Source organism: Ictalurus furcatus, chromosome 18 (genome assembly GCF_023375685.1).
Source record: "Ictalurus furcatus strain D&B chromosome 18, Billie_1.0, whole genome shotgun sequence".
In the NCBI taxonomy this organism is placed as follows: Eukaryota; Metazoa; Chordata; class Actinopteri; order Siluriformes; family Ictaluridae; genus Ictalurus; species Ictalurus furcatus.
The window spans coordinates 3,359,469-3,482,029 of record NC_071272.1 but is presented as its reverse complement, the minus strand read 5'-3'; the positions used below and the strand labels follow the sequence as shown (position 1 = coordinate 3,482,029).

Here is a 122,561-nt window from a genome sequence, read left to right as displayed (position 1 = left end):
GAAAGCATAACCTTGTTTTAAGGATATTTAATTCACGGCACCTGCCACGACACTAGACCGAGAAGTGTCAGAGACGTGACGGACGATTTCTAATAAAAGCGTTCGAGCTCTGTTGTAGGGTTCTACATGGAACCTTCACGTGTTCTTTTTTCGAAAGAACCCTTTAGGTTACGAAAAACATTCGATTCGGTTTTGACCACCGTGACGTTTTCAGATATCGGCACACCACGACGTGTTTTATTCCATGTTTACCACAGCAATTTCCCAGTAATTAATTTTTTTTTTTAATTAATCAAAGAACATCATACGTTTTATTCATTTGTAGCCATGTTTAATAGCGTCGAACATCCGTGAAACACGTTCGTTCAAGCTGTTACTATAGAAATGATCATGTATTACAGCCATGTAGTCTGCTATCCACATGCTATGACTTGAGCACACTTAACAAGAACTAGCACAAGACGTGAGCTGTTTTACTCTTATCACGATGAAGAGTAAAACACGTGAAAACACCGCTATATAGTACAACTAGACATGCGTTTTAATGCCGACTCGTACCGCCATTGTCGTATCACAGCAAACCGGTGACTACATTTCCCGTCCTGCACTGCGGCCTACAAACATAGCGGTATGGACTGCGATTCCCAGGACACTCATTCATTCTAATCACATACAATCCAATCACACTAGGCATTCACTCTTTTTGCGGAGTATTAGTGTTATCACCGTACCAATCGTTTATACCCTGTTCCTCGGTTTGTTCCATGGTCCTTGACCTTACCTTACCTTGCCTTGCCTTGCCTATTTTATGCCTGTTTGTAGATCGCCTGACCCATTGCCTGTTTTCTCGACCACGCTATTGGCTCATGATTTGGATTTGTCTGCCTGCCTCTCTTGATTAAAAGCGCTTTTCTGCACTTGCATCCGTCCTAACCTTCATTACGTGGATCACGTGTCCGCCATATGTCGCCAAGTCTTCCATGATGTGCTCATAGACTGCTTATATTAGTCTCATGATGCCAGCTTTAATCAGTCTCCTATCTCAGAAAGATAAAGAGAGAGAGACAGGCAGCGATTCATGGAACAAATGCTAAAAATATTGGCCGAGCAGGCCGGTGCCATGTCCTCCGTGCAGGTAGATGAGGATTAGCTGTACTGGATGTCTAGAGAGCGACTGTGCTGCGTGGGCAGCATGCACTGCTCTCGTCTCAGCCAGTCTGACAGCCTCTCCACAGGGACCACCTGTCTGCCTGACTGTTCAGAGCTAATGGTAAACACTACAGCTCTCCATATAGCCTGTGAGCGCTCTCTTATGGACTGAAAGGTGCGTCATCCGCCCACACGGCATTAATGCCTTTAACTCAGCCCAACACGAGCTGTCACTCAGAAGCCGGCTTTGCCACGCGCTCTCTAAATCTCGGTGGTGCATGGAAACGCTTTGTATAATTCATGATTTACGCCATAACCAGTTCTACAGTACGTGCCTTATCAAACCTCAGCAGTTGCAATTCAACATCAGTCTCTGGATTCATACCCCTACGGTAATATGAGGATGCGAGTGCTAAGTGTGTTAGTCTACGAGCATGAACAGGAGCATATTTGCTGCCTCATGCGTATAATAAAGCTTTATATATCCCACCCCCCCACCCGTGTGCTGAGCTATTCTGATGTGGCATTTCTTGACCCAATTAATTTCATGCCACAAGGCAAGTTGCAAATTAACTACAGCTGCTATTTGCGCTTTTAATGGCCCTTGTTTTTTTAATCAGCGAAGGTCAAGAGAATGCAAGCGGGAGAAGATGAGTTCAGCTGAGAGCTATTTTTCAAATCACTTTCAAAACCATGGACAGAGGAGTGTTAAAACGTACAATAGAATAGGAAAGGCAAGATATTTATAGCAGTGTCATTAAAACTATTTATACCCAGGTTACATAGTGGCTAGCATGTTTGCCTCGAACCTCTGGGGTTGGGAGATTGAATCCCGGCTCTGAACGGTGTGCACGGAGCTTGCACGTTCTTCCCGTGCTTCGAGGGGTTTCCCCATGGGTTCTCTGTATGTGTAGGCTGATTGGCATCTCTAAATTGTCCATAGTGTGTGAATTTGATTGTGCTTTGCGATGGGTTGGTAGCCCGTCCAGGGATGTCGTGCCCCGAGTTCCCTGGGATAGGTTCCAGGCTCCGCTGCGACCCCGTGTAGGATAAGCGGTATGGACTTGGTATTTGACTTCTGGCTTTGTTTCTGTTTCAGTCCTGTCTCTAGCCACATGGGGTGTCGTTGGCTCCTTCCTCATTTGTCTTAACCTGTTTGGGGTCCATTCTTGATCTCTTGAGCAGTTTACCTACCTGGTGTTCGGACCCCATCTCGGACCTATGACTACAATTCCTGGTTTGCCTTCAATAAAGAAAGAGATAAAGCTCTCACAAGAGGATACATTTGAAGACGCAGTTTTCACTTTGTAGTGTGGACTGAGAAAACTGTGATTATTCAAAAACGATGACACATTTTTAGTCACGTGACACTGTCATGTAACCCGTTCAACTCAAAACAAGCCAGACGGTGGACGATGTTGTACCGGCTATGCAGTTTGATAGCTTTGTTAAAGATTAATGTCACTTAGTGGTCAGCACGTTCGCCTCACACCTCCAGGGTCGGGAGTTCGATTCCCACCGTGGCCCTGTGTGTGTGTGCGGAGTTTGCATGTTCTCCCCGTGCTGCGGGGGTTTCCTCCGGGCACTCCGGTTTCCTCCTCCAGTCCAAAGACATGCATGGTAGGCTGATTGGCATTTCCAAAGTGTCCGTAGTGTGTGAACGGGTGTTTGAGTGTGTGTGTGATTGTGCCCTGCGATGGATTGGCACCCTGTCCAGGGTGTACCCCGCCTTGTGCCCGATGCTCCCTGGGATAGGCTCCAGGTTCCCCCGTGACCCTGAAGAAAAGGATAAGCGGTATAGAAGATGGATGGAGGGATGGATGGATAGCCTTAATCAAACTCCACATTACAGAGATGTTTGTTTCACATTTTTGGAAGGAGTCCCTGGTGTTAGCACTTTGTAAAGTGTTTTTTTTTTTTTTTCTCTGAGAGAGAGAGAGAGAGAGAGAGAGAGAGAGAGAGAGAGGCTCTTACTATTTATAGCTGCTATAAGGTAAGTGATTGGAACTAACTTGTTTTGCAACGTTATATGTAACTATTTTCCAAACCGGAAAGAAGGAAGTTAAGGCAAGGCTTACTACCTGTAAGCCTATAAGCCCAAATTATGTTAAATGCCAATCAGACATCCTGCAAACAGTGAAGAGTTTGGCTTGGTATTAAAGAGGCTTTATTCTCACACAGTGTTCACGTGTAATGATCTGAGGTGGGTGGATGTGATGAAGAACATCTGTCTTAGCTTATAGGGTTGAAAAAAAAAAAAAAACCCTCAGTGGGTGAATTTGTAATGCATGCAGGCCGTCTGGGTATTGAGCTTAATGAGCAGAGACACCATATAGATGGGCAAAATGAATCAATACAGAGAAACTAGAAAAGGTCAGGAGGGGGAGAAGAGTGAGCAGCCGGGGTTTAAAAAAAAAAAAAAAAAAATCCTGAAATGTCACCCTTGCTCCCATTCCTAATTTGCAGTAAATGAATTATATTGATAATTAAGGTAATGGGGACCTCAAATCCCCTTTTTGGGGCATGATCTACCCAATTTAAGCATCCTGCACGGTTCCATCTATCTGTCATCTTTCTCTGTGTGTTTGCATGAAAATTACGGCTCAAATAAAACCTCAAATCGCTCACACCAACCGGTGGCTGATTATCGCTTCAGCAAAAAGTCTGTAAACATCTCAGAGTAATGTTTATGCACCATCTGATGGTCATTAAAAAAAAGTTATTAGACACTATAACAGCTTCACGAGCAGTCAGTTTGTGAGAACGTCTACCGTGTAACACTAACACGTGAATAACGTGAGTGAATGAAATGAAGCCCTGGTCCTTTTTTTTTTGTTCCTGTAGATTATATCCTGAAAGCTTTTCAAAACACATCAGCAACAGATTCTTTCTCATTGAAACTTTCATCACATACTGTATATTTCCGCACTGAATGTGTTTCTGGCTATAGTTTTCCTTTAAGAAAGAATGTAATCTGAGAATGGGGAGCAGAATACTTGTTCGAGATAATAGAACCGGACCTTTCAGTATGATATATTTTACAGGGTCAATATATTCCACTCTGTTTAAAGTGATGACTTCTTGGATCACGGAGTCATTTCATCCATAGTCTATTACATAAAGTACTTCTGGTGAATAATCAGCCACTGGCTTTATATTTCATAGTGCCCTTCATGTCGGTTTGCATGTAAGTACACGCATTTGTACGTAGATAGATAGACAGATGGATGGATTGAATGTAGTAAAGCTGTTGTGTAACTGCACGCCTCTCCGGTCAAATGAAATTGCAAATGGATTTGATTGCCATTGCTGTTTGTTTGTTTGTTTGTTTGTTTGTTTGTTATAGCATGCACAATAAGACACTGCAATTTGCAGAATAAATTGAAAATTAGACAAATCGCCCAAAGTCATTAACTCTGCCGTTACTAGCAAGGAAAGACGAGAGCGAGTTAATTACCGTTGCTTATCGTGCTCAAATTCAACTGCTGTCACTCCATCTCTGCCTGTTTTAGTCTAATCGGCTATATCGTACTGTTTACTATACCTTAGCTGTTACTCTTTAACGCCATTAGTGACTTCCGTCAGTCACTCGTTCTCTCTTCTCTGGTCTGTGCAGCTATCACAGGTCAGTGGAATTAGCCAGCAAGCTCAGTGCACAAAGCTACTGAACCTTACAAATCTTATGTGTGTAGTCTGTCGAGCTGGATTTCAATTACCTGGAAACTGGCGGAGTTCAGCATCTGACTCAAGATCAGAATCAATCAGCATATTATCAAGGGATGCATACGTTCAAAGTGAAATGTGTTGAATAAGAAGTGTGAAACTTGGGCCCTGTCGTGACCCTGATCTAACGGGAAACCAAGAGCCAGCCAAACAGTTTAGAATTCATAATGCTGGATCATCAGGATGCCAAGATTTCAGGACTATACGCAGAACTGAGGCGTTTTTAAAAGACATATTTCAAAAACGTTGCTAGATTTATCTACTGACCGAATTGGTAATGAATTAGTGGAAATTCAGTAGTAATTTATCAAAAAGCATCAAAGTGACTCACTCTCAAAAAGTTCGTGCGAGTACAAGTCTTCAAATTTTTAAACTTCGCATCAAGAAGTCTTAAAGTAACTCCAACAAGAATCCACGAAAATGTAGGGTAGCTAATTCGTTTTCTGAATGGGAGTCCATTTTCACACTGTAGTACAGTTCAGTGCCAAATTTTGCATCCCCCTCTTCTTGGTTTCTGGATGATACGAAAAAGAAAAAAAGATTATTGCAGTAACTGGAGTTTTACCAAGCTCACAACATTGCATTACCATCAATATTCTGTATTTAATTGGAATAAATGTGCATCGTTAAGGCATTTAATGATGTAAGACAGTCGACTTTATGACTTTACGTTTTATTTAACGCAGAAAAAGTTCAAACAGGTTCAAACTCTCATGCAGTTTGCTGTTAAAAAGTCAGAAAAACAACTATTACAAGACAGAAAATGATTAACTTTTCACACAGCTGGAGAAGTGTATAAAAATAATAACAGAGTGTTTAGGATGATCACCAAATACTGAAAGCATCTGAATACTTGCTAGGGTTAGAGTTAGAGTTTGGGTTAGGGTTAGAGTTTGGGTTAGGGTTAGGTACCCCGCCTTGTGCCCCATGCTCCCTGGGATAGCCTCCAGGTTCCACGCGACCCTGAATCATAAGCGGTATAGAAAATGGACAGATGTTATAATGTCAGTTTTCTTTAGAAACCATATAAACTACACTAACTAAAGTGGAAAAGCATGATTTATTTTATATTCAGAACTAAAAATCTCTGTTTTTAGATCATCTGCATTCACAATCTGCATTTTAATACTACTAATACCATCCAAAGACTGTTTTTTTAAAAAATTATTATTATTATTATTATTATTATTATTATTATTATTTTTATTAAGCATGAAAATGTATGCTTAGACAAATTAGACAAAGCCTCATTGGCACAAATACTGTATGTCATTTTAAAAAAAAAGTCCCAATATTTAAAATGTATATTCTATATGTATGAATATCTGCTGTATGAACAACCGGTTCATAATAACTGTGATATCTGTTGTGTTATTCTTAAGCTGTGACAATGAAGGGGACTCGCATTAAAGGTAGTCAGGGTGTGCAAACTTATGCGTTCACCTACGTGTTCAACATGTAGGCTAATTACTGGGGAAATGACAACATAGGTTTCATTTTAAAGCTCGTGGTCTCTGAGGGATGAATTGGAATAAATTAAATAAATAACTATGAATAAATTGTGTGGGGACGACATATTGAAAAGGTCCGGTGCGCGCGCGTGTGTTGTTGGTTACTAAGCAACTTACTCGCGCCCCACAGCTGCGTCACTTCCTGCCAAACCAAGCGCGAGTCAGAGACGAGTCTGTTCACGCGCAGGCAGCTGAGGAGCTCCATCACCATTAGCGTGTGTTTACTCATTAATGTGCTAAAAAACTGTATAAATGTCGTGTTTTTTTCGGTTTTTGGAATACTTATATCAGCGTTTCGTTGATGTAGATACTCGGTTTATTAGTTACGTCGTAAAAACAAGTTTGGACGGATGTTGGATAAGGTGCGTTACCGCGTAGCGGGACTAACAGAAATGAAAACCGGAATGTGTCAGGAGACGGTCCAAGTTGTAAGTCTGTATTTATTTGGGGTTTTGTTCATTTTTACAAGTTCAAGTTTGTGTTTTGTTTCTTCTTCTTCTTTCTTCTGGTTGTTTCTGGAGACATTGGAGAAGCTCTTGATGCCACTTGACTCCGTTTTCCAGAACCGAAGACGCACCTGAGAGGACACCGTTCCACCTTAAACACACCTTTCCACCTTAAACACACCGCACGTGCTGTAGAGCAGTTCGAAGTTTCGTTTGAACTAATAACACGCTTCAAAGAGAATATAATATATTATCATATAATATATAAACCCAGTCGTTTTGGTTTCTGAGAAAGCACAATGAATTCCATCTGGAAACTTCTCTACAGAAAGTCTCGTGTGTCGTAGCGGTGTATGGGACGCGAATTAATGCTGCTCGAGTGCCGCGCGATCAGCATGAAGAGTGACACCCAGGACTGGCGACGCCACGCGCCGCTCCGGAGCGCCCGGTAGCCGCGGCTTTGTCGGTTCTGCGTGTGCATGCGCGTGCGCGTGACTGCTTGCTGAGGTGGGGCGGGTGGGGGGGAACGGACAGAGGTTAGGTGAGCGCGAGGATGAGCGCGGACCTGGAGCGCGTGTCGTTGAGCTCCTCGTCGGCGGGCTCGTTGGCTTCCAGCGCGCGCTCGCTCTCCGCCAACGTGCGCAAGCTGCACGACGCGCTCAACCTGCTCCTCAGCGAGCTGGAGCGCGAGCAGTTCGTGCACTGCCTCAACGTGTACCACGCCAAACGGAACGTCTACGACCTGGTCCAGACGCTCAAAGTGATCCTCGACGCGCCGAGCAAGCGTCAGCTGCTCCCCATGCTGCGCCTGGTCATCCCGCGCTCCGACCAGCTCCTGTTTGATCGCTACACCTCCGAGGGACTCTATTTGAAGTCAGATTTGCTGACTAGTAGGAACGGGGAGCACGAGAACACCGCCTCCAGCTCTGCTGATAAGACCGCGCTCGCGCGCTTACCTCTGCGCGGATCCCCTGATCACCAGAGCACCGCCAGCGACGGGACATCCACTGCGCTCGTCCCGCTGCTGGGCAGACATTTCCTACCTGAACCCCCAGGTGAGGTCAGACAGGTGACCCTGAAGCGCCACAAGAGCAACGAGGGTTTAGGCTTCAGCATCCGTGGCGGGTCCGAGCATGGAGTCGGGATCTACGTGTCTCTGGTGGAGCCCGGATCCATGGCCGAGAAAGAGGGCCTGAGAGTCGGCGATCAGATCCTCAAAGTGAACGACAAAGTGTTCGACAGGGTCACACATGCCGAGGCGGTGAAGGTAAGATCCACTTTCAAACCTGTGTTTTCATTCCAAAGCGTTTAGGGGAGAATGCGGATGGTTGTCAGAAGACCACCGGTTCCCAACCCTGGTCCTGGAGAACCCCATGTCCTGCACATTTTAATGTGGAGTATGGTGTTACTCCAGGACCAGGGTGGAGAACCTGTGTCATAAGGGATGGTGGTGACAGCACTTACACCTGGTACATCACGGTGTCATGATGCCATTGTCCGGCTGCGAGAGATCTGATGTGAGGCAGGATTTCCCGTCAGAGTTGAAAACTCTAGTTGGAATCTCTACTTTGTTATGAATCGAAAGGGACGCGCATGTCCGTGGAGACACCTTCAAGTCACCCGAAGCCCTGTTCGGATTGGATACGTTTATCGGGAGGTGGGCATCTGTAATCATCTTCTCGTACGTGTCTCCTCAGCGATAAAACTCTCGCAGTAATCTCCACAGCAATACAATTACCAAAGCAGGAGTGAGTTTCTAGTGAGTTGTAATTTCTACGAACCTGGATGTTTGCGTCACGTGGTCATATTATCACGCTCCATTCACAACGACCGCCGAGTTTGGTGAGAAACAGTAGATAATTCAGCCGGTAATTTTCTCAGGGGCGGTTAGAGAAAGACACCGACGTGGCCGATCCAAACAGAAATCAAGTCACAGAGGAGCAGCTGTAAAATAACCCCAAATTTACCCCACGACCCCATGTAAATCCTGACAAGGCTTATGTCACACACAAAAAAAAAAATCGGGTAGAATTGAGTGTACTGTGAATAGTGAATATTTGTCTCTGATACCTTTCTTGGAGGTCTTTAGCATGCTTTTTATCGTAACCGTCCTTGATGAGGATGCTGTATAGCACTCCAGGGCCAAGATTTTCAACACTCTATTTTTTTTATTTATTTAAATAAAAAAAAGTGCACTTTTTTTGCTAAAATGGTCTGCAATGATATAGTGCTTTTTTATCCTTAGTTAAGCACTTTACACTGTGTCTCATTCACACACACACTCACACACCAATGGTAGCAGAGCTGCCGTGAAAGGCACTAGCCTGCCATCAGGAGCAATTTGGGGTTCAGTGTCTCGCCCAAGGACACTACGGCATGTGGAGTCACGTGGGCCGGGAATCGAACCGCCAACCCTACGATTAGCAGACAACCCGCTCGAACACTTGAGCCGTCCTAATCTGAAAATCTAACCAAGGGAATTGAGAAATGAATTAACTGAATTGATAAATTTCATACAAAACTTTTTAGTTGTTTTTTTTTAAAGAAAGAGAGAAAAAGGCCTTCTCTGGATTAGATTATTAAAAAAAACCTTACGTTTTGTTGCAACGGTCTAGCTCTAATCTAACCGAAAAGGCCCCAAATCTTTCTCACTATAATACACACCACATATTTATGTTTTACAGTTAAGACTAACGCAGGCTGTGAGTCTTTTTAATCTTATGGACTTTAATGGGTTCGATGTAATAAAGCACTCATTTAGAGTCCCATCAGGATCCGAGAGCGAGCAGTTAATACGTTCCACAAAGATTTCGCGTTCCTTGTTATTTTCTTTATTATCCGTGGCAGTAATAGTGATGAAGTAAGGGGTAAACCACTTCGGGGTTTGCTCTTAGAGGAAAACAGTCTCTGACAGGGTGTGGACCACTGTTACAGTAACCGTCCAGTTCATTTTATTTTTTTAACCGCACCTCCCAAAATGTAATCCTCATGTCCTGTAGCATAGCGGTTTTCTTTTACAGAGCAACATGTTGAACATTTTTCCCATTTGCAGTTATGATGTGGAACGTCTGCAAAACAAACCTTCGTTCCTGTTATCATTTATGTTATAACAGCTAGAAACAGTTCCCTTAGCAGCTTCTCTTTATTCTCTCTCTCTCTCTCTCTCTCTCTCTCTCTCTCTCTCTCTCTCTCAAAGTTAATAAGTCAGAAAAGCAGCTTGTCATGTCGAGAAGCATCGTGGAAAGGGTCCGAAAACATGTAGTTACAGCTTTTACCTCTGATTGTTACAAAGCACTGGGACCGGAGACTCCTTCCTAAGATGCTAGATAGACATCTCCTTACAGAAATCTTCACCATATCAACAATTACTCACTGCCTACCAGTCCCTGTATACTTACTGTAAGTTGTCAGTGTGTAGGACACTCTGGGCCTTCATTAGGACTGTATAGAAGTTTGAGTTATTAAGTTATTATCGTTTGTTTGATCCGAGCGCTATGACAGCTCTGACTCTGACTGCTGTTTTAAGTTATACGAGAAAAAAAAGACCGCAAGAGTGAACGATCTCTGTAGATGCGAGTGTTGCACTCCGCATTATTTGAATTTGTTTGACGACACTCGAACAATGACGTATCAAAGACTCGCCTCTGACCCCAGAAAACACCGGGTTAGACTCGGGCCAATTTCCTCGATTATTTATTTATCGAAGCCAAGCAGCGTGTCTGTCCATCAGGTAGTCTGTGTGATTATTTCTCCTTTATGCCTCAGCATGGGAGGTCCATTTCATCAGCCAGCCCACGGCCCGCTGTTATCCTACGTCAGTAATTGCATACTGCACGCTGAGTTCTGATCGATCTGTGCAATATGTATTCTCTCCATGCAGATATCGAATTTCACTGCCGTAGGGATGAGAAGTTATTGTCATTTCATAGAAATCAAATATTCTCAGCTCCTTTCAGGTGAGTGTTTACATTTGGCCTGGACCCTGTTATTTATATGATATTATTTATTATTATTATTATTATCATTTGAGATATTCAAGGTACTGTAATATTGGTGCTGTAACAGTGAGTCAGTGTTATTGATGTAGCTGATTACGGAAAATACATCAAGGGGAATTTTTATAACAATAGACGTACCATGTACTTAAAGCAACAACAATAAAGTTGATATAATGTACGGCTGTATAGATTTCTATTTCTGGATCGATTGTAATGGTCTGCACTTATATAGCGCTTTTATCCAAAGCGCTTTACACTGTGTCTCATTCACCCATTCACACTCGCACTCACACACCAATGGTAGCAGAGCTGCCATGCAAGGCGCTAACTTGCCATCGGGAGCAACTTGGGGTTCAGTGTCTCGCCCAAGGACACTTCGGCACGTGGAGTCACGTGGGCCGGGAATCGAACCGACGACCCTACGATTAGCGGACAACCCGCTCTACCACCCGAGACACAGCCACGCCATTGTAATACGCCGCCGGAACCATCGTGAGCAGCGGCAGTGCTTCTTTCTCGCCGAGTCGAGTCAAACTTTACATGCGAATTCGCTTTAATCGAATAGCATTCCCACCTTCGCTGTGGGTTTTTGTCTTTTTGGCTTCGCGAGCTTCATTTCTGACCATCCGTACGAGAGCGGGAAGTCGTTCCCAGCACGCAGCAGTAGCTCTGTAGAAACAGTAGGACGTCTCGGTAGCACAGACAGAAAGAGTGTCGCGTGCAATGCCGTGTAAGCAAAGCAGAGATGCAGATCAACGATGCACCAGCGTTTAAAATGAAAGTACCCACTGTCTCCTGCTAGGAGTGAAATAGACTGTATGTGCGACTCAAATTACACAGTGGCTTACGGATGCTTGGTATTTTTTTTTTTTTTTGAGATGTCAAAGTAAAAATAGTAAATAAATAAATAAATAAAGTACTATCGTAATACTTTAATGAGACCTGTTAAGATTGATGTAGGTCTTTTTGTTCCCTTCAGTACCCTAATTTCAACCTACACGCTCAATCTTATACTCGTTTCCCCTATTAACTAACAGGTCTTATTTTTTCTTCTGTTGCTATTAGGCAACACAAGCTAGGTTTTGTCCCGATATCCTGTTATTCACTTTGAGGACAGATACGGTCTGAAACATCCATAATCGAGACTTACAGTACATCTGATGAACTACACGTGAGCCGAAGCCCGTGTGTGCGGCTCGTTCGGTTTATCTATTCGACTAAATTGTGGGCGTGCTGTTTTTAGCAGGGAGCACAAATGAACCACAGCGTGCGATTTTTATTCCTTTGAGAACTCAAAATATCAAACCGAGCGCGTTTGTGCACTCCTGTTGCGGTCCTCTATGACCCTCGTGGAGATTTTAAGATCAACTGTGTACTAAACTTCAACTACATTCGTCACTCTCCGGGGATCTTTGTAAATCAGGGCCCGAAAGTCTTAAACTCGACGTATACACACCTTTCAGCACAAACGTACGATACTTTGACAGCCCTATAATAAAATCGGCGTCAAAGATGCCATCGAGCAAAATCCGTCAAAAACGTAGACGCGATTTTAACTCCACTTGTTGCTTTAAGATGACGTCCACGTGAATACGGCAGCGATGCATCTGGCTGAATGAAGGTAAAAAAAAAAATTAAAAAAAGGCAGAGCCAGTAAACAAAGGGATGGCAGGATCCCTCCAGCAGCTGCCATCCTCTCATAAATACGACTGCAGTAAATATCTCGAAAAAAAGAGCATCTTTTAAACGTCTCCCCGCAAGTATTTCTTGATATAGCTTCTTTCCAGCTTCCCCGGAGCGCTGCTAGAGAGGACGTCCTTTATATCAGCAGCTTCTGAGGGCTTCAAATACCTCTCGGTTTAAAACCACAATTGAGTAAACAGTTTAAAACTTTCTCAGTCTCATTGGGTTTTTTTTCTTTCTCCCCCCCCGCCCCCCCCCGCCTTATCACTCCCACCGGGGAGCCGTGGCATCGCAGGCAGGCACAGCGCTGGCTGTAAATCCTCTGCGTCACGTTCTCAAAGAGATGGAGTGAGGAAGGGGCGGTGGAGGAGTGACTCGTGGTTAATCACACAGGTGCCTGAAAACGGACTTCGTCAGGCTACGGTCGGATGATGCATGATGCATGAGAGCGACCTAGAAGAGAGGAGTAATCCAGAGGAGTCCTTTTCTTTCTGTCTTTCTCTGTAATCATTAAGGCAGGGCTTGTCAACCAGTGCACCATTGCGAAACCAAACGTACCGACTTCACACTGTCTTATTTATATCCGTCAACTAATAACGAACGGTCAGTGCCGTCCACATTCAGCCATGTTCGTTGCTTATGCGCACCTTTATGAGGAAGGAGTTTGGTGTCATTGTGATCCTTTAAGAAATTTTATTTGAGTACTCCTGCAGATAAAGTAAGTCGGCGTTTTATAAAGAAAAAAAAAAGAAAAAAAGTCTCCATATGTTAGCTGAACGTGCCAGCAGGCTGGGTTATCTTCATATTTTAGAAGCAGAAGGAGGGCCATCTGTCTCTGTGACAATCTGACTATCCTCTGGTGTCTCCAGTGTGCTTCATGGATATTGTGATGTATCTCAGCTTATTCAAAGAAGATAATTCAACAAGTAGGGGAATTAATCGGCATGCCCCCTGACTCTTATTGGAAATATATGTCCAGACTTGGACAACTTGAGATGAATACACTGGGGTGTGCCTGTAGCAGCTCTGTGTGTGTGAGAGAGAGAGAGAGAGAGAGAGAGAGAGAGAGTTTCTGTGTTCATGCAGTAATGAGTCGTATCACATGATGGGTAGCACAATCTTCAGGGCCGTCTGAGTTTGCCCCCTTCTCGAGCACGCTGTGATAAATGACTGTAGCAGTCCCTTTTCTTCTCCTGGTGAAAATAAAGCTAAACACCAACTACAGTAGTACTTCTCTGCTGTCTAGAACGCGCGGTAGGATGCTCGTGTATTCAGCATGCAAAATAACAGACAAAAACGTTTGTAGATGCCTGAACGTTCATGCCAAAGGTGTTCAGTGGGGTTGAGGTCAGGGCTCTGTGCAGGACACTCGAGTTCTTCCACTCCAACCTTGGCAAATTCCTTACAGACGTCCGGATGAGTGACCAACATAAGTGACTGAACCCTGACAATGGTCATGCAGTATTTTTATGCTAAACCATTAATGACTAGTGTATGCCTATAAATGCGACACTTTGTGGTCATGATTTGTTTAGTAGTGGTATTTCATGTCATCACTTTTGACTAGTGCCATGAACTCTGCGGAGAATAAACACATACTGAACACGTACTAAACACATCCATTCATCTTTTGTGTTTTTGTCATCTTTAAAACAAAACGAGCTATGTTGATGGCTTGCTAATCAGACCAGATCTATGAAACATCTATGCAAATTTTTGAAAACTGCTTCATTTTTTTTTTTTACTACCGTCTCTTAACCCTGTAGCTAGTCTCTGGTCCGATGAGCTGCCTTCAACTAAATAATTTACATAAATGCATGTGATTGGATAAGCCACAACAGAGGATCTGTTACAGAGGCCAAGGAAACTAGAATCGCTGAGTTACCACCGGTCTCTTTTCATACGTCTATCGTCTCGACAAAATATTTTAAAAAAATGAACATGTGACCTGAAGCAATTGAGTGTATCCACTTACTGGAAATACAGTTACTGGAAATTTCCGTTCAGCTGTTTCTGTTATCTGTATATGTTACTAAAACATCAAACTACATACATCTTAAAATTTGGATCTTACTTTGTAATACGTAGCCTTTTTGTTAGCCAATAGGTCGTTGCCGTATGTTTGCTAACACGTGTAATTCAGTCAGCGCTTATGACTCACTACGGTCCCAGAAGGAGTTTAAGTGAGTTTAATGTTCGATTAACTCTAATCTCTATTATAACACAATCATGATGTTTACTGTAGTTTTGTACAGAACAAGTCTGTATGGAAACATATCTAAATATAGACGTTTTCATGTTGATTCTGGTGGGGGGGTTTAATAAATAAATAAATAAATGTCTGAATTTGATCCATCTGGTAGAGCATAAGGCTCCTTATGGAAGTATGGGAATTGATTGTTCCCAGCTTCACTCAGTGTCTGATTTGAATTATTACCGAAATGAGTCGGAAAATGCTTTAATTTGGGCAGAGATGCTCAAACGAGGATAATTACTCAATGCTTTTGTTGTCCTGGCACCGAGAGCTAAATTAGACTCAAATTCCTGCCAGTGTTTGGTTGACGTTGAATGGTCAGGCAAAGAAAAAAAAAGAACAGAAAGAAGAAAAAGACCAGATTCTTTTTTTTTTTTTTTTCTTATTCACAATTTTATAGCATTTAGTGGAAGAAAGGACCAGTATTGATTGACTTATCAATATCTCTCTCTCTCTCTCTCTCTCTCTCAGATGGCTGTGGCATTGTTAAACGAGCTAAACCACACCAAACAAGTACCAAATAAACCAAAAGGATACATTTAGCTCTGATTTGGACTCGGCAAACAGACTAGGTGGACTAACATGTAGAAAAGACCGTTAGAGATCATGTCAGAGATGTTACCAAGTACCAGTCACAACCCACTTTATTTACATGTGTATCGACCAGGGCTGTGTATTGGCACGAATCTCCCGATACGATATGGATCACGATATAGGGCTTACGATTCAGTATAGTGCGATATATTGCAATATTTTAGGAAAACTGACATAGTATAAAGAACACACCACCGTATGCATAAAACCGGAGTCATTTTTATTTATTTTTTTAATGTAATGAGTTCAGTGGGATCTGCATTCGCATTTATCAGTTTCTGTAACGTCTACCATCATGGCCCTGCTGTGGGGTGTGAACTTGTTCCGTAGTGAGTCGAGAGGGATCCGCTCGTTTAACGTTAAACATCCTGCTAGCTGTACATCAGAATGCTGCCTTGCTAAGCGTGCTCTCCGATTCGTTGTGTTCCCCGAGTATCTGGTATCGGCCTGGGACATTTCGCAAACTCTCGCATGGCTCTTGTCGATCCCCTCGGCGCCTTCTTTATTACGGAAGCCAAAACGAGTCCACACTTCAGCTCTGTACACGGCAGAGGGAGCCGGTATAATTCTTTCGTCTTCCATCTGTGGTAACGTTACTAGTTAGCTAGGTTTGCTAACTCTCGCGTTAGCGGTGCGCATTTACGCTACTTCCTGTCACCGTTTACGTTCAGAGATAACAGCGCTACTATCTAGTTTAAACACGACACAAAATGAGCCACAGTCACGAATCACCGGATGTGAACTATGACTTAATATTCAGTACAGTGTTTTTGACATAATATCACGATTCTCAAGTGTATCAGTATTGTCTTAGACCCCGAGTATTGACATAGAAACAGTGTTTTAATTTACTGCATCTACAAGATCACATTAGATAATACTAACTGAGAATAAGAATGAAGAAAATTTAGGGGGGGAAAGAAGGAACGGGGGCATGGCGTCTAGTATTCGTGTTGAATTGATGGACGTTTTTATGGTTGTGCGGATAAGCTTTAACGTCCCTACTTCTTCTTGTTTACATACGTATACACTGCGTAGATAATATCATTTACACACTAACTCCTTTTGGATAAGATTTTAAAACCGATGCTTCTTAGTGTTGAGTAGTAACGGTAAATATTGACAAAAACGTTCTGCGGTTCTGTTTATAGAAGATAGTAAGACTCCTTTCTTTGTGTAAGGCTCGACCGATTCCACCCCTGATTATTTAGGGTGGAAGAGTATAGTGCAGTAATTTAATACAGCTCACTTAACCCCTGCCTCTCCCTCTCACCCGCCCACTCTTTGTCCCCATCATCTCTTGCTCAGACCCGAGTCAATGGTGGACAAACGATAACGTCTTGTAGCTACAGATGGTGGATGGACAGACAGAAGTTCGGTGTTGTGTGTGTGTGTGTGTGTGTGTGTGTGTGTGTGTGTGCGTGTGTGCATCTCTAAAGACCCAGTACAGTATTGATGAGACGGTCTGCTCTATCGTACTGGTGAGTGCCATGGCACTGGCCGAGGCCTCTGATTGGCTGCTGCCATGATCAGTGACTCCTGCTGGTAAATAATTAAAGAAGTAAGCCACCTCACCTCAGAGCTACTACTGCTTCACTGCTGTTAAGCTGCTTAGAGAGAGAGAGAGAGAGAGAGGGAGAGAGAAACTAACTCGCTCTGTACAGCCAAAGAAAATGATGTTCAGGTGTTTTTTCACCACTGATCTTTATCTTATATCTCCAAGAAATGCTGGTCTCTATTTGTCACCCTTTGACCTCCTGTTTTCTACTTCTCTCTTCATCTAATGCCCCCTGTCTCCGATAGCCTCGCTTGATTTGAGTGCACATTACCAGTGCCGATGCTCCGAATGCAAATATGGCTTCTCGTATTACACACGAGACGATACATATACAACTCGGAAAGACGCACAGAACCGCACGCGTCTCTGTGATTTTGTTACACAGATTAAATAAGATATATTGACGGTGGTTGACATTTTCAGACGTTGCGCGCAAGGCCCAAAGCACCGATTGAATTATGGATGTACCAATCTGATTATTAGTATCAGTTATGATTTGGCATCTTTTCTGACCCAATCCACTGATGTACTTTATACCCTGCTCTTGTGCAAGATTTTAGGGCTCTATGCCCGTATAGCCAATACATCTGTGATGGTTTTTCATGACTTAGCAACAAAAGCTCGTAGAGACTCATCTGGATCACTAAAGTATTGTGAGTTCACAGCGTCTAGTGATAACACTGCTGCAAGGTACTTAGTTTCAAACTAAACTGGTGGTTTTAACTGCTGTTGTAATGAAACTGCAGGGGTTACGTTGCCTCCTCTTTTTCTCACGGAACACATTAAGGAGCATTTTTGTCAGTGAGTACGTTTACATGGAGAGCAGTAATCTAATTATTGACCTTATTCTGAATAAGACAGTATTCTGATTAAGGTGTTTACATGAGTCGCTTTTAGAATAGTGCTTTCACGTTCCTGTTTTACATGTTATAGAACATAGATCGATTAACGTCACACGTCATTACGTCCCCGCGCCACGCCGTCTGACGTTCCCTCCAGAATTTCACGTATCGACATACAGTTGGTCTCCGTTATGGTACCGTATACAGTTTTGGGTGCTTTTATTTTGAATTTTACGAACGCGTCAAGTGCGGTTAATTATTTGTCGTGCTGTACGTGCAAATACGTGATTGAAGCCGTGGGCTGCGTCCGAAACCGCGTACTTACATACTGTATAGTAGCTGAGATACATGTATATCTCCTACTATATAAGCAAGTAAGTACGTGGTTTGGGACGCAGCCGTTCTCTCTCGTTTGCCGTTAAACGGTCGAGCGCCGCCGTGTGTGACCGTGTCCTGTCGCAAAATGCGGTGAAAACTCCCACACGACGTTAATACTGTGATTAAGGTGTGTACATGTCTGTAATACACGTCGATAATGCGACTAAAACAGGAATACTCCACACGTCGTGATTCCATTTGTGTTTACTTCGAGTATGACTTTAGTCGGATTAAGGTCATCGCTGTTTACATAATAATATTACTTAATATCGGATTATTGTTGTCCACGTACACGTACCGATTGTGTTGTAATTGTAGTGTTTCCCACAGATCTGAAATGTACTTGGGTGAGGACTGAAGGTGGGGTCATGAATCTTTTTGCATATATTTCAGGAATGACGTAGTATACGACCAGAAGTAACGGTGGACATTAAAAATACCCAAAGCCCTACTCGGACACGGAGTATAAAACGCAAAACGCTCTCCGCGCCGTCTCCCTCTCTCACTCCCCACTCCCTCTTTCCTGCCCCCCTGACCCGTGCTGCGTTCATCCCTGCTATTTGCGTTTAGAATTGTTTTTGTTTTTTTTAAAGTATAATTACGTACGGTAGTCATTCATTTTCGAGATGTAATATTCGTCTCTTGGCCAGTCATTCACTTTTGCTGGATTACAGTTAAACGTTCCACAAGCTGTTCTTTTCTATATTCTATCATGCAGTAGGGATAACCAGCTCATGCCAAGTATCCGCTGGTATCACTGCTGTGCGCACTCAGCAAACATACAGCTGATGAATGAAAAGATGCCGAGGTCCTTCCGCCTAGAAGTAATCTGGTATCACGGTGTTCCACTCAGGGCAGAGTAGGACTGGATCAAAGCATTGAAGAGTACACCCCGAAGGCCAATTTTTAATTCAGTCATGCAAATCTTCTACAAACAAGGATGCTTGTTCTGTATGTGTGTGTGTGTGTGTGTGCGCGCGCTTATGCGAACCTCTTGAATGTCACGGGGTTTCTGTCGTATTCAGGTCGGGGTGTTTATGCAATTAACAAGCAGAAGCAGAACAAATTCAAACGGAACATGTACATTTGTGTACACTTGAATGAATGGAAACACTTGTACACCTGTCCTCTCATGCAGTCGTCATCATCATCAGCCAGTCATGCGGCAGTAGTGCAGCGCATAAAATCATACAAATACAGGTCAAGAGCTAGAGTTCATGTTCACATCCAACAGCAGAATGGGGAAAAGATACCATCCTTGACCGTGGCGTGGTTGGTGTTGCCAGATTGGCTGGTTTGAGTATTTCAGAAACTGCTGAACTCATGGTGCAAACGTATAATGGTGCAAAAAAAAAATTTGTATAATCTCATGGGCAGTAGTTCTGTGTGAGGAAATAGCTTGTCGATGAGACGAGTATCGCCAGACTGCTACTCTTTAGAACCGTGGTGAGCAGAAAAGCATCTCGGAACAAGCAAACCTGTCAGCCACGAACAGGAATCTGAGGCTACAGTGAGCACCCGCTCACCGAAATCTGAAAATCGGACAAACATGACCTAGTCTTTTTTTTTTTCTTCCTTTCTCCAATCTTCTAATTGCTCTAGTTGACATTCCTACCAGCACATACTGTCACCCTGAATTTAGAGCACTCCATTCAAATCAAGAGTTTAATTTATTCGGCGTTAACTTCTTTCACATGCAACGCCTCTCATCTGAATGTGCTGCTACTTTAAGAGTAGATGCTGACGGCAAAAGCAAATCCTTATTTCCCACGTGGGGATTTAAACCATGTGAAAATAATAACGCTCCCTGATGACAGAAATATATTCTCACACTCTGGATGTGATCTGCTTATACGAAGAGCTCTTTATCAGAGAGTCCATCGTCTTAAAGCGCGGCGTGAGCGCTCCGAAAAACGTATTTTCATATCGTGCGTACTGAGATCGGCGGCCTTATTGCTGTGTACTAGAGGGATTTTAGAGAGGAAATCAAAATTAATATGCTCAGAGGACATGATTAAAGTCTCTCAATGTCATCGAGATGGCCCGAAGCGGACTTTAATATTACAAGCCCATGTGTATTGCGGCACTGATATGAGAGAAATATGTCAATATTAATTTAGCAGAGATACGTGAGCGGTCAGGACAGGTCACCGTTTTTCATTATAACCCCTCGGATTACGATGCCATGAGGCGATAGGTTGGCGAGCAGGTCGGATGACTTACTCGGACCAGCCAGATGAAGATAATTCATTCCGTTCAAAGATTTATATTTCTGTGAAAACGCGAGCGGGTTTTTCCGAGCGCAGGCTTCGCGACGTGGATCAACACGGAACAGAGAGTAGCTCAATGTCAGAGAGCCCTGGATCCGCACCCAACTTTTAACATATGCTCTCTGACTGATTAGTTTTCCCGTGGAGAGCTGCCAGTGCGGTCCATCACTTTGATACGCACGTCTCCTCAGCCAGGGCCGTAGGCTCTTCAGACAGGGAACTCTCGGCAAATACTTCTCTGCAGAACACGTGTCCAAGGTTCTTTCATTTGTCACACACACACACACATTACATACGTGCGACATAACGTCCCGAAATGTTTTTCTTCGTCGCAAAAGAGACCCACGACGATTAAAGATATACGCACAGGATCAAATAGAATGTAGTAAAGTGATCAAATACAGTAGATGTATTAAAATATTATAGCCTGGAGAATAAAATAGAAATATAATGGACTGTACCCTGTACAGGGTGAACCCCGCCTTGTGAATCCATGCTCCCTGGGATAGGCTCCAGGTTCCCCGTGACCCTGAAGAAAAGGATAAGCGGTATAGAAGATGGATGGATAATGGACTGTAGGTGGAATATAATCGAATATGATTTGTGGAAGCACATATATAGAGTTGTAAAGTGTACATGGAGTTTATACAATACTCGATATCTACAATACACAGGACCCACCTGTCCTCCTGTGGCTAAATGCCGAACTAATGAGAGAACTGTGATTTGATAGGCGATGTAGTTGTCCTGTCGTTCATCATCGCCATCACACAGCGGAAGAAAGAAACGAAGGGAAGACCAACAGTGTGCGAATGTTATCGGAGCGCCCGAATAGCCGGATTGCACTCGCTATTTTTGACTTCTCGGTTCGAAAGACGTTTGGATCGTTCGTCAGCATTTTAATGTAGGGATTAGGGTTGCTACGGTAACATGGTTTCATGTTTTTTTTTTCACCGTGTAACTTTGTCATACAGGACGGCGATCAAACTGCGCAGAGCTATCTTTTGCTAAAAATATCTTTCATAGGAAGGACAACAACGAAGGGATTTTGACTGAATACTGTACGTCTGAGGGCTTTTAATTCTCCAGCATGTGAAAGTCATTCAGTAAGCCAGGATTCCACCAACCCTCCGGGTGCATGTCGTCGTTTCACATCTTAAAAAGCAGCTACGGGGGAAATCGGACGCACGAAGACGACGCAAAATTGAGTTTTGCATTAACGTGCTGACGTTGTCGAATTCATCACCTCGTTGTGTTCAAAGACACCGAGAGAGTGTAGATGTAAGAGTCTCGGCCGGGGCTCCACCGTTACGCTCGCCGTGTGTGGCGGTGGAGATGCCGAGTAAGCCGGCTCCACTCTGTAATTCTTAACAGCCTCCAGAGACACAGATGAAACGCTGAGCGCAAGGGTTATTAACGTCTCAGCAGACTCCATTTGCGCTAATATTCCTTCTTCTATTACAGCGTGAGACACTGAGTGTTGATGCTAGACCTTTTTGTTTTTTGTTTTTTTACTTTTAAGTGTTTGTGTTCTTTTAATTTCTTACAACATGCCTTATTTGATCAGTCTTTTAGTAAAGGTGTGGGTAAATGTTTTCATAAGCGACACCTAACTAAAGATTCATGCCAGGTATTTTTTTGCACATGTTGGGAAATACCGATCTCCGGTAAGCACTTTCACGCCACAGTCGATCGAGCTCTCGTAGTATAAGAATGTTTTTCCGAACCAACAGTATTTTCGTGAATACCACATTTTTATAGCGTTAATGCTCCATGTTCATGAGTAAATTTGTTTATATCCATCTTGATAAACAAGGCTCACTGTCATCTGGTGTCAACTTCAGTTTAAATGACGAGTTAATGGCATTTGTTTGCTTAATATTATTGTCCCCCCCCTTTGTGTATGGAATGTACTGCCATTTTTTACTTTCAGGGCTGAGGTAGTCTTAAATAATTGCCTCTGGGGGAAAAAGGTCATTGGAATAAGTAGTTGGTACTTCACTAGTAGGTGTGTGTGTGTGTGTGTGCGCGCGCATTAGTGTTCACAAGGAGGCTCACGTGGACTCGTGACTTTCAGTGGCTTTACCTAGACGGTAATTATACCCAGGACTTTCTCTCTCTCTCTCTCTCTCTCTCTCTCTCTCTCTCTCTGCACTCTATAATTGGGTTTCTCATTCAAATGGTCGTCATTCAAAAGTTTCTCCTTTCGAACACTAATTTCCAATAAGTAACGAAAGAAAACGCGAACGAATCGGTTATTCGGTCAGGGTTTGGAGGCGGAGACGGATGCAAGTGCAGATTTTTCGGTTTAATAATGACCGAAACGAAATACAAAAAGACACTACGAGCACGTGGCAATGTAAGAGAACTAGAAAACACACATGAAACGATACATAAACGACAGGCAAGACCACACCCCGAATTTTGTCAAATTTCTTTTTGTTGTTTTATTCATAATTTCAAAATGATTTCTGAAAAAGCGAGTTTAGCTGCAACGCTTACTACGTACACTAGATGGCCAAAAGTATGTGGACACCCAATTATCTAACATCCAAATTCAAAACCATGGGTGTTAATATTGAGTTGTTCCCCCCCTTTACTTTTCTGGGAAGGCTTTCCAACAGATTTTGGAACGTGGTTGCCAGGGATTCGCTCATTCTGCCACAAGAGTGCATGACGTTGAGAACTGAGGCCCGGTGTGCAGTCAGCGTTCTAGCTCGTCCCAAAGGTCTTCAGTGGGGTTGAGGTCAAGGCTCTGTACAGGCCACTCGAGTTTTTCCACTCCAACCTTGGCAGACCATGACTTCACGGACCTCGCTTTGTGCACAGGGGCATTGTCATGCAGGAACACGTTTGGGCCTCTTAGTTTCACTGAAGGGAAGTCTTGTAGACATTTTAGACAATTGCGTGCTTTCAACTTTGCAGCAACAGCTTGGGGAAGAACCACGTAAGGCCGTCAGGGCCAGGCGTCCACATACTTTTGGCCACATAGTGTATTTGTCCAAGGTCATAATAAGTTTCCCTTTAATCAGAAGAAGAGTCCTTAAACACATCAACGCTTCATCGTTGCTCTTATTGCTGTAAGTGTGTATTGTTAGGTGTCATGACTGTTTCATTTGATTAAGTGGTTTGTGACCAGTGTTTTCACTTCCAATTACGGGGTGGAGTTGCTGCTACCGCTGTACTTCCTACAATTAACTTGGACTTGCCTCTGGTCATTTGATGGGGGTGGACAAATCAGTAGCCCAAGCACTCAGGACAAGATGAATACATGGCTGGGATATTACAGTACTTTTTTTTTATTCATACCCAATACAGGTACAGGTAATAAGTGAAGCATTTCCCTTTCTGTTAAATTGCCTAAAATTATAATTAAGCATACAGCCAGGAGTGAAAGAAGTCATTTCCTCTGTAGTAATGAACAAGGCCCAGAAATAGATGATGATGATGATGATGATAATAATAATAATAATAGTATGTTGAATTTATATAGCGCCTTTCCAGAGCTCAAGGACGCTTAACAATACAATGATACATAAACAATGAAGAATCGTGGACAAACGCACAATGTGAAAAACAATGAACAACCAAACACGGAAAAGAAATACACAGTACAGTCAGTGAGCGATGCATTATAACCGATTAGGACCGATATCCCTGAGAAAACGGATCGGTTTTTAAGTGGGATTTGAACTCGGAGATGGATGCGATGCTGTGAAGAGTGCGAGGGAAAGAATTCCAGATTTTAGTTGCTACTACACTGAAAGACCTGCCACCCACGGTAGAGAGACGAGATCTAGGGACAGAGATGAGTCCGAGCCCGAAGCGGTGCACTAAGATAGAAAGGTGCCAAACCGTAAACTGATTTAAATGTGAGCAGGATTATTTTATATTTAATGCGAAAGGAAACCGGTAGCCAGTGCCGTTCAGACAGGATCGGCGTAATGTGAGCCGAGCGCTCGGTATGTGTGAGAAGTCTAGCCGCGGAGTTTTGAATATATTGCAACCTAGCAATAGAATTAGCAGGTAGACCAATGAGGAGAGCTTTGCAGTCGTCAAGACGTGAGGATGTAAATGTATGAACCAGTGTTTCAGCGTCGTGGAGGTTGATGAAGGGACAGAGGCGAGCAGTGCGGCGCAGGTGAAAGATTATATGAGCTTCAAATGTGATGGAGGGATCAAAGATGATGCGTACATTGTTTTTTTTTTACAGAGCTAGATGGTTTAATGAGATTGTCACAAGTCAATGTCACAAGTAAGGTCATGGAGGATATGTTTAATAAATGCTGGTGTTCCGATAATAACGATCTCAGTTTTGTCCATGCTCAGTTGTAAAAAAAATTGGAGTAAAGCCATCCTTTTATTTCATTGAGACACGCTGATAGTGGACCGTTCTGGAGAGTGGGAGTAGATCTACAAGCTGTATAGATTTAAATGTCATCAGCATAACAACGGTAACGGAACCCGTGACGGCGAATACGTTGACCCGAAGGCATTATATATGCAAATATAATAAATAGTAGCGGTCCAAGAACTGATCCCTGAGGGACACCTAATTTTAACGATACAGTAGGCGATTTCTAATCCTGTAATGTAGAAATGTAGAACTGTCTATCTGTGAGATAAGAAGTAAGCCAGGAAAGAGCAGCACCCGTGACACCAATATCCGAGAGACGAGAGAGAAGCAAGTCGTGACAGACAGTATCAAATGATCAGATAATCAAGTTGAGCTTTTGCATTTCTTTCTTGAAGGATTTTTTTATTTTGTTTTATGATGAGGATAGATCTGCCTTAACAATTATAGGGAAGCTTACAGAAGAAGTAATTAAGTCTCAGAATTAATTTCCAAGCCTCAAATTCCAGCAGCTGTCAGCAAGGTATTTTTGTAGATGATAAAAACCAAGACTCTATTACTAACTTCAGCTAACCCCTCACCGACTGTAGCTTTAATAACCATATTTCAGAGCTGCTGTGAGGTGACATGGGGGATTTTTTTTATATTGTGTGTCCATAAATTAATATATTGAGGTCTCAGGTTTATTATTGAAGGCCACAAATTAAGTATCTTAAGGTAACAAATTATTATGCTGTGGCCGCCCGTTATGTAGCTTAATTATGTTGGGAAGTGATGCCAGATTCTCCAGTGTTCTGCATCATCCCATGCCGTCATCCTATTGGTGGCTTTTAGATGAGCGTTGTAGCAGTGGCCAAAATAATTTCTGACACTTCCAGAAGTTTGTTAGCTGTCTTTGGTCTTAATGGCACCAAATCGGCTCACAAAAAAAAGAATTCTCTTGCAGTGTAGGATTTTTGTCTGATCGCAACATCAGAACAGTGTACGATTAAAGATTCGATTTATTGAGTCCTCAGAGAAGCGTTTCCATGGCAAAGTTTCTTGCTTGGTTGCCTTCTTCTGTACCCCAAAAAATAAATAAAATCACGTACTGTGACTCAGTAACTCAGTCCTGTCTGACTCGAACATACCGCCGGTGTACAGGCTGCTGGTTTCACTTTAGCACACCGCTGAGGGGTGAAGTAGCTGATGGTCTCTACAGCATGTGTGTGACAGACAGTTCCCAGGAGAGCCAGAGGAACAGCTGTGTACCAGGACACAGGTGGATGGTTCCGCCACCTCACTGCTCCATCAGCATTTGTAAATAACGCCTGAGGGAAAACGAGTAGCGAAGGGAGCTTGAAAACAAACAGACACATAGCTAATGGGATGTAGGCCTGCTGCGATAGTCGGTGTTACCGGTGTTATACGGTGTTCGGTTGCACACCGATTACATCACTCGCCCACCGCGGCACCGTCCCCACTGTCGTAATAAAAATCATTTAGTTCAGTTAGAGAGCGGACACTACGCTTAAAAAGTGAACGCGTCCGCTCAATTCAGCATGAGCCGAACGATTCAGAGTCGCAGCACGGATCAGCAGGAGTCAGATTTCATTCATCACGTGACGAGAGTGAGGCGAGCTGACTGACAAGACGATGGCGGAAGATTTGGGTTCAAAGCGGAATCTAAAAACGCCTATTTGGTAATATTTTGGATGTGTTGTCACACGTCGATTAACCAGTTGGAAAAATTTCCTTACCGGCTCAACCCTAATGGGATGGCTTCAGAGAAGAAATGACCGCTCTGATGCGGATCAGTGTCAGTCCCCACCTGCTCTCTCCCTTCCCATCTCTCTGCCTCCTTATTTTTTTTTTTTTTATAATCTCTGACTCTGTTTTATCCTCGATTTTTTTTTAAATTTATTTATTTATTTTCTTTTGAACTCTCTTACTCCTAGGTACAAAGGTAAGGAGGCTGCGACGGATGAGACTGAAGGAATGGCGGGAGGAAACTATGGAGAGAAGCAGAGTATCGGTTAAATGAGCGGGGGAGTGATGAGTCAGGGATGATGGAAGCCGTGGGTGAAAGGGAGGACAGGAGGAAAGCGCCAGCAGTAGGGATTTGACAGGAGACATTGATAGCTGTTTTAATTGAAATAGGAACGAATGTTTCCTGGATTGGCTCTGGACTCAGTGTGTTGCCTTGATAGTAGCGGAGGAATAATACAGCTTTTTTTTTTTTTTTTTTTTTAATCGTGTCGTGATATTCGTATCATATAGTCTTGTCTGGGTGAAGAGTTGGGACATCAATGTTTACGTACTGAAATTTACATTTACAGCTTAGCAAGGTTTCTTCAAGTTTACACTTGTGACATTCAGAAAGATTTTAAACAGATCAAACCTTATTATTCTATAAGATCAAATACTCTTTTGGTTTCTGTAAGGCTCAATTTCACTGTCTCGTATTAATCACATTAAATAACTAATAAATGATGATAAACTCTTCAGAGAAAGACGTTTGAAGCTATTCGGGCCTATCACATAGAACATCTACAGCTAAAAATGACCGAGGCTTCAGAAGTGTGTTCTTGCTCGTGTAGAGTTTAAATAGAACGTGAGTATATCGTATTCGTCCTCTGTTCATTCTGGATGATGATTGGCCGGCAGATAGAACCATATAAAACCTTATAAAAGTGAGTTTGGAGTTGTTGTTGTTTTTTTTTTGTTTGTTTTGTTTTTTACTATTACACCAAATCATTGCAAAAACTCCACAGGACAATGAAGTGATGAATTTGATGTGATTAACTCATTTTTGTCCTTTCGTCACGCAATGTGATGGAAAAAAAACCCTGCAGCATCTCACTGACAGTACAGAGCTATAGGAATGCATATTTAAAGAAAGCACGGGACAGTGTTTATGATTACAGCAGCAGCTATTGGTACAAATCTTCAGCATCCAGGTGAGATTATTCACTGAGGCCAGCTTCATCATGCTCATCAGTTGAGCAGGAGCCATCAAGCACCCCCACCAACTCCCGCACCCTGCCTGGTGGTTACCATACACCCCTGTATATACACGGACACTCCCGTTTCTACCTTAGAGAGGTTATTTGTGAAAGGATTATGCATTATTCCTTTTTGGTATTGGCAGGTCTGGTGCTCCAAAGGGATGCACTCTATGAAGAACAAAAACAACACACACAAGCAGCATACACAAGTGGGGGGGGGGGGGGTATTGGAGGTTGCGAGCCATATGAGAAGGAGCTTTTAAAATGACATCCTTTACAATCTGTCATGTGATCATCTTTGGTTGGCTTTGATGCTGTCAGATTTTTAGTTAATTAAATGGGATTAGATGCAGCCTTAGAATGCAAGCTGTTCTTTTCTTGTTCCCTCTCTCTCTCTCTCTCTCTCTCTCTCTTGCTCTCTCCCCCGGAGGTAATAGCTCTGCAGATCAGCTTGAGGTGCTGCTCCAGGGCAGAGCTGAGTGGTCACCTGACATGAAAGAGAGCACAATGATGCATTGTTTGTTAAGCAGCTTAACCCCTCACAGACAGACAGAGATAAAGCTTATACATCTCAATCATTGTACTAGACTTGCGACATCAAGAGTGCGAGTGAATTTCAGAAACACGTAACGTCCGATTCTTTTAAAAAAAAAAGTTCTTATTAGTTTAACCAGGGTGGTCACATCGAAGCGAAAAAATCTCCTTTTTATTGTCTTTTTACATGTCATGCTTGTACAAAATATCACCCTAATCTAGTTACAACTAGATCTAGTTAATCTAGTTAAAAACGTTGTTTCAGCAAGAGTTGGGCAAACCAAGTACTACTCTTCAAATACAAACCCAGTTTTAGTCTCGTATCATTTGTTCAGCGTGAAGATAAAAGGAAAGCTCATTGTCTAATACAAAGACCAAGTATTTATATGATGACGCTAATTCAATTGGTCTTCCCTCCGAGGTATACAGTGTATTGTGTATATATTAGAGGGATATACAGTAGGTCGCGAAGTTTTAGGAATCTAATTTTTTATCATTTACAACTGATTTTAAATTTAAGATTGCAGCACAGTTGCAAATTCTTGCTGATGTGAGAGAGAAAACAGGCAGAGTGGTGATATGTGTCATCTACGTATAAATGCAAAGCGGCATCTCAGATATGAGGTTGTTGCCTGTACTTCTAAATGAAACTTGCTTTTTGATATAGTATCGGAATATACCGTATAAAGACAGACTTTGGACGAACGGAGAGCAGGAAGAAGTGTTAGTATAAAAAGGGTTCACTTGTTTCCTCAGGTCAGCGATGACTGTAGACAGGCTCTTGTGACGAACGCCGTGTCCTTTTCTCTCTCATACCTGTCCTTCTCCTATAAATAACCTCCTCTCTTTTTGAAGCCGCACTCAGCGCTACGTGGAGAATATGGTTTCAAACACACTCCACCGCTAGGTTTATTGATCCCTGTGACGCTCTAGTACTTTTCATCCATTCCATCCGTCTATCCGTCCATCCATCCATCCATCCATCCAGCTATGCATAAGTAGGACTGTCAACACCCAAGTCTCAGTAATTACAGCCTGGCAGTTTCTCAATCGAGGAAAGAGTGGGTGAGAGTAAAGCTAATTTAAAGTGGTGTGTATTAGAAATCTCATTCTCTCTGATCAAACAAGGAGAGTTACAGCATACAGACGTTTCTCTAATATGGTCATTTCCACGGCTCTGTCATGAACCTTTCAGTTTGCGCCCGATTTTTTTTCTTTTTCTCCGAGCTCCAGCTACTCCCTGACCACACCCCTTGATTACGTAGTGCTGCGCCTGCAGTGCATACTGTAGGGGGCGATGTAAAGTGTTTACAACGGTAGTGGATTAATACCCAGAGGTTTTTCAGAACAACTTGAGTTTAAATTTAAATGCTGGCTGTTTTGTGGTCAACGGGCAATTTTATAAAAGAATTCATGTCACGTTTATGTTAAAAGGCATGTAACGTTAACAATACTGCCATAGTGCATTTGCGAAGTATTGCGTATCAATATGGCAGTTCCTCTCTGTGAAAGACCCTGCACATGCATCCTACCGACTGTCTCGCATGGATTACATGAGACCTTTCTTAATGAAGCTGATGTCTTATCACTGGTGCCTTAATGTGAGGCTTTTATAAATGTGTGTTTTTTTGTTTTTTTTTTCTTTAACCCTGTTTATTTAGAGAGAGTCGATTCGAGTAGATGTACTTAGCTAGGAATGTACTTGGACCAATACTAGTAGGTTAGTTAAGTTATAATAGTTAAGTACCTCAGCTCAGATTTCAGTCAGAATACAGCTTCAGGTATTTTTCTTTTTTTTTTTTTAACTGTAGTAATTTTGCATGGAACTGAAACCAGCACTTTTGAGGGATGTGGTGATGGGCAATTTAAAGTAATCAAAATACAGGATGACCTTAATCACAACCATGCATACTGTCTGTGGTAATCAGTGAGATGGACTAAAAAGTGGACTGTAATTGGACTCGATTTCTTAAGTGTCAAGGCTACAAATCTTCACACAACTCAAGTAACGAAAATGTATTGAAATCATATTCCCGCCGCCTTTGCGGTGCTGACTATGGCGCTGTAAATAATCGGCAAGGAAAGTGGAGCAAAATCTCCGGTCACCCGAAGGCAACGTGGTCATCGGCTTTACACGACAAGCCATGACCTCCTTGCCGTCACACGCGATTACAAGGCACCAGTGGCTTCTATAATGGATTACACAGGGCCACGAAAGCCATATGATGACTTCAACATGAATTACATTGCTACACAGAGCTTGTTGTACAAAGCATATTCATGCCTATTCTATACACATCATTCACTGTCTCCTCATATGCTCTTTATGTAATGAGTTCACTTTTAGATGCTGGAGGTCTAATTATCTCCATTGGTTGGCAACCTATTAAATATCCTGTTAAGTGCCAGGCATGTAGTGTTCTTTGGCTGACTCAACGTTGAACTGACTGATACACAGGACCGTACCCTGACCTCAGTCATTTCCTGTTATTTCTGTGAAGTGGAGAAAAAAAGGTTATAAAGAACATTATGGCCTCCAGACTCATGGGCTCTCGTCGGTAATATGTGAAGAGAAATGGAGAAAAGGGATATAAACAGGTATTGATTCATTTGGCTGGAGGTGCTGGAGGGACCCAGTGGTTTGCTGTTCCACACTTTGTAGTTATAGCAACATGCCGCTGGTTTCCTAGAGATGATGAAATTGAGTTCTTGTTTTAGTGCTGTAGTTTTAAGTGGACTGCCAATTTTGACCTGTTACTACACTCAACCAACAACCCAGGTGTGCCACTTACGGCCACCGCTGCTCGGTCATCGTTTTCAGAAGTGCGTTTGCGAACGCTTCATCTGATATGCCATTTATGGTCAATGTCCGTTTGTTTTGCCTTTATTTAAATCTTTTTTTTTTTTTCATATTTGTAGATGTGTTGTATTTCATATTTAAAGGTTAGTAGTAGGGATGCTCCGATCAGGATTTTTGCAGCCGATACCAAATACCGATTTCTTGTCATAACGATCGGCCGATACCGATCCCGATCCCGAGCGTTCAAGGTTTATATAAGTGATGTGTAAGCTTTCTGTTGACTGTCACTGTTAACCTTTTTTTTTTTTTTTTTTTACAGATAAAGTAATACCACAGATGTTGCCTTGGTGATTATTATTTACAGCAATGTTGTAGATTGTTGTTTTAATTGAGAATCAAATAAATAAGCACAACAAATATTCATTTTACAATGAACATTTTTAAAAATTACGCGGCAAATGGCGAATTTTTCATCGTTTCTTGAGACCTCGTAATAATTCCACACCGGTGATTAAATTTACATTTACCGTATTTGGCAGACGCCCTTATCCAGAGCGACTTACATTTATCTCATTCATACATCTGAGCAATTGAGGGTTAAGGGCCCTTGATCAAGGACCCAACAGTGGCAACTTGACAGTGCTGGGGTTTGTTCTCATGACCTTCTGAGCAGTAGGCCAACACCTTAACCACTGCCCTATCTTGGTGATCACATGACTGCCTTCAGAGACTACCGATCGAGTCATAGAACGGGATTATAGGCCGGTACCGATCGGCGGCCGATCGATCGGAGCATCCGCGGTTAGTATGGGTGAGCGGTGAGTGTAGGACGTAACAGACAGGACAGCAGACAAGACAAAACAATAGGCAAGACCAGACCTGTAGACACGACATGGACATGATACTTGCCATGTTAGACTTGAGGACACGGGACAGATTAAATGTGAACAAAATGTAATTAGACCATAAAATGTATGCCGTGCAGAAACCAAGGCAACGAACCACGCGTGTTAAATGTAAACTCGGACATGCACAGAATTTGGCTTGCTAATGTTTAAGAACCCCGTTAGAATGAATGCTAAGCTGACATTAACATCAAAAGCAAATTGTTATCGAAATGACCAAACCTACAGGTATAAAATTCTTCATTAGATATAATGATGCCCCCCCCCCACACACACACACACAATTTTCTTCCCAGTCTGGTCATTTTCCAGTTCCCACCTAATATCTACAGTACAAACCATCCAAAATAGCGCAGTAGTGAAGCCACTCTCTCTGCTTCAATTATATATTTTTTAGCTTAACTGCAAAGAGAAACACTTATAGCTCGAAATAATCGATTCTATTGTGTGTGCATGTTTGCATGGGTGTGTGTCATGTGTGCTCGGTGACCCTGCGAGTACAGGACAAGTGGACCGCAGGCATGAGGGAGAGAGAAGATGTGAGCGGAACGAGAGGCTTTTAGCGAATGTGTTAGTGGAGAAAGAGAGGCTGCTGCCACTTTTAGCAGAAAGGAGAAGAAGTCTGTCACCCTACCATTACGTTGGTGTCGATGATGTCCCCTATTTGTTTTGACAGCTCTCAACTCAAGTGTACACAGTTGTTAGCAGTAATAGCTATTGGACAGTGGGAATATCTCTGTGTACTGTGTGGTGTACTGTGACGTCTTTTGTAGACGACTTTGCTCTGGTCAGGCTGCTTTATGCATCACCATCATCATTCACGTGCAGCCAAATCCCCTATAAACCTTACATTCTTAATGACTCTTGGAGAAATCGAAATCTTCAGGGTTTGAGCGTCTGAGCTCTGTGATAGACTTTTATAAAGCCAATAAAAGATCTGCACACACATGTGCTTTACAGGAAGCCTGTCAGCATGCAGAGGTCAAGACTGACAGAAACGATAGTGGCAATGATCCAATATCTGCTGCATCTGTTGTATAGGACGGTGTAAACCAGTAGCGCAGAAGCCTGTAAAGGAAAATGAAATGAAGTGACACAGGCTGCAGGTATTTTTGGTTGTAGTAGTGTTGGCTAAGACCAAGTGCCCACTACACGACTTTCAATGTGACAGAATCACAGAGTTCACAGTTTAAGCGCTTCTGATTGGTTGTTTGGTGGATGTAGGGGTGTGCAGTACACGAGTATTTGTAGACACTGTGCAGTCTTTGATTTTGTATGGGAACATAAGAGAAAAATAGGGTTTGGGTAAACACAGGCTTCTACAAAGAGAACCGAAGGGTACAGTGCAAAAAACAAAAACAAAGTGTCTTTATATCGTGTGCCACTAGGAAATAATGTCAACTTTGTTTTTGCTTTTCCTAACACCCTTTTGGGTTTGACATGCCAAATCAATTTCATCTGAAGCGTTATCATTGTGCTTACATTTTGCGCTCACCCTCCCACATAAATAGATCAGGTAGGTGAACTCACTGCCCTCGAATTTAAAAGGGACTGCATAAGGTGCCTCTCTTCATCATTAAGAGCCCTTTGAAATACCTCACTGCCAGGCAGATTGCACGCCTAGACCCCTCCGTCATGGGCAGAGATCCAGAATGGTGCAAGGGAAAGATGAAGTGTCTAGTTCAAAGATTTCTGCAGGACAAGCAGTTGACAGGAGGGTTGCTTTCTCTCTCTGCATGGCGAAGGTGAGGAGTTCCTCTCTTTCAAACCCATGGAGCAACGACTTGATGCTTTTCTTCATCAAACTCTCAACCCGGTCTTATCCTGAGCTCCGAGTTTCTTTCAACGCCTCCTGCTCTTATCTCATGCGCATGCTACAGTAGAGAGAGGCTTTTCTGTGAACAGGGAAGTAGAGACTTGAAACTGTTGAGACCCAGAGACTAGTCTGTGACCAGCCAGGACCTGATACAGGATCTACCTCGATGGAGAGAGGAGAAAGAGAGAGGGTGTATGTGTGGACGTAAGAGAAAAGCTTCGGAAGATGAACTGGAAGAACTGAAAAAGAAAAGGGTGGTGTTGACGGAGGTGTACGCCAGCCTTCAGAAGGATACTGACCAACTAGCTGAGAGTCATGAGTCGTGTATGGCATTAAAAAGGCAATAAATTAGATTTGACAAATGTGAAAATACCCTAAGTGTAAATGTGTACCACAGGCTTGATCACACGTGCACGCATCACACGTGCCCCTCTGTGTTTCTTGTCACGTAATTGAATTTGCCTGGCGCTAACTGCACCTGTGATTTGATTCTCGGTCTTAGAGGATATAAAGTGTCATGTCCTTATGTGGAGTTCAGACGTGACGTCCTTTCCCTTCTCCTCCACGCTTGATGTGTCTCAGCTCCAGTGGGCCGGTCATCATCGGTCCTCAGTTGTAAAGGCCCTGAGTGACATCGACGAGCCACTAACGAAGTGATCTGTCTTGTTTTTTGCGTGAATCCCCACGAAAAAAAAGAAAGAAAGAAAGCAAAACTGCAGAAACTACAATCGAACAGGAGGAGGAGTCTCCAGTGCTAGCGATTTGTACCTGTTTTACAACATGGGAAAGTCTTCAGGACAGATTACTTTCCCAGTTTCGCACTAGCATGATAAGCATTCTTTCATGAATTAATAAATCACATGTAATTGTTGGCAAATCGCTGTGGAATAAAACACTTTATTACAGTTCTAGTAAAATAATCAACTTCGGGTTGGTGACGACAGTGCTACAAATTGGAGCTGTCTTAAATGACAGGCAGAATGATTGACAGTGAAATAGGAATGCATCCTTGTGCTGATTTGGTAGATATGGTGGCGCACATCATTTGTTTTTCTTCCGTTTAGACAGCCTGAGGCGCCACAGTGGCCAAATTTTCTCTGCAGAGCAGATATTTTATCGGCAGCTGCCAGAATATGAGGCAACCATCACTTCTATTTATTTATATAAGTAAATTGCTGGCTTCACTTTTACTGAACAGTTCCCATTGTTCATATCAAGCTTTAGCAGACACGCGGGAATTGTAAAAGGAGAGCGAGCAGGATGATGAGCAAGGATATAAAGGGATTAAAATGTTGTCGTTTTTTTTTTCTTCTTCTCGCATGTATACCTGCTCTTTTTTTTTTTTTTTAAATATATGTAGGATATAGTTTCGAGGCCACTTTATCGAGTCGGTTATGTTTATAGATTGTAATGAGCTAACAGTATGCAGACGTGCCAGGCTTTATGCATTTTGCATAAAGTAGGAGTGGTACGCATTTTAACATCAGAGTACATCGCTACGAGTTAATGACTGACGAATGCACAGGGGTTTTGAAGTGTCTGATATTAACTGAGCCTACGGAATCTCCTTCCTCTCATCTCACATTAGTTGTCTCTCAACTCGGGTTTCTTGCTCGAAAGGTGCTAGTGTCTCCATTGTATTGAAAACGGACCGGCCTTCCTCTAAAATTGGAAGCACACCGTTGTATAGGATGTCAAGGGGCTCAAACATGTTCCAGCATGACCATGCCCGTGTGCACAAAGGTCCATGAAGACATGGTTTGCCAAGGTTGACGTGGAAGAACTTGAGTGGCCCTTACCTCACCCCCTACTGAACACTCTCGGGATCAACTGCACACCAGGTCTTCTTGCCCGACATCAGTATCTGACCTCACTAATGCTCTTGTGGCTGAATGAGCAAATCGCCACAGCCACGCTCCCAAACCTAGTGGGAAGCCCTCCGGACGAGTGGAGGTTATTATAACAGCAAAGGGGGACTAAATCTGGAATAGGATGTTCAACATGCACATATGGGTTTGATGGTCAGGAGTCCACAAACTTTTAGCCATATAGTGTATAGACAAGGGATTTGAGAAAGGAATATATCAGAAATCTACTGCAATTATACCCCTGGACTGCTCATTATTCCACGTCAGGGTTGGCAGGTCTGAATATGCTTGACAAGAAGACTTAAATGTGGTATTTATATCAAATAATTGAAGCCAGACATTTTTAAGTGTCTTTCCAAACTGTTCTTTTTTTTAAATAAATAAATAAATAAATGCTTCAAAGGAGCGCTCCTTTTGAAGAAGACACTATGCCCTTGATATTTTCCGTGATATGAGTCAAAATGGACAAATGGTGGGTCAAAGAGTGACTTTGGAGAGTGAATTTGGAATTGTAATGGGGGCGGGGGGGGGATTATGAGACTTTGGACTGGAGGTCTATGTGGTTTCTGATTTGGACTAGACCTCCAGATGTTCCTGCTGAAAAGACTTAAGCAGCAGATGTTGGAAAGTAGTAGGGATGAGACAAGGAAATGGTGGGTATGGAAACTTCATCTGTAGAGGATGTGAGAGATGGGAATTTAGGCAGTTAATGAGTAAGAAGGTGGAGTTTTAGACAGGCACTGTCTCACAAACATCAGAGCTCCTTTCTGAATCCGAAACACGCCTCAGTGTGACAGGGTTTGCGCCATATTTGTCATGATGTCATTATGCGGTAAAATTCTTATTGTAATTCGAATTGTATGAGGTTTGTGCAGACGCAGTTTGCTGCTATAAACCCGTTCGTTGTCACGCGGATAGATTACCGTAACGCCCTTCTAAATCCACACTCGACACGCTCCAATATGAACAAAACTCTTCCGGCTGCCAGGATCCCGACTCGGACCGGGACGTGCAGTCATATTACTCCTGTTCTGGAGTCCTTGCACTGGCTCCCGGTCAGGTTCCTTGTCGATTTTAAAAGTATGATGCTGACATGCAAAGCATTACATGGCTTGGCTCTTCATTATTTATCTGCTTTGTTAATCCCTTACACCCCAAATCACAGACTGCGCTCCTCACAGTGTAATCTGTTAACTGCTCCACAAACCCTCTTAAGATCTATGGGTGACGGGGCTTTTTCTACCCTTTAAAACTCTCGTCCTCTCGAACTAAGGGAAGCTCAGACCTTTGACATACTTAAAGCTCAACTCAAGGCATACTTTTTTAAACTAGCATTTGCTTGCTGATGTCTACTTTTTTAATTATTATTATTATTGTCATTTTTATTATTTTTAATTATCTATCATAATTAATAATTTTTTTTCTGTGTACTGCTTATTTTGTAAGAAGCTGCTTTTAAAGGCGCGCTATAAAATAAAGTTGTTTATTATTATTATTATTATTATTATTATTATTATTATTATTATTAAATTACGGTATTGCTAATTGGGTAGGACGCAATTCATTTTTTTTCTGGTTTGCATTCAGCTGCTATTTTCACAGTCAGAAAAGAACACACCTGCAGTGAGATTGGTTTAGTGGTTCCACAGGGGGTTTTGACATTTAAAATCTCTTGCCACTGTGCCATTTTCGAATTTCCATTGGTCTGCGTGTTGACCATTGAGACCTCCAGTTTAGCACAAATGCAATGCCAAAATCGTGTTTTTCTGACTTCAACCAAAATCTTATTGGCTCATTTCTTACAATCCATTTTTGTTAATGTCCACTATTAATGTCACGCGATAGAAATACTCGGCTTCACTCAACTACTAGATTTCCAGTTTCCAGCGACTAACTGCTGATCATCAGTGAGTACGTTTACATGGACAGCAGTAATTTAATTATTGATCGTATTCTGAATAAGACAGTATTCTGATTAAGGTGTTTACATGAGTCGCTTTTAGAATATCCCTTTCATGTTCCTGTTTTACATGTTGTAGAACAGAGTCCGATTAACGTCACACGTCATCACGACACCACGTCACGCCGTCCGACGGTCCCTCCAGAATTTCACGTTTCAACATACAGTTCGTCTTCATTATGGTTCCGTGTACAGTTTTGGGTGTTTTTATTTTTAATTTCACGAAAGCTTCAAGTGCAGTTAATTATTCGTCATGTTATACGTGCAAATAAACGACTGCTTGAAGCCGTGGGCTGCGTCCCAAACCACGTACTTACCTACACGTATTACGCCTACTATATAGCAGGTGAGTACGCGGTTTCGGACGTGCTCTCTTGTTTGCCGTCAAACCGTCGAGCGCCGTGTGAGACAACATCTGTGGGACCAGTTAGTTCCTGTTATAGCACCTACGTACAGTACTGCCTGTTCCTCACCAGCTTCTCTTCTGTACCTTCTCTTGAAGTTAATAAGATCCAGGGCTACACGTAGTTACACATATGTAAATCTATTTAATAGTCGATTATACGTGTGAATTCATTGACAAAAAAAAAAATCGAGTAAGCAGCCTTAAATGTGGCTTATAAACGAGAACAGCTGTAACAAATATCATTTTGCATGTTGGTTTGGTTTTTTTTTTCCAGTAACTTTCTCATGTAATTACAGTGTTATCCCCTGTTCCCAATAACAATAGCAGTTCAAAATGACGAATAAGGACGTTGATGAGGAATTTGTTGTAAACAAACACAGAAACTTGACAGTTGTGGATTGAAATGGATCTTTGTCTCTTTATTTCTGGCCTGTACTGAACCACATAGACGTTAATCTTAACTGGCCAAATTGAAACAGGCTAAGAATAAAAAAAAGAAACTTAAGCCGGCCCCATTGAACTACAAAGTTGCTGCACATATTTAAAGCTGCTATATATATATATATATATATATATATATATATATATATATATATATATATATATATATATATATATATATATATATAAATTTTTTTGAAAGTCATATTTTCTAAAAGTCAAATCCCTTGAATTAAATGTATTATGAGGTTATAGCGTTAGCCATTAGCATTTTAAATGCTCATGCTGCCATGAAAGGAATCTCTGCTATTTTATTTCATGCTTGAGTGCCAAAATTCAGAGTTCTCTGAGAGAGAAGAGAGAGAGAGAGAGAGAGAGAGAGTATTTTAGCGGTTAGCACATTTGCCTCACACCTCCAGGGTTGGGGATTCAAATCCTGCCTCCACTCAGTATGCACAAAGTTTGCATGTTCTCTCTGTGCTTCGGGGGTTTCCTCTGGGTACTCCGGTTTCCTCCCCCAGTCCAATGACCAGCGTTGTAGGCTGCTTGGCGTTTCCAAATGGTCTGTAGCGTGTGAATGGGTGCGATTGTGCCCTGCGATGAGTTGGCACCCCGTCCAGCGTGTCCCCTGCCTTGTGCCCCGAGTTCCCTCGGATAGGCTCCAGGTTCCCCCGTGACCCTGTGTAGGATAAGCGCTATAGAAATGGATGGGATGTGAATGAGCCGTTACTGCAGAAATGATTACATGTTAGAATAAGAGCACTGATATAAACCTACCATTTGAATTACAGCAGGAACTACTGTCATAGTCACTGTTCTAGAAAATGATCATCACCTTCTGACCATCAGGTTCAAGAAGTCAACAGTGCTGTGGTAGAAAGAGGTTTCATATCTACATTATCATGTCTCCAAGCAGTAAGTAAAACTCTCTCCTGTGGCATTTATCCTAAAAATGATTCATGTCCGATCATGTAGATATGTAGAAAGGGTGGATAATGTGTGAGTTCAGCCACTTTAAGGATTCGCAGGATATTCACATCACCATCGTATATTGCATTGCAGTTCCTTGACTCCAGACATGATGGAACATTGATCTGAAACTTCAGCCTTAAAAAGACTTTTAAAAAAAAAAAAAAGAAGGGTTTGGATCTGATAAAGAGCTTGTGATCACTGTGCGTGTGTGTGTGTGTGTGTGTGTGTTAAGAGGTATGCTGGAAGTCTTTGCATCAATCCAGTGGTACTGACCTGGCTGATTGAGTTAATTTTCTGCACAAGTGAACACCGAGACAAGAAGAGATTATAGTCCATAGATCCAGAGCTCGCTCGCTCTCCCTCACACACGCGCGCGCACACACACGCCTACATCAGGAATAAAGAGAGTTAGTGATTATAAGTGTGGTGCTGGCCGAGATCAGGAGGTGTCACCTGATTATAACAGCCAGATACTCAAAAAAAGAAGAAAAAAAAGACCACTCACCAGTCTTACAGCTTGGAGGTCTATCAAAGATGGCGAAGAGAAAAATAGAGAACTCTAGCAGGAAAAATAGGAGCATTACAGCCCTGATTTAATACAACATTTACATAATGATTCAGTGAATCAGTAAATGGTATTTTGTCATTTTCTTTTCTTGATTGCAGCTCTGTCTTGGTCTGATGGAACTCTTCCAAAGAAGACGTTTTTATTTTTATTATTATTTTTTTTTTTTTAGATTTTAGAGAGTTTGTATAGTTTGCTTGACATGTTTTTGAACTTTTAATTGGGCCTGCTAGACATAACCGTTTTTATTCCACTCACTGATTACAATTCAGAAAATGTCTTAAAACAGTGTCGGCGTCGACGCGTCTCGAATCTAGAATCGGAAAGGGTTGGGTTTTTTTTTTTTCTTCTTCTAAGAGACTCTTTTCAAAAGCTTAAAAAGAACGGTGTTCTATGTTTTAATGCTTTGGGATGCTGAGCATCTGAATTTCCTCATATCTGCGAGCGATAATTCATAATATCCTATCACTCATTGGTGGTGTACTAAATTGGCATATTGTTTAGGATGGTGGGATGTGGTTCGAGGAAGTGATCCAAATATTTGTGTCTCAGGATGGAATTCATCTGCTGCCGTTATTTTTAGCTTCTCAGTATTGCAGAAGTATTACAAGGATAAATGTCATATGATTGTGACTGAACAAAAGCGTTAGCCTTTGATGACAGCTTGAGTTCGGCGTGTCAGCTAGTAGGGCTGCCTCTGTAAGACACAACTACGCTGATATTTTTATACTTTTTAAAATGATGTTTAGAATCAGTGTTTGCACTGTATAGACTGTTTTCTATCTCTTAAATGATCACAAATATAAACAAGGTAAACAAGTGACAAGCCAAACCAGGGTGTAACAAGTTCATGTAGAACCAGGAAGTAACAAGTTCATGTAGAACCAGGAAGTAACAAGCCAAACCGGGATGTAACGAGGAAGTAACAAGCTCATGTAGAACCAGGAAGTAACAAGCCAAACCGGGATGTAACGAGGAAGTAACAAGCTCATGTAGAACCAGGAAGTAACAAGCCAAACAAGGAAGTAACAAGCCAAACCGGGATGTAACGAGGAAGTAACAAGCTCATGTAGAACCAGGAAGTAACAAGCCAAACCGGGACGTAACGAGGGAGTAACAAGTTCATGTAGAACCAGGAAGTAACAAGCCAAACAAGGAAGTAACAAGCCAAACCGGGATGTAACAAGGAAGTAACAACTTCATGTAGAACCAGGAAGTAACAAGCCAAACAAGGAAGTAACAAGCCAAACCGGGATGTAACAAGGAAGTAACAAGTTCATGTAGAACCAGGAAGTAACGAGCCAAACAAGGAAGTAACAAGTTCATGTAGAACCAGGAAGTAACAAGCCAAACAAGGAAGCAACAAGTTCATGTAGAACCAGGAAGTAACAAGCCAAACCGGGACATAACGAGGAAGTAACAGGTTCATGTAGAACCAGGAAGTAACAAGCCCCAGCAAGTAATAATGTTCCCAGGCAACTGATTTTGCTACACCTGTGTAATCACCTTGGTAAATGGTCTGCACTTATATAGCGCTTTTATCCAAAGCGCTTTACACTGTGTCTCATTCACCCATTCACACTCGCACACCGGCAAGGCACTAACTTGCCATCGTGAGCAACTTGGGGTTCAGTGTCTTGCCCAAGGACATTTCGGTATGTGGAGTCACGTGGGCCGGGAATCGAACCGCCAACCCTACGATTAGTGGACAACCCGCTCTACCACCTGAGCTACAGCCACCCGTATGATCCGCCTTATGCAGGACCTAGAGTAGCCAACCAGCAAATAGTAGCTAGCTAGCGAAAACACAAGAACAAAGTTCACATGCCCATTCATTTTCGGTTATGGTGCGACATGATGATCTATAATTCACAACTTTTAGTAAATAGCAGAACTCAGTATTTCATAGTACCTTTTGTTAGCAAAACTGCTGTGATACATACAGTGTATTATGAAAATGTATTCAGGTGTTTTTGCTATATCGCTCACTCTAATGGTCTGACTCTGCATACTAGTCCAAATAAATCTAAACAAAGGGGCACTTTAAAAGGAGATGGATAATATTGGAACAAAAGTAACACTTTCTACTCAGTCAGCCAAAAATTCACTCGCTTACACAATCAGTCTTACCTACCGAAGGAGAGCGCGTGTAATGAATGCTTTTGGGCCTTGCTTAGTAAGGTCTAAAGAAGACACATGAGACAAACAACACTTCCTGCATACTGTATATTCCTTCAGACGGACAGAGATAAGAGGCCACCGCCGTGAGCCGGAGTCAGAGCTGCCGGTCAAACAGTGTGGAGGTGGATGGAATAGTGGAGGCAGTTATGTGAAGCGCAGTTTTTAATGATAAAAAGAGATGTATGTAACGTATGGTTAAGCTAAAGCGTACGAAGCAGACATTGGAAATGGCAGTTTTTCTTATTATGCTTTTTCATAAATCTGTCTGAACGTCACGTATATTTTGTCAGTCTGTTCTTTTTCAGTCAAAGAACAGAAGTCAGTTTTCCCGAATAAACGCATAATAAAATGAGCGAGCACTGCTATTAAAAGCCTTTTATAATAGACTATTATAGTTTCTGGGGAACAAGCCAGACCTGACAGGTCTGAAATTTCGATACGGACGTCTACACTTATTTATTAAGTCCAAATTTAACCGAGATCCGGTAGATCATATTTTACTCCATCATCCTGGCCACTGAAAATCACTATACCTGTGTGTATGCATGGGTTTGCAGTACATACTGTACATGCATTACTGTACTGTACATATTATACATTATATCCTGTATGATTAGTTGATGAAACTATTTACACAGGGCTCAAACTCAAATTCAGCCCATCGAATTCTAAAGGAAAATGTCAGGACATCTGTCAGTCAACTGAGTGTCTAGAGAAAGTGGGTCATGCAGCAAGACAACGACCCTAAACACACGAGTCGTTCTACCAAAGAATGGATAAAGAAGAATAACGGTAATGTTTTGGAACGGCCGAGTCAAAGTCCTGACCTTAATCCAATAGAAATGTTGTGGAAGGACCTGAAGCAGGCAGTTCATGTGAGGAAACACACCAACATCCCAGAGTTGAAGCTGTTCTGTACTGAGGAACGGGCTAAAACTCCTCCGAGCCGATGCGCAGGACTGATCGACACTTACCGGAAACGTTTAGTTGCAGTTATCGCTGCACAAGGGGGTCACACCAGGTACTGAAAGCAAAGCTTCACATACTTTTGTCAATCACAGATATGGAATATCGGATCATTTTCCTCCCTAAATAAACGACCAAGTATAATATTTTTGTCTCATTTGTTTAATTGGGTTCTCTCCATCTACTTTTAGGAATTGTGTGAAAATCTGACGATGTTTTAGGTCACATTTATGTAGAAATCTAGAAAATTCTATAATTCACAACCTTTCAAGCACAACTGTAGTTTGCTAAGAAATCAGTCCCTAGGAAAATATCGTGCAAATAAATAAATGCGAAAGCATTCCTTAACAACAAAGAAACAAAAATACAACTAGCTAGGTAATTAAACTAGCTAAATTACAAACCTTAACGTAAGCTCAACATTACTGCTCAGATGGATGTATTTTAGTATTTCATTTGCTAGGAAAACAAATTGAAAACAAAAAAAAAATGTCATGGTTTTCCAGATTTTTAACAAGTACTTTGAAGGTCAAAATGAAAATATAAGTAGTAAAAAGTTTCGAGTAGAAGTTGAAATTGAAATTGAGTGCAATTTCGATAATACGGTACTTAAGTAAAGAACAAATCATCCAAAATAGTACTTAAGTACAGTAACAAATTACAATTCCTCAAGTATATTCCACATCTGCTATTTCCAATTATAAGATTACAGTAAACCAAATATGTAATTATTAAACCTATTTCTAGACATTTTTGCTGACTTCAAGCTTGACATAGCATTGACTTTGAGCCATTTATTTCTGGAAAGAAGCAAAACTATCAGCCGATAGAGTAAGACATTTTAAAGCTTGGAAAGTGTAAAAGCGTCTACTGTGAAAACAAGTTGAACAATCTTCGATTTGGTTTTATAATCATCTCATCATAAATATCCGATCGATTTAGCCACGTTCTAGCTATTTTCACTCGCTAAGACTTCATTTTTGTGTAGCATGGCTGTTGCTGTTCCACGTGTCTGCTGTGAGTTGTAGATCGTGTGAAAACATCGAGTAATAATAGGAACTATGGGCAGTTTGAGTATTATTTTTTGCGTGTACGTGCTGGCGGATTGAAACGAGGCAGCGGGTCGCGTTTGGCCCGCGGCTCCCGAGTTTGACACCTGCGGTCTACTTTCTTCTTAATCTACTTCATTTGTATTCATTAAAAGCCACTCAATTCTCAGGACATTTTACATTTGAAATGAACTTTTGTTCAATGGCCATCCACAGACTGCTGATCATTTGGCATGTTCCAGTATTGAATTTCAATTTTACAACAATTGCCAACTTTTCTTTTTTTTTTTTTTTTTTAAATTGTAAAGATTTTGCTACAATACTGTATTTATACAAATTCAGTGTTATTTTATTATAATGCAATTTTAATTAATCTAGGGTAGGCTATTAAACACAGAGAAAAGTTAAGAAGAGTTACGGAAATTTAGGAAGTGTCACGAAACAGAGAAAGAAAAGATTTGGACATTTCTAGGATACATGTTATGTATCACGATATGGGCGCCCTAACAAACTCCCAGGAAAATATTCGTGTTGCGTTTCAAAAATCAACCTTTAAAAGCAATTCATTTGAGGACACTTTTATTTAATGTCTAGGAAAAAGAACACTTTTATAACACTGAACTGGATCTGTCTAATCCGTGACACATTTAAATGCTTATGATTGTTGTTTTTTTAAAAAAAAAAAAATTTAAAGAAAGAAAAACGAATATATCATGATACCCACGGTATCTCCGAGAGGAAAAGTGTATTGTGACGTAAATATCAATATTAGATCATCATATTACCCAGCTCTGTGCAAGATAGAGTGCCACAAAGACATTTTAATATAATTAAAAAAAAAAAAGAAAATAATTATAGAGTAGTGCTGGGCGATTATATTGATACATATATTGATCGATACGGTGATAAATGATTGCGCAATGCACTTTTCTGAGATATCGTTGGTATGGTGATGTATTTTTATGTATGTTTTTAATAATTAGAAATGAAATGGTACCGAATGGATGCTGTTGATTTGACGTAATTAAAAACGTCTTTGTAGACGTTGAAGAAAAGTATCGTCAGTTTAACCTTTTTTTTGTTGTTGTTGTTATTTTACTACTGTTTTACAGACAGTTTGCTTGCTAAATTATACATCATAATACAAAGCATGTGTCGTAGAAATGTCCTCGAGTATCGCGATGTGATATTTTTGTCATATCGCCCAGCCGTAGTATAGAGTGAAGTAGAAAAAAAAACAAAAAAAAAACAAACAAGCAAATTTTGCTATGATTTTATTTCTAATTACTTTTTAAAAAATCATTTCTCTAAATAAAACACACAGCTAGCCCTTTTTCCCCTCCCCCCAAACTGGCACTTGGACTAGAAATTCCCTTGGTGGAAAAAAAAACCATTGTGTGTGTGAATTCATCTGAATGGAAAATGGGACATAATATTCTTTCAGCAAAGCAAGTGGCCAGCTGCTATCTTCAGCACTCGCATTCATCTTGTTCTTCACTAACACGCTAGGAATAAGATGGAATAAGACTCCAGTGTATGTCAGACACACAGGGTTGTAACACATTCAAAGAGAAATAAAAATGAGCTTGTAGCAGTGAAGTGTGTCTGGAAAAGAAATCACTGTTTTGAGCTGCAAAGCGTTTTGCTGGTTATGAAGCTGTTCATCTTTTTTCCCTTACTTTCTTAATTCATGTCTTTATTTGTTTTTGGTTTTTTTACAGTACGGTGAAATGCTTTTTTCTTTGTGTATCCCAGCATGTTAGGAGGTTAGGGTCAGCCATGATACAGCGCCCCTGGAGCAGAGAGGGTTAAGGCTCAAGGGCCCAACAGTGACAGCTTGGCACTGCACTGAACCACTGAACCCCCGACCTTCTGATCAGTAACCCAGAGCCTGGCAGTGCTGGGGCTTGAACCCCCGACCTTCCGATCAGTAACCCTTGACCTTCCGATCAGTAACCCAGAGCCTGTCAGTGCTGGCGCTTGAGCCCCCGACCTTCCGATCAGTAACCCAGAGCCTGTCAGTGCTGGCGCTTGAGCCCCCGACCTTCCGATCAGTAACCCAGAGCCTGGCAGTGCTGGGGCTTGAACCCCCGACCTTCCGATCAGTAACCCAGAGCCTGGCAGTGCTGGCGCTTGAGCCCCCGACCTTCCGAACAGTAAGCCAGAGCCTGTCGGTGCTGGTGCTTGAGCCCCCGACCTTCCGATCAGTAACTCAGAGCCTGTCAGTGCTGGCGCTTGAGCCCCCGACCTTCCGATCAGTAACCGTCAAGCCACCACTGCCCCAGCATATGTAATATGCGAATAATATGGCTTTACTTTTATAATCTACAGCCTTCATTCTTTCATTCATTTATTCATTCTGGTTTCAATAGATGTGCAACAGATATCATGGGATATCATGCGTTTGTCAAAAACACAGCCGAACAATAAAGAGATGTTGCAAAAGAGTCAATTTATAAAATGGTATACGTCTTTCTTGGACTTCAAAGGGCCAAAAAAAATCAAATACCAGAGACATACACAGGACCCTTTAATCTTTCATGTCATTTTTCTCCCAAAACAATGCTTTCATTGAAAAACAAATCCAACCCCTCAAACATATCCAGCAAATATCCTTTAAAGCCAGTTTTGTCTAATGCAGTCATCCAAATGGGACAATGTTTTTATTAGTTCAGATGTTATATAAAATTGTCTGCACAGGAAGATGCCTCTCAAACAACACACATGCTGTATGTGATGAGAAGAATTTGGAGAGTCCATGATAAAACGACTGTACAATATCCCAGTGCAATACTGAGTGATCAATTATGTCACTGACATATTGCCAGTATGATTTTTTTTAATAGCATTTACACATTTATTGGAAGTTTTTGATATGATAAAGGTTGTTACTGAGCCTACACAATTGTAAAATGTTACCATTAAAAAAATATATGTTTTTCCTTGTTTCAGCTCAAAATAATTTATTTTTGTAATCAGACAGAAAAGAATCAATCAATATTTTTTTTTTCATTTTTTTTTTTTCCATTGTAACACCTATAGGACACACACATTTATTTAAAGACCTGGCAGAAATCTTGATTGTGTATTATATGGCTCAGGCAGAATGAACCACAGCTAATTTACTGGCAGGCTTGGATACAGAGCAAGCCAGAGAGAGAGTGAGTGAGAGAGAGAGTGAGTGAGAGAGAGACCGAGAGAGAGACACACACACACAGAGAGAGAGAGACACACACAGGGAGAGAGAGACAGAGAGAGAGATGAGTGAGAGAGAGAGTGAGTGAGTGAGAGAGAGACACACAGAGAGAGAGACACACACACACACACACACAGAGAGACAGAGAGAGACACACAGAGGGAGAGATGAGAGACAGGGAGAGAGACACAGAGAGATGAGTAAGAGAGTGAGTGAGTGAGTGAGTGAGAGAGAGACACACAGAGAGAGAGACACACACAGAGAGAGAGAGACACAGAGAGAGAGATGAGAGACATGGAGAGAGAGAGAGAGAGACACAGAGAGAGAGATGAGAGACAGGGAGAGACACAGAGAGAGAGATGAGTCAGAGATAGACAGAGAGAGAGTGATGAGAGAGAGAGAGATTAGAGAGAGACGCACACAAAGAGAGAGAGAGCATTCAGCAGCACAAAATACCAGCAATGGTATAATAAAGGAAGAACTTTCACTTTGTTTCTGAGATAAAACCTTTAATGTATTATTTATTCTGTTTGAATCTAACTTTCAACACAGTTGGGTTGGCTGTGTGAGCACCCTAACTGCAAGTAATCTTGCATTTAATTATCTTTATGAATTATGATTCAGGAAGCAAAATGTACATTGCACTGGATTGGGGCCAGAAGTACCCACATAGCAGATCAGTGTCTTTTTGCACAATATCAGAACTAATTCATGCCGAGAAGCAGCAACGCTACCCACCATGCCACTGCGCTACCCACCATGCCACTGCGCCACCCCGAAACGGATCCGTTTAACAGCTCTACAACAAAGCAGATTTAGTCCTAGTCCAGATGATCAAAGAAATCTGTTACATCTGGACTTAAACTGATGCAAGTCCAAAGGTTCTTTTTAATCTCTGGCCCAAATGTGGCAGTGACGCAGTTCAGAAATGGTTCAAACTCGAGTCAGCTACAGTCCCATCCTGCATCATTATCCGTGAAATCAAATAGCAAAAATGATGGTTTATTAAATACTAATGTCACCACATCTTTTATTTGTTTTTCCTAAAAGTACAAATAGAAGTTTCTCTTACGAGATTGTGCTTTCAGTGCCGCATTTAGGATCACTGCTGTGGTTATTGCTGAACGGTCTTGAGCTGATGGGTGATGGTAAATACTCCCCACCTCCCCAGTCTAATTTCATTTTAAACACTGATTTCATGTTTGCGAATGTTTTCATTGGTTGCACGGGTTCCCGTGAACAGCCTCTCTAGGCCCATTTCAGAATGCATGTACGCATACAGATTGGCAGTGTACTCAACTTTCTCTCATTTTTCAAATAAGTTTGTGGACACCTGACCATCGCACTCATGTGTCCTTGTTGAGCATGTCATTCCAGATTTAGTCCCCCTTTTTGGAGCGTGGACCTGGGCATTTTGCCCATTCAGCCACAAAAGAAGTAGTGAGGTCAGGCACTGATGCTGGACGAGGAGGCCTGGTTTTACAATCGGCATTCCAGCTCATCCTAAAGGTGCTCAGTGGGGTTGAGGTCAGGGCTCTGTACAGGACACTCGAGTTCTTCCACTCCAACTCCGGCAAATCATGTCTTCACAGACCTCGCTTTGTGCACAGGGGCGTCCTATACAATCGTGTGCTTCCAACTTCGTCGTAACAATTTGGGGAAAGAACCACATATGGGTGTGACGACGAGGTGTCCACATACTTTCGGCCATACAGTGTGTGTGTTCCGAGTCTGCTGACTGAAAGGGGTTCAGTGCCATTAACATCTGTCCAATCAAATCATAGGGGGAAAAAATGTTATTGTGTTAATGTAGCTCTAAGCAGAGCTAACAAGGCATGTAAGTTTTCCTACATATGACCGCCCTCTAATATCCCTCCTCTATCTGTTTGACTCTCTTTTCCTCACTCACGCTTTCTCCATCCCTCATATATGTCTTTCTCCACTCCCTCACCGTATATCATCTTGTCTCTGTGTGACTGCTCATGAATAATTCATCAATAAAAGTGAGGGATGGAAGCCGGAATGCAGCGCTGGGAGAAGTGATGGGTAAAAGGGCAGGTCTGTCTGATATACTAAGCTGCAGTGTGACCCTCTAGTTCATGGTCACACTGTCTCAGTGCTGACGTGGGTTCCAGAAAAATGCTTCTGCCGTCCTTGCCTTCCAGACGGTGATTCATGCAAACGATCATTTACTCCGTGTTTTAATTTTGATTTATTAAAATAATAGCACTACTCTTGGAAAGCAGACATTGCTGCGATTCGCCCTCTGGGGTGATGTTATGCAGTTTCGGTCTTGTTATGCAGCGAAGGAGAGTTTTAATCTAGACAATGAGACCGTGAAGGACGTCGAAGGTTACGCAAATGAGATGCCACGCGCGGTCTGCATGGAAACGAAGTGTGATCCTTTAAGATGACGTGTGAAGCATAACCACATACAGTATTTGCATGCCTTGGAATTTTATCACTGCGTTTCATCCGTTCCTTTAACGAACCTTGCACACAGTAGGAGTTTCACAGCTGTTAATTTTTACTAGTTGACCTGTAATTAAAAAAAAAAAAAAAAAAAAAAGTACTCGATTAGCTTGACTTGACCGTGAAAAGTGCTTCAGGACACGGCTGTTTTAGGCTGTTTTATTCGTGTAATAAACAACAGCTAGGGATGCATGAAACTACACTTCAGTTAGCAGCCTTTCAGAGGTTTTCAAGCTAAGTTGGTAACAGTGAAAAAAATAGCTGAAATCATTGATTCTGGAGCTGAGAGTGCACTGCATGGAAGCTCATGTCCATCAGTAGAGCTCTCCTTATAAGTCAGTAAGAGCTCTTCCTTGGAGGCGACGTCTACCGCAGCGTCTGGGAGGTTTCACCAGGCTGATTACGACCTGCAAGTTGAACCGCCATGTTGTGCCGCATCAGTCCCCTCCAAAGGCTCTAAACTAGCTAAGTGGGATTGGATGGTGATCCAATCCAAGATTTTATTCAGATTTAAAGGACAACAAATATAACTGGGTGTGGGATTAAAAAGGAATTTGCAGTGGCTCTGTAAGCCTGTCCATTCTAGTATTGTCCCTGAGAACTTTACCAATCTCCTTCACCTTCACCGTGATTGCTACATGCTAATCTTCCCAACCAAATGGCAACATCTTTTATAATAAATCCTGGTGCGATTTGTTCTCATACTGATTTCCCTTCACTCGATCTAAATAGGTGATTTAAGGTGCAGTACAGGAAGGAAATGAAACGATGGTGTATTGCTGATTAAAAAGCATTATTTAACGGCCCAAGGCAAATTCATGATTTTGACGGCCAATTAAAAACTTTAAAAGTGCCTCAGTGAAGCATGTTTCATGGTTACAGCTTTCAAAAAAAAAAAAAAAAAAAAAACGGCATTAAGAAGAACCGACGGACTTGTCTGAATATAAACATTATTAAATGTTTTTTGTTGTTTTTTTTTCCGGGACACTTATCCTTCAGCTGCCAACAATATTGTCATGGTAACCGAATTTGTCCTCAGTACTAAAACCACATTAAGTATCACAATACAGATCCTACATTGATGCCATTCATGTCAGGACAGAAAACCGATTGAAAATACATAATAACAGAACATCCATCCATCTTCTATACCGCTTATCCTTTTCAGGGTCACGGGGAACCTGGAGCCTATCCCAGGGAGTATGGGGCACAAGGCGGGGTACACCCTGGACAGGGTGCCAATTAATAACAGAACATGGAAAATAAAATAAAATAAATCTGGATACCCGTTCAAGATCAGTTTTTAACGAATACATATTGATGCACAAGAACGTTGAGGAGCATAAGTGTGAATATGCGTTTATGTGCGCATGGTGCCCTGTGACGCGCTCGCATCCCATCCCATCAATTTTGTATTCCCTCCACGAGCCCAGCGACTAGCCACTAGCTGCTTTCACTACCCACATTCCCTTGATGGTCAGTGTGTCTCCTTGTAGCTTTGCTTTATGCCGTGTTTACACGATAATTGATTGGTTACAGTCCTTGGGTTTCTAATTGGCCTCTGGAATTTCAACAGCATGAACCTGTGTGTTATTTAGCACTTAGTCTAGTTTTAGCAACAGCTGCTAACTCACGCACCACGAAATATCACTGTGTTACACTACAGAACGGTTAGATCTAGCTCTTAGTTAAAAACTCCCTCCACCCAAATATAGCAATTATTATAAAACCATGCATTTTCAGTTCTGAAATCTGATTGGCTGTGTTGCATTCGAAGCCAGTCCTGGATATGCGCAAACCTGTGACCACATGCGGCAGGAATTCAACCAGTAATCGTAATTAATAAGTCAGTACCCCAATTGTTTTGGAGAAACAGACCTACATGCCAGTTTTTTAAACTTTAAACACTAAAAAATGTTTAGTGTTAGTACTCAGTATCAGTCTAGAATAGTACATACAGTGAGTACGTGGTTTGAGACAGCGCTAGTTCGCTTGATAGCGCCTAGTGAAAAGACTATAATAGTATGCGCACTCTTCATTTAAATGTGATAAATTGCGGTATCGTTGCGGTATCAGTAATTCGGTCTCGCTAAACTTTTTCAGTACCGGCGTGGCTCGGTATAACAAACGAAGCTGGTTTGTAAATGAATGGGAAAGGATAATTAGCATAAAGTGTGTTCAGTACTAAAAGAATAAAATAATTTAATAATATCAGTGTGGTTGATAGCGGCACGTAATTATCACAAGTAAGGCTGCATAAAATCAAACATTCCAATATAGTCGATTGTTTGTGGCAGTTGACGTTGAAAGGATGAATCGGCTTAAACGTAGCTGGTAAATGCGATTGGCTGTTACAAATATCATTTAACATTTAACATCTACTGACTTTCTCTTCGAGGGCTAATCTCGTCATTGTTCTCGGTTACAGTAACAGCTGATTGAAATGACCGATAAGGAGTTTGATGCATTTTATAGCACGAGGAGACTGTACTAAATCACGTAGATATTTAAGCCAAAATTAAACAGGCTAAGAATTAAAGATTAAACTCGGCCGGCCTCATTAAACCGTGGAGTTGCTGCACATATTTTACGGCCGCGTCGAAAAACTGTCACGCCGATTGAATTAAATGTACGTGAGATTATATCGTTAACCGTTCGGCGTATTTCACTGACCGAGCAGGCGGTTTTGTCCGCTTTCACTTTTAATGCTCGTGCTGCCCTGAACGGTATCTCTGCTTTATGCAGACTGCATTGTGCTATTCTTTGACTGTTTTGAGTGAAACTGTCAGCGTTTTAGGTTTTGTTTTATCTCTCTCTTTGCCACCATCATCCTCCCCCAGCCCAAAGACATGAGTTGTAGACTGATTGGGATTTCCAAATTGTCCTTAATGTGTGAATGTGTGTGTGATTGTACCCTGCGATGGGTTGGTGACTCGTACCACGGCGTCCCCTGCTTCGTGCCCCGAGTTCCCTCGGATAGGCTCCAGGCTCCTCGTGACCCTGTGGTATGGAAAATGGATGGATGGATGGATGGACGGATGCAACAAGTGGAAAAAAACACTTCAAGGTGGCGAAAGTGTGGATTATTTCTGCAATAATGACACGGTCTGTTGTGTTTTATTCCTTATATCTACACCTATAGTTATGAGCGTCTTTATTTTATGATCAGGTGAAAAGCCCTACTGGGAGAGCTAGCCCAAGACACTACAGCAGCTGCAGTGCTCACTGATCATCCTGATAACTCTGTTTTAGTTTCATTAAGGTTTCTGATGTCCATCATAGCTCCACCTCCATTCAGAATCATGCATATGCTTTCCTCTCCCATTCACTGTATAATTGAATGTGTTACATTGTGCGCACAGCAACCGCAGTCTCCTAATGTGCTATTTTGTTATGCTAATTCTCACAAGTGGACTCTGGGTTTATCTTTTTTATATTCGCACATTATAGGCACAGTCACTGTGTTTATATCAGACTCCATGGACACACACATTCATGTTTGTCTTCCTATCCTGGTGAGGACCTCGCATTGACAGCATTATTAATCCAGCTCATTAACGCTATGCCTGAACATGAATCCAAGCCTAATCTTAACCTCAGTAACCAAAACGAAACCTTTTGGCTCTTGTGGGGACCAGCCAAATGTCCCCACAAGGTCAACACTGTCAGATATTCTTATCCTTGTGGGGACCAGCCAAATCTCCTGGCTTTATTTGATACATTTTTCTTTTATTATTTTATAAAATATAAAAAATATATATATATATTTATGTCTTAGTGGAGACCAAATGTCCCCAGGATAGGATAGGAATATCTGACAGTTTTGACCTTGTGGGGACATTTGGTCTTCACTAAGACATAAAAAGATTTATTTTTTTTTATATTCTATAAAATAATAAAAGAAAAACGAATCAAATAAAGCCAAATGTGGCCAAAAACGCTGCAGTATCATGCATTTCTATCATTATTGGTCCTCAAACACGGATAAATACATATCTAAACACACACACACACACACACACACACACACCTGCCTGCTGTTTATCTGAAGCTGCCTCAATTCTAATTCAGGTCCAGACTGCATTATTGGTCAGGTAGTAAATAAACAATGAGGAGCATGTCCTTGTGTGTGTGTGTGTGTGTGTGTGTGTGTGTGTGTGTGTCTATCTTGTCATGTAAGCTATTCTCAATGCATTTCTCTCCAAGCACGTTCCCTGTAATGATGACACTGTTGTATAGATTCTTCTTCTATTCCGTACTTTTTTTTTGACACCCAGTCAAGAAACGTTTCCGTCAGCGCTTTAGACAGACGGCACATTTAGATCATCGCTGCCATGCTGCATTTTATTTATCGTTATTCACTTCAGAGCCATTTGTGCCACTTTTTTTTTTTATTTCTCCTGGGAAATCTGTCTCCCCCCCCCATCACTTCCTGCTTTTGTTTCCTTGCTATATTACCCCCATGAAAACATGTGTCATTGCTGCAGGCAGGTCAAGTGCATTGCACAATTTTTCAGATGCCGTGTTTTGTATCAGGGAAGATTTTCCAGGATGTAACTATTCGTGGGCATCTGAGTACATGATTGGATCTTAAAGCAATTTAAGGACAGAAGATGTGGGATTATATCCGACTGTGCTCTATGTGCTTGTTCTAATATATTGTCATTTTCATTTCCGTGTGTGTGTGTGCACGCATATGTGTGTGTATGTGTATATATATATATATATATATAGTTGTGCTCATAAATTTACATCAACACAGATCGTTAAAATTGCATTTAGTTTGTCATTTAGTTCTTTTAGATTTAGTCTAGTTCATCTAGATTTTCTGAGATGCTTTTCTGCTCACCACGTTTGTAAAGAGTTATGAGAGTTCCTGTCAGCTTGAAAATGTCTGGCCATTCTTTTATGGCCTCTGTCATCAAGAAGGCATTTCCAATCACAGAACTCTGACACTCAGTGGATGCCACGGTCAAAATCACTAAGATCACATTTTACCCCCATTTCTGTTGTTTGGTGTGAGCATTAAATAAAGCTCTTGACCTGTATGTGCGTGATTTTATGCACTGCAGCGCCGCCACATGATTGGCAGTGTCTGGGGGGGGGGGGGGTGAAATGAATTGTCAGAGCACTCCTGTGAGATTGGTACAGAGTGGTATCATGGGGTGTGTGTGTGTGTGTGTGTGTGTGTGTGTGTGTGTATTAGTACAGAATCATTTCACACTCTACAGGAGTCATAGTGTCACACAGTGAGACTAGGGACTACATTTGATCTGCAAAGTGATAGCAGCCATCGCAGGCTCTCCGAGGTCAATGAGCCACAGCACAGAGGAGCTTTCAGTTCATCTCAGTGCTTCTCAATCAGCCTGCCTGCCTGAGAGACTAGAGCTGGGTGTGGGCTTAGGAGAAAGAAGGATGTACATGGATATAGGAAGTGGCAAACAAATCGAGCAAATCCAGTTGCCTAGGTGGAAGTGTTGAAAGAGTGGATTCCACTTGGTTTTTATTCGGATTCTTCTGTCTTTTTATATCTGTTTCTATTATTGCATGAAATTAATTCGCATAATAATAATAATAATAATAATAATAATAATAATAATTTACTTAGGGTTCTTCATGTGAAGGAAGTAATAGTTTTTTAGGGGTTTTTTTTTTTTTTTTTATAAACCTTAGCTCCTAAACTGTAAATCATTAAATCTAAAAAAAAAAAAAAAAAAAGAATTGTATTCCTTTCATTAAAACACACTTCTCTAACCTTAACCCTAGAGTTTTACCCAATTTGCCATGTTCTGTAAAAATGTTTTCCAAATTTTTTTTAGTCCTTTCATTCAAACTGGCTACATACCACTTATGTTGAGCTAATTTGCTTTCTTTCTTTATTTATATATATATATATATATATATTTATTTGTTTGTTTATGGACGCAACCCCTATTTTCAGAAAATTACTTAGAATCAAGTTAATATCCTCCTGACTTACATATATTTCGGTGATAACTATTTGGGGTGCTGCCATACGTGATTAGTGCATCATAACAGTTTGAACTACGATATACAGGCATGTGAAAAAATAAGTACACCCCATGGAAATTGTTGGCGCTTTTTTTGGACGTTTGGACAAGCAAAGACAGCTTTTCAGGAGAAGCACCTCATACCAACTGTGAAGCACGGTGGAGGAAATGTTATGGTTTGGGGTTGCTTCTGCATCATATCAATGAGTGCTTGAAGATAATGTCTGAAAGTTGAACTGAAAGTGGAAACCTTTCAACAGGATAATGATCCTAAGCGCACTAGCAAATCCACCACGGAATGGCTCAAACAGAAGAAACGGAGGGGGGTTATGGAATGGCCTAGTCAAAGCCTGGATAATGTCAGAACCTTTTCTATCTTTATTATGAAATTGCAAAGTATACAAATAAAGTGAAAAACGAATACTTTGTTGAAGCACCTTTTGATTTTATTACACAAATCAGTCTTTTTGGGTAACGGTCTATCAGCATGGCACATCTTGACTTGGCAATATTTTCCCACTCTTTCGTGTGAAAACATTCTAGATCCATCAGATTGTGAGGGCATCTCTTGTGCACAGCCCGCTTCAGGTCACTCCTCAGATTTTTAGTTGGATTCAGGTCTGGGCTCTGGCTAGGTCATTCAAAGACCCTGATCTTCTTTTGCTGAAGCCATTCCTTTGTTGATTTGGATGTATGCTTTGGGTCATTGTCTGAATCTTTTGCATTCGACTTGACTGGTATTTGTAGCTAGTCACGTTTCCTTTCACCTTGATAAAAGCCCCAGTTCTGGCTTAAGAAAAGCAGCGTGACGCTTCCTCCACCATGCTACACCATGGGGATGGTGTTCTTTTATTGATATGCTTTTTTGTGCCAAACGTCCCCTTTTGAAATCGGTCTCATCAGGCCATAACACATTTTGCCACATGGTTTGGGGTGATTTAGTACGGCGTGGATGTGAGAGAGGATTTTTGTGAGAAAGGTCTTCCGTCTAGCCACCCTACTCCAAAGCCCAGACATGTGAAGAATATGAGAGATTGTTATCGCATGCAGAGAGTAATCAGTACTTGTCAGATATTCCTGCAGCTCCTTTAATGTTGCCGTAGGTCTCTCGGCAGCCTCCCTGATGAGTTTTTGTCTCGTGCTTTTGTACATTTTGGGGAGACATCCTGTTCTTCGTGATGTCACTGTGGCGCTCAATTCTCTTCGCGCATTGATAATGGCATTCACGGTATTCCATGATACAGTTAACGTTTTGGAAATTCTTTTTCTTTCCCCCATCACAAAAGCCTGACATTTTTACAGAGGGGTGTAGACTTTTTAGATGATCTCTATCTCGGTCAGCCTGTTCATGACGTTATGGTCTATTGCTCTTAATCCGCAACCGTTTTCCAGTTTTTGACACCAGTCATCCACTGTAGCGGTATGTAACTGAATTCTTTTTTTTTAATTTGAATTTTTATTAGTTGTCCAAGAACATTTTTGGTCACAAGAAGAGTCAGGAACAAAGGGTTTCCACCTCACACTGACCCTCTGTTTTACCCTCGCAGGTGCTCAAGGGCAGTAAGAAGCTGTGCATGTCGGTGCGCTCCATGGGCCGCATCCCAGGCGGTTATGTCACGAATCACGTGTACACGTGGGTGGACCCACAGGGCCGCAGTGTGTCTCCTCCTCCAGACCTGCTAGAGCACCACAGCGCTACCCTGAACAGAAACATCGGCCAACAGCGCAGCCACATGCAGCTGCTCCAGGACGGAGACGAGAAGAAGGTGAGGTGGGACGTAAATATCCTCAGCATCTGACTGTATTATGGTTAAACTCGCTCAAAACAGCCTGTGCAGATTATTTCACTAAAAATGTAATAATAATTCAAACCGCCGTTGACTCTCCTAATACTGCACCTCCTCCCCTTCGCATGGGGCAGCATGAGTTCAGCTCCAATGGGCCTCAATTAGCATGTGATGCTAGGTGCATTAATAACTCTTTTGGAGCTAAACAGTTGTGTAACATCTAGAATAGCAAGCACATCAACAGAACGTTGGAATATGCTGCATCTGGCAAATAGTTGGCAACTCAAAAGCGGTATTTCAATGGAAGCTATGAATGAGGACTTCATGAAGACTAACATCTCGTGAACAGTCTGTCGATGTAAAAGTTTACTCCTCTATAACCCGTATGATGTATTTATTCAGAAAGTTTTTTTTTTTGTTTTTTTTTTAACCGAGAGTTGCTCAACAGTTTGAGCAGGCTTCAACTTGACCCCGAGTAATTATGCAGATGTCTGTTCGCTGCCTAGACGAGGAGCTCTAAACGAAGCATGAATTTATTCTCTCATTTGAAGTAAGTCGTTGCTGTTATCTCTGTATAACAATATTCTGCATTGCTTAACCGCTGGTCGTAATCTCCCTGACATCTGAGAGCAGCTGGCACATTCACTTTCCTTTAAGTCCTGCTTTATCCACCGTATCAAACGGGAATCTCAGCACCGAGCTCTGTAATAACGAGCAGCGACGAACAGAGAACACTTCATTCAAGACACACAATAAATGAGCTTATACGTGTGAGCTCTCTGGCAGCAGCTAAAGAGAGATAAGCTCTCGGTGCTACACAATGATTAAACCAGTTTGATTTTGTGCACGGAGTGTCCAGAATGTGTCGAGAGATTAGTTTATTCTGACACTTGTTAAATATGTGTGAGCTGCAACGCTTACATTGGGTCTTGACAATCAGCTCCTTATTCTGCTGGTGAGAATTAAAAAAAAAAAAAAAAGTAACTAGTGGATTAGATATACAGCATAACACGAGACTAATATAGTTTAATGGCTTAATCTAGACTCGGAACCTGATCAGAAAATCACTTAGGCTTGGTTGATATAACAGTTGTATCATCTGTACACAATATTACAATTTTTTTTTAGTACAACTGGGTGCCTGGGAACAGGAAATTGTTCAGCCATGACGTCGTGTTTCACAGGGGTATAAATATGAGGTAACACATAGGCCAAATTTAGGAGTACAAATACATTACACACCCAAACAAAAGGAAAACATTCAAAATCATGAAATGACTCTTTTAACGCTGTACTGCAACGCACGGACACTTGTGGTCACTCAGAAACCGGGAATGCTCAGTCTTTTGCAGCCAGAAATAACTTGCAGTGGGGGGAAAAAAAGGCTCCGTTTACGCATCTGACTCCTAACTCTGACTTTCTGGAGTTTATTGCCCCTCCCTGTTTTGCCTCAATCTCCATTAGGGTGCCAGAATCTGCTAAATATTATTTTAGGGGGATTTTTATGACTCGCTCGTGAGGTTATAAATCTCTCAAGTGCTGGAAATTGCCCAAACAGCCCATGAGACCGTGGGTGCATTAGAGCAGAGGAAAAGAGTCCGTCTCTTTCCGTAAACCGATTGATCATTCTGTTTGCAGAGAAATATATAAGGTAATTGTGAGAAAGTTCCCAGTCTGCACCCAGAGTTCCAGTAAATACTAAGAGTCCTTGTGGAAGTTGAAATGCATTTAGGTTAACGCAGTGGGGACATTTTTATAAATATATGTGTATATATATATATGTATGGAATTATAAATAAGGACACAGTACACAATGCAACCAGTGCACCAGACTGACCTTTCAGGGATGACTAGCGCTAACCTTTAGTGGAGTGCTTGTGGGTGTTGGCCGTGTTTAGCAGCCTGAGGACGCTTGATGGTGAGCGTTACAGGTTTCAGCGAGTACACTATTGCTTAATATTAAGGGCTGTATTCAGAGTTAAAGTGGAAAAGTCCACTCTGAAACCTTTCACATATGCTTCTAATGAAATATATGCGATGTGTGCAGCAGTTCCGGTGCAGTTGTTTTTGGTCGGTGCTGTATCGTGATTCGCTCGGTGGTTTAGTGGTCAGCACGTTCGCCTCACACATCCAGGGTCGGGGGTTCGATTCCCACCGTGGCCCTGTGTGTGGAGTTTGCATGTTCTTCCCGTGCTGCGGGGGTTTCCGCCGGGTACTCCGGTTTCCTCCCCCAGTCCAAAGACATGCATGGTAGGCTGATTGGCGTGTCTAAAGTGTCCGTAGTGTATGAACGGATGTGTGAACGTCTGTATGTGTTTGTGTGCCCTATGATGTATTGGCACCCTGTCCAGGGTGTACAATTGGGTGTACATTGCTGGTGCACTTACAGTGGCGTTTAATAGGAGAAAAACAAAATGTCAGCCTTCTCAGAAATAAGTCATAACAGCAAGAGCTGAGCAAGAGAGCATTCTTTTCTCGTCCACCATTTTCCAGCATCGTTCCTCGTCATATTAAAAATGAATGAGAAATCCAACGTAGTAAAGACAACAATCACTGGAGTTCCAGGATACCAAATCGAGGCCTTGCGATTAAATCAAGGTCATAAAATGATAATGTGTGTGCACTTTTTCGTGCTGTTTTGACTTCTCAGATGAATAAACCGTCTCGTCGTTTGGGTTCGTTTTCGTCCGTCTCTAAACAAACTGCGCAGACTGTGTAATGAATACGCTGACAGCGTCCAGTCATCTGTACACTTACAGCTCATTTGTAGAAGATGGACTTCCTAATTTTAGAGTAATAATTAACATGCCATGTAAAATTCAGTGCCTGAGAAGAAGTATCGTCGCTAAACGGTGAATTAAAACAGGGTCTCTTCTGAGCTCTTAGTGCGCACATGGCGTCTCTGTTGATTTATACGGAAAAAAAAACAGGGAACGTTCCAGTTTTGCCGAGCCCCTGCCCGGAATGTGTGTAATCTCAGATTCCTGTTCTTGTCTGACAAGAGTGGAACCCGATGTGGTCTTCTGCCCCAAGGTTTGGTGCCTTTCTGCCTGCTCACCACAATTGTAAAAGGTGGTTATCTGAGTTACCGTCACCTTCCCGTCTTCTCAAACCAGTCTAGACATTCCCCTCTGATCTCTCGCTTCAACAAGGCATTGTTAAAGTGCTTAGAACTGGATGTTTTTTATGGGGGGGGGGGGGGGGGGGTTATTGTTTTTGCTTTATTGCACCCTGTGTAGACCGTAGACACTGCTATGCATGCAAATTCCAGGAGATCAGCAGTTTCTGAAATACTCAAAGCAACCCATCTGTTATTGGCATCACATCCCCCCTCCCCCTTTCTGTTGTTAGAACATTGTGAACGTTACCTGAATCACTTGACCTGTATCCGCACGCATTTATGCATTGCGCTGCCACCACATGATTGGCTGATTGCATAATTGCATCAACGAGCAGAAGTACACGTGTTAAATTGGCCTGTGATTGCATATATTATATTACTATGTAATGTCATATTTGTATGTCTAATACTACACTCAAATGGCATTGCATTCTATTGAATATTTTGTATACACGCATCGCTTAAAATATCAATTTCAGGGTGAAATATCATTGTTACGCCTAGTGTTGGCTGCCTATGGTACTAGTCGAAAGGGCTCGAGTATAATATCTATCAATAGCTGGATGATGAAACCGGGGCAAACTCTAACACACACAATCAACGGCAGCTACAGTTATGATTTCTTTTGTGTTTTCTTTCAAGACAGTAATGAAATATTGAATTCATGCCATGTTCCCAATACTGATACCAAACCTGGTAAACAGAAAGGTCTAGCACTTGCTTAGACACACAAAAAGAAGACATTTGTTAACAACAAATAATCAAAATTTTCAAATTTTGTAATCAAACAAATAATCAAAAAATTAGTATTATTTTTTTAATTCTTTGAAAGACAAGGGCTTAGCCCTGCTTGTCCATTTATACCAGCTGCCCTGGACTTACTTCTGTTCCTTACTCAAGTCACCGTCGCTTAATTCATAAGTCTAAATCCTGATTTAGTGCAATATTGTTATTAATTCTTCACTACACAGTTAGCTCAACCTTAACACAGGCCTAAAAGATAGACTGCAAGCCATTTAAGAGGAGACACTGCGAGTCTGGATAAGCACGTAGATGTTTGTCTGTCACTATTTATAGGAGTCATTATTTGTCAGGGGAAGTGTTTCCACGTTCGAGCATTCGGTGAATATGGAGAGTTAATCTACACGGTGCCATTTTTGTTTTCCTAATAATGCCCGACCTTGTCTGATTTAGTGAAGCTGTATCTAACTACGAGTTATTTTTGTATTCCGAATGTCGACTCACTGAACTGCGGGACTTTTGGAAAGTGCTTCGGTAATAACTGTAATATTTGGGCTCTCGACTGTCAAGTGTAAGTCGAGAGTTTGTTCTGCATGTTGCCGAAGAGTTTATTGAGCATCAACTCGCATAACACGGCTGGAAAGAACATCTGTGGCACCATTCATAGATGAAAATGTTTTATTATGCATATAGATCTATTTTACAGACTAATCATTGTACACATTCTCTCTCTCTCTCACACACACACACTCAAATAAAACATGGTACAAATGTAGTCAACATGATATGGTACAAATAAATGTCAAATTAAAGCAACATGACGTGTGTTTTCAATGATATTTTAAAGTTATATATATATATATATATATATATATATATATATATATATATATATATATATATATATATATATAGTACCTTAAAATAGAACATCATGTGCCTGATGAATATTAATCTTTGGTGCATAATAGGAGGAGGCTTTTTGTTCTTGTTCAATATTTGCAAACCTGATTTGGAACAAAGCCTGTCACGCATTCTCAGCTGTAAAAGTAGTTAAGAGCGTTTAAGAGTGTTAAGAACCAGTAAACAAACCATAAAATCTCCTCTCTTTTTTTTTTTTTTTTTTTTAATGAATAAATTGAACACCCAGTCAAGATATCGTCTTTGTCAGTATGGCTTTTGTTGATTTTATTAGCATCAGTCTACTGAGAATCGCAAAACATTGGTAAACTGGGGTCCGGTGTACGATATATCTCCGTAGTAAACTAAAGCAGTTTTAATGGTGTTATCAGTATAAGGATCGAATCCAAATTACACCTGGATTCCCAACCTCGCCATTCGTCGATCCTGAGTTCTTAGCCGACTTCAGACTGTTGTTGTAAAATATACTGTTCTTGTTGTAAACCTTTAATATCTATCCATCTTCTATACCGCTTCATCCTTTTCAGGGTCGCAGGGAACCTGGAGCCTATCCCAGGGAGTATCAGACATAAGGCGGGGTACACCCTGGACAGGGTGCCAATCCATCGCAGGGCACAATCACATACACACTCATTCATATGCTACGGACACTTTGGACACGCATGCATGTCTTTGGACTGGTAACCGGAATAGTCGGAGGAAACCGCAGCCACAGCAAGGGGAGAACATGCAAACTCCGCGCACGCACACACACACACACACACACACACACACAGGGCCACGGTGGGAATCGAACCCCCGACCCTGGAGGTGTGAGGCGAACGTGCTGACCACTAAGCCTCTGTGCGCCCTACTTTAATATCTATCTTTAATAAAAAATAAGTGCAAAAGCTTAGCATCGAGCTGGTGTGCTACAGAGAACCATGCTGTTCACTACAACTTGTCGTTTGATTTAATACGTGACACTTACTTACTTCTCGTTCTCCTGGACAGTCAGTTTTCCCCTTGCTGTCCAATTAACTGTGGCTGCATGGTGTCGGTTATGTGGGGTTCACAGATCTGCAGTTAGATACAGAACTTGGTAGCTTGGTGGTTAGCATGTTTGCCTTGCACCTTCAGGGTCGGGGGTTCGAATCCTGCGTCCTCAGAGCCTACGTGTTCTTCCCATGCGCTGGGGGTTCCTCTGGGCACTCCGCTTTCCTTCCTAGTCCAAAGACATGCATCGGATAAGCAGTAGAGAAAATGGATGGATGGATGTTCTCTGACATTATTGTCAACCTCAGTGAAGTTTTGAAGAATTTCATAATGCATTATTAATCTTGTTTTGCTCCAAACTCTTTTGAGCTTAATGACAGGCTCTTTTAAGTTTTGCCCGTGCATGTTTATGATCCTAGACACTGTTTCTAGTAGGTAAGAATTCATAAACTTTAACAAATGACTTTCTAACCTTTTTATTATTATTCATTTGTACAGACCAGTGCCGTAAAACAAAAGGCATCATAAAGTTAAAGCCTCAAATTTATCCACAAGCCGAATTGATAAAGATCACAGGCTGTGCTTTGAAGGCCATTAAACCGCAACAAGACTCAAGACACGACGTCTTATTAAAACAGCCACGTGTAGGAAAATTCCAGAAGATATCCAGTGGTGCTTGAAAGTTTGCGCACCCTATGGAATTTTCTATATATCTGCATAAATATGACCTAAAACAACATTAGTCCAAAAAGTAGACAAAGAGAACCCAATTAAGCAAATGAGACAAAAATATTATACTTGGTCATTTATTTATTGAGGAAAAGGATCCAAAGGGTTTGCAAACTTTCAAGCACCACTGTGCCTCTATGGTGATGGCTGTCTATAAAAACAGGCTTTTCTTACCTTCATGTGTCATACGGAGGAAGCAATAATTCTGAGGAGCAGTTCCCATAAGAAGACCCATTTCATTCTCATTCAGCCAGGTTACAGACATAAATGTAAAATTAGATTTTCACTCACACAGGAGATTATTTACTATAAAAGTGCTCTAACGCCTCTTTAAGCCTTTCATTCTCTAGGCGCAGGCAGTTAACGTTGACATAAATGAAGTCTGACAGCGTTCTACCTTTGAATTTACTAAAAGATCAAATGGAGCAGTTTAGTGTGTGTTTGTGCGTGTGTGTGTGTGTGAGTGCGCACGCACTATATTTACATACATATTAATGGATCTACTCAAATTTTTGACATCATTGCTTTTACATCTGTCTCAGGTGAATCTGGTGCTGGATGATGGTCGCTCTCTGGGTCTGATGATCCGCGGAGGAGCCGAATACGCTCTGGGGATCTACATTACTGGAGTGGACCGAGGTTCCGCAGCAGAGTGTGGCGGGCTAAAGGTAAAGCCTCACCTAGTCCTCCATATCCATATCCTCCTCTATCTAATTCTCCCCAGCACTGACTCCCATAACGGTCTGCACTTATACAGTGTTTTTTTAACCTTAACGGTTCCAAATCGCTTTATACTGGTTCTCATTCACTCACACACTGCCATGCAAGGCGCTAGCTTGCCATCGGGAGCAACTGGGGGTTCTCGCTCAAGGACACTTCGGCACGTGGAGTCACGTGGGCCGGGAATCGAACCGCCGACCCTACGATTAGCGGACACCCCGCTCTACCACCAGAGCTCTACCCGCCCCGTTTGCGACGGCATTGTGAGAAAGTCACACTTATCACACGTAATAGCAAGCTTTTAGACATCGTCAGTCAGAATGACTAAAGTTTTCATAGCTGTGCTTAACATATTGGGATCTTTACCCACTGTGATATACTGTATATGAAAATATACACTGTGGTCCTAATTTAAAATTGGAAATAAAAGCAGAAGGTTTATTTATATTTATATATAATAAAATATCAACTTTTATATATCCATCCATCGAGTTTCTGTACCGCATTTCCTACACAGGGTCGCGCGGAGCAAATATATATATATATATATATATATATATATATATATATATATATATATATATATATATATATACATATATATATATATATACATATATATACATATATATATATATATATATATATATATATATATATATATATATATATATATATATATATACATACATACATACACATATCGCACCGTCACTTCCTCCCACGTCAATCCAGCGTTCGTTTTCTCTCTCCTTCACTTCCAGCCTCGCCATTTCTCTTCTCTGATCCAATCTTCCGCTGACGTATGTGTCTCTGTCAGACCTCTGTGCTAAAGGCAACACATTGTGAGGCTGTTTGTGTACCGTGTGTGTGCGCTGACCGAAACAGGTGTCTAGCCGGTGTCGCACTCGCATCGGTCAGCTTAGGCGTGCTTGTTAGCCCCTCACAGTCTGCAGATGGATTCAGAGTCAGTCTGGCACTATGCAGCTCCATGTCACATTTACACTCTTCTTTTTTTTTTTTATGTATTTTTTTTATTTTTTTGGGACAAGACTGGTTTTTAGATTTATTAGCCACCTCCATTTGTAATTCTTTCGAGCCCTCTGCTTCCTGAAAGATGAATTGCGATGGCACCGAAAATGCCGAAATGACCTTACCGTTCTCTTCAATAGACTCCACCTGCTCAGTCGAAACGATGTGTGTGGGCAGCCTGGGAAAACTCGAGCGTGTCTCTCTTTCGCAGTTTAAAATCTGCTTGCCCCAAAATTTAAAAAAATAAATAAATAAAAATCACAATTCAAGATTTCACTCCAGTTTCATTGAAAGATGCGATTTCTGTCTCTACATTTATAATCTAATCTACTGGGGTGGGGACGAGATTACGGACACGTTTTACAGGATTATTACGTTAACAATGTAGAAATGAGATCTCACTTTGATTATCAGCATCATCCACATCTGTCTCTGAGGTCAAATTCACTCCACTGATCTCTGTGCATATACTTTATGATGAAATAATTCCTGATTGACTCACTCACTTCTGTTCCGCAGTTATCAATGTCTCTTCATTAGGCCATTTAAAGTCTTGTGCAGAGTGTGTACTGTAAGTGCTCTTCTCTGTTTTGATGGTGACGGAGCAGGAGCATCACAGGCGTCATGACAGGCTGATCAGGCTTATGTGGAGTGAAAACAACAACTAAACAAATGTAAATGTAATATTTCAAAGATTCTACTTCTTACTCAGATTGTCAGTAATATAATTTGTAATGAAAATTGTCTTATTAAATGCAGGATAAAAGCATTTTCACTACCACTCACAGACTTTTGGACCCCACTACTAAAGTAGAGATGGTGAAGGTTATTACTGGCAGAAAATCTTTTTCCAGAATTTAGCCACAGGTCATTCATATATATATATATATATATATATATATATATATATATATATATATATATATATATATATATATATATATATATATAATTTTTTTTTTTTCCTTTAAATTGACTAGTCGACAATAATGCGAGCAGAAAATTGACTCGTGGGTCACAGGTATCTGAAATGATTAACCGTCATTATTGGTCTAGAAACACTTTTATCCATTACACCGTGCATCTTCAAAACTTTGTCTCGCGGTCTTTTTGATAAGTGTCCCAGCTGTGAGCGTGCGCGTCGCCGCTGAGTAACAGTGCTGTGTAATTTACTCCGACAACCTGCCTTTATTCCATTTTCACAGCACATTGCTTCTCCATTTGGCGCTTTGATTCGAGATGAATCTCATCATCACATAGGGTCATGGACATTTCAAGCTTATGGAGGAATGGCTGTGTTCTTTCGAGGCAAACATTTCGATTTAACTGAATCAGAAGATCAGGCGGTGTGTTTTTATCGGAGCTCCTGGAATGAAACCATAGAGAGAGAGAGAGAGAGAGAGATGAATGGAGAGAGCTGAGGATGTTTGTCTTAAGGTAGGGGGCCTTGTATTGTCTGAAAACCGTGATCAGCACATCACAGCGCACACACCTGCGAGAAGATTAAACGCCCAGAGTTTTCATATAATTGGCGCCGTGTTTGTGTTCACATGAGCGCACAAAGATGCATCAACAGTCGCTCATATTTACACAGGCAGTTGCAGATCATTGGATGGGCTGTATCTGAACACACACACAAAATCTAATGTGTTAATCAATAGCTCAATGGCTCTAATACATAGACAAGACATTATGGTATACATTTAAATAATGTTCATGAAATTAATTAGTGCTGAGGGGTTCATGATTTTTTATTTTATTATTATTATTTATTTATTTATTTATTTATTTTGCAATGGCTACAAATACTTTAAGAGCCCCTGGTGTAAGGGACAGCTGTCACCAAAGATTAAACGCCTGTCTCTTTAAATACAATAGAATACGGTCTTGCACGCTTGTGAAAATGGCGGTGTGGGGCTGGCTTCACGTGAACTCGAGTGTACGCCACTCTGTGTGAAAGTGATCAAGGGGCTAGCTGTCAAAAATTGTCCCGTCTGAACTTGTCATATTGCTCCATATTTTCCCATTTTACAGTGTCTGGGAAAGGCACATCGTATGTGCAGATCAGACAGACGTTCTTCCTGATAAATCAATTGAAGGAAACTTTAAAAAAAAAAAAATAAAAATAAGCAAGTGATGAATAAAAATTGAATTATTTCTTTATAGGTAAAAAAAAAAAAAAAAGTGAGCAGTTTTAAATGAAAGGATTCATTTGGACGAGATTATATTCAAATAAACAATAATTAAACTAAACATTAATAAAGACAACAGTGGGTTATTTTTTGATTATAAACCGTGTTGTGAAAAAGTATTTTCCCCCATCCTGATCTCTTCTGTTGTTGTGTAGATCTCATCGTAAATCGTTTCAGAAATGAAAACAAAATCTAAGATAAAACAAAGGCGACCCGAGTAAACACAAAATACAGTTTTTAAAAGGATAATGTTATTTATTGAAGAAAAAAGTTATCTAATACCAACTGTCCTGTGTGGAAAAATGTATTCCCCCCCCCCCTCCCCCCCAACATGAAGTTGGTTAAAAGGTAGTACCCAGTAACACACTATGCCAAAGTTGAAAGAAATTCCAGAAATGATGAGGAAGAATGTGAACGTGAAATACATCGGTCTGGGAAGAGTTACAAAGCGGCATTTGCTGCTTCAGGGCCTAAAGGAGAATGTCCGGCCTTCAGTCTGTAAGTTGAAACTCAAGCGCAACTGGATTATGTTGCAAGACAACGATCCAAAGCCCTAGAAGTAAGTGAAAGACTGATAATAATTAGGCCAAGTGTACAAACACCCTACGAGCCAATCTCTGCAAACCATTGGAGTATTTTAGAAAAAGAAGCAAACGCATGTGGTTTGTTCGTCGCCAGCGAATAGATTTAATGGTGAAATATTTCGGAAACATTAGACATCACGAAAAGTCAAAGAACCATATACAGTTTTATCAGAATTCAGAAATCCAAATTCTGTGAATTTTTGAAAACTAGAGAAGCCACTCAACTCCTCCGTACCACACCACGCTTCATTGGTAATATACTGTTGCATCACCAGAATCTGCATATTGGGCCATGATTGGTTCTTATACGTTATGATGCAACAGCACTTGTCTTTCATGCGTTTAATCAAAATGCCAATAATATATAATAACAATTTAATCGAATGTTTATCGCATTCTTATTTGCACAGTCAAATCAAAGAGAACCATGTCGTATAAAGTTTAAGGTGACTTTAATTCCATAATACAGCCATCCTGCTGCTTTGTGCCCTGCTCGATCTGTTGTTTAGTATATAGATCAGGTTTCATCTGCCATTTTTGTTAGAGATGTACAGAATAATGATTTAGATACTCTAAATTTAAATACTTTGATTTTGGCTCAGGTAGGTCGCTCTGCAGCCAGGGAAAATCACGGGTATATGTAATCAGCTCTGGCAGGTGAAGCAGAATTAATCATTTTTTTAATGAATTTTCTGACTAATGGGAGAAAACCCAGTCTGGTTGGTTCCGTAATCATTTTTTATATATATATATATTTTTTCGTCTCCAACTGATCCACAAAACGCATTTACACAACCACACATGACGTATAACTTCATTCACAATCACAATGAATCCATCACAGAAGCCCTTGGTGCGTACTAGCTGAAAGCATGAAGGCAGTCTTATACACATGCCTTGTATTAGAATTAGCTCCAGTGCTTTTGGGTATGGTTCTACAGCTGAGCCTTGAGATGGAGTAATGATGGATAAGGGATAAATAGAGGAAAGGGTGGGGCAGTGGACAGCATGGACCCTGGCCATGACAGATCTGGAAATGAGCGAGCAAATTCCTGATCCAGGACACTTGACATTTTGAGTGATGGTGTTGGTGCAGCACGAGCAGGCAAGTCTTACACACACACACACACACACATTTATATCAGCAGGATGGATAGAGAGGCTTTCCATTTCACACTGGTTCTCACAGCCGTCAGAGATTGGTTTATACAGGGGACTATATATGACATATCCAATTAGATCATATATAATATTTGATCATATATAGATAGATATAGATATAGGTAGATAGATAAGCTAGACTTTTTGATGTCCACTTATTGTGAACAAACAAACACGTTTGATTCACAAGAACACATCTCTAAGCCTACATCTAGGTCTTTAATCTCACAGAGGGTTAACCAGTAAGAGGGAGACCCAGAAACAGCACCTGTTTGTGTTGCATGCCAAGGAAATAAGATGAGCAAATCTGACGAACTGATTATTTTCACTGCGCCAGTATACCTCTATCAGGGATCGAGCTGAAGGCGATGATGATGATGATTATGATGTACAAATGTCATTAAAAGAAGCCAGCACTGCCTCCATTATACTCATCTGGGTTGGCTGTGATGGATGGATTTAATCCCATCTCCTCAATAAAGATTATGACTATTGTTCACCACAGGCCACACCGGTGTTTGTTACAGCGCATTGTGTGTCCTCCCCTTTTATTTTCAGCCCTCGTTCCTGGAACAGGAAATGTATGGTTGTAAAATGCTGGAGGTCTTAATGGCTAATGCCTCCCATAGACTGTTAATGACATGTAATAATGAGGTCACAGTGGGAGCTCTCCTGGATCGTTGGTGTTGGGATGCACATTACACATTCTCATAGATACTCAAATAACCTAACAGACACCAAGGCAGAAGGTTGGCCAGACACACACTTTCCTATAACACCACATCCCAAAGTGGTTTTATTTTCCCTTTTATACCACAGAGATCTGCAACATGTTTGTAATGGACATTTACACACATGCGCGTATTGCATCCAGGACTCTTTCTTATGATTTTGCGGTCATAATTAAACGAGACATAATTAGAAAGGAGAAGGACAAAGGGCGAAAGGTGGATGCTTGTCATTAGAAACCAATTAAACTCAAAACAACTGGAGTTCTCAAAACTCAACGTAATATAGCTTACTCATTACATCTGGTCCTCCCACATCTTTACTTTCTGGATACTTGCAGGATCCAGCTTGAAAGGGTTTTTAATAATTGTCAGTAAAAACCTATTAAAAGCCTTACTATAAACAAATACTTTGAACCAACAACACCGTTAAGCTCAAAATGCTTGTCTTTGTTTTGAAGGCATTAAAAAAAATGCGGCAGAATTTAAAAAAGATGATTGCAGTCAAAGTAAGAGGCGAAGTGATTTTTTATGTGGGAGTGGGTGGGTGTGGTCTGAGTGTATGTGGGAGTGGGTGGGTGTGGTCTGAGTGTATGTGGGAGTGGGTGGGTGTGGTCAGTGTATGTGGGAATGGGTGGGTGTGGTCTGAGTGTATGTGGGAGTGGGTGGGTGTGGTCAGTGTATGTGGGAATGGGTGGGTGTGGTCAGTGTATGTGGGAGTGGGTGGGTGTGGTCAGAGTGTATGTGGGAATGGGTGGGTGTGGTCAGAGTGTCTGGGAGCAGGCAGGTGTGGTCAAAGTGTCTGTAAGAAACAGGTGGATGCTGTCAGAGTCTGTGGGAGTGTGCAGGTACTGTTTGAGGGTCTGCGGGAGCAGGTGGTTGCAGTGGGAGTGTCTGTGTGAGCGGGCAGGTACTGTCCGAGGGTCTGCGCGAGCAGGTGGTTGCAGTGGGTGTGTCTGTGTGAGCGGGCAGGTACTGTCTGAGGGTCTGCGCGAGCAGGTGGTTGCAGTGGGAGTGTCTGTGGGAGCGGGCAGGTACTGTCTGAGGGTCTGCGCGAGCAGGTGGTTGCAGTGGGAGTGTCTGGGAGCGGGCAGGTACTGTCTGCGGGAGCAGGTGGTTGCAGTGGGAGTGTCTGTGGGAGCGGGCAGGTACTGTCTGAGGGTCTGCGCGAGCAGGTGGTTGCAGTGGGAGTGTCTGTGGGAGCGGGCAGGTACTGTCTGAGGGTCTGCGCGAGCAGGTGGTTGTAGTCAGCATGCTTGCAGGAGTGCAAACACAGGGATTAAGAGCAGCTCTACCTTGGGTCTTCAAGACACTCTGCCTTTGCCCTCTATCGTTATATATTATGGATGCATGCATTATAAAGCATATTTAAACATATTTAAGATTTAAACATTTTAGCCATTGCCAGAATCAAGTACCATAACTGTGTTAAATGGAGAATGGGTTATACACAAAGGCACTATTCATTGCGTGACTGTGAAACATTTCAATGTGAAGAGGCTTATAATTCATAATGTTCAAATTACTAAAGCTGTTGTTAGATAAAGTAAAGAGCTTTTTTTTTAAGGTTTCGTTTATTCTGCTGAGAGAAATTAGATTACACTGAAGCTCAGCTAGACGATACTCTGATCCGCATACAGAAATCAGTAGTGCATCTGTCAACGTATTTACGGTCCCAGGATTCAGTCATGTTTTGTTTATAGTCGCTGGGCCAGATGGGGAATACGTGCACAGATTGCATCCTGGTGGGAACATATAGTCGTTGTTTTAGAACTGTTCGACAATTTGCATGCTATTAAAGTATAGTCTTTCTTAAGTGAAATGAACCTGCATTTGTTCCTGCACTCCCATTGGACTGTAACCGACCCTCAGCCTTATCCCGAAACTCTTTCCTAACTCACCTCAACAGGCGTAAAAGGACTGAGCTGATTTCTTATCTGTCCATCACTGAGGAAAAGGGAAAGGATGGAAATGGCAGAGATCTGTGATTCAGAGAAATGGTTTCTAATGCCGTTTCTAAGGTTTCTCTCACCACTCCCCGTCGGTGTCATTTCGTAGTAATTTTCACAATTTAAATTAACAAAAACCGGAAAATGGAAAAAGTCAGAACATCCCTACATTTATCACGCTTTCAAATCCTTAAAATGAGAATCAGATATTCAAGATTGGGTGCCAGTGACTAGAACCTGCTTAAGGAGTGCAGGTGGAACTGGTCTTATTTATACCTCTCTCATACGTACTGTAGTGTCTGGTGTTCCCTTTGCTATTGAGGTGTGTGGTGTCAAATCAAGCAATATTTGACCACAACAAAACTCCACGGAACCCTGTATGGACCGTTCAGATATGCCGTGGAGACGAGCACTTTCCTTTAGGCCCCCCACCAAAATAATCTGGGGATAGAAAATACGGACCGAGAGAAGGAGATTACATTTTATTTCCACCCATGCTCTCAAATGTAATATGACGTAGCATAAAAGAAAGCATACAAATGGGTCATATTCAGCCTGGGCTACTTTAAATTATGTAAATATTTACACCGGGAAAGATTCTTGTATTCAGAGTTGGCTTGTGCACCTGCTTTAAGTTGATTTTCTGTACATTCAGCGTATGTAAATCACCTGCGTGTAGTCCACGTGTCGGAGTTTTCTTGAGTAGAAGTCTCGGAGACCGCCAAAAAAAAAAGAGAATAGAATAGAAAATGAGGACTGAAGGTTTTATTTAACACTTTTTGAGTCCTGTGACAAGCAGAGAACCGTTTTTATAAGTACAGCAGCAGTTCAAAAGCAACAAATCCAAATTTGTTGGGTTTTTTTTTTTTTTTTTTTTTAGAAATGCAAATCATTTTTGTATCCATGTGAGATCCACAGCAGCAGAAAGTGAGTCACAAGTATAGAAAGGGCCAAGCAAAAGAAGTAGCAGGATGAATCAGGGAGATCAGAAGGGTGAGAGAGGAGTCACAGCAATAGAAGTGTGACAGGATGTGGCACTGGAATCACATCAGGTTGCAGGAGTGCACATAAAGTTTAGCACAGAGAGAGAGAGAGAGAGAAAGTATTATAATATTATAAGAGTATTAGGTAAGCTATCGTGCTACAGTGGTTTAAAGGGTGGGCGTTGTGATCAGAGTGCAGACAGAGGCTCCTGCAGGACTAGCTGTGACAGCGTAACTAAAAGGTAGTGCCAGAAGGTAACATGAGGGCATCTAGAGACATAAGGCGTCCTGCCACTCCGCCACCAACAAGCCTGAATGATCGCATGAGAGATCACTCTGAAAGCGTTCATTAATATCATTATCATTGAAAAGACTGCTTAATTACCCTTGAGGTTTTTTGAGTGGTACAGAAGGTCAGAGAATCAATCCAGAGGGCAAAAGAGCAAGAGCGTTTCATTCTCCAGGAGATGCTTTCATGCAAGCAGCATCTATTTATTATTTGTGTGTGTAAGCAGTTTCTTTTTTTTTCACCAACTTGCATTTTTTTTATGGCCAGAAATAAAGGCATCTATGCTGATTTTTAGAGTGGCACAGTGCAGGGCTGTTTTTACACCCACTTTGACCAAAATCTGATAACTTTATTACCTATCAGAGCCATAAAATAATTTTCCCGAAGACTTAAAAGTCCTGTTCCATTTCATTTAAGAAGACTAATTAAATACCAGACTCCCTACATGTATTGCCAGTGAAAATGCAGTTAAAAAGAGAAAAATGAATTTTGTTACAGTTACTCAAACCAGTCAGATATTTCTAGGACTGAAATGAATATCTGAAATCCTATAAATGAAATCATATACACCGATCAGCCATAACATTAAAACCAACTGCATAATGTTGTGTAGGTCCCTTTTGTGCCACCAAAACAACTCTGACCTGTCGAGGCACATGACGGACTCCACAAGAGCTCCGAAGGTGTGCTGTGGTATCTGGCACCAAGACGTTAGCAGCAGATCCTTAAGTCCTGTAAGTTGCGAGGTGGGACCTCCGTGGATCAGACTTGTTTGTCCAGCACATCCAACAGATGTGGTGATGATTGGATTGAGATCTGGGGAATTTGGAGGCCGAGTCAACACCTAGAACTCTTTGTCAAGTTCCTCAAACCGTTCCTGAACAATGTTTGCAGTGAGGCAGGGAGCGTTATCCTGCTGAAAGAGGACACTGACATTAGGGAATACCGTTGGCATGAAGGAGTGTACTCGATCTGCAGCAGTGTTTAGGTAGGTGGTACGTGTCAAAGTAGCATCCACATGAATGCCAGGACCCATGGTCTTCAAGCAGAACATTGCCTGGAGCATCACACTGCCTCCGCCTGTCTTCCACAGGTAAGCGACGCACACTCACCCAGCCGTCCACATGAGGTAAAAGAAAACACGATTCATCAGACCAGGCCACCTTATTCCATTGCTCCATGGTCCATTTCCGATGCTCATGTGCCTATTGCCGGCGCTTTCGATGGTGGACAGGGGTCAGCATGGGCGCTCTGACCGGTCTGCCGCTACGCAGTCCCATACACATTAAGGTGTGATGCACTGTTTGTTGTGGCATCTTTCTATCAAAGCACAATAACTTTTTCAGCAATTTGTGCTACAATAGCTGTTCTGTGGGATCGGACCAGACTTGGTGGCCGTGACTCTGTCGCCCGTTCACCAGTTGTCCTTCCTTGGATTACTTTTGGTAGGTGTACTAACCACTGCGTACCGGGAACACCCCGCAAGACCTGCCGTTTTGGAGATGCCCCGATCCAGTCGTCTAGCCATCACAATTCGGCCCTTGTCAGAGTCGTTCAGATCCTTACGCTTGCCCATTCACCAACATTGAGAACTAACTGTTCGCTTGCTGCCTAATATATCCCACCCCTTGACAGCTACAACTTTAATGAGATAATCAGTGTTATTCACTTCACCTGTCAGTGGTTTTAATGTTAGGGCTGATGATCGGTGTATCATTACAAACATGTCACTGAGCCATGGGTGCACACTCAGTGTTTGAAAGGAATGAAAAGAGTTCATTTAATTTGTATAGCACTTAAGCACATCTCTTCATAATATCTTAACCCTCTGGGGCCTGAGGGTGTTTTGGGGGGCTGGGGGGGGGGGTCTGAAAGGCTGCATGCGAGGTGGCGTGAATCATCATGAATATCGATGTGATTTACACCCGAGGACACAAAGACCCCTCCCCTGGGCCTATCAGTGAGGAATGTGGGAACTAGAAGAATGAACGTGAGGAGACTTCGCGATTGAATGTATTGTTTGTAGCTTATTTCACAAGGTCATGTTTACGTTAAAAGGAGTAATCTGACTTTGCATTTTCTTTACCTAAAGACTTTACTTAAAAACTTTAGACTTTTAGTCTAGACTTTAGACTTGTATTTTGTGCATGTACTGCATATTCATGTGTGCATTATTTATATGAGTCTTGTCAGATGCATCACACTACATAGTCATATGCAGTAGTCTTAGTCTTGGTATTACCAGCACAGCTGGATTTCTATTCAACCCCTTATTCCGTCATACTTTGCCCAGCTGTGCCCACCCCTTCCCACCACCTGACTCTCTTTTTGGCCCTCGTGCTCCTCAGGTGGGTGATCAGATCCTGGAGGTGAACGGGCGGAGCTTCCTGAGCATTCCTCACGACGAGGCAGTGCGTGTGCTCAAGTCTTCACGTCACCTCATGATGACCGTGAAAGACGTGGGACGATTGCCGCATGCCCGCACTGTGGTGGGAGAGACCAAGTGGATCGCCAGCTCCCAGATCACAGAGAGCTCGGCCACCAGCAGCGTAGCAGGGTGAGAGGAAAATTAAGTGTTTCAAATGCTTCATAGATTTTTTTTTTTTTAATGCTCTGGTACTTATGTAATGGAGAGCTTCTGTGTGTGTGTGTGTGTGTGTGTGTGTGTGTGTGTGTTTGTACGATCTATTATGTGGTGCCTCGTTTAAGCACCAAATAATAGACTTAATAGATAAATCATGCGTGTGTTCTGTATTAAGATTTTATTAAAGACGCAGTGCCACCAGTCTAAGTGTGTGTGAGTGGAGAATTTGTTTTTAAACCAATATTATTCCGAGGCAATGTAGAATATTACAGTGTCGTTGGTTTGGCTGATCATCCAGGTAACAACACACGGTATTAAGAATCAAGGGTATGTAAACTTTTGAACAGGGTAATTTTTATAAATTCAGCTGTTATCTTGTCTTGTGGACTATATGTAAACATCTCATGGGCAGTGGTGGCTTGGCAGTGGGCAGTGGAGGCTTGACGGTTAAGGCTCTGGGTTACTGATCAGAAGGTCGGGGGTTCAAGCCCCAGCACTGCTAAGCTGCCATTGTTGGGCCCTTGAGCAAGGCCCTTAACCCTCCCTGCTCCAGGGGGCGCTGTATCATGACTGACCCTGCGCTCTGACCCCAGCTTCCTGACATGCTGGAGTATGCGAAGAACAAAAATTTCACTGTGCATATGTATATGTGACCAATAAACACTCATTATCATTATCTGCTATGTGAAATAGTTTATTCAGGACAGGACTAAATAAAACAACAACATGGGATTTTTATGATCCCTCTTATTTTGTTAACAGCATTAAGATTTAGCAGATTCTGCAAGGGGTATGCAAACCTTCGGGCACAACTGTATACACTACATACAATATATGGCCAGTAGTTTGTGGACACCTGACCATCACACCCATATGTGCTTTTTGAACACGTACGTGCTTCCTCCAGCCACCACATCTAATCAAACTGCTGCTCATGCGTTGTACTTGAGGTGAATAAGGTGATATTTTGTGCTAATGTGCTACTATATACATTGTCTGTATTGTATATTATCGCTTACAAGCCTCACTGGCGACACTGATATCATCTGTTTTCTACCTGTCCAGTTTGTGAGCATTTTGTGTTATTTTCACTCCTGTCTCTGCCTGAGTAAACAGCCTGTGGGTGTTCGGGCGGTGTGTTTGTGCTTATAAATTGCCAATGCTATGCTTAGACATGCTGATTTAATTTGAGTCCTGAAGCTGCTCTAAGGTTGGGTTTAAATTCCCATTTTAAGAGTAGGCCTAGTGGTAGGTATTTCTCCTTGTATTTTTTCTAGCTCGCAACCCTCCAGTAACCCTGTGGCAGAAAAGAGTCGTGAAAATGCCGCAGCCTGCTCCCGGTGTCACAGCTGTATACTTTACTGAAGCTTGGAACCCAGATCAATGCCTTTTATTCCTCAGGCATCTCCCAGGTTTCATTTTAAAAGATGTGCGTCACCAAACGTAGTGGCTTATGCTCAGAGAGCGTGTTTTTGTCGGCAGGTCTATAAATACATGTGTGTGTGTGTGTGTGTGTGTGTGTGTGTGTGTTTGTAGAGAGGTGGTGGGTAAATTGCCCTTTGTGTCCAGTGCAAACACATTTCCCATCGGCTTTAATGGGACGTGGCTAATGGAAGTTTTGCTGTACTTGCAGGCCAGAGAAAAATGCAAGGTGGCATTTTATAAAAGGGACATTTATTAGCGTATTTCTTGGCTCAGTTGGAGTGAGGTACACCTACACAGAACAGGCCGTAGTCGCAGAGGACTAGTCGCATTCATACTGTTATGGTTTCATCAACATGGCAGAGTGGGGCTCATTATAATGCTGGAGAAGGAGTGTAGGATTCTCTCATTTGCCAACACACAGCAAATACTCGAACTCGAGTTCTTTTCTTCTCAAGGCTAACCGAGATCTGCAGCTCGATGCATTCCGAAGAACCATTTCTCAGAAACGTCTAGCCTTCGGTGTCAATGCAGATGATGTGTAGCGTTAAGTGTAGCAGAAGGTCCACAATGCAAGTGGAAAATATGGAAAATAACTGTGGTGGATGACGGAAGAATTCTTACCCTGGTAGAGAAAAGCCCCTTTACGACAGTTGGCCAGATCAAGAACGTTCTCCAGGAGATAGGTGTATCTCTGCCAAAGTCAACTATCAAGAGGAGAGAATGGAGAAGGAAAGGAGCTGCTCATGATACGACGTATACCTCCTCATATTATGGCATGGGTGTTTGGGGCTGCCATTGGAACTGGTTTGCTTGTATTTATCGATGTTGAATTCAGAAGTGTATAGGAACAGATTATTTGCTCAGATTCAGCCAAATGCTTGGACGGTGCTTCACAGTGCAGATGGACAATGACCCAAAGCATACTTCAAACCCAACCCTAGAATTATGGAAATTATGGAACCCTAGAATTATGGAATTATGGCGAAGAAGTGGAATCTGCAATGGCCAAGTCAATCACCTGACCTGAATCCAACTGAGCATGCAATTCACTTCCTGATGGCAAATCTGAAGGCGAAATGCCCCAAGAACAAGAATTAATTGAAGTCAGCTGCAGTAAATGCATGGCAGAGCATCAGCAGTGAAGAGACCCAGCGTCTGGTGATGCGTATGGGTTCCAGACTTCAGGCAGTCACTGACTGTAACCACATATAATTAAAAGGGGGGGGAACCACATATACCAAGTGCTGTAATTCCTACGTTCTTTCCCCTCAATTTGGATGTAAATATCATCGAATTGAAGATGAAAGTCTGCACTTCAAGATCATATTCATTGTTTCATTGCAACTCCAGTATACTCTAGTAGACCGCTAAAATACAGTAACTTTGTCATTGTCTAAATATGAACGGACCTGACTGTAAATACTGTATTAACCCGATCACTATGCCCCCGAAAAAAAATGTAATAAAAATTTGAAATTAAAAAAAAAAACAAAAAAAACCTTTTGTTTTGTTTTGTCCTATGGGATCCCAGTCTATTGCTCACCCCTAGTCTCAACCTGATGCCTTGTCAAACTTCCTGATAAGCTGAACTAAACTGATCTAAAAATAAACAAACACTTACTCTTATCTGTATTGGTATCTGTTTAGAATGCATCTGTTCATACAAGTAATGCATTAGTAATAGGTTACATCCCTAACATCTTCCCATCATTTTACAAGTTCACCGCCAACTTTAGAGATTCATCCCGAGCGTTTTTCCTACGTCCGATGGCGAATATCATTCCGCTAATAAAAAAAAAAAGATTAGGAAACGTGTCTCCACTGTGATCGATTTCTATCACGTGGCTAAAAGTCAAACACAGGATGTTCATTTAACTGTAGAATTTTAGTCGGAAATATGTAACTATGCACTGACTTTTGATGGCCCTTATGAAGATACCTTACGCCTAGTGTTTCTAATAATGGATGAAGATCAATTGCGTTAGGAGCAAGGTGATATAGTGGAAGGAATTCATAAAGTAGGGTATAAAAAAAAGAAAAATGGATGCATAAAGATTACTTTTAGTCATATCCTGGTGCCCAGAAATAAAATCTAATTGAATTGTAAGTTCAAAAGAATTCCATTATGTGATTGCAATGTGTGGCAATATAATTGCAGTATGAATTTTTCTTATTGTGCAGCCCTAGTACAATGCAAAACTGCCATTCTTTAATAATTACTGTTTCCCATCACTGTCTCAAGCATTATAGGTATATTTACACTGGGAGTTTTTTTGCTTTCTTTTATTTTTTTTTTCCACTTCTGGTTAGTCACTAGCCTTGAATTCTGCCAGAGTGTTTTTCTGCCACAGTATTGATTTCTCGTTATTTCTTTCTCTCCTGTAGTCTTTCTATGGATCAGGGGGCTTCAGCCTCAGGAAAGGTAAGTGCTGTGAGTTTCTCCATCTGAGTGCAATGTTCTCTTGTGTTTCTCTTGTTAACACGGCAATTTTCACAGCAGTGCTACCAAACTGAGGCATGTTTTTCCCACTTGTTATTACCTCGCTGCAATTAGCATTGTAGAGCTATTTTGAGTATCTGTGCCTCTAATTTGTGCTTCGAACTGTTTATGGTACAGCGTAGATTTGCTATAAAAGTGACTCCCGAAAATCTCGTGCATAAATAAAAGTCGAAAGAGCTCCAGTTTAGGGTTTCGGTTCGAGTCGTAAAATGGCCATCTGCTGTTGTGCTTGTCTAATCTAGCATATTGATATAGCGTCAGTGAAAACGAAGCTGTGGTGATGTATACTGGGTGTTTGGGCTGCATAATGGATTAGGTTCAGTCTGTTTGCAGTGCTTTAATGACTCAAATAATGCCAGTATGATAATGTTCTTGGCTAAATAACTAAAACGGGAATGGGGTCACGGTGACAGGTCATCGTCTGGAGTATTATAGACCGAACGATCTCAACATTAATGAATGAAGTCGAAATCGGCGCAATGTGAAATTCACAGATATTGTAGCTGTAATAAATTGTGGGTTATAGCTGTAGTTCCATAAATTAGAGGGTTTTGGTTTTTTCGAAAACACACTGCCAACTCAACAAAGCACTTTATCAGGGGGGAAAAAGTGGGAGGTTTAGACTGGCCAAGTCAGTCACCAGACTTTAACCCAGTTGAGCAGCATTTCACCTCCTTAAGAGGAGACTGAAGCGAGAAACCCCCTGAAACAAACAAACAACTGAAAGAGGCTGCTGGAAAAGCAACACGAAATCAGAAACCGACAATCTGGTGATGTCACTGAGTCGCAGGCGCGATGCAGTTATTTCAAGCAAGGGATATGCAACCAAATACGACGTGTTATTTACTGTAATTTACTTCGAGACTTGTCTGTTCCTATACTTTTGCTCACCTAAAAATTGGGCGGGCTGCTGCGAAAGGTTCTCTTTCATGTTGTTTACCACATGTAGATGTAAATACCAGGAAATAAAAGCTGAAATCTTAAACTCACGTATCATATCCAAGTTCGGATCTCAAACCCAAAAGTCTTTGGTGTATAACACAAACAAATGAGTTAGCCTTTATTTAGTTTAGTTTGCAGGGGACTGTACTGTATATACACAGTACTGTACTGTTTGGACAGACGACTAGAAAACATGCACTTTCATTCCATTCACTGCTTTCTTTTCATTACCAAGACCCCCCAATTAACAAACCCCCCCCATCCCACCCCATCCCCTTTAACAAGTGTGATGGACAGCCTTCAAGTAACTAAGAACCTTCAGGGGGAAACAAAAGTACATTCTGTTCTGGAAAAAAAAAAACAAAAAAACATGAATGTTCCAGGCTTTTAAAAAAGAAAAGAAAAATGAGAACCATAATGGAGCGAAGAAAACAAATGGAGAGAAAAGGGAGCGGTCAGGACGAGATAATGCACCACAAGGTGACCAGGTTCCGTGCAACTGCATGAGATTTCTGTGGAAAACAGCACTTAAAAGTGGTGCAGTCGACGAGCAGTGAGTTCTGTGGGTCGTGCCTGAATGTTTGAAATTTTTTTTGTTTGTTTGGATGTGTCACATTCCCCTTTCTACGTCCAGGGGTCAGAAAGGAGGATAACAAAAAAAATGGAGAGAGAGAGAGAGAGCTAGCTCCCGTCTCCAGGTCCCAGGGCAGGCACAAAGCACAGACACCAGATTTAAGTTTTCTTTTTCTTTAAACTGGTGGAAGGCAAACAAACAACAGGCTTCAGGAGGGTTAACGGACAAACCAACAAACAAAAATGTTCTTCCCTACAGGCTTTTGGACACACCCATCATCAAATTAAAAGAGAAAATAAAGACACAAGGGTTTCCCTCACGCCGTCTCTGGTCAAAAACAAGAACAAACAAAAGGTCAAATCAACTGGCTTTCCACTCCCTACAGATACTCCCACCATATAATGTTTAACAATAACCTATACCTAAAAACAAAGGAAAAGTAACCAAAACCAGGGCACGTGGCCCAGCACTAGGCTATATACAATTATATACACTACTTACAATATAGGCGTTTTCCCCAGGTACTCCGGTTTCCTCCCCCAGTGAGCTGACTGGCATGTCCGTATTGTATGAATGGGTGTGTAAATATAGAAAATGAATGGGACAAATCGTGACTATTTGGCGTCTCTGTAATATATTGCACTTCTTTTCAATGGATACGAATATTGTTTAGTGTGTAAATCAACCGACTCCATTATCACCCTAATGTAAATTGTTTTAAATATAGCCGCTGGGATTTCACACCATGATTTCAATGCCTGATTACAGTGATAAATAGCGCTCTCTTTAGAAGTGTACAAACATCTATTTCATTTTCCATAGGAACGTATTAAAGTCTCGGGGAAAACTTTTTTTAAAAAAAAAAAAAAAAACAAGAATTGCTCGAGTAATCGTAGATGTGCTTGCTGGTACGTTTTGATTAATTACAGGTCAGTGCTCAAATGTGAGCTACCATGGGGAAAACACACACAGATAATTGGCATAATCTTTAAAAGGAAGACGTCCCTTATGTAATTTCATTACAAAGCCCCCGTCAGACACTTTGTCTCTCCCCAGTGCATGCAATGAATTTAATTCAGCAGAAACTCACATGATGAAAGATTTAATAGAATCTACATGACCACCGTCACTGTTTGCACATTTCTGTCCAATTTTAAAGCTTTAAAGCAGGAGATAAAAGAACGGGATATAGGACTGCGTTGTGATGTGGTCAAAACACTACGAGTCAATGTAGTGTTTTTAAACAAGTAACAAAGATGTCACAGTCAATCTTTATTATCTGAACGCTGATATCTAGCTAGCACTTCTTTTTTTTTCCCCAGAAATATACATTTATTTATACACAAGAATTGTCTAATTGAATATGCGTAAATTTGCATGCTTAATCGAACCAAAAATCTAGTATCGGTTTCACTGTGAATATGCTTTTATGGACGTTTGCTGGAAAATCGTATACTTAAGTATTATTTTTGACTTATTTATACTTTACTTAAGAATTGAAATTGAATACTTTTTACATACCCGATAAGTCATCCAGCTAAATACTGTACGCTATATACTCACTGAGCACTTTACTCGGAACACTATGCTAATACTGGGGTAGGGCCTCCCTTTGTTATCAAAACAGCCTCAGTTCTTCACGGCATGGATTCCACAATATGCTGGAAACATTCCTTTGAGATCGTGGTTGACGTGATTGCGTCACGCAATCCCTGCAGATTTTTCCGGTGCACTTTCCCGCTGCGAATCTCTCATTCTATCACCTGCTGTTCAACCGGATTCAGATCCGGTGACTGGGAAAGCCAGTGAAGATCATTGAACTCATCGTCATGTTCATGAAAGCAGTTTGAGATGATGTTTGCTTTGTGACATGGCGCATTTTCATGCTGGAAGTAGCCATTAGATGATAAATTGTGTAAATCCTGGCCAAGAAGGGACGCACGTGGTCAGCAACAATACTCCAATAGGCTGAGGCATTCAATTGATGATTGATTGGCATTAACAGGCTCTAAGTGCGTTCCCGACAAGGCAGGTTGGGTTGACCTCGCTCATCAATAAGGCGTTTCCGTTCGCAGGACCTTCCGCTCACTGGATGTTATTGTATCATATCATGTATGAGTAAACTCTACAGACTGTTGTGCTGAGATGATATTTTTTTTCCTCATTCTGATGATTAATGTGAACGTTACCCAAAGCTGCCTCCCCGTATCTGTACGATTTTATGCATTTCAGTGCTGCCACACGATTGGCTGATTAGATAATTGCATGAACGAGCAGGTGTACAGGTGTTCCTAAAAAATTTTCACGAGTGTATATTTACAATTTTGCGCTCAAGTCTCCTTTACAGTGGACGAGTTCAACAAAACAGACTTTATATAAAACCCATAATGAACTTTCTTTTACTTTCACACTATCCGTCGTGACCCAGATGAGGACGGGTTCCCTTCTGAGTCTGGTTCCTCTCAAGGTTTCTTCCTCGTATCATCTTAAGGAGTTTTCCCTCACCACCGCCGCCACCGGCTCGCTCAATAGGGATAAACTCACACATTTAAAATCTGTATCCCGTGTTTATATGTTTCCGTAAAGCCGCTTTGAGACAGTGTCCATTGTTAAAAGCGCTATAGAGATAAAACTGAATTGAATTGAATATATCAGTTGAATAGGCACAGTTTAGAATCCAGTCATTTCAGGTTGGAATCCAATAAAGTTCATCAGTATAGAAAAATTATGAATGTAAGTTTAATTTACTAAGACGTCCCTATTGACTGTCCGTATTTACCCAAGTTAGCCTGGTTTCTTTGTTAATGTCGGGTTAGACTGCTATCGATTTCAGTAGCTAACATGATTGGCTAGGCAGCATTTTTTATTTATTGTTTTTCAAATTCTTGCTAATGTTCTAGTTAATAGTACAAACTTTTTAGGCAAAACGGTGTAGTTGCATTAAAACAAAAAGAATGTTCTAACAGTTTTACGATTAGCGATAGTTACCTTTCGAAATGTACTTTGACTTTTCGATACTTAAGTACATTCAAAAGTAGCAAATTTTTTACACTTTCATTTGAGTCAAATTTTGAAGCGACTTCCACTTTTAATTGAAGAAGATTTTTAAGATCTTATCTATACTTCCACTTAAGAATAATTCCTCAATACTGATGCTGAGTGGGTGGAGCTTAAACTCTGTATGCAGAGGACAAAATAAAAAATTTTTGTGTTGTTGAATCTTCATGTGTTTCTGTTGCATCATTGTGCAAGAAGACAAGTTATAGATGCGATTTATCCAAAAATCTGAAAAATGATTTATATGACCAAAATGGTCCTTTCTGTCTCTAGTGTCTTGCCTTTAACCGCGCCTTGATTCCTTTGAAGATGGAATGAGTCCCACTTGGTCGCACATATACAAACCCTCTTTCATATACTGTATTATTCTGCTTACTCCCAATCTTTGCTTTGACTTTGATCCCAATTCCTCAAATAAATCTTAATCATAAATCCACTTCCTCTTGCCAGTTTCCCTGAACAAAGCCAAATAACTCTGTGGGATATTTTTTGCTGAGTAAGACACTTATCTTTATAGATCACGCTGTGAAATTGCATGTCTGAGGAGAGAGGCTCAACTGGACTGAGGCTCCTTTGCCAGCCTACTACAGCTTTAACCTTCACTATACAGAAGTATCTTAAAGGAAATGGAACATCGATTTGCAGAAAATTGCATCTTCTTGCACGCCCTTTGAAGACAGCTGAACATTTACACACGGGGCCTTTGTGTTTCCTTTCATCAGGTGTGAAAAAAATGATACGTACTCTGTGTCCTTGTCCACGAAAATTGGCTCCGATAGATTCACCTTCCTGTGCTAATTTTTTTTAATTCTGTCCTTCTGATTCTGAAATATTGCACAGATCATAGTCTCAGTTGTGCTGAAATAGAGATTTATTGGCAGAAAATCTTGGAGAATGTGTTGGTTTGCTGGCATTAATGCTGCAAAATGAAAGAGGATAAATGTGCATAATCTCTATGACCCTTTCCAATCTGGTTTTCGCCTGTTCCACAGCACTGAAACGGCTCTCTTGAAGGTTATTAATGAACTCATCCTCTCTGCCGACTCTGGATTTCTCAGTATTCTGGTCTTGCTTGACCTGAGCTCTGCTTTTGGCACTGTATGCCACAAAACACTCCTTTCCCGACTTTCAGATATTGGTATTACTGGCACTGCTCTCTCCTGGTTTACTTCCTAGTTCACTAACAGACAATATTTCATCTCTATTAAGAAGAACAGATCCCCTACTGCTCCTCTCACTCAGGGTATCCCCCAGGGTTCTGTACTAGGTCCACTACTGTTCATAATTTACCTTCTCCCACTAGGACAGATCATCCGTCGTCGTGGTCTCAGTTATCACTGCTATGCTGATGACACCCGGATGTATACGTCCGCACGTTTTGATGAAACACGTGCCATCAGCTCATTAACTGCCTGTATCGATGATGTACACATTTGGTTAAACAGTCATTTCCTCAAACATCACTGCTGTCTTGCGTCTACGTCACATTGCACGACTTCACCCCGTTCACTGTACCAAACGGTACAGCGTTTAATCATAGACCAAGCTTATCTTAAGCTCAGAAATTTCTATGGATAAAACTATGAACATGTACGAATTAAAGGGCCGTATTCAGATTCGGTGACTAAAGTCCAAACGTTACATCAAAATGTACACTGGGAAAGTTACTCGTATTCAGAAATGGGTTAAGCGGGTGCTTTAGTTGGTTTTGTCAGCTCCCCATTCCTCCAAGATTGTCAGTTTTCTTGAGTACACAATACAGTAGCACATATATCACTGCCTTTAAGCACACTTTAAAAACAAGTGCCTTTAATCCCCATAAAATAATCAGGGACAGAAAACGTGAGCTAAAGAAGAAAGTCGCATTTAATTTTTCCTGTCAGATGTAATATGTCGTACCACGAAAGCAAGAGACTGTTTAAAAATGAACCATAATAAACACTAATATGATGATTTATATGAAGGGGAAGATGGCAAGTGTATAAGTCTATAGGAGTGTAGTATATCGATGGTACAGTATATTGCTGCATGAGTAATCCTAAATGTTATGATCACATTAATTACTGCAATTTTGATTTAATTGAACAATATAGCCACTCTCCTCAGTTGGCAGCTTAGAAAATAGCACTTGACCCAGGATATTTTCCAATACCGAATCGAGGTCATGAATACATAATTTATGCGCGATATGAAGGTTGAATTAATTACATAATGCCAGTGTTTTTGTGGTTTGAAGTATAAGCTGACCACGCACTAATCTGCAACTCTGCTGCTATTGTTGTCGGTCCTTGGAGATAAGCAGTGTCTCAGATTAACAACTTTTCTTGTGTGTGTTTAATGTTGGCCTTAAATTGAACTCCATTGTTTTTGAGTGCATTTACATCCCAGAACATGAATTTCAGCATGCCATATTGCGGTTAGATCAAACTGCCCATTACACTGGGCACGTTTTATCTACAGGAGAACTCATTAAAACACAGGCATTATTTTATTCAATCAAGAATTGTGAAATGGAAACACACAAAGCAGCCTCCATCGGTAATGTGTACGCATTATGATTTCATGACCTCAGTTGAGTATCCCTGTGTGCACAGTGTACTAGGTATGTGCTTCAGATAAGTTCAGATAATCCAGCCACTTCTACAGCACCATTCCTTTTTCTCATACATGAATAAGCGTTGTGCTTTTTTACTATTGCTAGTACAAAATAGACTATATCTACTTTACTATATATATATATATATATATATATCAAGTGCTATTTTGTAAGCTGGCAGACAATATCGAGTAGAAGCTATATTTTTAAGACAGCTAATAGAATAATTACAATTAGGACCATTCATGCAGCCTCAAACTATCATTTCATTCAACCTAGACTCAAGGTGACAGCGAGAGCATTAAATTTAATCATGTACCTTTTTTGTGCCAGGTCAGCATTAATGCATTGATCAATAATTTAGAGACCGAGAAAGTCAAAAGCAGAGCCTACAGGATACTGATGTGGATATTTATGAATTAGTAGATACACAGGAGATTATAGGAGACGGTAGATGCACACACAGAATGAATGTGATGTCATAGCTTAATGGAACAGTTCAGAGAGTAATGAAATCGACACACTCCTCCCCCCGACGACCCCCCCCCCCCCCCGACCCCCCCTTAGTCCAAATGTAGTTTATCAACAAAGGTTGATACAACACTGTGCAAACGACACACATAAATCATCGCACCCTTGCCTTAATAGCTATTATTTAGTTTATTAAGTAGTACCATTTGTAATTTTTTTTTGCCTTTAGGGTTTAAAATTACAAAGAAGCAATTTGAGTAAAAAAAAAAAAAGTAGTAATTTTGATAAGGAAAGTAAACTTAATAGAGAGGACTCTGTAGAAGACAGATAAATAGCAACGGCGTGCTTGTTGATGATAGAAGCACGCATAGTCGCTGTCATGTATAATGTGTTAAGTAATCTCAATGACCAGACAGGGGTGTAATCCTCACTCACTTTGTGTAGAGTGGCAGAATACAAATGCTCTTGTTAGCATCCAACACCTCCCTCCTTCCAAACTTTTCTCCAGTACCATCGAATTTTTGTTCCTGCACTATAGCAGCATGTTCTCGTTATCATGTTTGATGTCATGACAGTTTACACCACATGCTGATGTTTGCTAGGTGTGCTCAAGTTAGCACCTGTTTGTTTGTTTGTTTTTACACACACACACACACACACACACACACAGTATTTTTACACACACACACACACGCATGCTCAGTCCGCAAGGAATTGTGGGTCGCAACAGCAGCATCTCGAATCTCCCAGGAAATAGCAGCAGGAAAGGAAAAGCACGTGTACGGCATGTAGATCGGCATGCTTACGACAACCTCGTATACAGGAATATTCCGATCCCTGTGCGCTTATCCATCCATCCATCCATCCATCCTCTACCACTTACTCCTTCTTCAGGGTCACGGGAACCTGGAGCCCATCCCAGGGAGCATCGGGCACAAGGCGGGGTACACCCTGGACAGGGTGCCAGTCCATCGCAGGGCACAATCACATACACACTCACACACCCATTCATACACTACGGACACTTTAGACACGCCAATCAGCCTACCATGCATGTCTTTGGACTGGGGGAGGAAACCGGAGTACGCGGAGGAAACCCCCACAGCACGGGGAGAACATGCAAACTCCGCACACACATGGCCCCGGCGGGAATCGAATCCCGGAGCCTGGAGGCGAACGTGCTAACCACTAAGCCACTGTGCCTGTGCGCTTATACATCGTATTCAGTATATGGTTGCAACCAGAATATAGACCTTAAACGGAATTTGATGTGCATGTAAACGTAGTCACAGACTCTTTAAAAGAGACTTTCATTCGTAACCAGATGTGTGAAGTATACTCTCAGTCTTGTCCTCGTGCACCTGACTATTCCATGCCATTTGTTATTGATCGAGTCTCGGTTTGACCTGTTTTGTTTACTGTCCTTTACCATGCCCAGTTAATTCTGTTTGCCGACTATGGCCTGTTTGACCGTGAACCTGCCTCTTATTTTGGATTTGTTTGCCTGGTTTCATTAAAACTTTTTTTTGCTTTTCCTGCAACTGCAACTGTCTTCCCCTCCATTACGTGACAGACACCCTAAGGAATTTTTCATTTGCCCTCCATCATTCCCAGGAAATATGTTGTTGCATGTAAGCATTTACGGTTTCATGGGGTGTAAAAATGAGGTTGGATGAGGGTTGTTGAATCCATTTCTCATCCATTACCAGAAAAACTAAAGAACTTTCAGACAAATGCTTGTTGACTTGCACAGATCAGGTAATTGATATAAGCAGTTACGAAAATGATTAAGCACAAATTAGGGCCATGATATTTCGATGTAAAATTTCATGTCTGAAACAGTTGGAAATTTCTCAGGAACCGGATCAAACTTTACAGTTTTAGAATGACACACTCCTTGTAGTTTTGAGATTTTTAAAATCAATTCTCAAACAGCAAAAAGCTGTTTGAAAGCATTGCAGGAAAGACGCTTTCACCAAATGCAGCACCTGAACTTCACCAAGCCTCATTAGAACTACAGTTGGCTTTGTGTCGCGGTTAAATGAAACCGATGTCAAACAATTTGCACATCTTCAGACTGTTTGCTGACAAAAGAGGATTACGTACAAGGAAGAGCAGCTGCTGTAAAATATGGTGGTGGATCATTGTTGCTTTGGGGCTGGTTGGTGATCCAGAGTGTTTCATGAAGAACTCATGAATTCTCCTTGCATCCGCCTTCATTTGTCGCTCTACTACTTCCAAGTGATGGCCGTGGCAGGTGAACGTGTTGGTTTTATGGACGCACTTTGACAGACACGACTTGGTATAAACCTTCTGTTCTTTATTGCTTGAAGTGGTGTTAAAGTTGATTTCCGATGTTGAGGTAACAAATATGATAACTATCTGGTGAATCATGTAGGGAAACATGGTCAAAGAATTTTATCGCCCACGTTCTCCTGACAACATTTTTTTTTTCCCATTACATTTCCACACTGCCCCTTCCTGTCACTCAGCCAAAAGTGTTTATTATTACCAATTTAATCCAAAAACAATATTAACATATAATGCTTACTTTTTGGCTTGTGTTGCTTGCATAACTTAAAAATATATCCATATAAAAGACAACAAAACATTGTAAAATGACTGCGACACTATTACCAGGATATGGTAACCTGGAAGGAGGTCCAGATTTAGCCATAGATAGAGCTGTGAAGAACATGATGAGTCAAACATACGTCCAAATCAACACAGAAACGGTTAAAACGTCCGGGAAAAAAAATCCGTTCTCGCAATGACCATCTCAGTCTCTGGATCTGAACCGTGATATTCTACGGAACGGAAGACGGAAGTCCACATGCGCAATCCTGAAAATATAAGAGACCTTAAAATGTCCAGGTCCATTTACAAATGTCTCCAACCTCGTTAGATATTACAGGAGAATATTCTAGTGCTGTTATTGTCTCCAGGACAGGTGTGACCGAATATTAAATGTAAATGCTGATCATTTTGTAGAAAAAAAAAAAGCCAAACATTGCAATGTCCGTGTATCCTTGAGCTGAGCTATATGTTCGTTCTAGAGTTAATTGAACATGGTAAAAAAAAAATAATAATAAATGAATCCCTGACTCTGCAGGCTAGGACAATCACCTCTTTTTTTTTTTTTTTTTTTGTGCTTCAGACAATATATTTTAGTGGTAGCTATGAGGATGTAAAGACTCAAATCTCTTTCAGCGGCTTTCTGCTTCTGCCATCAACAACTCTTTTTCCCCTTCATTACACTTAATAGAGGAAAGTTACCCATGCGATCCTCCGAATAAAGCAGATGTCTATGATGTGAATACTTCACTTCAACACAATTGAATTTCAGCAGAGCACAGCAACGTGCTCTGCTGAACGCGAAGAGAGTTCAGACTTTATGCTTTCGGTGTCATCCCGAGGAACGTCACCGGAGCCACGTCGTTTCGCTTTGCCATGCTTCGACATATCGACCAGCAATTCAACCTCGTCATGACTAAAAAGTGTGCCAGTTTAATGGGACCATTAGCAAAGGAAGATTGTGGATAATGTTGTGTTACAGATGGCAGGCAATCGATCTGATCTTAGCCGTCACCTTTCTTATGAAATGATATCAGTTGTGGTTCTGCTCTGTTTATCGATCAAGTCCACTGACACGTCTGCTTTTGTAAATAAGACTGAAGGCTTAAACGGGATGTTTCTTGCGTTTAAAATTGACAGTTTATAGTCCCTAAGTATATATCCCACTAGGAACATTGGTTAGAATATGTTAAACCGTACTTGAAATAAGGATTAAAACTCAACAGATGTGCTGTTCTAGGAAAACTTACGGTTCCGACGTGCTGGCACTGGAGACTTCTTCCCTAAATGTAAAAGAAACATCTTGGATAAATAGCAACCGGGTTGTTGTTGTTGTTGTTTTTTCCAGTTTGTTATTATCCTTAGTTTATGCTTAGTGTCTGCCAAAACAAGTGCCAGTGAATGAGTTGTTGCTATGGAAAGGATAACATATTAGAACAAGCACATTAATAGAAACCCGTGATTATGGCTGGGCGCAATATGTATACGGAAATAAATATCATCGCAATACTACACTAAAGACATTTCTACACTACACGATATGTATCACTAGATACAGTTTTGCTGACAAACTGCCAGCAAAACACTGGTGGCACTTTTATTTAATGTCTAGAGAAACGAAGTTATTTAACAAGAAAATAATAAAATTTTTACCATTTTAATTTATTAGTGCTTAGTGGTTAGAACGTTTGCGATGGGTTGGCACCCTGTCCAGGGTGTCCCCCAGATTTTATTAAGATCTAGTTGATTGCTTCCAATCTGTGCATGTATTTAAAAAAAAAAAAAAAATACGATACTGGATATATATCTCAAAAGTCTATTACATGGTTTACCACAATATTGATCGTATAATCGCCATGCAGACTATTTCAGTTTGACATTTATCAGAAGTCCAGTTCTTCTTTCCAGTATGATGCGGCTTGTGCGTTGTACAGGACGGATCTGCTTTTGACTTTTCTTTACACAGTACCATGGTTTGCATGTGGAATGCCATGCAGCTGGAATTTTGATATTAGGGATAGAATATATAGTGCCCAGATTTCACAAAAGGCCCACCGAGAGTGAGTGTGAGGGCTTAGATCGTTTCTCCAATGCAGACAAGCCAGCATGCATGCCCTTGTTGTCTGTATTGATCAAGCTCAAATCAGCACTCTTTCTTTTGTCTGTTTAATAAAGCAGGTGATCTTTCTGCCTGATAGTGCCCACTTAAAAAAAACAAACAAAAAAAAAAAACACAGCGAAAAATAGGAGCCAATTGCCAATTCAAGTTAATAGAGGGTATTTTTGAGAGAGAGAGACAGTGGGAGAGGGGGGTTGCTTATCACAGACAGATAAAGGCACATCTCCAAAGCTGTTTTGTTGACAGCGAATGAGATGTTGTTACAGCTGGACTCATATGCTACATTAAGGTACAATGACCCTAATAAATGGTAAAAGAACGTAGTGTGGCAATATACCTAGAACATGCCGTTTATTGATCATGGCACTGAATATAATTGGAAAAGGCTGTAATAATGTGTAGGCCACACTGGAATACAGATACAGTCAACTATAGAATAATATGAGCCCTTTATAAAAAACGAACAAAAACGTGTATATATACTATATGAAACAAATACATACAATAAATGACATTTTGAGTTTAACACATAAGGATCCAGTATAGTTATTTAAGAATAATAGCACGCACTTACGTCCTGTAATGTCTAATAAGGTTAGAGACCGGTGTTAAAAGGATCTTCACCCCTCCTCCTTTGCATGACATTTAAGCTTCTTTATTTTCTTATATATGTGCACGTGTGCAGGCGTATTCCGTTCACACCATTGGTTTTCCATAGGGTTCAAATCCGGAGACTGGGACGCCTGTCAGAAAACACTGATTTTATATCCACCAAACAACCACCTAAGATTAAATCCTGGTAGAGGCAACCTCATTTTGGCTGAAGTATACTATAGGTACAAGGGAATTCAAGATGCTATTCAAGATAGGAAAAACATCACTCCTGCCCTACTGGATGACCAAATACATTACTCACAATTTACATTTATTTACAGGTTTACAAGTCAGAAGCACATAATTGTATAGGATGTGTTGTTATGCCATAGCCTTAAGATTTACCTTCACTGGTATTACCGGGTGCAAACGTTCCAGCATGACAATGCCCCTCTGCACATAGCGAGGTCTATGAAGGCCAAGGTTGGCCAAGCTGGAAGAACTCAGGTGGCCTGCACAGAGCCCTGACCTCAACCCCACTGATTACCTTCTGGATGAACTTGAACGCAGACTGCGCCCCAGGCGTTCTCACCTGACAAATCCTCACATCCATGCTCCAGAATCTAGAGGAAAGCCGTTTCCTGAGAAGTGGAGGCTATTATAACGGCAAAGCAGGGACTAAATCTTGAACGAGATGTTCAGAAATCACATACTAATGTTACAGTCAGGTGTCCACAAACATTTGGCCATATAGTGAATCATTCTTCACAAAAGCCCCGAACCACCCTACCAAAAATAACAGTAGAAGAGGGAAAGTGTGTGTATATATTTATTTGTTTATTTTCTACAAAAAAGGGAAAAGATATGAATGCTGTTGGTGAGATGAAGGCTCCTCAGAAGGCAGCATTTTATGTACACATAAAGAAGCAGGCAGACGGCTTCGTCTCGCTCTCTCTCATCCTCTCATGGCTGGAAACTTTAAGGTTTTTGGTTTTGATTGAGCAGCTAATTTAAAAAGCTCCCTCTGAGGAGGCAGACGACAGTGAGGGGAGGATGACTAGGAAGAGCAGAATAGAGATGTGCGCTTCAGTGAAATATCATCTTTTCCATTTAAGATTGAATGACCTCTCAGTGGAGCTGTTGAAAACAGATCTTTCATATATTCTCAGGGAGCTGGAAGCGAGCCAGCAGGTGATCTGGATGACAAGAATATAATTCGTTGTTTGTTGCCAAAATTCTAATTTCTAACCAGAGGGAGCCTTTTAGACGGCAGCCGTAAAGATCTGCAGAAACAAAAGAAAAATGGGTGTTTTTTCAGTTCGTGGAATCAGCATGCTTGTATTTTATTTGATTTAAATGTTGTATTTAATCTATGCAATTAATATGTTACAAATGGGGATGGGCCACGGTGGCTTAGTGGTTAGCATGGTTGCCTCGCACCTCCAGGGTTGGGGGTTTGATTCCCGCCTCCGCCCTGTGTGCGTGGAGTTTGCATGTTCTCTCCGTGCTTCGGGGGTTTCCTCTTGGCACACCAGTTTCCTTCCCCAGTCCACAGACATGCACAGTAGACTGGATCACTATCACAACCCTGTGCCCCGAGTCCCATGGGATAGGCTGCAGGCAGGCTTCCGCATGATCCTCTGTAGGATAAGCGGTACAGAAAATGGATGGATGTTACAAATGGAGGTTTGTTCTTAATTCATGCATTCACTGATTCCCTTAAACCTTTTTTCTTTATTATCTTTCTGTCCACAACTCCAGACGGGTTTTTATAAAGGAGTAGCCGGTTCGCAGGTGACTCTTTCCAGTCTGGTGAACCAGAGCAGGGCCATGCTGGACGAACAGGCCAGACACCTCCTAACTGAGCCTGAGAGACAGACCATGAGCTATTACATCCAGGAATATCGCAACGGACACATTGGAGTCGAACAGCTGGTCATGGCATTGTTTGAGCTCCTCAACACACATGCCAAGGTTTGTCTGTGTGAAAGGTTTTATTGATTGTCTTGCTTCTGCAATCTAGTGGCTACATGCCTTAATCCTCTTGTGATCCTTGGATCAGTTCCACCCCGTAACCATCACATCCATTTGATTTCCAAACACTCAGATATTTACTACTAGTCATATAAGCTGTGATTTCATTTTCCTCATGGAATATATAGACAATCTCTTTGTTGGCTCACAGCCGAGTACATCTCATACTAAAATCATAGATAGCCTTAACCTCAAATAAGCCACAACTTTGCTTGTTAGTGTTCCGTTGAAGGTACAGTTACCTCCTACCCAGCATTAGTCCTTGCCAAGTTTCAAATCTACTCTCAGATTTACTTCTTGATGTTGTTGAAAGTCCTTGTTGAAGGATCCAACCGGGCCCAAATCATAACCTCGTGACAGAGGCGACCAGGTTTTGACTAAAGCATGCTGGTACAACACAATTAAAGATGCTACACTATATGGCAAAAAGCTTGTGGCCACCTGACCATTACACCCTTATGTGATCCTTCACCAAACTGTTGCTGCAGAGTTGAAAGCACGCAGGTGTATAGGATGTGTTCATATGTTGTAGCATTACAATTTCCTTTCACTGGAACTAAAGAGCTCAAAAATGTTCCAGTATGACAGTGCCCCTGTGCACAAAGCGAGGTCCATAAACTAAATAAAATTCCAATGAACTGGAATGCTGACTGCACCCCAGGCCTCCTTGCCCAATACCGGTGCCTGACCTCACTAATGCTCTTGTGGTTGTAAGGACAAATCCCTACAGCCACGCTCCAAAATCTAACAGAAAGCCTTCCCAGAAGAGTGGAGGTTATTATAACAGCAAAAGGGGGACAAAATCTGGAACAAGATACAGCAAGGACATATAGGTGTGACGGTCAGGTGTCCACAAAATTTTGGTCAGATAAAGTATGACGTATGAAATGAATCAGCTTACACGTAAGATAAGCTTATAGCTGTGGGTTCATTAGCAGTTGCAGAGACCAGTCCACTAGTTGAAAAGAGCATGTATCGTGCTGCAGGGTGCACATCATTTTCCCCAATCCCACTCGGGCCACTTTTGAGGATGGCTGTCGCAGCTAATTTAGAGCGTTTCAAAGTCATTTCGAACATTCTGAGCAGTCGAACATGATGGTTCAACTCCCGGGTCATTAGGGACTTTAAGCAGCAGCCGCGAATGGAACGGCTTCGGCGACCGGAAGCAAGCTGTTACGCCGCCGTAGCCGAGAACGTAAAAATCACTAAGCAACCGTAAACAAGACGGCACAACGCAGCATCCAGTCATTTCTGAAAACCCTCCCAGACTCTGCCGTAGACTTAGCTTGCTCCCTTTAAGGAAGGTCGCTCATTGAGGTATAAGAAGGGCTCTGTTGATGGACGTGATCTTCCATGCTGCACAGTCTCAGTTTCAGAGCCAGTGGTTTCAGGTCATATACAGGAGTGAGTGCATTTTAAGAATTGGTCCATCCTTAAATAGGGCAATATGATACACACGTTTCATCATTTTTGTGTGTGTGTGTGTTTTGACTGCAGTTCTCGCTGCTGTCTGAGATGCGCGGGCTGGTCAGTGCACAAGATCTGGAGAATTTTGATGCACTGGTTCTCCGTAGGGAGATTGAAGCTCTGAAGGCTCGACAGGGAGCAGCTGGAGGAGCAGCACTACACACAGACTCCTTCTCAATGGTGTCCTATCCCGACACACTGGCCTCCTCCTCAGGCAGCTACATGACCAGTACCACACTCAGCTCCGCACGGGTATGAGGAGCAGTATGTATGTGTGTGTGTGTGTGTGTGTGTGGGTATAGGTTTGTGTGCATATGTACAGTATATGTATATACTGTGTGTGTGTGTTGGATCCCATGATAAGTATATTGTAATGTGTAAATAAATGATACACATATATGATAGGATATTTGCTAAGAGAGAGGTTTGTCCTCTTTCTTGTAATGATTGTGCGTGTGATTGTGTGCATCTCAGTGTGTCAGCTGGTCAAACTCTGGTGGTAGGTAAAAACTGATTCAGAGTAGTGCAGAGTGTGTGGGTGTAACAGATGGATAAGTGTTGAGTTCCTGCTGAATTTTATAGCCTGGAATACCAAGTCCTCAATTTTAGACACTGTTTAACACCCAGTATTCCCTCTGCATCCAATTAGGAGCGACTGCTGTGGTTGATTGATATGATGGAGGTAGGACACAGATACAGATGTGTTTGCAGTGGCCTGACTTCTTTCTTTCCATATCGAACTCTCTCTCTCACACACACACACATGCTTGTCTTACTATTCTTTTGAGCACCTTAAATTAATATACTTACTAATACTGCTAATTAATGCTATGTCTAAACTTAACCCTAATCTTAACCTCAGTAACCAACTCTTTTAGTGTGTGTGTGCGTGTGTGTGTGTGTGTGTTATATCCATTTTTTCTCATGGGGACCAGGCAGATGTTCCCACAAGGTCAGGATTTTCAAAAATTCAGATCTTTGTGGGGACACTCGGTTCCCAGCAACATATAAACCCACCTCCCACCTCCACATACACACATGTACTGTACACACACTTGGTTTTGTCTTGTGTTTGAATATTATATATAACTCTATTTAATATTTTACATTCACACACACACACACACACACACAATGCACAGTACACACATTTAAGCACTACTCAAGCTGGATTAGTTTTACCAGAGGATGTTCGGTAATTTGATTTGTAAGGGATTTGGCTGATTCATGCATGATAAATATGTGTAATTATCCCAGATTTGTACATCATACACTCTCAGAAATAAAGGCACCAAACTGGACTTGTCTCTGGTGTTGTGCTATCGAGGGTGTATCTTTTCCACCTTTAGTGTATAGATTTCATCCGGTAACGTGAATCTAGAATTCATTTAAAAATAATTTAAAGTACAGTACATAATTGGACCATAAGAACCACTGAAACGGATACAGTGCCCTCCACTAATATTAGGAACAGGAACTTGTTCAACCATGACTTTCTGTTTCACAGGTGTATAAATATGAGGTAACACATAGGCCCAATTCTCTTAGTCATTCATAACAACGGGTAAGACCAAGGAATGTAGCTGTGGTGTGCGGCAAAAGGTTGTCGCGCTTCACAAAATGGGACGTCGCTATAAGAAAATAGCACAAGCATTGAAAATGCCCATTTCCACCATCAGGGCAATAATTAAGAAGTTCCAGTCAACTGGAAATGTTATAAATCGACCTTGAATTGGACGCGTGTCTGTATCGTCTCAACACACTTTGAAGAGGATGGTTCGAGTGGCCAAAAAATCTCCAAGGATCACAGCTGGAGAATTGCAGAAGTTAGTTGCGTCTTGGGGTCAGAAAGTCTTCAAAACTACAATCTGAAGTCACCTACATCACCACAAGTTGTTTGGAAGGGTTTCAAGAAAAAAGCCTCTACTCTCATCCAAAAACAATCTCGAGCGTCTTCAGTTTGTCAGACACTACTGGAACTTCAAATGGGATCGGGTTCTATGGTCAGATGAAACCAAAATAGAGCTTTTTGGCAATAAACACCAGAGGTGGTTTTGGCGCACACCGAGAGGTAGCCATATGGAAAAGTACCTCATGCCCACGGTTAAATATGGTGGTGGATCTTTAATGTGTTGGGGCTGTTTTTCTGCCAGAGGACCTGGACATTTTGTTAGGATACATGGCATCATGGACTCTATCAAATATCAACAGATATTAAATGAAAACCTGACTGCTTCTGCCAGAAAGCTTCAAATGGGCCGTGGTTGGATCTTCCAGCAGGCAACGATCCAAAACACACATCAAAATCAACACAAAAATGGTTTCCTGACCACAAAATCAAGGTCCTGCCATGGCCATCCCAGTCCCCTGCCTTGAAACCCATAGAAAACCTGTGTGGTGAACTGAAGAGGAGAATCCACCAGCGTGGACTTTGAAATTTGAAGTATCTGGAGAGATTCTGTATGGAGGAACGGTCTCAGATCCCTCGCCATGTATTCTCCAACCTCATCAGGCGTTACAGGAGAAGACTCAGAGCAGTTATCTTGGCAAAGGGACGTAGCACAAAGTATTGATTTAAAAGGTGCCAATAAATATACGAACTAATTAACACAGAACAGGTGAACACAATCAGGTAGCACGCCAAGGACAGGACTGGGGTGAAGACATGACTAGAAAAGCACAAAGCGGTGCAAAGAAAAGCACGTGACTTGAACCCAAAACGAAAGAATATGAGAGCAGAGAGGTGCAATTTGTGACACTGAGAGCGTAGCCTGGATGTACATGTCAGCATTATGCAACACTCATGCAAAAACAACACGCCACACAGCCGTATCTATTATCGGTTTCAGCTATTACATTACCATAAGGTCGACACGAACATTGACTGTTATTACTGAAAGCGCTCTGTATTCCATAAAATACAGAAGGTCATTTGGTCCAGGAATTATAACTTTTCAGACTTGTCAGAACAACAGGTGCAGCTGTTGTGTGCTGAATTAAAATCACGGTAATGCCGTGCCTTGCCAAGTAAAACGTATCCAGCTCAAATAGGGCTGTATTTGAATGCTAAGATTATACCGTTATGGAATGGCATGACCCACATGTGTGTGCTTTATAGAGGTGCTCTGTTTCTCTACAGAGCGATACACACCTTATTTCGTTCTTGTATATAGAGATGGGTGACAAATTAAAGGAAAAACCAACATAAAGTATCATGTTTGGTCACCTTGAGCCAGAGCTTCAGTGGTGTTTTGATGATGGTGGTGGCGTTCAGTCAGGACATCGTGGTGTTTAATTTCATCAGGATGGAAATGTTTCGGCATGGGCTTAAGATGATCAGTAAGAAGGACTTACTTACCGGCAGTGATGCTTCTTTTTAATTGGAGACACACCATACCAGAAAAATGAGTCCTACAGCAAAACCGGGCCAGTGGTGTTTTCCATTAGTTTGTCACCCATCTCTATACAGTATATGTGTGTGTGTGCGAAATTTTTTCTTTCAACCTATCTTTACATTCCACGTCTTTTGTGTATGTGCATTTAGCACAGATGAAGAATAAAACTGAAACCTGTTCACTCTAAATAAACACAGATGCAGTATATAACATGTATTTCAAAACTACAACCGTTACACTCTAACAATAAAGTTCTAAGACAGACATGAGAGAAAATCTTACCTATATATATATATATATATAATCCTTGATTACCAGATTAAGTCTACTGAGTTTTGAGTCTGTGTTATTTTCTCAGTACAAGGAAATAGGTTGGGGGGGGGGTCTTCAGGGGGTGGTGTAATGTTCCTTAAAGCAACTCTCTGGTAGGGTTTATTAGGTATGTGCATGTGAGCAAGATTGTCTCCAAATGTCAAAGCGTATACTGTATTTTTGAGCTTGTATCTCTTCTCCTACCCTGGTCTTGTCGGACCGCTCTACAAGCTGCCAGTCTGAAATCTAAACAGCATTAGCAACAGTGAAGCGCAACCTTGGCAGCACACTTCGCTTCCCTCTGGGATTCGCACACGGTGATCAGATTGGCACTGCAGTCAGAGTTCTGCGGCCCTCGAGCCAAAAAACAGAGCACACATCTGTCACGTCCTATACGGCTTTCTGACAAAAAAGAGTTCTAAGGGAAAATTTCCAGCTTTTCGCTCCACTGGAGCTCAACTGGGGATAGTGGAGGACCTGGGCTGACTTAGCGCGCTAGAATTTCACACATAAGATTAAGAGAAGGAGGAGTGAGAGCTTGCAGAAGGAGCTAGAAGGACAGATTGGCTGAATTCATGCATAGAAGGTGCGGATAAGAGACATGTTTGTTCAAGTAAACTTCTAAGCAAAATCACTCGCTGTTCATCCGCAGTCCAGTGCAAAAGTTTGCATACCCTTTATGTGTTATGTTAATAAATTCTGACAGTGTCAGCTTAGGAAATTAGTCTCCTAAACTCCATACATTTTCCCATAAGTTTATCAGCTCTACTACAGGGTTTTTTTCCTCTTTTGTTTTTTTAAGTCCCTCATTCAGTCTGCTGAAATACTTCGGAAATACGGTTTACCAGCAGAAACCCCTGCTATAAAACTCTGTCAGCAGTTAGTGTTAAAGTATCACAACTGGGCATTTGTCTCTGATTTGTGCAAAGACCACATTGGCCTCTCTTACCATTACCGTTTATGAAAGATCTCACATGCCGATCCAAGAAGCAAATAACAAAAACCATCAAAATCACCACAGGATCATTTCTACCTTAAGAGGGTTCCAGTGACACCGGCGTCATCCGTACGTCTGTTTTAATTAAAATGTTCACAAGGAGCATTACCATAAAATCAAGCAAACATTCACCTACTCCAACAAGCAGGTCTTTGAAGCTAAATGCAAATGAATTAGCCATGAGTGCTTCCTATACTTGCACTGAGCAAGCAATTAGAGGTAATTGATGGGGCTTTTGTTTTGCTTGGGGAGAGCTGTAATGAGCAGAACTGCCGGCGTGTACTCAACGGGCTGTGAAGAGCAAATCCCAGAACCTCCCAGCCATTCCAGGCACCTCTTAATCTTAATCAGGATTCCATTTTGGGGGGAAGAGTGAGGGGTTGAATGTATACGAGCGAGTGTGCGTGTTAAACAGGACCTAAAGGCGCTATTGTTTTGTGATGACTCCTCTGAGAGATACATCCATCCATCCATTCGTACTCTATACCGCTTATCCTTCAGGATTGTGGGGAACCTTGAGTCTATCCCAGGGAGCGTCGGGCACAAGGCGGGGTACACCCTGGACAGGGTGCCAATCCATCGCAGGGCACAATCACATACACGTTCACACACATTCATACACTACGGACACTTTGGACATGCCAGTCAGCCTACCATGCATGTCTTTGGACTGGGGGAGGAAACCGGAGGAAACCCCCGCAGCACGGGGAGAACATGCAAACTCCACACACACGGGGAAGCGGCGGGACTCGGACCCCCAACCCTGGAGGTGTGAGGCGAACGTGCTAACCACTAAGCCTCCGTGCGCCCCTGAGAGATACAAACTCAGCTAAATGCAGTTTACATGCTTGTTATTTTCTGACATCTTTATGCTTTCGATCTCGTTCTCAGAACGACAGTGCGGTGGAGACTAATGGAGAAGACGCCCAGGAGAGTAGAAACGCCCTTCCCGACGTCTCTCTGGTGAGCTCTGCGACACGGATTGAGCACTGCCACATACACAGGGCTTGGGTCGAAAAGCTACGATAGCTCATGCCTGTAATAATTACACACGTGACGGCAGATTTGAGGCACGATCGAGAAGCTGGAAAATGTCTTGTCAGTAATTGTGCAGTGCTGTTAGCACCGTGATTCCTTTTCCGGAAGTAAAACGGTCAACGAAAGGAATACTCGAGAGTCTTCTCTACCACGTCTGTAGCATACTATATATGCAAATTTGATGGACAAACATTGTAATTGTAATTGAAATCCTATCTAAGCAAAATCACTTGTAATGAAACCTAAGGGCAGTTGTGGAATTCTGTCAGTAGACTGTACTCTGATGTTACACTCTAAATAATAGAGGTCTTGGGTTGAGACAGGCATGATAAATCTCTTGCCAGAGCTGTTCTTAAATATTTGTCCAACACATGAACAATAACATCAAACGTCATTTTAGTGGCTCAGACATTTTTTTCCATAAAGTTTTGTTTCACAAAGTTTCCATGCGCAGGTAGATAGGAAGTAAGTCACGTCAATGTTCATAAAAGCATTCTAAGGAAATACATATACAGAAATGTTTATACCACAATACTGTTAAATTCTCCGGTCTGATTGGTCATTTTCCAGAATAGCAGCACTGACAGTACTGCCAGCTGTAATACAAATTTAAAAACATGTTGATATACAGTCCCCTCCGAAACTATTGGAACGGCAAGGCCAGTTCATTTCTTTGTGCTATTATTTCCTGGTATTTACATCTGTTCTAACACCAGACCTTAACCCAACTGAGCAGTATTTCACCTCCTGACGAGGAGACTGAATGGAGAAACCTTTATTTAGTAAACCTTTATTTAGTGATGTCAATGAGTCGCAGGCTTGATGCAGTTATTGCAAGCAAGGGATATGCAACCAAATATGACGTGTTATTAACTTTCATTTACTTCCATTTTGGTTACCTAAAACTTGAGTGGTCTGATACAAAATGTGCTAGGTTCTATGTCGTTTAACACATCTAGATGTAAATACTGGGCATTAAAAGTTGAAATTCTAAACTCTCCTCTCATATTCATCTTTTAATCTGAAACCCAAACGTCTTCAGTCTACAGCAAAAAAAAAAACCTGAATTGGCCTTGCTGTTCCGTTAGTTTTGAAGGGGACTGTATAGCAAAGTATAATCATTGATATGGTAAACATTATGTGAAGAGTTATTTATTTAACGTAAAATTTATAGAAGGAGTCTCCAGTGCCAGCGTTTCGTAATCCGCCTGGACTTTGTGCTTTCTAGTTTCTCAGTAACATGAGTCATTTGACTTTTTTTCATCTCATTACCTTAAAGACAGGCTGATGAGGCTGATATAGCTGCTACAGTATAAGTGGTAACAGGAAGTGATCCCACAATAGTAAACTATAAACGGTTAAAAAATATGACGTATTGTTTATTAATCCGTAAAAAAAAATTGTAATCATTGGTATATTGCTGAGGTATAAGAGGAATAAACCATTTCAGGACATGGCGTTATTGGAAAAGAATCATTTTCAGGATGGTAACGCTGCTTGTGACGCTTTGCATCGGGCTTCGTCACACCACCCCGCTGTTGATTGTTTTCCAATAACTGCACGTCCCATCATGTTTTATGCCTTACTTATGTGCACCAAAGTGCAATCAAACCCACTCATGAAATCTCTGAAAAGATTAATTGTACAGATGTAGAGTTCAATTAATAAATAACTTCGACGGATACTAATAAAAGCGACCGATGTAAACATGTATCGACGCCCTTGTAACTGCCCTTAGACTGTTCTTACATTATAAGTGAGTTTTATGTGGGTTTTTTTTTTTCTTTCCAAATTCCAAGGAAATGTCAAAATCTTTGACTATGGTAATTGGACCTCATGTGCAGTAGATCAAGTTTAGCTGAAAACCTCTTGACATATTTGTGTAATGACATGGTGCGTGTGTGGTTGTGTCTTGGCTTCCTGTGTTACGAAGGCCGAGCAAGAAAGACAGGTGCTCTTTTGTCAGCATGGGTTAGGCCTCTAATGAAAACCAATCAACTCGTCACAGCCGTTTCCACGGCAACAGACACCTTCAGGCTGGCATTTGTGCGGTTGGAGTTTTCCAGTGATTTCCGAGGGCCAGGAACACCACTCCGACAGCTCACATTCACCCCTTTGATTAGTTTCTCTCTCCAGCCACTCCATCCATTCAATTTTTCTGCTCATGCCTTTTTGCTTTGTTTTCCTTCATTTTTTTTTTCCTCTTAGTTTCGTTCTATTTCTTGTTTTCCCCCTGGACGAATGAGCAAGCCGATTATTTCGCACAAGAAGTTTGTGCTGGATAATCGAGTGATTCAGTGATTTGTATGTCGTGAAGTAATTCGAGATTGATGCTGTTTGAGTGTGTTTGCCGATTTCAGTGTGTTTGTGTGTCTGTTCTGATAAAAGCTCTGCTACAGTTAAGAATCTCTCATGATGTTTTTTTGTGCAAGACATGTTCTAGACGTTTTATACTTTAATTAAACATCCGATGCCCTGTTCTTCCATCCTAGGATGAGATGGGGTCAACCTCAGAATCCCCACCGTCCTTCAAGCCCCCTCCTCCCCCTCGCGTACAGCGCCGCCCCAGCCGTAAACCCGCCCCCAGCAAACGCCCCCCATCTGACTCCTCTAACTCTGACCTGCACTTCACCACCCCTTCCCACTCGCCTAGCAAAAACTACACGCAATCCAAACACCCTCCCGATGGCCCAAAGAAAGAGCCTCCATTGGCTCAGCTCTCCTTGGTGAGCCAGCACTTGATTGGTCCTTTCCCGCGCGTTCAGTCCCCCAACAGATTGAAACCCCCTCCAGCACCGACAGTCCCAGCTCCTCCAGCTCCTCCTCCACCCTCGAGTCCAGAAAAACCCAAAACTACTCCCTCATCCCCGTCCTCCAACCAGCACTTTGTCATGGTGGAGGTGCACAGGCCCAATGCAGAGCCTGACGTCAACGAGGTCAGACCACTTCCCCAGAGCAGAGGTGAGGAGATGCATTACATCACACAGTTACTGGTCAAATCAGTCTAATAACTGATCTGCAGCTGCTATGCATATTTATAGTTTTGGAGACAAATTTTTTGAGTGAAATAGGACATTTAGGAAAGATGTATGGCTGGACCGGTTTTTATACTTTGTAAAATGTGGCCATTAAAAAAAAAACGAACATGGAATCATCTAGCTCAGCAGTTTGCTCAGTGATAACAGGGGATAGGTCAGGGTAGGAACGGGGATGAAACATGTTATTGCTTCATAGTTTTATTGGTGATATTATTGGTTCGTATTATCTTTACTCTGCATATGCATGGTGAAGTAGTCAAGAAAAAAAATGTCATTGTAAATTGATGGACAAAGCAGTTTCCTTTGAAATGACTGTAACTGATGTACGGTGCCCATTTTTAACATGCGCTTGAGGTTCGTCTTTAACATTTGTCTCTCCATTCGTCTGGTTACAGACAGCACACATTGGCAGTATCATTTTAAATCAGACAGAGCAAAAGAGTAGTAGGTGGTCTTAAAAGTAATATACTGTTTTCCAGCATGGGAAAGTCTTTAGGATGGAGGGATTTGCAGTTACTCAGTAACATGACAAGCTGCAATTTTTGTTTTATTAAATACATGAGAGAGAGAAAAGAGAAAGGCTGGTGGTTATAAACAACCGTTTTGTATCCGCTGTAACGCAAGTCTCGTGATAACAGGAACTAACTTGTTCTGCAGATGTTTTACCACATTGGGCCTCATTTATCAGCCTTTTAGTAAGATTGTGTGTAAATGTTTGTCAGCCAAACCGAATTAAAAGTTTCCTCTCGATTTACAAAAGGGTAAAGTGTTTATCGCTCATTAAGTGCAACGCGTGGCCATGACACAGCTCATTTGCTTGTAGTCATGCCTACAAAACTCCATAAAAGTTCAAGTGCTGGGAGCACGAAATGAAAGACCAGGGTTAAGTGGACCATGGAGTAATGGAAGGAGATGGCCTGGTTCGATGAATCACGTTTTGTTTTACATCATGTGGACGGCCGGGAAGAGATGGCACCAGAATGCACTACGGGAAGAAGGCAAGCTGGCGGAGGAAGTGTGATGCTCTGGGCAGTGTTCTGCTGGGAAATCTTGGGTCCTGGCATTCATGTCAATGTTACTCTGACACGTACCACCTACCTAAACGTTGCTGCAGACCGAGTACATCACTTCATGGCAATGGTATTCCCTAATGGCAGTGGCTTCTTTCAGCAGGATAACGCTCCCTGCCACACTACAAACATTGTTCAGGAACGGATTGAGGAACGTGATAAACAGTTCAAGGTGTTGACTCGGCCTCCGAATTCCCCAGATCTCAATCTGATTGAGCATCTGTTGGATGCGCTGGACAAACAAGTCCGATCCACGGAGGCCGCACCTCGCAACTTAACTTACAGGACTTGAAGTATCTGCTGCAAATGTCTTGGTGCCAGATACCACAGCACACCTTCAGAGCTCTTGTAAAGTTCATGTCTCAACAGGTCAGAGCTGTTTTGGCAGCAGAAGGCGGACCTACACAATATTAGGCAGGTGCTTTTAATGTTACGGCGGATTATTGTATACAAAAGTGCAGAAATTCCTGCAAATTATATGATTTGAAGTCAATCGAGTCAAGGTTTACTTTAATTAATCTTCTAAATAGGGAAATTTACACACACTCAGGAGCACGAGTAGGCTACGAATGTTTTATTTTTTTCCCAGATTTTCATGAATATCTTGTATAAACGCTCATATGAGTGTTAATTATTGTCGATTATTTTTTTTCATAACAGCATGTAATGGTTTATTCCTTGCTTAGCACCTTCTTAGCAGTGTACTTACATTGACGTGCAAAGCATCGCATAAACGCTCCTGTAAATGATTCAGACTGCTGGTTTAAATAAAAATATATACGTATTAAATACAGCCCTGTCCTCTACAAAAAAAAAAAATCTATAAATAATTAAACACAGCACAAACTTTTCTGTCTCGGAATCAGCCTAGAACATATTATTAAAGCACTTATGTAATAAGAACAAACTCCATATCACCATAGCAACAGCGGTCGATGTTGATGTGTTGACATGTTGATTATTATGATGATAAATGTATGTTTCTCCCAGCTACGGCCCTGGCGTTGACTCCCTGCTCTACTGCATGTCGCATCCGCTTTATAGAGATCTTGCATTTCGGTGACAAAATAAGAGGACGTATCATAAACAAATGAATCCTTCTACTTTGTAGTACAAAATGACTGACGTGTACGTGTCTGCGCCGCAGGATCCACCCTGTCTCAACTCTCCGACAGCGGACAGACGCTGAGCGAGGACAGCGGGGTGGACATCGCAGAGTCGGGACGCCTGAGCAAGGAGAGCAGTCCACGTCCTGCCCGAACTCGGCCAATGAGAGAGAGTGCGGGGGGAGGGGAGGGGAGCGCCGTGAAACCGGTGAGACCGAGAGAAACAGAGAGAGAGAGTGTGAGAAAACTCACATCTGAGAGAAAAAAAAAAAAAGTCTAAAAGAGAAAATAGCTGGATGCGTGAGCTGCAGCATTGCGTAAGGATGCGCGTGTGTCTGAGCTGTGATTTAAAATATGAGTTGAAATATCATGCTTTATATTTGTTTCTCATTCACTTCCTTTTGTTTTCATTTCATCTGCCATTAAAAAAAACAAAACAAACAGCGATCTCATTGCACTGAAAGCAAGCTCCGCTTTATGTGTATACACAGAGAATACTGCTTTACAGAGGCTGTGGTAGAAGTACAGGTTGTCTCCTTTTGAAATGATCGTGAATGGGATTTGTTTTTTTTATGTTCGGTTGTCAAGTCTCAGAAGGCAAAGCCCGTCATGAAAGCCGAACGCGTATGCGTTTGTGTCTCTGTCTTGCAGAACTTTCCCAATTCATACTATTCTCATGTTTCTGTTTCTCTCTGTGTAACGGCCGTGACTCTGACAGCCCGGACTGCTGGAGCCCATGTCAACTCTGGTGCGAGTGCCGAAGAGCGCCAGCACTCTGGGTATCGCTATTGAAGGAGGAGCCAACACACGCCAGCCCCTGCCCCGCATCGTCACCATACAAGTGTGTAAAAGATCATTTTAAATTCCCGTGCACGAAGTATTGCATATGTACACTGTAAATACTGCTACTCTTATTCATTAATCTCATCACGTGCATTATGAAGCTACAGTATATATCCAAAATATTTTATAGATTGTAGAGAGATAATATGTAATGTATTGTAAGCAAGCTAATTAAAAAAATAATAATAGTCTAAAGTTATCTAACGCTACAGTGCCCTCCACTAATATTGGCACCCTTGGTACATGTGAGCAAAGAAGGCTATGAAAACTTGTGTTTATTGTTTAATCTTTTGTTTAAATAAATCTGCCGTCATGGATGTCAAACTATTGTAAACAAAACACTGGTTTATCCAAAAAAAAAAAATCTTTTTGTTAAATATAGGTGTGCAACAATTATTGGCACCCTTTTAGTCATTACTCTGTGCTACCAAGATAACAGCTCTGAGTCTTCTCCTATAACGCCTGATGAGGTTGGAGAATACATGGCAAGGGATCTGAGAGCGTTCCTCCATACAGAATCTCTCCAGATCCTTCAGATTTTGAGGTTCACGCTGGTGGACTCTCCTCTTCAGTTCACCCCACAGGTTTTCTATGGGGTTCAAGTCAGGGCACTGGGATGGCCATGGCAGGACCTTGATTTTGTGGTCAGGAAACCATTTGTGTGTTGATTTTGATGTGTGTTTTGGATCGTTGCCTGCTGGAAGATCCAACCACGGCCCATTTGAAGCTTTCTGGCAGAAGCAGTCAGGTTTTCATTTAATATCTGTTGATATTTGATACAGTCCATGATGCCATGTATCCTAACAAAATGTCCAGGTCCTCTGGCAGAAAAACAGCCCCAACACATTAAAGATCCACCAACATATTTAACCGTGGGCATGAGGTACTTTTCCATATGGCTACCTCTCGGTGTGCGCCAAAACCACCTCTGGTGTTTATTGCCAAAAAGCTCTATTTTGGTTTCATCTGACCATAGAACCCGATCCAATTTGAAGTTCAGTAGTGTCTGGCAAACTGAAGACACTTGAGTTTGTTTTTGGATGAGAGTAGAGGCTTTTATCAGATATTAGCAGATGTAATCAGTCATCTCTGTTTCTTATTTTACACTCTCAAAAGCGTGAAAGCATTCTTGTTTCTATTCCTTTAGCAATGTCCTGGATTGTCCTTCCGTAAATCGTAAATAAACTTTCTCCTTACAAAACTCTTGACCAAAGCAATTTGTCTACGATTGAACAGAACATTTTTGATGATGTTTAGGGCTTATTTATGCAGATATACAGACATTTCTAAAGGGTTCACAAACTTTCAAGCACCACTGTACCTGAATTGCCTTGCAGCTGGTACTGTTGTAAAAGCCATTAAATTCATTTAACCTTCTGGCCACACAGAATGGATAATTGAACAGAGCTCTGGTGTAATTACAAATAATAGCTAATAAAAAAGGATGCTCAAGAAACTGTTTACTCTTGTAAACACTTTCATCTCATTAGCAGTCTGTAACCTCCTCGAGTCATTTGTCTTGTTTTTCAAACAGTGGGCAAAAAACTCCACTTTTCTGGGAAGGCTTTCTAATAGATTTTGGAGCATGGCTGTGAGATTTGTGTTCATTCACAACAACGTTAGTGAGGTCAGGCACTGATGTTGGGTGAGAAGGCCTGGCACGTACAGTAGTCAGCATTCCAATTCATCCTAAAGGTGTTCAGTGAAGTCGTTGCCAATCGAGTTCTTCCACTCCAATCTTGGCAAGCCATGTCTTCATGGACCTCGCTTTGTGTACAGGGGCATTGTCATACTGGAACATGTTCGGGCCCCTTAGTTCCAGCATACACAGACGTTCTGGACAATTCTGCTGGCGAAGATTGGGAAAGAGTTTGGGGAAGACCCTCATATGGGTGTGATGGTCAGGTGTCCACAAACTTTATAGCCCATCCATTTTCTGTACTGCTTATCCTACATCTGTGTGTGTGTATATATATATATATATATATATATATCACAGGGAGCCTGGAGCCTATCCCGGGCGAACTCAGGGCACAAGGTTGGGGACACCCTGGATGGTGTGCCAACCCCATGCATGTCTTTGGACTGGGGAAGGAAACCGGAGTACCCGGAGAAAAGCAGGGAGGCGGGAATCAAACCCCCAACCCAGTAGGCGCAAGGCAAACGCGCTAACCACTATACCACCATGCCCCCCACAAACTTTATAGCGTTAGTTAAAAACATTGACGGTTTTACATATGAGAAATGGATCCTGTGAGAAACTTGTATCAGAATTTCAGTGCTAGTGTTATCTATTTTAGTTACAATAGCTTTCTTCCTCCAACTCAAGACACATAAAAGTACATTTCAGGATTCAATGTTCATTTGCAGTCAGTTCTTCTTTGAATTTCCAGCCTAGCGTAGCAGCAGATTATGGCATTTTAAAAAGCTCCTATGCCTCCTAAACACCTAAAGAATTTGAAAGGCGGAATTTAGAAGTTCAATTATGAGCTGCCTGCCGTCAGTCACATAATGGCCTAATGAGAAGGCCTAATGAGAATGGCAAGGGCAGCTTGACTCGGTGAAATAGAGACAAAAGAACCACATGGGGTATGGTCAGACAATGAAGCTCCACTTATACTTCCATTCATGAGGCACTTGCAGTTCTGAAAAGTCGCTTTCCCAAGCATCTGAGCCGGCCTTGCACCTCCACTGTGACTGGCCAGTAGTATGTCTTACAATAAAAAGATAACAAATTTAAGCTTTTTTTTGTTTTTGTTTTCCTTTATCTTCAATTAAGTTGTGCTTGTAAAAAAAAAAAAAAAAAAAAAAAATTCCTAATGCCTCAACAAGCTGGAGCCACTTCATATTTCCAACGTCAGTAGCGTTCAGAGTCTATGAAAAGATTTTTAAAGACATGTCACTTATAAAAAAAAAAAAAAAGATTTCACGGTTATGTCTACACTCTACAGACATTTTTCTCTTTAATTGAGCGTAAAGCAGCTCTGTTCTGCCTGTAAACGAACATGTTAATTAGCTGCAACATAACAAAATGCTAACAGCTTTACAAGTCTACAGTATGATTAATAAATGAGAAATAATACAGAGGCTTGGAAGAGTTTTGTTCAGTTTATTGAGTTAGTTTACTTTGATCAATAAGCTGGCAGTCAGAGTCACGAGCTTTAATAGACCTGTTGCCTTTGACAACAGATTTAACGATATGCTGCTTGGCTGTTAGTTGCTAGATGGATTGCTGCCTTCTGTGCTAATGATTCATGATTAGCAAAAAAATATGCTGGGTATAACCAGTGTCATAAAATTGGCAGTATGGCTCTGTCTTTAACCTTGGATAAACACAGTATTTTGACACACTGTGGTATACTGTAAACAAAGCCATCACAATAGTTCATACATAGTTTCACGCTAGCTTTTTGTCGTGTTTTGTTTTCTTCACTTTATTAGATGAACCGAACAAACAGCTCACCGAGGACTTCATAAGCTGCTGTTAAGAATAGATTTTAATTAAAGTGTACTTTGGCAGAGATATGGTGTGGTGATGTATTATGACACATTGCAGTCATTTCCGTTGGTATTACTGCAGAGGATTCAATATCGCATACGCACTCGCTGGCCACTTTATTAGGACGACACCACTAAGACTGGGTAGGACCCGCTTTGCTCTCAGAATAGCCTCGAATCTTCATGGTGTGGATTCCACAAGGTGTTGGAAACACACCTTTGAGATCCTGGTCCATGTCGACAGGATTGCATCACATAACTGCTGCAGATTTGGCAGCTGAACACGCGTTCTGCGAATCTTCCGTCCTGTCACCTCCGAAAGGTGCTCTATTGAATTCAGATACGGTGACTTGTCGAGGCCATTGAATTACATTGAACTCGTTGTCATGTTCACGCAGCCGATTTGAGATGACTTGTGCTTTGTGACATCATGCTGGATGTGGCACTTTTAATATGTGTAAATTGTGGCCTTAAAGGGAAAACATGGTCAGCAACAATACTCAGATACTTCAAAAGATGCTTGATTGGTATTAAGAGGCCAGTGTGTGCTATGAAAACATTCCAAACACCATTACACCACCAAGACTAGCCTGAAATTTTGACACAACGCAGTTCGGATCCATGAAATCCTGCACCAAATTCTGACCCTACCTAAATTCTGCATGTTGCAGCAGAAGTCGAGATTCATTTGACCAGGCGGCTTCTTCGGCGCTAGAGTTTCATTGAGTCTGTTCCCAGTGTAGCTTCAGATTCCTGTTCTTGGCTGAATAGATATAAAATTCTAACAGGTTCACAAACTTTCAAACACCGCTGTATATCATAAATCCATATTGACTACAAGCATGATTATATAAGTCTAACTGCGCTTACTGGGTGAGAGGTGGTGTGTCTGGAGCGATGATATTGTGCAAGCATATGGAGATCAGCAGCAGGGCTTCGTTCTGTGAGGTGATTGCATGTATCATGAGCTGGAGAGAAAGCTGGAGCTGTCAGAGCCTAATGTGCAATAAAAAAGTTCTCATTATGGCTGGCTTGGCTACAAATGAATACATTGAATAAAAGGCTCAATGGAGAGACGGGCAGACGGAAAGAGCTTTTAATGAAGCGAGGGAGGCGGAAAGAGAGGGCGAGATGCTCGAGAGGAGGTTACAGATAGCCAGGCAGCCAGGAGTAGATTTTAATTCCTTGGCTATGGGCGGTTCATCAGCATTGGAAATGGGGCGATCCAAAAACAGCAGCTGCGGAGAAGATAGAGCTGGAGGCTTTGTGTTTCTTTTTTACCATTTCTGTTATGTCCCAAGTCACAAGGTTTCATCAGGCGGTTTCATCTGGCTGTACTGATTTCCATTTTTAATCCTCAAACCTCCTTTTCTATCGCCGCTCGTCTTCCCGTATGCCTGCACATTTTCATGCTAATCATCGATAGCTTTTGTGTTCATGTAAAACAATTCTCTCTCCCTTTCAGAGAGGAGGCTCGGCTCATAACTGCGGGAAGCTGAAGGTGGGCCAGGTGATTCTGGAGGTGAATGGGATCTCTCTGAGAGGACGAGAGCATCGAGAAGCAGCCTGCCTCATCGCTGAGGCCTTCAAGACCAAAGAGAAGGACTACATTGACTTCCTCATTACAGAATTCAATGTGGCGTTGTAAGATCTCTCAGGCCTTAAAGAGGACGACAACTTAAACTCTTTTTGGCATGAAGCCATCACTAGTCCCCAGCAGGCTGATCTTCTCTTATCAGATATTGTCTGAAGGCAGACACATTCTCAGTGTAGATACTGTATAGCGCCACCTGGTGAACCCCAGTGTTATCATTTTGAACATGGCAAACTGGTACAAGGCACTGTCAGTCTGGTCACGACCATATCTTTGGATGATACTTGTATTTACTTGGGTTTTTTTTTTTTTTTTTTTTTACACAGGTCCCTCCTTAGTCATAAAGCAAATTGTATTCAGTGTCTGTCAACTTTCAGCTCATTCCCCAATGTCGGAATTTGCTTCATTAACCATTATATTACCTTCAGCTCTCAGATTTCTAGAAGTTTATAAAAGAATACAGCCCTTGTCATTATTTTTGGGATCATAATGCAAACCTAAAATACTGGCATTATATATGTTCTGAGTATTCAGGACTATCTGCACAGGCATTCATTTGAATAAATGTATTCTGAAGACATGTGGTTAGACATCCATTCAAATGAGCTCCTTTTATTTCCTTCAAAAGCCATACTGCTCAGGACAGAGAGATTTTCACAATCAAATGCAATTAGATTTCACTAAAAGGCTTCACATATGATATTTAGTAGTAAGCGTGACTGGCAGGACGGCAGAACTTACAACAAATGTGTTTCCTGTCGTCTTGTACGGTTCTGCGGATGTGTGTGAACCTCCAGGACAGGGTGTTTATGTATCAGCTAATCCGTCATCTCTATGATGGCAGTAAATTCGATGAATCTAACATTGCACTAGATTTGCTTTTGCCGTTCTATTGAATGTTAATTATTCGCATAAGGAAAGGTCAACTGTCAGATACACGTTTAGAAGCCACGACTTGAGTTGTCTGTTGTTATACTTCCATGCCTAGAATCTTTATTTGCTTGCTATATGTTTAACCGCAAGGTGACTTGTGTGTTAGTCTTTTTTTTTTTTTTTTTTAATGCAGTTATATGAGACAGGGACACAAGTGCATAAAAGCAGTGTGTCCGTTATTTAGGGCAAGTCCATTGCAGTGGTCAGAACAACAAACCAGGATAAAACAAACAAAGTCGAAACCAGAAAGGCTTGGACTTAGTGAGACAGAAAGCCATGATAAGACTCCGCTTTGAGATAACGGAACAGGCTGGTAGAAATAGACAAACTATTTAAAGACTAAACACAGAACAGGTGCACACATTAGGTAACAAAACAATGCCAGACAGGGCTGGAGAGAGGACCAAAACAAAGGCGCACGGCTATGTAAACAAAAAGCACATGGAGTGCGCGCGAAACAAGAGACGAGAGTAGTGCATGTCACATACCGAGAGGGAAGAGTGACAGAAATGATCATCTTTGTACGTTAATACATCTGCGTAGTCGTCGTACGGTGAACCGAATCGCTCCTTGGTTGATGTGCGTAGTGCAGCAAGTACAGGTTACGGCGTCGAAGTGTCTTTCTATTATAAAGCGAATTAAGTGTAATGTTTTTATACCAGAATGTTTTGGTTCCCTGGTGGACTAGTGGTTAGAATGCGGCGCCACGGCCCGGGTTTGATTCCCAGTCACTGGAAGGTTGCGCGAGCCAGTGCACTCTCAGTTCCAGTCCCAAGCCTGGAATATGGGGAGGGTCGCGTCAGGAAAGGCATCCGGTGTAAAACTTGTGCCAGGATAAAAAAATGCACACGGCTGATGCATACGCTGTGGTGACCCCGAACGGGGCCAGCCAAAAGAGGGAGCGAAGAAAATCGTAAGTAGGGATTCTTTTTTGGTCCACCGGGCCGACGGATGAGAAACTAATAGCCCAGACATAAAATCTGCTTGCAGGGGGCCTGGACTAGTAATTTGTTCCCTTGTGTGTTTTGAGTGAAGTAGCCTATTTATATTGATAAATAGTGTACATTTACACCATGCCTTAAGAAATCCGACAGGAATTTTTATGCTTTACTCGATCTTACAGCTAAATACTGTTTTAGTCATGCGGCTACTTAAAGAGAGGTCATAGGACGAAACCATGGGCTCAGAAATCCCACGAAAATAAACTGGGTCAAAACAGGAAGCAAGTAGCTCATGCCTAACCAAATTATTAATATGCCAGTGTTCTACCACTAATATACACTTGTAGAATACAGAATAGAGCGCTCACATTCCTACACAAATAACTAGTCAAAGCTCTTGACGAAAGGGGACAGAACACCTGCTCATCTGCTCCCGGCAGTTTCCTGTATGAAAAGATTCTCTCATAATCACACCTTTATTGCTCGTCAGCATGGCTCATTTCTTTGTTTATGCTGGGTTTATGTTGTTGTTGTTGTTGTTGTTGAATGTGTTATGTAGTAATTATTCTTAAGCTATGACAGTTAAGCACTGGGGACAGAATGTACTGTTCATACTGTTGCTGTGAGAGAGAAGTGACAGAGACAGAGCGAGAACAGAAAACCCAGCCCCGAAGCTTTTTACCTTGGATCCGTTGCTTACAGGATTTTTCTCCTGAGAACTGGTGATCCAGGGGAAAACGAAGAGGTGCTTTATCTAATGATGATAGCAGAATCTGGAACAAGACACGGTAATCAGGCGGAGGAGAGAAGGGGAGATGTGCAGTCAGTGTAACTAATGAAAAGTTGTAGAGTGTGAAAAGTGAGAGGGAGACGTGCAGGGCTGAGTCTTGATGTGTCACTCAGGTTACATAAGCACGGAAGAGTGGGAGAGAGTTAGAGAGAGGGATTCTAGTCTGTTCTGTGTGTGTGTGTGTGTGTGTGTGTGTGAGAGAAAGATAAAAATACATAATGCATAATAGAGCGCGAGAATTATAATTCCTGTGTGCGTGTGATAGAGAAAGGGTTGGCATGAAAGAGAATTGTGATCTCTCGCGTTGTGAAGGCGTTATGTGTGTGTGTGTGTGTGTGCGTGTGTGTGTGTGTGTGCATGTGCATCTGCACACTGGCTGCAGTAGCACACCTCTCAGATGTGATGCCATCTGCAGATCCACTTTACATCCCCAGTTTAAATACACTCCAAGTGCGCTAATGAACGGTTTATTACACTTTAACAGATGTAATGTTATATCTGTATAGATGGACTGAATTATTTACACCCAGTAACACCCTGAAATCAGTTTCTTTATGTTTCATTGTCAACAATTTCATATCGCTACATAGACACCAAGGACCAGATCTGCTAATATGAAAAATCTATCAACTAATAACTAAATGACTCGGCGAATAAATTAAATTATTTTTTTTTCTTTAAAAAAAAAAACATAGAAATCACAAATGTATGTGTATATTATTACTTTTCATTTAATTTATTTATGTGTTATTTATATTTACTTAATTCCCTGTGTATTTTCTCGTTGAATTCTTTATTTGTTTTATATCGTATATATTTTTCCTGTGTTTGCTTCTTCGTTTGTTTATTTTCATTCGTTCATTCGTCTTCGGAAACCGCGAGTCGGAATTTTACCCCTGATGGGACGCCAGTCAGTGTTTATTTATTTCTCTAGTTGTATGGAATTAAGTTTATTATTATTATATTATTATTATTATTATTATATTATTCCATATGTCCATTTATTTACCGTTTTTTTTCTTGTTTGTTTGTTTTCTGTAAACTGTTTGCGTATTCATTTTTTTCCTGTATATTTGTTTGATTGTTTGCTTACTGCCATATAATAATAATAATAATAATAATAATGTTTTTCCACAGGTAGATACAGGAATCAAAACGCACGATCTAAAAAGTGGTTAAAATTTTACTATTTAAGTACTTAAAAATCACTATTTAAGTATTAAATATTGGTATTTAAATATTATTATGGGTCATTATTTTTGTCCCATTTAGGCTACTTGCTGTGGTGATTGATGAGTATGTTAAATGCAACGTTTATTATATAATATATTTATTTTATGTCGATCTTACTCATATAGCATAGTGGTAAAGGTGGGCTTGATTAACATACGTTGGTGCGGGATGTCTCGTACAGAGCATTTTTCAGGATGGGACCAGGGGCCAAGTTGAGTGTTCATGGAAGAGGTGGGTTTTTAGTCATTTGGTCGTTTTTTTGAAGATAGTGACGGATTCTGCTGTCCGGATTGAAGTTGGAAGTTCATTTCATCACTGACGGACAGTCGTTTTGAAGGTTCTGGAAAGGGACCTCCTTCTAGGCACTACCAGACATCGGTCGTTAACTGATCGCAGATTGCGTGAAGGAACATAAACCTCAAGGAGAGTGTCGATGTAGGGGGGGTACTGTTCCAGACAAGGTATTGTACGTGAGCATAAAGTCCTTGAATTTGATGAGGGCGACTACAGGAAGCCAGTGGAGGGACATGACAAGGTGTGTGACGTGGGTACTTTTTGGCTGGTTGAAAACAAAGTCACAACAGTCCAGAAATGCAATACCCATAAATGAATTTATTCAGAAATCTAATAACCACAAACAGCTCAGAAATGCAGTTTAGTAACAAACACAAGACTTCGCGATGCGTGACAGAATCTCTAGGTATTTTATATTATCCATAAATGAGGAAGTGATTGATCTCAGGTGTGCTAGGTGAACTGCAGCTGTATTGGAATTCAGGCAGTAGGGACCTCTAGTGGTGCGGAGTGGTATTGTCAGGCGACCCCATGACTAGCCGTTTCCGTATGTTCATTTTGCTGCAAATTGGGAGAAACTTAGTAACGATGCAGATTATCGTTTTCATCCCAGAGACTCAGATCTCTGTCTATCGTTGGTGTAGCTGCACGTCCTGACACTGACCACATCATCCACAAGGAGAACGAATTTTCAATTTAATTGAAAAGCCTCTCATTATAATAATAACAAATAAATGAAAGATATGAAGCGTTAAACTCTCAGGCTTGTATTCCTCACGCTTGTATTTCCACCTACACACTTTTCCATTAGTATTTACTGAATAATGTGCTGAATAAGGGTTAATAAATACACTGAATAATGATTCATTTATGAAGGTGAATAGAGATTCAGTCATTAAACAAGCAAATACTTAATCGTGAGAGGAATAAATGCATCAGAAAGTACAAGAAAATACCGAAATATTGATTTGTATACTTTGTACAGTATATTTTATATCATATTATTTGCATATCTATTATTCATTTGTGAATATTCTTTTTAATTCATTAATTTATTGAGTCATTTCTTCCTTTCTTTTTCATTTTGGTTCTGATCTGGTTATTTACATACTACGTATGTTGAAGCGAAGCGGGGGGGGGACAAAAAAAAAAACTGTTTCCATGAGTTCACATCGATATTCACTTGATAATTATCCGGCTCTTTTAAATTCATTGCTGATTAAAGTGAAATAAGCAGGGCTTTGACTAGCCTTCGCTCTAATCCTATTCCTGAATCTTCCTGTATCCTCCTGAACACAGTGCTACGTAGTTTTCAAACACTAGCGTTACAGAGCAAAGCCTTTCTTCTCCATGAGCACGGTCCAAGTGTGTGCAAACAGTCCAGCTGTGTGCACTGCACATCTGGAGGCTCCACTTTTGGCTTTGTACAGAGCCGGAGAGATGTAGGATGAAAGAATAATAATCCTGACCTGTACACACTCATACACTCGCATTTGATCCCAGTCCTGCTTGCTCTTTGTTCTCATACTGATGCAGTCTGAGAGCTCATCCTACAAGTTATATGCTCTTTACACACCAAGGAGGTGTTTGTAGGATTTGAAGAGTACTGGGGATGCTGGAGGTATCCTAACCCAGTTGAGTAACTACACAAACTGTACTGTAGTACAATATTTAAAATCAGACTTCGGTTATGTTTTATTTTTCTTGACAGTTGTACTGTCAATTATTATTTTTTATTTTTTTTCTGTTTCTATATCCATCCTCTTTGGTCTAGTTGCTTAGCGTATTGATTTTTGCACTCGGTGTTTCATACCTTAAGGGGGAACATTTCATTTAGCACACTGGGGTTATTTTGGAGCTGTAGAGAACCATTGGTTAACATTAATATTATAGCTAGCAATGCTATGTATATTAAACTGAATTAGTAAAAAAAAAAAAAATGTGCATCAAATATCAATATACAGTACACCTCTAAAGCTGACCTGAGTTATAGTTGGAGTTATAGACCTGAGTTATCTTAATCAAATCAGTTGCTGTAAGCAGTATTGAATAGCTAATTAGATAGGTTTAAGCATCAGCCATGAGACTCGATCAGATATTTATGTGTTGTTAGTCTTAACTTAGAAATGACTGAATGTCAAGTATTCTTATTGCTACCTTTCCTTCTGTTTTTGCAAATTGTTTGCTCTATTTGTTTATTATTTACTTGGCTGATATATGCCACATTATGCGTTCATGTAAACCGTTACACCATGGGTTAGAGGTGTGCATGGAACTTTTTTGTTTGTTTGTTTGGTTGGTTGGTTTTTGTTGTTGTTGTTTTTTATTTCACTCCCAAAGTAATTCTGACAATCCTGCCCACTTCCTCAGAATGTCTGACCAATCCTACCCACTTTCTCAGAAACGTTCACCAATCCCAACCCGCCTCAAAGGAGTTCTGACCAATCCTACCCACTTTCTCAGAAACGTTCACCAATCCCAACCCGCCTCAAAGGAGTTCTGACCAATCCTACCCACTTTCTCAGAAACGTTCACCAATCCCAACCCACTCCTAAAGGAATTCTGACCAATCCGACCCTCTTCCTCAGAAACATTGACCAATCCCAACCTGCACCTAAAGGAATTCTGACCACTCCTGACCCACTTCCACAGAATGTCTGACCAATCCTGCCCTGTTGCCACAGAAATTCTGAAATTCCAATCCTACCGCTTCTGCAGAATGTCTGATCAATCCTTCCATTTTCCTCAGGAAGTTTGACCAATCCCAACCCACTCCTGAAAGGAATTCTGACCAATCCTACCCACTTCCTCAGAACATCTGACCAATCCTAACCCACATTCAGAGGAATTCTGACCAATCCCACTTCTGCAGAACGTCTAACCAATCCTGCCCGGCCCCACAGTTATCATTTTCTTTGCTCTTCCCGAAACATTTTCTAAAAGATTTAGTTGGTTCTTTTTTCCAAAAAATATAAATGACTCATATGAACCATCTTCCTTGATAACTCGGGATAAAATCACTGAAAATGAATGAAGGAACGTGCTAAATACGACACTCATTGCAGCACCCAATACACTGCCATGTTCATCAACATGGCCTTTCTTTGTTCCGTAAGTTTCATCTCTGACTGCCCGATGCACTTCCCTCTACCGTACATGAAAAGCCAGTATGGCAAAACCCACATGATAGTGACTGACATGAATCCTATAACATTATGACTACGTCTGAAAAAATATATAATTCAGCACTTTAGATAATTATCAAACCTTGTGTGACTTGTTTAAAATGTAGTAAAGCTTTTCGATGTTTATGCATTAGTGCCTTCTTTTAGCCATCATTGTTATTCTTGAGTAATTACATAATTGGCTGAGTTTACAGCAATCCGATATTGGTGACAGCAGATCTAAAGTACTAAATATATATTTGTTTCATATCACTGTTTGATTTAAACCTGTACCTGAACACATACTTCCTTTGCATTTATACCCTACTTATTCATTATGGCAGATCAACAATCAAAAGTGAACTGTCATTATTTTCTACCCGACTGTATAACCCCCAGCCCCCCAAAACCCACCCCCGTCTTCACTTGCCTACCCGTCATGTTGCCTGCCTCTTGTACAGTTTAAATAAAAAAAAGCATTGTACACAGCCATGCTATTTATACAGAAAGTGTGTTTAATTTTACAATAAAGATAAACTGCAGAATAAACGGCTGCACTGGATTCATACGTTTTCTCTCATTCATTATTCAGAGCAGAGCAATGACTATAAGATCACAACGCAGTGCTGCAATTATGGGTGATTAAAAAATAATCAGAAAACAAAAATTGAAGAATCATTCGGGCTTCATTCACAAAGCAGGCTTAGAGATGGGATCAAACTAGATAGGATAATGGGCAGTAAGAAAATAGGCAATAAGTAAGGGGAGAAACCTGATGGGGGCGTGTTAGAGGAAAGCAATCGACAATGAGGTACTGTGATGCCATTATCCAATTTTTTTTTTCTCTTTCTTGAAGTTAATAAGTCAAACTGGAAATCCCTTCGTCCTGAAGACTTTCCCATGTCGGGAAACGTATCGGCTGTGCGCTGACGCCGGAGACTCCTTCCCATTGTAAGTTTTTACTATAGGCATAAAGCATATCAGAATGAGCGCAGTAATACGAACCTTACAGCTGGCACAGAGATTCTACCTTTCCACCAATCAGACTGGAGAATTCAGTAGCACTGTGGTATAAGTGACTCTAATCAATGAGACGTAATTAATTCTGTGTTTGGACCATTTCTGTGCGCTTCTCTCTTCCTCTTTCTTATCTAAAAATATCTCTGTAAAGCAGTAAATGACCTTCGCTGAGTGAGGCTTGGCCGCTCTTCTTCTTCTCCCTTCCCCTGTGGTTCAACAGAGGATATTTTTTTATAACTAAAAGACGACGTGAAGCAGAAATCTTATTCTCTTTCCTAAACGTGACATTTTCTAGTAAGGCAGCTCAGTGTTTTTGCTCAGTTATAAATAATTGGGAGACGTGGGATTAGAAACCGGACATTACATTATTGGTTAATCGGTTATCGGTTAATCAGAAGCCTTTAAGAGATGAGTCATGGGGTTTTGATGGAAGATTATGAAAAAAAAAACCCCAGTTATTTTGTCTTTTACGTGATATATATTAGTGACCTAGGAACATGACCCAACAAGGTAAAGGTAAGATTGCAGGTTGTCTATAAACATAACCCTAATCATAA

The 122,561-nt window shown here is 41.4% G+C and overlaps 1 protein-coding gene across 5 annotated transcripts; it reads left to right on the top strand.

The window, feature by feature from the left end:
* Positions 1-6,244: 6,244 nt before the first annotated feature.
* whrna (whirlin a) lies at positions 6,245-116,019 on the top strand. 5 transcript variants are annotated; one of them, XR_008388447.1, is made up of 13 exons: positions 6,245-8,096; positions 57,437-57,655; positions 64,706-64,831; positions 76,150-76,358; positions 80,196-80,232; positions 94,999-95,211; positions 96,769-96,990; positions 102,334-102,405; positions 104,973-105,441; positions 107,736-107,902; positions 108,413-108,535; positions 113,501-115,163; positions 115,301-116,019. XR_008388447.1 is itself a non-coding variant. In XM_053649488.1 (13 exons), exons 2-13 carry the CDS (start codon positions 7,383-7,385, stop codon positions 113,681-113,683), a joined length of 2,754 nt encoding a protein of 917 aa, XP_053505463.1. In that variant the 5' UTR covers positions 6,245-6,745; positions 6,905-7,382; the 3' UTR covers positions 113,684-116,019. The 5 variants fall into 5 exon arrangements, 4 of the variants coding, with proteins under 4 accessions (XP_053505463.1, XP_053505464.1, XP_053505465.1 ...); XM_053649488.1 differs by having other exon boundaries at positions 6,245-6,745; positions 6,905-8,096; positions 113,501-116,019; XM_053649489.1 differs by having other exon boundaries at positions 6,245-7,035; positions 7,158-8,096; positions 113,501-116,019.
* The last annotated feature ends 6,542 nt before the right edge of the window (positions 116,020-122,561 follow it).

Bases quoted from the DNA above. Each gene is read 5' to 3' on its own strand.
- whrna (XM_053649488.1), top strand. From the start codon at position 7,383: ATGAGCGCGGACCTGGAGCGCGTGTCGTTGAGCTCCTCGTCGGCGGGC. The intron at 80,233-94,998 runs GTAAGTGCTGTG...CCACAACTCCAG, and splicing joins GGGCTTCAGCCTCAGGAAAG to ACGGGTTTTTATAAAGGAGT. The intron at 95,212-96,768 runs GTTTGTCTGTGT...TTTTGACTGCAG, and splicing joins TCCTCAACACACATGCCAAG to TTCTCGCTGCTGTCTGAGAT.